Source organism: Equus caballus, chromosome 21, assembly GCF_041296265.1.
Source record: "Equus caballus isolate H_3958 breed thoroughbred chromosome 21, TB-T2T, whole genome shotgun sequence".
NCBI lineage: Eukaryota > Metazoa > Chordata > Mammalia > Perissodactyla > Equidae > Equus > Equus caballus.
The window spans coordinates 52,442,807-52,586,985 of record NC_091704.1 but is presented as its reverse complement, the minus strand read 5'-3'; the positions used below and the strand labels follow the sequence as shown (position 1 = coordinate 52,586,985).

The window sequence follows — 144,179 nt, the reverse complement described above, 5'->3', positions numbered from 1 at the left end:
TATCTATATCTATAGCTAACTTTCAGTAGCAGGCACTAACTAATATGAAGGAAAGCAGTTGAATATAACAGTGTTTGTTCCACAAAACAATTCTATAAAGTTTTGTGACACCTAAAAACACACTATTTTATAGACAAAGACTGATACATAACCCATAACTTTCTCTACCTATTGATAGAGATTCAGATGTCAGTTCACATGTAAAATCCCTATGTGGCAGCTTCATGAAACTTATGGCTTCAAAAGATGACTAAATCTTTTATTTCTGCAAATACAATCTATTTATTACACAGGATTTTAAATCTCACTAACGTTTAGATTAGTGAGATTTTATTTGCTGTTGGCTATTATGTATAACTCAGTGGCTATTCTTCAAACAAATTATTGTCTATACTTTTTACTGTTGATTACATCCAAAGAACAGATTTCTAGAAGTAGAACTACATTTTTTAAAAATTGAGGTCCTTTGAAAGGTTCTTGATGCATTTTCCAAAATTTCTCTCCAGGAAAGATGCATTGATTCAAACTTCTGACAATAGCTTTAGAAGTCTTCAGTTCACTGCCTAGATTCACTTTTAATAATTAGGGATTACTGATCACTACTGTAAATTTGACGAAAATTATTTGACATATTTGAAAATTTAGAATTTCCAAAATGGTACTGTGGCTAAAAATTTTTTTTTGTTTATAAAATATCTGTGTCTTCTTTTGTAAAGTGAGTGTTTGTAATATTTTCCATCTTTTCTAATAGAGTTTCTTAATTTTCTTATTTAACAACTCTCCAGGAGCTAAAGAACATATATTCATTAAAATAATTAAAATTATTTTGATTTAATGGAAGTTCAATATTTTGACTAAAATAAATTCCCATCACATCCCCATTCCAGTCTCTTGAACATTGCATGCTCTGAGGAATAACATAACAATTCAGCAAAAGGAGGCTTTATCGGTATCTTTGTAGTTTGCAAATTATATATCATACAGCTTGATGTCTTTTTCCTGCAACACTTTTTTACTCAGAGAGTCACCGACAATGTTGATTTTGCTGCTACTTCTGAGCGAAGCAGCAAAAGAACTCTTAACCTTAAATACTTATATTAAAGTTTCTTACTTTTCAATAGACCCTTGCCACGGTACCTTTTTCTTTAGAAGTGCTTTACATAACTGTTGAATACTTGCCATCATTAGAAGATTCCTCTCAAACTCACTGCTTCTCAGCATGGATTTGCCCAACCATTGGTCATTTATTTGATTTACAATAGCTGCCTTATTCAGCTCTCATATCTCCATATACACTAAAGATTGCCCATTATTTTGACCCATACCTAGTTTGTCTCTAGTATTTCCCGGAAAAATATTATTGTCTTATTTTACAAATTATCATTAAGCAAAAAAGCCAATGAATGTACATCAATGAGGCAAACTGGATTAAACATAACATAACTCTGGTCATTCTAGTTGAAAATTATGCTATATACACTTGTTTACTGTGTCAACACACGATCTTGGTACTAACAGTCCTTATTTTATCCATGTGATATCATAAAATTGTCTTCTTACTTTATGCATATTCTATATACTGTAAGATAAGAATGGTTCTTACATTTTAAAACTTTTTTGGAGAACAAAGAATATATGAGAGACTGTATGTGACCAGCAAAGCTTAAAATATTTAATATTCAGCCTTTTGTAGAAAAAATTTTCCAACTCTGGTAGAGAGCATATGTGAGGCTTTTAATGTACTCATGATGGCATTGTACCTTCATGATTTAATCTCCTCCAACTCTGCACCAAAATAGTACCAGTAATAAATGAAATATTAATAGAGACATTTAAATAGTCTTATCTAACTTAAAATCCAAAACCATACCTGTGGATTAATACCAAAACATAAGCTGAAGATAGACTGTCCATACAAATGTGGTCAAATATTTAGCTCCTGTAGTTAAATAGAGTCAAAAGACTGGAACTAGGTTCATGGTTTGAAATCAAGGAATAGCTTGATGCACCCTAGACCATAAAACACAACTCAAAAGAAAATTCTCTGACTACTGCCTACACTACGTATTTGATAAAGGTTTGTAACTAGGTTGGTGAGAGGAAATAGATAGCAACACACTGCAAAGAACTGGGCTGAGCCGCCATCTTATTCGGTACCTGTGGATTGAATATGAAATAGCTTGGGATAAGAAGACAGCATCACCAATAAAAGACGATCTTCTGACTTGGTAGTTCTGGAAAAAGAAACCACTGGACAGTCAGGCTAAATACAAAGGCAGACAGAAAAATATAAAGAAATCAAACTTTCAGTAAAGATGAAAGAGAATGAGAAAATTTCAACACAATTAAAAACAATGCATGCTAAAAGTGAACACCTATCTAAAAAAAGATTAATTCTTGATGAAATGAAAAATATAACAGTCTAAATAATTTTTAAATGTTTGTTGGAGATCTTCAAATTCATAAAAGATACACTACAAATATTGAAAAAAAGTTAAGGATTATGAACCAAAAGGAAGAAATGAGAAAATATTTTTTTTAAAAAAAGAAAGAAAAGAAGAATCCAATTAATCTGGAATGATAAATGAAGATATAGAAACATAAACTCAATATATATGGGATAAAATCTAATTTGAGAATAGTAGATAGGTAAATTAATTTATTGAAAGACAGTCTTAGAAATTATATCATAATGCTATCCAAAGCAATAGAAACAAAAGAAAAAACTATTAACAGGCATAGAGAAGAAATGGTGGGGTTACACCATAGGACTTTGAGAAGAATCTAAAATAGAAGGGCTATTTGAGAAGAAATATTTTATAAAATAATGGCTGAAAAATACTCTGGAACTGAATAAATAATTGACACATCACAATTGAAAAGGCCATCAAGGGCCAAGTCATGTGAGTGAATGAATGAGCTACAAATAAGAGATCTTTCTTGGTTCATTCAGACAAGGAGAACAGAATAAGTGACATAGATTAAAAGATTTCTTGTAGGTATTAGAATATACACCATGTGGGAGCTGGTGAAGAAATCTTTGTAATCTCCATTTTTGTCTATGGTGTGAGCCTATTGCTATGGGCCAGCCAGAGCAGGGGTCAAGAAAAGGATCTGGACCCCAATTGTGAAAGAGCAAGAAAAAACTGGACACACTAAAACCTATGAAGATAAACCCGATTCCATGTCTGACTCACACCACCTCTAACCACAACTATGCAGGTGATCTGCAGGACAAGAAGTGCACATTCATATGCATTTGACCCAAGCCAACAGAGAGCTCCTAGAAGGCAGAGTTGCTGAGGGCCTGGGTGCCGCCCAAGCCAAAAAAGGTGAGCTGGAAGATGGAAAACGACACAAGGCCTGGGGCCCTACTCTGACTTTCATAGAACAAAAATGGCTGTATCTTCATTGCCTTCTAAATCACATTGAAATTTATATTGTAACCAATTATAACCTGGTACAAAGAAGAGAAGCGAGCGCTAGGAAATGTAATTTCAGCTTGGCTAGGTCTACGGGGCAACCTCACCACACTGCACACTTAAAAAATTTAAAGTCAAATTGCAGAATGTTCAGAGACATAGGACATTTTAAGATTTGCCAGAGGCACATGACAGACAACTTAAAAATGTATGAATATTATACTGAAAGCAGATATATTATCACAAACAAATGATGTCAGTTGGTAATGGAATAATATCTTCTTGGAGGTCAAAAATTATTTGCCCAGAATCTCATTGTCAACAAAGCTATCAAGAGTAAATCATGAAATCAATATGTTTACAGATATTCATACACAAACAGAATTTACCACCCACATACCCTCTCTGAAAGAATGAGTCAAAGATATATTTCATCTAAAAGAGAAGTAAATATGGAAAATACTTGTTCAAGAAAAATGGTGAGCACAAAGTGTAGGAAAGAAACTCTTCATTTTGATGAACTATTGAGTATAAATATAAGAAACACAATCAGATTTTTAAAAAATAATAAAATGGCAAGTTTTTCCAGTTAACCATCTTTAACTTGCTCAGAAGAAAAACAATTATACAAACTAATCTCAGATTTTTCAATGTAATTTAATTTAATTAACTTAATGATGGTCACTAAAAGAATGCAATACAACTTATACCTTTCAATTCCAAAGCAGGAAGACAAATATAATGCAAAATATATCAATCAACCAGAAAGCAGGCATAGAAAATAAGAAGCAAAGCAAAATCAAATACAAGAATTTTATTTTGAGTGCAATTACATAGGTAATAAAAATAAATATAATGAATGTATTAAAGACAGTGAAATACCAAATTTAATTTTACAAATCCAACCATATATTGGTTATAAATGTAAAGCTCAAAGTGATGATTGACACTAAATGGATGAAAAGTATCTTAGCCAAATGCTAGGCCTAAGAAAGTTATGTAACATTATTGATATCAGAGAAAATAGAAGTTCAGTGAAAAGATCATTTGTCGGTTTAAAGATGGTGTTCAAACAGCATAATTGTAGGAGGAACGATCCAACAAGAAGACAGTCACCTAACATTACAGTATCAAAGCATGTATATGGGCAGAAAAGAAATGACAGAATTAAACTTACAGAAAAGTTATTGAGATAGATGGGCCTGTGGTTTCTTTTGGCTCTTGGTTTGTCTCACGTTCCCAAATGTAAACAGGATTTTGATAGTGCACTAGTGTACCTCAAAGTTGAGGAAAAAAACCACCTGTTAAAGATGGAGATACATCAATGCAGAAGGGGCCTGGTCCTCCTTGTCATCTTTGGATGGTTGCCCTAATTGCAAATGGACTACAAATTTTGCGGGAAAAATAAACTTCATTTGTTTTTGTTGCTTTGAACCAGGTTTCCTATTTGCATCCAAAATATTTCTAAAAGTGATAAAATTAATTGGAGTCAAATGGTGGAGGAAAGCCAAATTGTACCTAAAGTGAAAAATCAGAGGGAAAGATATGGGAAACATTATTATCCACAATTGCAACAAGTTTCATGCTAAAATTAAGGAGAGAGACCAGATAATTATTGGCTGGAGGGTATCATTTTCTTTTGAAATGAAAAGGAACTTGAAAAAGTTCTGAGTGGAGAGTTGATGTAGAAAAAAGAAACGTATGTTAAAAATTTATCATTGATATTTTGTAGACTTGTGGGAGGCAGGAGGTATACTGACCCAGAATACAGGAAGCATGTTAGTTTTTGGTTTGAATTCCTGGTCTAAAAAGACTATATATATGAGAAAATTATTGAAGAATGATCTAGGTGAAAATAAGTTGGAATTAAGGAATAATTAGTAATGATTTTGCTATTAATTCATTTATATGTTTTTCAATTTACATTGTTTAAAGAAGCTTGGCTAAATTTCTCCACACTGCTAAGCACAATTCTACATGCTAGTCATGCATGATTAAGTAGACATATTTTCTGTATATTTGACACACACATTTGTCTATAAAATTATCTTCAGTGGCTGGCCCCGTGGCCGAGTGGTTAAGTTCTCACGTTCCGCTGCAGGTGGCCTAGTGTTTTGTCGGTTCGAATCCTGGGCGAGGACATGGTACCACTCATCAAGCCATGCTGAGGCGGCATCCCACAAGCCACAACTAGAAGGACCCACAACTAAGAATATGCAACTATGTACTCGGGGGCTTTGGGGAGAAAAAGGAAAAAAATAAAAATAAATAAGTAAATAAATAAATAAAATAAAATTATCTTCAATATGTTTTGATAAGCAATCTGTTGAATATCTAAAGAAAGTGTTAAAGGAGGACAAAGGAGGGAATAATCAGTTACATTCTAATAAGTGATCTTATATAGTAATGAAAAAGAATGACTCTAGGGGCCCAAGAAGAACAGGTATTGCAGAGGTTGTCACAATAGGAACAAGCCTTGCAGGGTGATTATTTTTATTCAGTAGGTTTGCAATGTCAACTGAGAAACTATATTCCCCAGAATTCCTTTCCCTGCATGTTTCAGCTTAGCCAAGACCACAAGACAATTTCCTGAGTGAGATTTAGAGGGTGCACTTGAAGCAGCAGCCATTGTTCAGCTCACATGTGTTGCCGCTAATATATTCACTCATGTTATTGGCATGAAGTACTGGCTGGGACTGCAACCTCTCTAACTTCCCTTAAATCTTCCTTTAGCTTCACCACTTCTCATCTAGGTATGTATTTTTCACTTTGAGATAAAGGATCCTGTTTCCACATGACACCCATAGCACTAAGGCAAGAGTCTGTCTTCGTGTGGCTCAATCTCATGCTTGTGGGCTCCAGCTTCATCTTGCTGTCCCCCACTTTACATCCATCTTCCCTTCCTGACAGCCTGTCCTGTGGACTTTGTCAAAGCAAACATTACACTGAACAAAATTAAACAGGCAAGTAAGAATTTATTGGAGGCCATGGCTGGGATGAGGAGAAGATAATAAGACATCTGTGTTTAGTAATTGGCTTTATCCGATGGAAAAGTAAACTTTCTCCTATCTTCATGACAGGAGGTAGTTTTACAACTTGGAACAAGGTGGCCCACTGAAGCTAGGTCCTATCCTCCCTCAGAAACTAGGAGATGGTGGTCCTGTCTTGTCTTCCTTGATGATTACATCTCAAAGACAGGGCTCCCAGATCCTTGGGAGAGAGATTACTGGGTTATAAACCTGGTAGGAGGTTTTTAAAACAATTTACATCTCAAAGGATAGACAAAGGATTTAGGATTACAAGCTTTCTAAAGTAAATGTTCTAAAAGAAAAGGAGAAAGAAAGAAAGAAAAAAAGGGAAGTCAGGGGCCTTAGAGTCTGGAAGAAACCTACCTAAAGTTTAGTCAATCTAAGGGGTACTTTAAGGCCATCTTGGTCAATTTCATGGTACTGTTGATGAGGATTATTTTAGGCTAGTTACTTTTAAAATACTCCAGACGGGAAGGAGGCTCTGAGGAGTAGAATTTACTTACCCTTTGTTAAGAGACATTTACATTGTAAAGGAAATCTCCATCTGTAAAGATGTCTCCCTCTCTGTACCAGGAAGAAGGGGGGATGAACTTATCTCTAGAAACTCTTAATCAATGCCAAAGGCAAGGACTTAAATATGCATCTTGTTTACTGTCCTTGTGTGGTAATCTCCTATGATCCACTCCCCCTTCATCCCCAACATCCTCCTTTGTCTTTAGCTAAAAATAATATTTAAGGTGGTGGCTTCAGCCATTTACTTAATCCGGTTTGATTCTTATCTAAAAATTGTAGGACCACTCAATAACCAGACCCCACCTGCACTGATACCATTTTAACAACTTTTTTTACATATTCTTTCCTTTGTCTTGTAAAGAGAGAACTCACATACCTATGCCTTAAATTTAGCCCTACCCTCAACCTATGTTTGCAGCAGCTCTTTACTGCCCATGTATCCTGTCCCCATGCCAGCAGCAGCTCTTTACTGCCTGTGGGTCCTGTCCCCATGCTATTCCATACTATTTTTCTAAATAAAAGAGCCCTACTGCCAGACCTTGAGAGTCCAAGAAATCTTTCTTTTGACTCCTCAGTTCACTGAGCCCACATCACTGCTACAGAGGCAAAGGCAACAGCCTTAGAGAAACTGATCAGCCAGCTTAAATAGTTCCAACATTTGTGAAGATCAAGTCTAGTAACAAATCCAAATATGTATGTTTTGTTAAAAAAGAGACGACAGGCCCAAAGTGGAGTCACTTAGGCCAAACCCCAAGTCGCCAAACTGAGACTTAATACCTAAGTTAATTGCAGTTTCAGCCTCTCCCAGGAATGGAATCTTAAGCCAGTCCATCTGGAATTACCTGGTCAGCACTAATAGGGTCATCTGCCTAATAGAGCCCTACCATCCCCTAAAGGAAGGTGACCATGCCTGAACCAACCCATTTTTTGCTGGTATAACTTCCTTGTCCCACTCTCTTCTGCCCATAAAAGTCTTTCATTTTGTACAGCTCCACAGAAACTCCTGTCTGTCTGCTAGATTGTACGCTGCCCTATTCATGAATCATTGAATAGAGCCAATAAGAGCTTTCAAATTTACTCCACTGAATTTTGTTTGTTAACAGGGTCTGTCTCCTAGTAGTTGTGTTTCTCTGATTGGAGCCTAACTGATACAGTGTATTCAGGCAGAGAGAACAAACAGCAGGGATAAAATTGACAGAAGCGTAAATTGCGTGAAGTGGCATAGGGAGATAAGCACGTGATCAGCCCTATGAACGCGTTAAGAGGCACTTGAGTTGGGACATCTACCTGCTATGCTTCTCTGAAGCAGAAACACTGTGTGGGGAGAGGTAGAGGGAGACTGACCACTTGACTTTGTGGGACAGCTCATTTAGACGTGGTTCATCACAATCCTAGAAGCAGAGTACAAGTCCAAGACAGTAAGAGTAGTTCTCAGGATAGAGTGCTGGGGTGCTGACAGCACAACAAATGGGCAGGGATTCCCAAAGTGAGCAGGAATAAAAACACCCACTCAGCCTAATATAGCAAAAGAAAAAGAAAATCATGAAAGAAGATCAGGGAATGTGGAGTCTGGCAAAAGGAACTGCTTATCTTAAAAGTCAACTGCACTGATGGCTAATGAAGAAAATGAACAGAAGTGTAACTATCTCCCATACACTTGACTAGAGGAAGAGGACAGATGAAAGACAAGAGGACAAAGTGCAGGTTCTCCCCAGCATTTCAAACTAAATATGTTAAGAAAAAAATCTGCCTTATTTTTGGTTTTGGTGTTGGGAGTGAAGATTACTTACTGGCCTATTCAAAACCGCATTCTCCGAATTGGACCTTGTTAATAAAGGTCTTCATGTTAGTAAAGATATTCATCAGCGACTCCTCTGCACTATTCCTTGAATTATTCAAACCTTGTAGAGGAAATAGGGGCCCTATTAGTTGGGACCCTCTCTGTTACACCAAACTTTTGAGGAAGTGCTGAGAAAATTGATTAAAAAACCCAAAAAAAGTAGAATTTGGGAGAGCACAAATTACCAATGGAGAGATTTATGTTGTTCTGAGTTGTATATTACAAGGCCTAGACTTCAGTGCATTGGCACTTTTTTTTTAACCTTGGAGTTAATAGAGCTTTGTAATGGTTCAACTTTTTTCAAAATTGGACTTATTGATGTACAAGTAACCTACAGTAAATTTTGTCATTTTTTAAGTTTAGAATTCCATGAATTCTTTAAAATGTGTGTGTACAGTCCTGTAGATGCCAACACAATCAAGATGTATAACACTTCCATCACCCTAAATAGTTCCCTCATGTCCCTTTGTAGTCAATCCTTTCCCCCGCCCCCTAGTTCTGGAAACTAATGACATCTTTTCTGTCCCTACAGATTGTTTCATCTTTGTTTCACTACAACATTTTTTACAATCAAGGTTCTATTTACATACAACAAAAATCATTTGTTTAAATGTACAATTTGATGAATTTTGGTTTCGTTTTTAGTGTCTGTGAACTGTGCATGAAGTTTTAAGCCAGCCACAAGCTACTTTGACTTTAAAAGAAGGACTGTAGCTTATGGTGGCTCAGTCTACAGACAAAAGGCTGTTTCTGTAAAGGTTAGATACCTAAGCTGAGACATATGCAACCTACATTTCAGCAAGGACAACAAGAAGAGCATAAGCAGAGCCACAAGGAATATAAGTGATCTCAACAGATGGTAGAAGACCACCAAGACTGTAATCGTCAGGCTAATTTAAGGCAGAAATTTGATTCTATGGTTCGTGACGGTGGCATTGCCCATTTCTGGTGCATAGTAGACATGGGCTAGCAAAGTCATGGGTCTGGAGAGTTTTTGGTAGGAATGGCCAGCCTCAGGTTATAGGCTCCCGCTGCTTAGCAAGAAAGCAGCACTTCTCTCAAGCACGTATGTCAGAGGCAGACACTTGATTCTAAAGGGCAGAGGGCTTTATGTGCTTTGGCAATGGGGTCTTGGGGCTGAACAATGTTAACTGCTTTTCAATTGCAAGTCAGCTGAGGTCTGATGTGATCATGTGTACTGCTGAGCTTTCAGCTATAAATTGTCAGTGCTGGGCTAGCTAAGAAGATTGAGATCGCCAGCCATGAGCTGTGTCCTTCATTCAGGGACCCTCCATGCAAGAAAATGGGGGCACTAGCTGACCTTGAGTTTTATGGTAGTTTTTGTATATGCTGAAATGCATCTCCCAGTGCATGGTCTGAAGGTGACTCTTGAGTGGTTAAGTATAAATGACAGGGACATCTTTCCTAGGAGGCAGGTTTCTTAGTCCTAAGAGATTCCACTGCCACACAGAACTAAAATGCCTGCTTCAAAATAGGAACAATGCTCTGTCACTTCATAGAATTCACACCAATCTAGTACTGTTGTGTTGGAAATAGGACTCAAAGGGAAATGGAGATTATAGGATTAAGCATAATGGAATAATCCCCAGAGGTAGTATACATATACCATATGAATATTAATTTTGTGTTAGGAATTTCTCCCAACTGAATTCAGGACAGTGTGTATCCACAGACTGTTAATTTGATGAACCGAAAACAAGATTTTTTTGTTCTTCTCTCATCCCCCCATGTTCAGGTAATTTTATTCTAAAGGCTAAGGTGATATTAAGTGCTAGCTCCTAGCAACATAATTGTATCTGTTATAATTAGATCAGGTACTGTGTACCCTGTGGATTGCTAGATGTAGAGGATAGAAGGCCAGAATGGTAAAGCTCTTGTGGGACTCACTGATTCTTTGGATACTCTGAAAGTGAGGTGCATTAGCGACTGACATGGAAATAAAACACTTTCTGAGGCCCCAAAGGAAATACGCATATTTCTGTGAGAGTTAGCCCTGTGTTCTACCAGATTCTACCTGAGCATTGAGAACTCCTAGACCTGAGATGGAGCAAAATACAAAGGTGGGGAAGACAGATTGTGGATTTTCATTTCTTTGAAATGGTAACTCGCAGGTGCTAGAGAAATTAATTTTGGACTTTCTTCCTCTGTTTTGCGGTTTAACTTTAAAGAGGATTTAACATGTAGAATTTAATTTCAACGTGCTATGTAATATTAGGGCAGGATATATATTCAAATAAAATAAATTTATTATCACTTGATTAGATTTATGCATTTCATTTTTAGGCCACCACAATACTTCCGTTATTGAAGAATCTCTGTTGAGCTTTCATGGAAAATGAAGCTGGACATAACTTGTGAAGGGAAGTAGAATAACAAGTGAATTTTCAGCCTTGGGAAGGCAGTGGCTTTGCAGTTAGTTTGATTACTGCACTGTTCTTATATTTCAGCAACTTTTAGGGGCAAATACCAGGCTGTCTCACATTGTCCGAGGAAGGTGCACAAAGTGCCATGGCTTAGTCTAGAAGGAATGTTCTCACAAATACTGATCCACATCTGCCTTCTACTAGCCATCTCCACCCCAAACAGGTTAATCATGTGGCTAGTCAACCACAGGCTTAATCTCAAAGCCCAGTGGTGGATGAGAATGGGAAGTTGGAGAACAATAATTGAAGAACACCTTTTCTCCACTCCTCGTTTCCAAGAGAGGGGATGTTGTTTTTCAAACACCTGTCTTCTCTCAGACAATTTATTCAGTCCTAACATAGGGAAGTGGAGTGACTTGGTGATTGATACACTGGAGTATTCCTGGGCATATCCAGGTCACCTCCCCATTTCTGTTGATATAGGAGAAAACATTCAGGATGATTTTGATTTGAGTGAAAGCGTTTTCCCATTGCTCTTTTACCAAAAGTTTTCACCGAGCGCATCAAGGTGCCCAATTGTGGAGGTGTGTATTATGAAATAAACTTGCCCAAATATAAAAGTCATGAACACCAAGTCGGCAATTATTAGTTATTAATGTGAAATTGTGCACTTAATTTGTGATTCCTTTGTTCTGTTTTCTCAACAGGGAAGAGAGCACTCCCTATTGACTCCTCTGGCCTCCTAACAAGCATCAGTCTGCTCTAACGTATGATATAAATATTACTCCCATCTTTGTAGAAATAATCGCAAAAGGAAGAACATGAAGAAAGTGAGAAAATAAATGTGTGGTATTTTAAAAGTTTAACTCATTAAGGAAATATCTAGCCTAAGACAGATATTTTTAAACTAAACTACTGAAGCTTATTTGTAATGAGATATTAAACCGAGCCATTTCCTTTTCTCAGTTTTGCTAATGGTATAAGCAATAAGAGAGAAAAAATTATTCTTATACACTTTGAAAATGGGAAATATTGTACATGCTTGGTTTTTATAAAGCCTAAAATGGATTTCTGATGAAAAGCTTCTGTAAAGTTAAGGAAAGTACTTACAAAGATAAATAGGATACTTGAGGACAACCAGTGAAGAAAGTATAATTGGAAAGACTATAAAATGTCAACATAATGAATCTCTCCAACATTAGATGTTCTGTGAACAGCTATACTTTTTTATGAACGTTGTGAGTTGCTAAATCAAGAAAAGGCCAATGACGAATGAATGAAGGGGCACAATGAAGAAATAAAGGCCTAGAGAATTAAACAAATGAGTAAGAAAACAAACAGCTTTAGGGTCAAATGAATAAACAAATTAAAACTATTGAATAAATTGTAAACCAGTCAATGTTAATGAGCTCTTCAGGCTGAACGTAAAACCATTCCATGGGATTCTAACATTCAGTCTGTATATGCCTGATTCAAAGTCTAAAAAAAAGTACGTAAGCAAAAAACTGTCAGAGCACTCCTTGCTGCAAAGAAAAATATTGATTTAATAAGATAGGATTAGAGAAAACCAAATGAGAAGTAAACCAAATTTGAAAATGATTAATTTCATGCTTTGCATCCCTTAAGTGCAAAAAAAAAGAAATAAAAAATAAGAATATAAAAAGTAGAAATTTGAATTTAAGTAATGGCCAACCATTTTAGAACAATTCTCAAGTTTATGAGGTTTACGTTATTTCTTAAGGCCAAAATTAGTTCACTTCTAGGAATTGTGAATGGGAATTAAAACACAAAGTAATTGTCTCACTTAATTTTTTCTTCATTTAAAAGCAATATTAATGACAAGCCTAACTCTAAATCTGCATGCTTTTCTAATCTATTCCTAACGATAAAGATATAATTTGAATCTAAAAAAATGTATAAGCAACATTTCCACCACACTACAGAAAAATGAAAACAAAAGCAAAACTTAAGAAATTAACATGAATCACCAATTGAGAAAAAGGATTTTATGAATTTTAAAAATTCAGATGTGAATGAGTAGAATAGCAGATACAGCTAACATTTTGCCCATCTCTACAAAGCAAATGTAAAAAGAAAATAAGAAAGAATATTTTTTAGATCAAAATATTGATTGTATGGATCCATGGTTACTAATATGGTGTGGGATTTCTGAGAAAACAGCATATGAAAATTGTGGTAGAATCCTTATTTCTCACTTACCCAAACTGAAGATTTCTATTTGCACATTTTAAAAAGAAAGTAAAGAAAATTTTTCTGTTTTTAATTTAAATCTATAAACATCTCAACCCATTAAAACAAGTCAATTTGTGATCTACCAACAAAGAGTGGAGGAATTCTCAGACTACCAAATATATCATATAAGATTTTTCATATATAGGAAGAGAACTAATTTGCTCTCTAAATTAATCACTGCCAATTATTAATGTAATTCATATTTTAACACTGATGTAGTTTACATGAATTATTTCCATTAGGTATTCACAAGTACTTATATTCTCACGGGATAACCTGGATAGCTACTTTTATTATTAATAGGAAGCCCAGGCATAACACCAAGATTCACAAAATCTCAGGGTTAAGCATAGTATTAACAGTTTGTTTACTTAACCTTACCTCATCCTAGTGTAAGTTGAAATGCCTTCCAATATTAATTATGCAATATTATCTATAGGATTAAAAAACTTATCAAAGACTTAGACAACGTATTATATTTTTTGGTAGTTTGGGCAATTATCTCCAGAAGAAAACTGTTAAAATACTGGACATAAAAATGATCCTTATTCACTGCAAAATTAGCTATTTATTTTGTCAACATAGGATAATACTCTCTGGTAATACTAAATGTGATTTCCTCCTATTAACATTTGATTCTAAGAAGTTATATTTTAAAATTACTTATATAAGATTACTCTAGGGGCTGGCCCTGTGGCCGAGTGGTTAAGTTCGCCGCTACGATGCGGTGGCCCAGGGTTCAATCCTGGGTACGAACATGGCACCGCTCGTCAGGCCATGTTGAGGTGGCGTCGCATATGCCACAACTAGAAGGACCTGCAACTAAGATATACAACTGTGTACCAGGGGAGATTTGGGGAGATAAAGCAGAAAAAAAAAAAAAGAAAGATTACTCTAGGCAATAAATCTGAGTGCATTGACCTTTAATAAAATTTTTAAAAAACAATTTTGTATGAATTCTATGACAGAATATTAAGCAAATTATGAGATAATGTGAATATGGAAATATTCAGTGATAAGTGTATAGTAAAATGTCAAGACCTCTGATAACATCTAGTTGTATTACAAGATGGTTTGTAGAAATTCTACAGTATAAACAAGTACTGTAGAGAATTATCACAAGAAAAAATCATTTTTCTCAGTTGATAATCAGATAATTTCAGTGGATTTTATATTACATACATACATACATAATTTGAAACAAGTAGAAAAAAATCTTTGATCTTTTACATTAAAGGCAAGATAGGTGAAAGAAAAAAAAAGGATGTTTGGAGAGAATATTTATTTGGAAGAAATAAGTCCCAAAACAACAACTACTATAGTAACTATAAATGGGTCAAATTCACTAATAAAGGACAGAATCTCGGTCTGGATTTTAATATTAAGTAATATGTTGTGTACAAGAAACATCACTAAACAATGAGAAATAGAAATGTTGAATGTAGAAGGGAGGACAATTACAAAAGACAACTGTCTAACAAAAGAATCCCAATGTAGCATCTTTTCTGTCAGACAACAGAACTCATTTTTAAGGTGAAAAACAAAATAAGCCAGAGAGAGATAATACAAATCCTTAAAAGATATTAAAAATAAAAATATATTAAAGGTAATGTAATAATGAATATATACAAGGCTAACAATAAAAACAAATATTTATAAAGAAACAACTGGTAGAACAAAGTCATTTATAGAACAAGGAGAAATCTGTAAAAGGATAAACATAGTTGGAGATTTACCGCATCTATTTCAAATTACAATAAAATTTATGTTTTTTAATGCATGAGTGATTGAGTTTGAGTTTTACAAGGAAGAGTTTTACACAGAAGAGAATAATTTTTGGAGACCTAATATGATTTTTGGAAAACTTATATGTGAAAGAGATGACAAATCAAGCTTCCATAAATTCCAATGAAATGGTACCATTCTGATTACATTCTGAAACAACAAAAATCAACAAAAGAAGATATAAAAATGAATGTGACTGTAAACAAAGTAACACATTTTAAGTGAGAATTGAATTACAAATCCGTTAAGGAAATTATAAAATACTAAAGGAAAATGGCATTGGAAGCAAAGCATTTCAAAATTTCTCAAGCACAGCCATAGCAGTATTTCAAAACAAAATAGATACATTTTTAAAATTTGGTTATTATATTCTAATGTGCCAGATTGCATTCAAGCTTGCAGAGGCAACTTCCAAAGCTTGATTTCTAACGCAAAGTAGTCAATTTAACTTATCCAAGGAAATTAGATTTACAGCATAAATGAAGTCATAAAATCATCTTAACATTTTTGTCCTTTTTAAACGTTTCAGCTGTCAATCTTTCCTTGTTAAAAAATATGTTGTCAGATAGGTTATTATGAAGATAGCTGAAATTGATTTTTTAAAAAGCAAAATAGAATCAAAAGATATTCAACTTTTCAAACTTTTGGTAGTTAAATAATAAATCAAATTCTATATAGTTATAGTGTAAAATCCACTGAGATTATCTGTGAATATACGCTTTAAAATTAAAGTGTTAATTACAATTTTTTTATTTCCTCATTATTTAAATTCTGATGTATTTTAACAGAAGTCTTTGAGTTATAAAATTTTCAATAAGCAAATTTATGAAGTAAATAGTATTCAATTTAGATTGACTTTTATTTATTAATCGAATTTTGTTTATTAACAAAAGTCATTTATTTCTGGCAAAAATCTAGTTACTACTTTCTGTTCCCAGTATTTTTCTAAAGGGAAACAAATAACTTCATGAATCTCTTATTTTAGTTAAAATCTACATACATTAAAATGCACACATACTAAGTGTGTAATTCAATATGTTTAGAGTAAATGTAACCAAAACCCAATTAAGATTTAGATTTCGGTCAAACCTGATATTTCTCTTACATGCATTTCCAGTCAATTCCCACCTTCATAAGCAATCTGAGGTCTGATTTTTTTTACACTATGGTATAATTTTATCTCTTCATCATCTCCAAAGAAATGCAGTTATATAGTGTGCACTCTTTGTGTTTGACTCTTTTCACTTAACATAATTGTATGCGCCATAAGGCATTCTACTGTATTGCCAATAGTATTCCTTTGTATATTTAAATCATAATTTGTTTATGTAATAAAATATTAGTAGACATTTTGAGTATTTTGTAGTTTTGTCTATTTTAAATAAAGCTGTTATACATAATTTTGTTTCTGACATTTTCACCCAGTATAATTTCTTTTTCCATTTTCATTTTGCGGGGCATTTGGTTTCTCCCCCATTTTGGGCTGTAGGAATATCTCTGCAACAGTCGTTCCTGTAGAAGTTGTGTTGTTGATTTGTTTCTCTTTCTGGGCTAAATACCCAGGAATGAGAATACTGGATCATAGGATAGTCTTATCTTGAACTTCATTTTAAAAAGTAATATAATAATATTATAATCAATTTGTCCATTTATACAAAAAAGAATTTTGGATTTTTATTGTGAATGCATTAAATCCATAGATCAAATTGTTGAGCACTGATATCTAAACAATATGGAATTTTCCAATTCATTATCCCAGTCCATCTCTCCATTTATTTAGGTCTTTTTAAATAGCTCCTCTAAATAATTCAAAGTGTTCTGGTAATGTTTTTATATGTCTTTGCTTAATATATTATTAAGTATTTTATACTTTTGGATGCTATTTTAAATGTATTTTTAAAGTACTTTCTATCTGGAAATAATTTCTAAGTTTTAATTCTAGTATCTAAAATTTAATTACTTTTTTTTGTATATTGACCTTGTATCCTGCAACTTTGCCAAATGAGCTTATTGATTTCAGTAGTTTGTGCAGATTCCATATGACTTTCTTTGTAAATAATCATGTCATCTGTCAAAAGGGTAGTCATACATATTTCTAATTATCTGGACTGATTTCTCCTTCTTACCTTTTGGAGATGGCTAGGATCTCTAGTACAATATTGTAGAGAACCAGTTGTAGTGGCTATCCTTGCCTTGTTTCTTAGCTGAGGACTAAAAAGTTCAATATTTCACCAATAAATATAATGTTAGTTGTAGGTTTCATGTAGATAACTTTTCTAAGCTTGAGGAATTTTTCCTAGTTTGCTCAGAATATTTATCAAGAATATTGTTAATTTTTGTCAAATGTTTGTTTTATAACTACTGTGGTAATCTGAAATTTTGTTAATGTGGGTATTTTCATGATTGTTTTCAAAGTAAACTGATCTTGTATTTGTTGGCTAGAATGTAGTTGGTCGTGATATATTATCAATTTGATATATTGCTGCGTTTGATTTGCTAATATTTTGTTAAGGATTTTTTTTGTCTATTTTCACAAGGGGCACTTACCTCTAATCCCTCGGTTGTTTTTTTCTAAATATCACTATCAAGTTTAGGTACTAGGGCCATGATGACCTCATAAAAAACGTTGGGGATATTCTATTCTCCTTTATTTTCTGCAAGAGTTTATATGAGATTGGTATTAAAATACTCCTTAAATATATGATACAATCCACCAGTGAGGCCATCTGGGGCTGAAGTTGTGAGAAGTTTTGTCATTGCAATTTTAAATAATTAATAGACATAGAGGTCTGAAGTTTTCCATTTCTTTTATGTCAATATAACTAGGTTATGTTGTTAAAAATGTTGCCCTTTGGTAAAATGTCAAATTTGTGTCATAAATTTTATTATAATATTCTCTTCTTATTTTTGTAATGGCTCTAGCTCCTAGGATATCCCTTCTTTCATGCCTGATCTTGGAAATTTATATCCTTATCCCTTTTATTAAGACCAATTTTGCCAGGGGACTATGAGTTTTATTAAGCTTTTCAAATAATACAATTTTCTCTTTGTTAATTTTACTTATTTTTAATTATATTTTGTTGATATCCACTCACTTTATTATTTGCTTACTTTTACTTACCTTGGGTCTAATTTCTGTTTTATTGTATCTTCTAAAGGTGAAAGTTTAGGCTGCTAATTTTTAAACCTTCTGTCTTTTCCAATTTCTTCTAATTTGTCCAGTTTCAGTAGTTTCAGAGGAAACGAACGTCAAGTAAAAGTTACTCTGTCATGGCCATATATGGAAAAATGTTTCTCTCTCTCTACATATCTATAGGTGTATATATATATCTTTCTCTAGGATATACTACTTTTATAGCTTTAACAAATTACTTATCAAAGCCAAAAATCCTACTGAAAATTTAATTATGAAATATTTAGTTTCAACATACATACCTATAAACCTGATTCATCAATTAACATAGGATTTTGACTTGTGTAGACTGAGCCAAATATTAATTTAAGAGGAAGATTACTCTGAATGTTTTATATTACTTATGAGACATTTAGTAATATATTTGTTGTGTAAGTAATGTAAGCCAAAGGATGTTCTAAATTAAAAATGCAAATCAGAATTCATAGTGTTTTACAATTCTTTACGCTAGTAAAACCTTTGTTGAAAAATAGATAAATCTGCTCACCCATTGAATAAGTTTAGTACTTTAAATTGCTGTATTAGCAATAAAACCACGTCATCATAATAGACTACCCAATAAGAATAACATTTTTTAGCTAGAATCTCGAAATATTTAAATGAATTTGAAAAGTAACCTAAATTTCTCTAAGCAAAGAATATTTTAAGTAGGAACACAAAATATGACTAATCTGGACATGTTCAACTCTAATTAAGAACGTTTGTCACTGGGAACCTGATTCCTTTCCTTATAATTGCCGTTGCATAAAAATGTCTGATCCACATAAATGTTTGATTAGTAAGACATTTTATTACTTCGAATAATGCATATCATAATTGGCTCTGTATGCAGAAGATAGTGTTTTTAGTGAGTACTATAGTTATATAGTGAAATGTTAATTAAAACGGAAGTAGTAAACTGTTTGTTCCAAGTCCAATTACTTAATTATGGAATTAAGACAATATAAAGCTAAATAATTTGCCACTTCCACTCTCACTGGTATTATAAAATGAGATCCGAATGATTTCCAAAATGATTAGCATGGCTCTAACTGTCATGAACTGCAGGTTGCCAGGTTATTGAATTCTCGAAACAGCTCGTAACTATTTTTTTTAACTCCCTGTAGTGACAGTCAGTGCACCAGCGCAACATAGCAATATAGGAAAGCACATATTTTGGAAACATTAGAATTGAAAAGGTTATTGTCTTTCTTTCATTCAAAATTGCTATTGTAATGGCACAAATCTTTGAGATTTATTTATTTTGGTTTGCTTCAGAATTGACCTTACCAACTCATAAAGATTACACCATATAGCATGCTTTTGAATAATGCTTTAAAAAGTATGCCAGGAATAAATTGGCTAAGGGAAATTTTAGTTCAGAATTTACTGCTTTCAATCACTGTGTAGACAGTGCTTTTAAAGAATTATATTTAAAGACCTTGAAAATGTGCTCGGTCCTTCCTGGTCATCACTTCATGAGCATTTAGCTTTGTCTTGTCTCTGGTCCATTTATTCCTCATCCTGAGGCTGCCCTTCTGTGGACCTCATGAAATCAACCACTTCTGTGAAATCCTGTCCATCCTCAAGTTGGCCTGTGCTAACACTAGGTTCAACCAAGTTGTCATCTTTATATCCTGTATGTTTATCTTAGTGGGTCACCTCTGCTTGGTGCTGGTTCCTACACACACATGCTGTTTGCCATCCCCAGGATCCAGTCAGGGGAGGGTGGCTGAAAGGTCTTCTCCACCTGCTCCTCCCACCTCTGCGTGGTCGGGTTCTTCTTTGGCAGCGCCATCGTCATGTACATGGCCCCCAAATCCCGCCATCCTGAGGAGCAGCAGAAGATCCTTTCCCTGTTTTACAGCCTCTTCAACCCTACGCTAAACCCACTGATCTACAGCCTGAGGAAGCAGAGGTCAAAGGGGCCCTGAGGAGAGCGCTGTGCAAGCAGAGGCCAGTGTGACAGACAGCAGAAATCATCACAGGGGAGGGGCCTTGGCTCCCTGTGAATATCTTGGGTGGCATGTTTTGACTTGTGCTAGAATAATAATGGCACATAAAAATAGAATATTCTAAATGTAAATATATAACTGGAAACCATATAGACTTCAGAAAACAAAATGATTATCTTCATGATGTTGGATAGGCAAAGATTTTTAGAGATGATCCAAAAATCATAAGGCAGACAATCTGAAAAATTGATAAGCATTGGGCCTTTTTAAAATTAGTCATTTTGTTCATCCAAGTAACTGTTAACAAAAAAGAAATGCAAGTCACACACCAAGTGTTTTGTATTTTTTCAAATGTGACGATCACTCAAGTGTGGCCACAAGAGGAGACAAAGGAGAGGCTCAGGAAAAAACACTTGATTATACTCACAGGTCCTGGAGACAGGAGGCAGGACACAGCATACAGGGCCACATGGACAGGACACCAGGGTGGTCAGGGGCAGTAGCCAGGAGCGAGGGGAGGTTTGGACCCCCACTTTTATTGGTATTTCCATAGGAAACACCCAACAAAGAGGATGGATAAGAAAAAGTTGGATTCTTATAGCAGGCAGATGTTTACCACATAAAGAAAGCGAATCATGTAGACTGATAGCACAGAGAATTCTAAAGCTGAGAATTACTCTGATATTCAGGGCCCGAGCCATCATACTCTCGATAATCTCATTTTAAATCTCTGGCCTCTCTTCTCCCTTGAAGTATAAAGTGCTGTATAATAGTAGGTGTTACTGTTTTCTTCTTCCTTTCTTGGTTCTCCTCAGTCAATTTGATAATCACCATGCCCATTTCTGATTTTCATATAGCTGCGCACGAATTTCCTCTCAGTTTATACCTGTTCCCTGGTATTAAAATGTTACTCTGACAAATTGCTCTGCAATTTGATTTCAAATATCTTTTTGCCGTCTTCTCACAAGAAGATGTGGACATTCCTAGATTCCATCCATCTTACTGAAAATATGTGTTAAAAAAGAAATGTAAAGAAATAATTTTAAAAAGAAAAGCCAGTTTACAATTGTAAACTTCAAGGTCACCAAATGATGAACCCCTGATCTCCAAAAGCAAAATAAAATGAACATAAACAATTTTTAATAATAAAATAAAATATTTTTTTCTTTTCAATGGAATTTTCAAATACTGACAAACTAGATAATACCTTTAAATCCCATATCAAATCATTAATATATACTGCTTCCAAATGTGACAGTAAAGTGAAAAAAAAAGTCCTTTTCTGTCAACAAATTGTAATTATTAAAGGTTAAAAGACTAATGGGACTCTTCAGTGAAGCTGCTGAGAGAGGAAGGTGCCTAAGGCCCCACCATGCAGGTGGGACCACAAGGTTCCCCTCTCCCCCTAACTCCCCATCAGGGGGCTATCTCCCAGGACGGGCAGGACACCAGCTTTTCTCATCCCACCTGAGAAACCTCAGCATTTCTTCTCCTGCCCCAGAGCTAACTGCCACTGACTTTCATACAGCTGACTTTCATACAGGTGAAGTGCTGAATGAGTGAGGCAGGAAGTGGGGGGTCCCTTTTTCTGCCCAACTGCCACTTATGGGACAGAGACTCTTCCTTGGGTACAGCAGTGTGGAAATCCTGGGGCCCTTGCTGCAGCCCTAATGTGGTGGTCCCACACCACAGGAGGCAAGTCAAGAAGACCTTAGGCTACTGTCCGCTTCCCATTCCCCACTGAGCACCCAGTTCCTAAAATGGAGATTTCAGGGAGAAGTATGCCATTGTCCCCACATCTAGCCAAACAATCATGACTCAGAGATTTTGCCTGGAGGTAAAAGCAGACCAGTCATCAAATAGCTAGTAATCTCTCCCAAAGAAGCTGGCTTCATTTGCAAGAGTGTAGAGAAATTCAAGCCTTAGGGTGCTCTCAAAACAGTGGAGGCTGTGTTGAAAGGCAGGTGGGAAGAGATGGTTAGATTCAGCGGAGACACAGGCTAAACTTTGGGTTTGCTAGTTTTCAGGAGAGAACTAGAGAGAGAAATAGCCGAGTAGGGCCCTCCAGGGGTCAGAAGGATGCTCCAACACTGACCTCTGATGAACCCCTTCAATGGAGCCCAAATTTGATTGGAGTTATGTCTGGAGCAATTTATGCCCTAGAGCATTGTTGAGAACAATAGTCCCTTTGCGGGACTGGAATTGGCCACCCCAAGATACGTCTCTTTAGCATGAGGATTATTTTGGGCTGGTTACTTTTAAAAACTGCAGACAGGAAAGAAACTCTAAAAGGTAGAATTTACTTACCCTTTGTTAAAAGACGTTTACATTTGTAAAGGAAATCTCCATCTGTAAAGGTGTCTCCCTCTCTGTAACAGGAAGAAGAGGGGAGATGACCTTACCTCTAGAAACTCTTAATCAATGCAGAAGGCAAGGACTTAAATCTGCATAATAATTTTACTCTTCTTTACTGTATTTTTCTGGTAACCTCCCCAACTGACTCCCCCCATCCGCAACATCTTCCTTTGTCTTTACCTGAGGATGGTATTTAAGGTGAGAACTTCCTCCATTTTGGGGAGTTGCTCAGTTTGCCTGAGCCTCTCCCATGTATACATGTTATAAAGCTTTGTTTAATTTTCTCCTGTTATTCTATCTCATGTGAATTTAATTCGTTGTCTGGCCAGAAGGACCCAGAGTGGGTAGAGACAGTATCTTCCTCCCCTACAGTTTGGTGACCTGGACAGGATAAACTTTCACTGACTGGATGCTGCTCACTCCCAGACTGCTGCAGCCAAGAGATCCTGGACCCCTGACAAGAGCTGGCAATAGGTAAGAGTTCCTACCATGTAGGTCTCCTGGATCTCTGCCTGCAGGGTACAATGGAAGCAAGAGTGGTGAGTTTTTTTGCTTTTCTAAATTTAGATTAGCAGGAGATAATTTTGGTGAGGCTAGCTTCTTAGATTCATTGACTCTAGGATGTGGTTGAGTACTCATTTGTTATAGATCATTTTCCTTCCAGAATTAATACTGTTCCTTGTCTCTTTATTTTGTTGTTTGTCGTAAGACACAGGCATCTCTATAAGCTTGTTGTCTAGGCCTTTTGTCTTGTTCTATGTCTCGAGAACTTGGCTTTGTGACATTTCTTGTCTCTGCCATCGGAGGATGCATGTACTGACACACATCTTGGGGGCCAGTCAAGTAAACTGGGGTTCCAGGACACACTCTTTTTGTCCAGCTGTGTTAGCTCTCAGGAGCTTGTCATAGGGGTCCCAATTGCTTTCATAAGGGGCCTTTGTTGACTGAACCTTTGTTGCTTGCCGTGCAATGAAGGCCTTTACTTTCTTGGACTATTTTTGGGAGTGAACTTTCTGGATCTCTTTTGGGGATGCCTCTGTGTCCACAGTTAAGCTTATTGGTTAAGTCGCTGTTAAGATCCTATTCATCAATATGGACAGACAAATTGGGAAAACTTCTAAGTTGGGGGGAAAAGTTCATGAGAGCTCTCATTATAATTCTTATTGGTACTAATGAAAAAGCCAAATTAAAAAGGAAACACACACACAAGAAAATATTGACTAGCTTTAAGACACTGACTCAGGCTACAATTGTATTGATGAAATGTAAAGTATAAGTATTGATAAGATTACAAAGGTTGGAATGCTTAAGCTGATTTTTTAGAGAGGTTATATCAACCTGGCCTGAGTAGGTTTTAAAATGTATGGCTGGGAATACTTCATTAGCCAGTATTATAAGAATAAGACCTATTGATAAAAATCCTAATGAAAACTATAATTAGAGGTACAAGAGTTGATGGAATTGAGATGAAATTTGTAGAAAATTGATATATTTATGGGCTTTATGTAAATGATTGTGTCTCTTTGTCTGATTGTATTGTGCAGATAGACATTGTCTCACTGGGGAATGTTTCCCTTGTCTAACTGTAAGACTTTTAAAGGTATGATACATTGTCCTGAAAGGTTTATAACATACAAATCTTTGATTCACCTCTTAAGTTAAAAATTTCCTTGATATAAAGAAGCAAGTGGAAGGGAGTGGCTGGATGGGTGAGTCAGCCTTTTATTTTTGTCATTCAGGTTGTAATCCAGTTCTTTGGGGAATTGGAAGCAACTGTCTTTGTCTTGAAAATCTCTGCAAGGCTGGAGCTGTGGCTTTAGAAGGCAGTTCAAAGTTCCAGTGCCTTTTGCCAAGCCCAAAGCCTCCCCTGTTCCTCACCAAATGCTCCTAGGTATTGAGACAAAAGATTGAGACATTAGAAACAGATAAGGCAAATGCGTCCCGAAACTCCATCTTAAAGAAAATTTGACCTTTTCTGTGTCTTTATGATTTAGATCTGCTGCTCCCATCTTCTCTAGGACCTGAGAGCCATTCTTTGAAATACAAATATTTCTCAGAAACTAGTGCATTTTGTATTACACCTTATTCATAACAAAAATTTAACGTCTCTGTATCTACCTGTGTCTTTATGTGTGTCTATATGTATGTTATGTATGTGTGGTACTTTTACCTCTGGATGCTATGGCCAAAATTAAGAGCTCTGTTTAATTGGTTTAAAGTAAGCACTTACATAAATTCTGAATGTAACAGAAATTAACCCAATGTCTTTTAAGTTAAGATGACATACATTAATCTTTGGTTAATGAAAGTTTAAGTTTGTTGGTTTCATTAAAATGGATGTGGCCTCCAGAGTTAGCACTGGATATTACGCAAACATGCAGCCTGGGTTTGCTAGAAAAAAAAAACCTCATGTTATCCCTGTTAAAAATTTGTCAGCATAATAACTTAGAATGACGGCTAATTTTGTCTAATATCTCATGAAGTTTTTGTGGGTAATCTAAACATCATTATTGGGAACAAATGATTTAGATATAAATGAAATAAGAGTTCATAGATAAACTTTTAGTAATAATTATAGTTTATGGCATGTGTATCTAAAATAACTTCCAAAATCTCCTTGGTAACTTGAAACTTTGAAGTTTTGCTAGGTTAATTTAAATGATAAAATTTATTGAGTATCCAGATCATTTCTAAATAAGATATTAAACATTAATTATTAAATTTAAGTTTATCTACTTTTGGTTTCTTATTGCAGAGAGGCTAAAAGTATTTTGGGTCTATTATTGTGAAGTGTCATGTTTCTAGAATTTGTGAAAATTGTTTAGAATGCTGATATAAAAGACAGTTCATAATTGCTCAGTTTTTAGCTTTTACTAGGGTCTACAAGGGTTAAAATTCTAATTAACATATGCAATTAAAGCTAGTAAAAATTAATAAAGAAAACAGCTTTGTATTCAAGGAAAGTAAAATGTATGTTTTCAGTAAAGAGGGTATAAAGAATGGAAGTATTTTTGCTGGGTTAAGAAATATAAATTTGTCCTAAAGTTCTAGAAAGGAAGAAGGCAAGCATGGGACGAATTCTGAAGGCAAAAAGAAAATTGTATAAGGTTGTGAAGGAGAAATTCTGAAAGGAGTTTTATGCAGGTCAAGTTGACTAAGATTAACTAAATCTAACTAAGTACATGAGTTTTAATGTTAAAAAATGAGTGGGTGCAAAATTAAAATTTGGTTTTCTCTCAAAAGGACAATTTTCTTAAACTTTTGGTCTGCTCTTTATAAAGAGGTTATAAAAGTTTTTGTTTTTTGAGTAACTCAACCTAAAAGACAGAAAATCTATGTTTTGCTAAAATAATTTCCTATGTTCAGAAATAGGTTTCTCAAGAATTTTTTTTCTTGACTGGTTTCTGTTGTCACTTTGAATAGATACCTGAGCATTGTTTTGTAGTGATCATTGTTTCCTATCTGAATGAGAGTTTTAAAGCCTTTTGGTGTTTTTGACAAGCTTCTCCCTCAAAAAAAAAAAATATTCAAGTCCTGAATAAAGGCTTTCTTTTGACCTGGATGAAGGAAGCAGATTTCTTTGGGGATTTTCAGAGGGCCCCTGGGACTTCTCAGAGAAATTTGCTCTCTCTTCCTAGAAGGAGGAAGATTCTAAACTAATTAGGCTAGTTTGGTATGCTAAATTACATGGGAAGCATTGTCAGATAAGCAATGATAAACTTTCTTAGGTGGTATTATGTGGGTAAATGTTATTGATATAAGTGTTTTGAAAATTATATAACATTTCTAAAATTCTGATCTGTCCTGGTTATCCGGGATAATTCTGGTTATTATTTTAAGGTGTGTAAAATTAAGCAAATTTCTTTGCCAAAAAAAAAGAATTATATTTAAAAAAACATCTTTTTCTACCCAAAGCAATGTGATTCTTCTGATGAATTAGTCTTACACTGTAAAAAAAATAATAATTATTAAATGGCATGTATTTCAATAATAAAATTTTTATATGGTCAACTATATCAAGAAACCAGACCCATTCAATTACATGTGAATTCAAAATTTTTAGCTTGTTTAAATGAAATAACATTTAGACAAGTAATGGAAAAACAATAAAAACAATCTAAAAACGCTTACCTTCTATCTCTGTTTACCTCATAATGTACTACTAGACTACCTTTAAATAGCGACTTTTTACATAAGATTTCATTGAATAGATGAAACAAACCATCAATGACTTTAAAATATGGGTAGGAGAAGTACTTGTCCATCTTTTGGTGTCATCATAACATCAAGTTCTGAAATAATATAGTGGTTACTGTTGGTGTTGCCTATTATTTTACCCCCTGAGGTTAGAATTGCTCTCAGCAATATATAGCTGGTCACTGTACACACTCCAGAGGGACTGGACACACTTTAGGAATGAGTTGCTGCAATATCCAGCCTTCAAGATGACTTCCAATGACACCCCCTTCCCAGTATTTATAATCTCCTAATTTTCTCCCACATTGTACCAGGGTTGGTCTATGTGACCAATACAATATGGCAGAAAGTGATGTATATCTTTTGAGATGAAGTTATAAAGGACTGTGGATTCTGTCTTGGCTTTCTCTGGTTCACCTGCTCTCTCCTTTACTTGGGTCACATACTCTGGGGAAACCTTATTGTGAGCAGTCTTATGGAGGGAACAACACGGTAAGGAATGAAGCCCTCCTGCCAGCGGTTATGTGATTGAGCGTGATTATTCACTCCAAGCCTTGAGATGAGTGCAGCCCCATCAGCAGCTTAACTTCAACTTTGTGAGAGACCCTGAACCAGGTCACCCTGATAAGCCACTCCTAAATTCCTGACCCTCAGATAATGTATGAGATAATACACGGTCGTTAAGTTATTAAATTGTGAGGTAAATTGTTACACACCAATACAAGACCAATACAGTGAGGAAGAAAAAAGTTCAAATAATTCAGTACAACAATTTTAATATTTATGCATTACATCAACATTTATTCCCTCCCCCATGCCCTGTGTTAGGACATGTAGGCACTGTTGTAATTACCGTGTTGTGTCTGACTCTGTGTGGTTTTACGCTTGAAGGTATTCCTGGCATATTATATTTTTAGAAACATACTTGACAATACCTTGTAAAAACATTAATATACGTAACATTAAAAACAAGTAACATTAGATTTTAAGATGGTCTTCCATTCTATCTAGTAACCAACACTGTTCATTGATGCCATATCCTCTGTAGGTAAAACATCTTCCTTGGCTAAACTATTTTCTCTCTCGTCATTTTTTTCATGATTACTTGTAAAGTTACAGAAGTTTAAGTGTAAAGGCTTATATGAGTATTAGATTAATCCTTTAACCCCTCTAGTAGTATATTCTGGGAGCATTTAGTGTCATTTCAAGTTAAAATTATTCACTCACACTCATCTAATACTTTTTTAAGTTATGTGGAAGCAAAGCTAGTCTACTTGACTTACAAGTGCTGACTGTGGACATGGGGGCAAACCACAAATGCAAGAAAAAGAAAATAAATATTTTATAATTATTTTTACTTCTAACTTATTAACATTAGTTTCATGCTTTTAACACAATCTTATTTCTGTTCATCATATCAAGTGCTATAAATAATGTAAAAAATATTAAGATATACCAAGTGCTATTATTTCTGTAGAAAATATTGACATCTGTGTTCTAAGGCAATATTCAAAATGATCACTATTTAAAATTTAAGATAATTAGATTATTTTATTATTTTTGACAAAATTTGTTGTCCTTTAACTTGCCATAAAATAATAGATTATAGAAAAAAGTATTCTCTACAAATGATGTACCTTAGATATTGCAGAGTAACTGGTAAATACAAGTAATTGGTTTGGTGACTACAGATTTATTGTTCTCTGTTTATTGATGTGTCAATATTAAAAGACCCTTTGAGAAGCCAATGTATAAACCAACTTGTTAGATTGGTTTAAGCTACTGTGTATAGTTAAAAGAATATAACATTTTTCTTGAAGGAGCAACTCAATTATTTACTTAATCTATCCTTCCAGCAGTGTCTGAATAACTATATTTTACTATATTTAACACAGGTTGAATGTTCGTGCACAAAATGGATGAACTATTGTGACTAATTTTTTAAAAGTTATTTCTACACTTTATTTTGTTTGAGTTTGAATTTTCTAAATTGATGTTTTGCCTCAATCAAACAGTGATTATCAGTGAAAATCCAGCTACATGTATTAAATTTCACTCTAGCTTCTGCTCAATAAATAAAAATCCCAAATCAGCGGAGGCTGATTTAGTGAATTTATGCTATGCTTATAATAGTATAGTTTAAGATCAAGAAGGAGATAATTCTAAATTATTTGCTTAATTATTCATTTTGTTACATGTTTTATGTTTCTTAGTAGTTTGGGAAAAATTTGTATTTCACATATGAGTTTCAACATTAAAATTTACTTTTAATAACACTTTTATTTTTGCAGTTTTAGATTTACAAAAATGTTTCAAGGTGATAGGACCAAGAGTTCTCATACACCCCCCCACTTATGTTCTCCTTCTTGCTATATCTATATCTATATCTATATGTAATGGCATGTTATTTCTTGTTTGTCAGTGTCAGGGAGTTGATTCCAACTCCTAGCGACCCTGTGTATAGCAGAGTGGAACCCTGTCTAGTCTTTTTGTGCCATCCTCTCACCTTCCAGAGCTGTCTCAGACAATGTTCCACTGCTGTTCATGGAATTTTTGTGGCCGAACCTTTTTCCTAGTCTTAGTCTGGAATCTCAGTTGAAACCTATTCACCATGGGTGACCTGCTGGTATTTGAAATCCCGGTGGCACAGATTTCAGCATCACAGCCAACATGCAGCCACCACAGTATGAAAACTGGCAGGTGAGTGATGTGGTTCTCTGACTGGGATACGAACCTAGGCTGCAGCAGCGAGAGCACCGAATCTTAACCAGAAGACCACCTGGGATGGCCAATATTATGTTAACTATGGTATAGTCACAATGAAAGAATCAACATTGGTATATTACTCTTAAGTAAACTCTAAAGTTTACTTAAATTTCATTTGTTTTTCTCTAATTTTTTATTCCTGTTGCAGGATATCATCCAGGATACCACATTACATTTAACTGACATGTTTTCTTAGGATCCTCTGGATGGTGGCAGTTAATCATACTGTCCTTCTTTCTTTCTTTTTTTTTTAATATCTTGACAAAGTTTTGAGGAAGACTTGTCAGACATTTTGTAGAATTGTCATCAGTTAGAATACGTCTGTTTTTCTTGTAGTTAGACTGGGGTTATGCATTTCTGGGAGGTGATATTGAAATTTTGAGTGATCGTATATTATGAAATTTGATAATGATATATTTGAAAATATGATATATAATAGAAATTATACAATATAAGCATTTCTGATATTCATTGATAGTTATATGCTATATTGAAGCCATTTATTTAGTTATTCATTTATTTATTTTACATAATGCTCTTTTTATAAAGAATATGGTGCTATATATATAGCTAGAGTTACACAGTTATACAGTTATATCCATACTAACATTTAATCCAAGACTGTTCATTTTAATGCACTGGGCTTTGCTGGTAATTGGTAATACAAAGGCATCATTAACCAGTACATTAAGACATTCTGATTCGCTCCTCTAGATTGTGGGCTTAAGAGGCCATTACATTCTTAATGACCCTAACCAATGGAGGCAGTAGTTTTCCTCTCAAAGGAGAGTCCCAGAGTAGAGTTGTTGTCTTTGATTTATATGCCAACTGGAGGTAGTTAATTACAAACTTCCAATGGTAAGTCCAGAAAAACACTGTAGATACTGCTTTTGTTTTGGCAATGATTCCTGAAGAGAGGCCCAATATAATTTCAATTGTCGGTCTCTATGAGGAAGATCTATCTGCTACAGTTTTCCATATTTCAAAAAGAAGAAAAATCTTATGGTGATAAGATATAAATATTGAACTCTTTAAAAAATTCTCTATGTCTGAAGATAGAGAAACATAAAAATTTATAGGCAGATTATTTATTGTATAGATTAGCCATGGCTTCAGTTCCTCTGCTGTTGGGCTAGCCAAAGTCTTTGGACTCCAGAGGAACTTTGTCCAAATTCATGTGCTCCACAAACTTGATTTGATTGCCCTCTAAAAGCCAGAAAATGCTATCTGATTATTCATTCATTTGGTGTGAATGCATTCCTACTTGATTCATCCAGCAAGAACAAAACTGAGTGGGACTCTTTGTAGTCTGACTGCTAACAAGGAAACTTTAAATTTCCATTATGCTGTTTCAGTCAACCGTCTTGGTTTATTTGCTGTTTCTCTGTTTTGTTTTATAGCAACATTCCACATTGCTTTCTATTTATCCTCAATGGTTTTTGTAACTGGGCTTTATTGAAAAGACTTAAAAACAGCATTGAGCAGGACCCTGGAAAGCAAAAATGCTCCCTCTACTCTGTACTGTTATTTCATGCTATTATGAAGCAGGAGCAAACCAATTCAAAGACTCTTCTCAAAAATTATAGGAAGATATATATTTGTTTGCCTTAACTTATTTAATACATTGGCATTGTGTGGTTTGGCGATACATATAAGCTTTCTTTGAATGTCTTATTTTGGATAATCCATAAGTTGTATAAAATCCAACAGTATTTTACACTGTTCAGTATTAAAAGGAGGAATAAGGACAGAATACTTGTGAAAATTTGATGAATTTCCCAATTAATATAGATTGGTATGTTCCTAAAGACTATTTTGAAGTTTGATGGAAAAAAAAGTAAGATATGTCTAGGAAAACACTAAGTAATCTGCAGAGTACAATCACCATATTAATAATATCCCAGACATTCTCTTTACCCAAATGAAGCAAGGATATCTATTTCTCTATTTTTTTCTCTCTTAGTACTGAAGCTGTTGTATTTTGGTGAACAAATCCTGCAATATCTTAGAGATTTTGCGTTTTTATTACCCTTAATTCAGTGAATTGCTCACCAGGTTCAGTAGGAAAGTAATATTACATTTAGATTTGTCTATATCTATATTTGGTCTCTCTATTTTGTAATTTATAAGTTTTCATTATCTTTAACTGTGCATCCCTTTCATTATTGAGTCACTGTTTATTATTGATACTATGAGAAAGAGACACCTGAAATAAGGTTTGTGTTCTTCTCCAGTAAAACTTTAGGTTGCCCAGTTTAACAATCCAGGTTCTACACAGACTGACTTCGCATTCACCTCTCCATTCTTGTATTATGTCGTTGCTTCTCATAAAGGTTCTATTTATGCCAAAATGATCTCATCCCTGAGAATGTGTGTTTCCCCACCTTCTATGTTTTCCCCAGCAAGTCCTCTCTTTGATATGTTCTCCCTCTTCTTTATTGTTTATCAGGTCTATTTCTTCCCTTAAGGTTAATTTTTAAAATTTAAATTTCATCCCATTTGTTACACTACAGCCAATTAACCAACCTCCAGGGATCATTGCATCATCTAAATTTCTTGTTACCCAAGTGCTGTGCCACTTATTTTTAAATTAATTAATATACTCAAAGAGTTGTATATTTATATAAACGTTTATTTTTAGGCCTCTGTTTCAGAAAAGGACTGTAAGGAGCTAAGTTATAGAGGATGGTATACATATTTCAATCCTCACCCTTCAGTATATTTTTTGTCCCATGAGGTTTCTTGATAAATTGATTACGTCTTATTAAAACTCCTCAATTGATCCTGTATGAGATGTGTCCAGGGAGAAAAAACAAGCCAAATAAATAACATATAGCACTGGAAAGCCTTGCAGAATGTTGGCATTTTTATTATTTCTTCCATTTGGATGCTGTAGAATAGAGAGAAAAAAGATACATGAAGATAACATATCACCTATGTAAGGAGGAGAAAAAGCAAGTTTGGATTGTGTGGGCTGTGGTTCATGTTATCAGCACTATGAAACCCAACGAAAAACTCAAGGTGTATTCTTGAGAATTTTAAGACACACATATGGTATTGTCACCAGCTAACTATCCCGAGTTGCTTAAAGAGTTACTTAGGTCTAAAAAGTTGCTTGGTGTTTAGTAGCTTAAAGAGCTGCTTAACAAGTGCCATTGGCATCCAGTAGTTGCTCAAAGGTGTTTTTCAGGAGAATGAATATCTATCACTAGCTTGAACTGGCTCAGACCAGTCCAAACCACACTGCAGGAATGATGCCTACACAGAAGAAAAGAAAGTGTAGAAAAGTAAGGTTTGCTTCACTATAATTTTAGAAACACTACCCCAGGAGGCGCTAAAGTCCTATTAACATAACATGCAATGTATGGAGGCATGTATTTGAACTGTGCATGTGCCAGCCTATGCCTGCCTCTACATGGAACGACAAAACTTCCTTCTTGCATATTCATTCTCTACCCCAAATAAAAGGCATCCGCTCTCCTTGTTTGGGGAGTCATAGCTTTGTGAAATTATTCCTTAAGCTCTCCATTTTGTTTGCTGCATGCTGTAAATAAAATTATGCTTTGTGTGACAACTACTTCTGGTGCAGATGATGAACTTGCCAGGGAGCAGACTCACTTTGATCCAGTAACAATATTTTCCACAGAAATAGAACAGAAATTTCTAAAATTTGTATGGAACAACAAAAGACCCTGAAAAGTCAGAGCAATTTCTTCTTGTTCTTGAGAAAGAAGAACAAAGCTGGAAGCATCACACTCCCTGATTTCAAACTATATTATAAATATATAGTAATCAAAACACTGTGGTATTGGCATTAAAATAGACACATAGATCAGTGGAACAGAATATAGACCTCCAAAATAGACCCATGCATATATGGTCAATTAATTTATGACAAAGGAGCCCGGAGTATACAATGGGGAAAGGGCAGTCTCTTCAATAAATGGTGTTGGGCAAACTGGATCGCTACACACAAAAGAATGAAACTCATTGCCTATCTTATATCATACACAAAAATTAACTCAAAATGGATTAAAGACTTGAACATAAGACCTGAAACCATAAAACTGCTAGAAGAAAACATTTGTGGTAAGTTCCTTGACATCATTCTTGGTGATGATTTTTTAGATTTAACACCAAATGCAATGGCAATGAAAGCAAAAATAAACAAATGGGACCACATCAAACTAAAAAGCTTCTGCTCAGCAAAGGAAACCATTAACAAAATTAAAAATGAAAAGGCAATCTATCAAACAGGAGAAAATATTTGCAAGTCATATATCTGATAACGGGTTAATATCTAAATATGTAAACAACTCATACAACTCAACAGCAAAAATAATCCCAAACAATCCAGTTTAAAAAATGGGCTGAGGATCTGAGTAGACATTTTCCAAAGAATGTACAGATGGCCAAGAGGTACATGAAAAGGTGATCAATATCGCTAATCATCAAGGAAACACAAATCAAAACCACAATGAGATATGCCTCACACCTGTTAGAATTGGTATTATCAAAAGTCAAGAAATAACAAGTTTTGGCAATGTTGTAGAAAAAAGGGAACACTTATTCACTGTTGGTGGGAACGTAAATTGGTGCAGCCACTATGGAAAACAGTACGGCAGTCCCTCAAAAAATTAAAAATAGAACTACATATGATCCAGCAATTCCACTTCTCAGTATTTATTTGAAAAAAATGAAATCATTAACTCAAAAAGATATATGCACCCTCATGTTCATCGTAGCATTATTTACAATAGCCAAGGTATGGAAACAATCTAAGTGTCTGTCAGTGGATGAATAAAGAAAATGTGATATATATATTCACAATACAATATTATTCAGCCATAAAAAGAAGGAAATCTTGCCATTTGAGACAATATGAATGGAACTTGAAGGCATCATGCTAAGTGAAATAAATCAGACATACCATATGGTCTCACTTATTTGTGGAATCCAAAAAAAGAATGGGGCTCACAGATACAGAGAACAGATTGGTGGTTGCCAGAGGCAAGGGGTAGGGGCGGGCAATGTGGGTGAAGGTGGTCAAAAGGTACAAATTTTCAGCTATAAAATAAATAAGTCATGGAGATGTAATGTACAGCAAGGTGACTATAGTTAATAATACTGTATTGCATATTTGAAAGTTGCTAAGAGTACATTAAAAGTTCTCATCACCAGAAAAAGAATTGTGTAAGTATAAATGGTGATAAATGTTAACTAGACTTATTGTGGTGATCATTTTGCAATATGCACAAACGTCAAATCATTATGCTGTACACCTGAAACTAATATAATGTTATATGTCAATTATACCTCAGTAAAAGAAGGATTTACCAAATATAATAATGATTTTAAAATTAAATAATTGAATATAATATAAGAATATAAAAATAAATATATCAAAGGCAAAACTATGCAAACTAAAATGATAAGTGGTTTTCAGGTGTTAAGAGATTGGGAGTGATGAATATACAAAACAGAGGATTTTTAGGGCAGTGAAAATACTCCTTATGCTACTATAATGGTGGGTACATGTCACTATACGTTTGTCCAAATGCATAGAATGTACAACACCAATGTGACAACACCTGATGTAAACTATGGATTCTGGGTGATAATGATGTGTCAATGTAGGTTCATCAGTTGTAACAAATGTACCATTGGAAGATACTGATAAGAGGGGAGGCTATGTATGCATAGGGGCAGGGGTAAATGAGAAATCTTGGTACCTTCTCCTCGGTTTTGCTGTGAAACTAAAACAGCTTTAAAAAATAAAACCTATTTAGGGGCCAGCCCGGTGGCACAGCAGTTAAGTGCACACGTTCTGCTTCAGCGGCCTGGGGTTCGCCAGTTCAGATCCTGGGTGCGGACATGGCATGGCTTGACAAGCCTGCTGTGTTAGGCATCGCACATATAAAGCAGAGGAAGATGGGCACGGATGCTAGCTCAGGGCCAGTCTTCCTCAGCAAAAAGAGGAGGATTGGCAGCAGATGTTAGTTCAGGGCTAATCTTCCTCAAAAAACAAAAAATTATAAAAAAAGTACTACAAGGAAATAAAACTAAAAAAATAAAAAATGAAAAATAAATAAAAAATAAAATCTATTTAAAAGTATAATAAAAAAATAAATATATCAACAAATGAAGCACACAATGGGGAGGAAGAAATAAATAATTCTCAGGAGAAACAATATATAAGGACCTCTGAGATGTTCACTTGCCAATTTATTCTTAAGAAATAGTAGACATTGTAAATATATATATTTAAATCTACATATCTGTTGATCAACTTCATATTAGATGAATTGGGACTAACTCCACCATTGTGATCTTGTAATGATCTCATGTTCTAAAGAAATTCAGCGCCACATAGTCCTATGCCCATTTACGCCGGTGATATTCAAAGGTAAACTTATGATGGATCAAGCTCAATTTATGCTTAATAAAAGTAGAGAGAAAAAGTGGCAAGGTTTTGGGAGTTAAATATTTCTTACACTGCTAAAATAGGGAAATAGATGATGTATTTTGAATAAAATTTAGAAAGTGGCTTGGAGGCACGATAGCTGTCGTGACCCTGGACTCCAGCTCTCTAGACATCTAATCTGTTGAAAAAAGTGAAACAGCAGAATGATTCAAACAGAATGGAGATTGTTCCCGCTGGATATATACCTCAAGAGTCAAAAGACTACAATCTACCGTTATTTCAAATTAACCTTTTCTGACATTCAGCTTCACACTTACGTTTTCTTATAGTAACTTTCTAGCAATTAGTGTATTACCTACTGATGTACTGTGTTCTTGTTGAAAGGAGAGAATTTTATAATTTTTTTTGTAACTAGAGTTAAATACTTGAATAGTGTTTACTAACCAGAATAGGCTAATTTATATTGCATAAAGTAACTCTAAATATTATTCGAGTAAAATAGCAAAGATTTATTTTTTACTCAAGCTATATAGCTATTGTGTAGACAGGAATTTTCTGTTTACTGTATTCAATCAGGAATCCAAGATGGTCCACCATGAGGGTGCACGATTTGCTCTAGCAGGGAAAAAGAGAGGAAGAAGTCATGACCCAGTTTTGAAATGCTTCAATCTGTAAGAAATATCTCACATTGCCATTTTTAACTCCAAAGTGTGAGAAGGGTAACTTTTCCCTGTGCGAGACAGAAATATCACTATTCACTAATAATAGTTATCAATGTAAAATTTCTAACACTACAGATTTGCATTTTCAGATAAATAAAATATTTACATTTGATTTCACTCTTAGTAGTGAATGCTAGGCCCAGGAGCACATTAGGATCTTCGAGGGCTGATCAACGGCTACTTTATGTCTCTAAGGCAAGAGTCTTATGATAAAAATGAAATCATAATAAATATTAATGAACACAAAACTACAAAATATTTGTTTTTAAATTTTCTTCAGGGTCTCTTTCATATGATTTTAAATCATATATGGTCATGTGCCACATAATGATGTTTCAGTCAACAAGAGGACTGCATAAGTAAAGGTGGTCCCATAAGATTAGTACCATAGAGCCAGGTGTGTAATAGGCTATACCATCTAGGTTTGTATAAGTGCACTCTGTGATGTTCGCACAATGATGAAATCACCTAATGATGCATTGTTTAGAACATATCTTTGTTAAGTAATGCACGACTGTGTATATATAATACATAAATTGACACATACAGTTAATTATTTTGTATGTATAATATATGCAATGATCACACATATATATGTAAATTTCATATATATTTATTAACTGTATACGTCAATTTGACTGGGCCAGATATTTGGTTCAATGCTATTTCGGGTGTGTCTGTGAGGGTGTTTCTGTATGAGATCAACAACTGAATCTGTAGAGTAAGTAAAGCAGATTACCTTTCCCAACGTGGGCAGGTCTATCCAATCTACTGAAGGCCTAATTAGGACAAAAAGGCAGCATAGGATAGAAATTGCTATCTCTGCCTGACAGTCTTAGAGCTGGGACATCGGTCTTTTGCCTTCAGTCTTGGACTGGAATTTACATCGTCAGCTCTCCTGGTTCTCAGGCCTTCAGATTGTCTCTGGAACTATACACCATTGGCTCTCCTGGGTCTCCACCTTGGTAAATGTAAATCTTGGGAATTTTCAACCTCTATAATCATATGAGACAATTCCTTATAACAAATACAAATATATATATATAGAGAGAGAAAGAGGTTCTGTTTCTCTGGAGAAGCCAGACAAATACAGATTTTGGTATCAGGAGTGATTCTAGAAGAACAGAATGTTAAGGATGAGTTTTCTGAATTGGTTCTGAGTTTCCACAATTGGCTCTTTCATCTGATTAGATTTAAAGGTGTTCATCAGTCTATTTCCTGTAGTAAGGAAAGCACTGATAGCCAAGGGCATAACCTTGCATAGAGATACACAGTATATCTCTGTTAGATACCCCTAATAAACCATTTATAAGAAGCAAAGAGCAGGGCGGCTATGTATATGATATTTTCTAACATTTTTTGAAAACTAAGAAATATGATGAGTTTGGCTGGTTGTGCCTAATGTCGCTAGACAAAGAGATGAAAGAACAGGGTGAGCTCAAGGATTTGAATTCTCAACTCAAGCACCACATACATGAACTAAAAGCACCTATGTGTGCCCTGAAGAGGACTCTTATCTCCTGGAGCCACAGGGCTGAGATTGCTGAAAATCAAACACAGAATCTCATCCTGAGACTAGCTGAATGTTAATGCCAAGTTAAACTCCAGTCTGACAAGGTGTCTACTAAGAAGTCAAGGGCAGTGACTGGGAAATAATGGGATGTTGTTAAGTTCTCCAGGGTGATAGCCAGCTACCTGGTGGCAGATTGGTTACATCGGGCCGCTTCCATCATGGGAGGGGCAGCGTTTTTGTACTTATTAGAGTAGACACTTACTCTGGATATCATTTGCTTTCCCTGCATACAGTGCTTCCAGCCAAAACTACTATCCACAGACTTACAGAATGCCTTATCCACTATCATGGTATTCCACAGAACATTGCTTCAGATCAAGGACCTCACTTCATAGCAAAAGAAGTGAGGGAATAGGCCCACGCTCATGGAATTCACTGGTCTTTCCATCTTCACCTTCCTGAAGCAGCTGACTTGATGGAATAGTGGAATGGCCTTTTGAAGACTCAGTTACAGTGCCAGCTGGGCAGCAATACCTTACAGTGCTGAGGCAAGATTCTCCAGAAGGCTGTATATGCTCTGAATCAGTGTCCACTATATGGTATTGTTCTCTGAGAGCCAGTATTCGCTGGTCCAGGAATCAAAGGGTGGAAATGAGTGTGGAACCATTCACTATTACTTCTAGTGACCCACTAGCAAAATTTTTCCTCCCTGTTCTTGCAACTTTATGCTCTGCTGCCTTAGAAATATTAGTTCCAGAGGGAGAAATTCATCTCCCAGGAGACAACAATTCCATTGAACTAGAAGTTAAGACTGCCACGTGGTCATTTTAGTCTCCTCATGTCTCTGAATCAATAGGAAAAGAAGGGACTTACTGTGTTGGCTGGAGTGATTGATCTTGACTACTAAGGGGAAATTGGCCTATTATTCCTAAATGGAGGTAAGGAAAATTACATCTGGAATACAGGAGATCCCAGGGCATTTTTTAGCATCACCACGCCCTTTGATTAAAGTCGATGAAAACTACAACTCAATCTAGATAGGACTACTAATGACCCAGAACCTTCACTATTTAAGGTTTGGGTCATCTCACCAGGTAAAGAACCATGACTGGCTGAGGTGCTTGCTGAAGGCAAAGGGAATACAAAATGGGTAGTGGAAGAAAGTAGTTATAAATACCAGCTATGACCACATGGCCAGTTACAGATGTGACAATTGCAATTTAACAGCATGGCTATAGAAATGAATATGTAGAAATTTCACATAAATAAATTGTTACACATTTCAGTGACCCAACAAATCCAATTGTATGTGAGTAAACCCATCTTAAAGGGTGTCTACACAGCATTTAACTTTCTTCTGTCACAAATATATATATATAAGTTATTTTGAAGTTGAGTTTTAAATTTAAGCTTATTATTTTGTTTTAATTTTACATTGTTTAGGTCTAGCTAGAAGCTTCTCAAACACATTACCCCATTATTCCTTTTTAAGTAGATTTTTGAGTAGTTTCAGGTATATTTTTCTCACTTTTTATATGTTATTTTATATTACTTCCATTATAAAAAACCAAATAAAAGCTGAAATTTGGCAACATTTTTCTGTAAAGGGGAAGATAGTAAATATTTTCAGCTTTCTGGACCGTATTGTCTCCATTGCCACTATTTAATTCTGTCATTCTAGTGCAAATGCAGCAGCAGACAATATGTAAACAAATTGGTGTGGTTGTCTTTCAATAAAACTTTATTTGCAAAAAACAGATGCAGGACAGGATGTGGCCTTTAGGCTGCAGTTTCCTAACCCCTGTCTAGATCATTTAAGAGGTCTTGCCTCAAATCAGGAACTTCAAAGATTAGTTCTTTCCAAAGTTACAGACTCCACTATAGCAACTGCGTGTTTGAATTTCTACAGTTGAGATATACGTTAACACCTCACGCTATGTCATCCTCAATTACAACGCATTCCTTTCAGATTTCTTGATGTTTCAAGTACATGCCTTATTTTGGCGTTAACCGTGTTAACAGCCTTGCAGAACCCTGGAGTGGACAGAACTGAGGGGACACATTACAGGAGTAATTTTTCACATAATGCCCTGGGGTTATCCATGGGAAGGTGGTAATGCCTGAACTTCCAAACATCGGTGGGAGATAGCACATCACAGGATGAGCAAATTGTTCTTGGCACCTGGACTGTTTACCTCCCTGACTGGGAGAATCATTGCACCAGTAATGCTTTTCCAGCAGGCACATTGAAACTTCATGGAGGCTGCAGCAGCTGGTGATGGCATTCAGCTGTGAGAAGGAGAAAACTTGTTCATCACTGGCTTAAACAATTATGGGCTTATTTTTCTTTAAACAATTAGAAGACTAAAATCATTCCAGTGGCTCATGAGAGTCAGAGCTGAGTTTTCTGCAATTTTCTTGGCCTTCCTCTCAGCCTCCTACTGCTCAGATTGCTTGAGCTCCAGCCACCAGGTTTACATTCTAAGCAGGCAGAAAGTGTGAGCAGTAAGGAGCAAAAAGGTGCTTATATTAAGAAAGCAATTTTTACCCTATTTATACATTGCTTAATTTGTGTCACATGTCCTTGCATAGGACATCGGAAGATGTGTCTATAAGCCTGGTACATGAGAAGTGCTATAAAAGAAATGGATCCAATTGACTATTGATCTGTAAGTCCCTGAGCAGCGTCTGCTAAAAGCACAGCGTACAAGTGTACTCTCCACAGGTAACAGAGGCCTAGCCGTGTAGGAAGCCAAGTTTCTTTTTGATCACCTCTTTTTTCCATCTTTTCTCGCTTTTGCACACCTTTCTCTTGTCCTCCTCCTCCTTCTCCTTCTTTCAAATCTCTGGTTGGGGAAACATTTTCAAGCTTAAAGACAAGGGAATCAACCATCAAAATGAAAACTAGGGGGAATTTATTATGTTACAGATACTATCTATGTGTTACATAAATATTTTAAAAATTTTAAACAAAGTTGAAAGTAAATGATACCAATAATACTCAGAAAGTTTAGCAGAAAAAAAATGCTCTTTCATTGTAGTAATACATATTATAATGTTCCTGGGGGAAAAAAACAACAAAGTGCAAGATACAGGTGGCGAAATTTATCACGCTATTTAGGGGAAAAAAGATCATAATAAGGTTTCTCACGAAACTCAATGTAATTCCTATCTAAGGTTAAATGCCTAATATTGGCCAATATAAATAGGTGGCAGTTATAATAAGAGCTATCAAGACAAAGTAACATAATTAAGATAGAACAAATAGATACAGATAGGTACTCTATATTGCTGTTATTTAAGCATTGAACAGAAGTTGTAGTCTATGTGATTAGCCACAAAAAGCAAATGAAAGAAAGGGCAGTGACAGCGATCACTAAGTGCAAGTGCTGTGCTCCCTAGGAGAAAAATACAGTAAAAATGGATACTAAAAAGTTGACCAAATAAAGAAAAAATAGCTCTTTGGAATAGTACTGTAGCTCCTGTTTCTTTTTTAAAGTCTTAAATTTAAATATCTAAAATTTTAATTGTCTCTGATAAAATATAGTATACAACAAAATATACATTAATAAATAACACATATTATTAATGCAGTACAATATATACTATATATTATATCTTATTATACACAAGATATTTTTTCCTTCCTTTGAATTCATTTATCTTTCTGGACTTGACTATTTTGTGATATGGATTCAAGTACGTTTTTCCAAAAGTCTAGTCAGTTTTCTCCAAATAATTATAGTCTTTTAAATTTTTATTTTTATTTCAATAAATTGAGATATGGATAATACTCTAAGGATTCCAAGCAAAACACAGTAGTCTCTGTCCCAGTCTTTGCAAACTTCCAGTAATACATCCAAAGTCATTATTTTGATTTAAGTTCATGTTTCTTCTGATTTTTCACCATGTGCTTCTAAATATTATAATTTACGATCAATATTTTGTTAATTAAATTTAGTTATTCTTTGTTGCTTTCTTTTGATTAAAGATGGGTGTTTAGCATTCTTAAATTTCCATTCCCAAGTTCACTCCCCACTTGCTCCTCATATAGGTGTAGCACAATTTTTTTATAACAATCAGTATTCCAACTCTACATATTTTTTTCTCTATTAGTGTTGCCCACTGGTGAATTTTTCTAGTATAACTGAGTTTATTCCAGTTAACGATTGCCACAGTTCTGGTTTGCTTATTTTTCTATGCATTTACTATAATTGTTCCCACACTCTACATAATCACTATAAACCCCATTTTGATTCCTTTTTATTGAAGGTTTTGTTGAATTTTCTCTTCTGGTGATTGCTACTCACGACTTCGTCTACATAATACTCCTAGAAATTCTCAGAATTTTCGTGCTTTTTCTATATATTCATTTTTTTTGCTGGATCATATGTTCATACTCTTTGTTCATTTGTTCCATCATTTTTAGTAAAGCAGATCTTTATGTTGCTTCTTTGTAAATGGTGTATGTATTAATTGAGAGCATGCAAGACTGCAAAAGTTTTTCTTCTACTTCCAGACTAGATGTTGATTTTCTGTTTGTTAACTTGTTTGTTTTTTGTGGATGCCCATTTTAAGACCAAAAAAGTTTTCTTATATTTCTAGTTTCCTGTTAATTTTTATTAGGAATGGATAGTGAATATTATCAAACTAATTTTCTGCATTACTGAGATGGTTGTATGTTCCTGTTTTTTCTGTCATTCTGTACCTGTGATAAATTACATTGTTTTACTTTTTTAAATTTTTAAATAAAAAGTCACACCTATATTAATTGTATAGTTCAGTGAGTTTTGAGAATGATATACCTAGGTAACCACTACTACAATCAAGAAGTAAAACATTTACATAACTTCACGAAAATCCTTTGGCTTCATCGCAGTCAACATCTCCTTACACTTATCTGCTTTCTGTATTTTTTATTAGTTTTACCTATTTGGAATTTTATGACATCGTATGATATGCAGTCTTTTGTGTATCACTTCTTTCTCTCAAAATAACATTAAAAGTTTTACCCAGGTTACTGGGTGTATTTGTGGTTTGTTCCTTTCTATTGCTGAATGGTATATTATTTAATAAATATGTCAGACGTTTATCCATTCACCTTTTGATGGACATATAGTTTGTTTCCATTTTTGGCTATTAAGAATAAACACAACTATGTACATTTGAATTCAAGTCTTTGCGTGGCTTCATTTTTATTTCTCTTGGGTAAATACCTATGGGTAGAATTGCTGAGTCATAGAAGAAGTATATGTTTTATAAGAAACTGCAAACTGTTTGCCAAAGTGGGTATGCCCACCACCAAAGCAGTTACATTCCCACCAGCAGTATAAATGAAAGTTCGAGTTTGTCCTCCTTCATGTCAACACTTGATATCGCCATGTTTTAATTCAAGCCATTTGAGTATGCCTGTAGTTGTATTTTTTATTTTTTTGAGGAAGATTAGCCCTGAGCTAACATCTACTGCCAATCCTCTTCTTTTTGCTGAGGAATACTGGCCCTGAGCTTACACACGTGCCCATTTTCCTCTACTTCATATGTGGGACGCCTACCACAGCATGGCTTGCCAAGTGGTGCCGTGTCCACACCTGGGATCCGAACCAGTGAACCCCAGGCTGCCGAAGTGGAAGGTGCGCACTTAATCTCTGCGCCACTGGGCTGGCCACTGTAGTTGTATTAATTGTGGTTTTAATTTTCATTTTCCTTACGGCTAAGAATGTTGAATATCTATTTGGGGGTTATTGAATTAACATTTGTATATTTTCTTTTTGGAAGTATCTCTTCAAATCACTTATTCATATTTATAGGGATGTTTGTTATTTACTATTGATTTGTAATTGTACATTATGTATAAAATAAAAGCAAAACATTTTTTATTTTTTAGCTCTATATAGTAAATACTTTCTCCAAGGCTATGGGTTGCCTTTACATTTTATTAATGGTTTCTTTTGAAAAACAGACATTTTAATTTTGATGAAGTTAAAATTACTAATATTTTTATTACTTTTTTTGTGTGTCCTAATAAATGTTTCTTGACCCAAGTCACAAAGAGTGTCATTATTATTCTTCTAGAACATTTAGTTTTAGTGTTTACATTTATTTGATATAATTCATATATTTATATAGCATTTCAACTTATCTAATGTGCATGATATGAGGGAATTTGTTTAATCTATAGGGTCTATTGGCCTAAAATATATAAACAATGTGCATAAAGTTGATCATTTGAACTAATAGAACATTTTCCACAAGGAAATCGCAATAAGATTATAAAAATGCCTTCCAGACATAACATAAGAATAGACACAGGGGCTGGCCTCATGGCCGAGTGGTTAAGTTTGTACATTCTGCCTTGGCGGCCTAGGGTTTCATGGGTTCAGATCCTGGGCATGGACATGGCACTGCTCATCAGGCCATGCTGCAGCAGCATCCCACATGCCACAACCATAAGGACCTACAACTAGAATGTACAACTATGTACTGGGGGGCTTTGGGGAGAAGAAGGAAAAGAAAAAAAAAGATTGGCACTAGATATTAGCTCAGGTGCCAATCTTTAAAGAAAAAGAAAAGAATAGACACAAAGCAAGTTAATTGTTTAGGCAAATATGCAATTAATTAGCATATTCTTAAATAATAATCGTTGATATTTGCATAATTTGTATGTTTTCTCAGAAGCTCTACAAGCACTATTAAAAAATTTAATCCTGACGGCAACTTTAAATATACCAAAATGAGAAAGTAAATAAAAATATGAGCTTATATAATGGTCTCCAAGTGACTCAAAATCTGGATGCAAGACAGGACTCTTGTCTCCTAGACTAGTCAATATCATGCCACATTGTACTCAGAAGGATTGTTTAATGTTGTTTGGCACAAAAGAAATTTAAAATACAGCTTTAAAAATAATTTCAATAAAGTTTTAAAGAGATTAAACATTTAACAAATTTTGAATTTGAGTGTTTTAAAATCTCGTTTACAATAATGAGTTCTTCCATACATTTTTTCTAAAGTACACATTGATAAATAATTAAAGAGCAAAAAAATAATGGGAGCTAGCAGAATTTTTATTGTTATTTTTACTGTTCTAGGTAATAGAAACAAATTCTTTAATTCCTCAAAGATTGGTATCTCTCATTTAAAAGAATTAAATTGCTAAAAACAGGATGTCTCTGCAACAGATTAATGATGAATACTTCATTTTTGATCATCTTTTCTACAGCTACATAATTTTTGCATCAAATAATAAAAACCTACACCAACATTCAAAGTATCTTTGAATCAGGCAATAATTTTTTCTCTGTTCTTTCTGGGTATTGAAAGCAAAAAAATGCAAACTTCACATTTATGAGGTTTACGTACAGCTTTTAAAATTCTTACGTACAGCTTTTAAAATTCTTTTTCCAAAATCTAAATGGCATTTTCTACTTAATATTTTATTGCATCGATGGAAAAGACTCAGGCATTAGTCCTATTTCCACTCCTCTCACACTTTCAGTTGCTCAGTGCAGAAACGAGTCCTTTGGAGTCTATGCCCAAGTCAACAAGGCAACAACTGTCTACGGTACCATGCGATGTGAGGCTAATGTGCACACTCACACTAAATGTGTGCACACACTAAGTGTGTGTTTGTGTTGGAAGTACTCCTTACTACAAGTATAATTAAAAGAAAAAATTAAGAAGAGCACATAAGTATATGAGAATCTTTTTCTTTAACTTCTCTCAAAAAAGATAACTCCTAACTTCCCAGAACAAACTTAGAAACCGGGTGTGCATTCTTTGTTTTGATCATAAGAACTCAAATGATTGACAAGGTGGTTATGAAGTTCTCAAATACAAGTTGGATTTTGGACCTACATTTTCCATAACCAAATGTCAAAGCACTTCAAGTTTATATCTAAGAAACTCCAGTATTCCCCAGAGACTGGGTCTTACTGCTAATGTGGATCCTTTGATTGTGACGGCTTGGAGATTAGACAAACTATAGATTTTAAAAGTAAATTGATAAATTAAACTTACTTCAGTGGTTCTTGAAGCATCCTCTTGAGATTGGTAGCATCAGCATCGATGGAGACATTAAAAGTGAAAATTCAAGGGCCAGCCCAGTGTCTCAGCGGTTGAGTGCACATGTTCTGCTTTGGTGGCCTGGGCTTTAGGCTTCTCTGGTTCGGGTTCCGGGGTGCAGACACGGTGTTGCTTGGCAAGCCATGCTGTGTTAGGCGTCCCAGGTATAAAGTAGAGGAAGATGGGCGTGGATGTTAGCTCAGGGCCAGTCTTCCTCAGCAAAAAGAGGAGGATTGGCAGCAGATGTTAGCTCAGGGCTAATCTTCCTCAAATGAATAAATAAATAAATACATAAAAATGCAAATTCTTAGGCCCCACCCAACACCTAATAAAGCAGAAAATCTAGGGATGAGGCCCAGGGGTCTGTTTTAACAAGTTCTCCAAGTAATTCTGATACAGACTTAATTGCAAACCACTGGCCTGTTTGATAAACAAATTTGTTATTTCTGTGTAATAAAACACAATGTCTATTTAGGAGATCATAAATAGTTTATTTTTTTTTCTCTACACACCTCTCTTAGCAAGTTACATAAAATTTCCAATTTCAAGTAGTTCACCCTATTTATAATGTACAGTGTTATTAATTCATCCCTGAACTATAGATCCTTTTCATTCTCCCATCAACACTTTGCCCAAGCTATTTCCAGTGCTTCCTCTGGCTTTGTCTTCTGTTTTAACTTACCTCTAATTGCTTCTAATTGTAAACTTCTTCCCACACCCAGTTTCCATATTTTTACCACTCAGTATACCTATGTAGTCTTCAAATTTTCATAGACTCCTCAGACCACATTATCTCTTCAGATGTCGGTTTCTAAGCCTTTTGGTCTTATCTTTTCTGCCCTCTCCTCTCAAGTTGGATTACATTGCTTTTTAAGGAAAGACAGGAGCTAGAAGCATGCCCGCCTAAGGCTGCTGTCGTTTCCGTCACCTAGAAGATGATACCAACCAAACTTTTAAAGAGTTCAAGACTTTATTCCTTCTTTCTGTACATTTTCAATCAAATAATATATTTAGAAACTTAAAAATATTTCTCTGTAAAAATTTTTAACAGCCGAAGAAAGGACTGGCTTTGGAATCAGAATCGTGGTTCAAATTCTAAGTCGGACAATGATTAATTATATCGCCTTGGGAGAGTCAATTAACATTTCTGAGACTCTATGTCCTCGTATGTAAAGTAGAATAATCATTTCTGACTTTCAAGTTTGTTGTGAGGTTTAAGATAAATTTAGGTGAAGCGCGCACGCAGCTCCAGACATCAGACATGGCTCTCGACAGGAATCAAGAAATGGTCACTGCCTGTACATATAACTTTGTGTGAAAGGCTACAAAATTAACAGAAGAGCCCCTTAGGCTCTATTTTACTGAAGATAAGCACTTCTTTCCACACTGATTACCAATGATACGCTATTTTTCCACAAACTCTTTTAGTTAAAAGAATGTTCTAAAGGATGGCTTGGTGCACAGATGTGTGTTTTGAGAATAAAACGAAACAGATGTGTGAGAAAAAAATGAAAATTCCCATTACAATATAAATTATTGCAGCATTTGCCTACATAACCTATATACCAACTGTCAAATATAAAGTTGAGAACTGGGTTCATAATATGAGTTAAGACACAGTGGGCATCTCCATACAGGATTTATGCTGTTTCATTTTATTCTCAAAACACACCTATAGTAGACAGTATTATTGCAGTAGTTTTACAGATAAGAAAATTGAATCACAGAGACTTTAAGTAATTTGTCCAAGGCCACAGAGCGAGTCAATGTCAGCCAGGATTTAAATGCCAGCCGCTGGTCTCTGGAACCAATGCTCTAAACCAAAGGGTTCCGCTGTATATCTGAGTCAAATGCACCCAAATTCATCAATTTAGTTACAAATTTTAAAGGCTGTCTCTGTTGTGTTTTGTAAACACACGAACTATAGGACCTTAGTTATATTACCTTATCATAATCTAGAAAGAAGCCATGCAAAGTGCTAAATAAACACACACACAGAGGAATGAAAAGAAGGGCTGGAGAAATAACAGTGGTGACAGGGTAGACTCCATCAGAAGCAGGCCAAGATTGAGATGTGTGAGAAACTTGAGATGAGAGGAGACATCTCTTCTTTGGTACTTCCATACCAATTTGTGAGCACTGGTTATAGGATCAGAGTACTCACGTTTTGTAGGAAGAGTCAGTGGATTATAAAACTAAGTGATGAGGCAGCTCTAGGCCCTGGTGCTTTTGGTTTCTTTTGGGAATAGATGTTGAAGGTTATGACCAATGCTGATAGCTATACTTTTTTTTTAAACAGCTTTATTGAGATATAATTTATATACTTTGGCTTAACTCTAAAAAGAATAGATGTTAAGGAATAAGACCCTGTTTTTCTCCAGACTTTTGGCTCAAGTGAAAAAAGAAAAGGCGACATGGTTATTCTCTTGCAAACTGTCTAACCTATTTTCTCAGGAAAGGAAAATAGACAAAGAAATGGGGCTACTGCCTTGTCAGGAGATATAAATGGACTATTTGTCTGCAGTTTCTTCTTCTAAAATCTCTTAGGAATCTGCTGACAGAGAGCTGGACACTGATAAACCCAAATAAAAAGTGACTATTTTTTTCAAGTTTATTTCTGTCTTAAGTTTTGCTTTCCTTATGGATACCAGCTCTGACACTGATGCCTTTTCTGCGTGAATAGATCTTTGCATTAGCACTTGAAGGTCTGTGGCAGAATGCAGCTCCACATTAATTTAAGGGTCTGAGCACTCTTTGGAAGTTGCTATCATTTCCAAACTGGTTTAAAATGTCCATGTGACATTTTCCGGAAGACTGACGTGGGGATCACCCTGATTGATTATGGGGAGGGGAGAGATGTGGTATCATTCCTAAGCATCACCTCCAAGCTGGGTTCGAAAATGGGAACAGATAATCTAAAATAGTCTAATAGGAAGAGGCTTGGACTGAAGCCCCAGTGCCGAGTCCCACTTTTATATCTGCTATTTACCCTGTATGGCTACAGTCAGTCCAATACCTTTACATATAAAACATATAAGAAATACAAAACAAATAACATCTATAGACATACCACAAACAGCCACTCTCCCTGCAAAATAGCTTATTATATCTTAAAGGTAATTTAAATATTGGTAAATACCTACCCTTGCCATTTACTTCCATTTCCCACAGTGTATTTCCTACCAGTTCTTCTTTATTCCCTGATTCTTCCAGAGGGCCCGAGCCCCACAGTCATCAGGATAATGTTGACACATTCTAAATAAAGGTTTGTCATTTTGCAGGGGTTTTTGCAGTTCCTGAACATTAACATTTGCCTCCTGGACCATTGTGTAAGAAGATATACTCGCATCTTGCTGTAACTATGTCCTCAGGGTCCTTGTATTTGGGCAGCCTTATAAGATTTACAACAAGGTCCTTTGGCATAACAGGACTTGGCTGTGATTCAAGGTGGATTTGCCTTACAACAAAATAGCTTCTGGAGTGTCGTAAGAGGATTTTAAAGCATTTTGGGACACATTTATTTATTTTTTTTATTATGGCTTCAGTTTTAGAGACTGAGAGATGATACTTTAGAATGTTTTCCGGAGGTTAAATATTTTTTCCATTTATGTCTGTTCATGTGACAAGACACATGTCCTCTTTCACGTTTCTAATATTCATAATTAGTATTACAACGCCAACTATTTTTTTTCAGTCCTTGAGGTACTTAGTCTGTTTTGTTGTTCTCCTAATTAATATACAACCTGTGAGATTCTCAAATCCTCCAACCCCAACTGAGTGTCCAACAACTCAATTCAATTCTCACACTAACTATTGGAGTGAGCGTCAGACTCCACAGGCTTAGGAACTCAGCCCTACAACATTGGGCCACACTTCAAATATCAGCTGCAAATTGGGTTCCAGGACTGCCCACATTCCGCCCAGCTGGCTACAAATTCAGGGGTTCCCAAGCCCCCTCCCCTCAGGTTCAATATTGTGCTAGCCAGGCCCGCAGATCTCAGGAAAACACTTTATTTACCTTTACTTGTTTATTATCAAAGATACAACTCAACATCAGCCAAATGGAAGAGATACGTAGGGCAAGTTATGGGGTGGGAGGCACATGAGCTTCCCTGCCCTCTTTGGACCAGCCATCAAAGTGTCCACCACCTCAGAAGCTCTCCCAATCTCATTGTTTAAGAGTCTTTGGAGAGCTCAATCTCCAGATCTCTTCTCCTCCCTGGAGGGCAGGAGTGGGGCTGAAAGTTCCCAACCTCTAATCATTTGCTCTTTTTGGTGACCAGCCTCACCCTGAGGCTATCTAGAGTCCCCATCTTGAGTCATCTCATTAGCATAAACTCAGATGTGAGGAGAAGGTCTTGTTGTGAATAACAAAAGACCCTGCTATCACTCAGGAAATTCCAAGGTTTTTAAGAACTCTGTGGTAGAAACCAGGGGCAAAGACCAAATATATTTCTTATTACACCACATGACCATAATTTGATGTTACCTATTCAGTTTGATAGAATTTCTCCCAATTACATATACAAACACCTTGAAGTCAACCCCTAGGAATGTACTGACTTTTTCAGTATTTCCCTTCTCTATGACTTATTTGTGCACTGTTAGGTTAATTAAATAAGAAGGCCATTTGACTGATATAGGGGAGGAAGAAATATTCCATTCCCCTCAAAGTTCTTCTGGCTTGTCTAGAATTAAATTCACATGTGACAGAATAACAGGAGGAAATCAGACAAATTTAATAACATATATACATGGGAGAAACCCAGGAAAACTGAGTAATTTGCCAAAATGGTCAAAGCCACCACCTTAAATACCATCTACAGCTAAAGACAAAGGAGGATATTGTGGATAGTGGTTTCAAAAAGGAGGAAGGCAATTCACATGGAGATGGAAAAGCAAATGTTTGGTAACCAAATGTTTGCCATGCCTTGCAAAGATAATGGGTCTTGAGGAGGAATTGATCAAATGGGCCTTTTTAGGTTCCTCCCTGTCTACCACACCTAGTTTATTATACTATAGTTATCTATGGTATTAGCTCTTTCCTGAAACAGTCCTTATATCTTAAATTGTTTTAGGCAGTTAAGGGGAAGGTCAAAGTTTATTCTTGAGTGATTTGTCCTTAAGAATAATGAAGCCAAAGAGAGATATTTCGGGGTGGCAAATTCTGATGCCTCACACTAAGGTGACTCTAATGTTGTGGCAGCAAAAACAGAAGTTCTCCTTTTGTCCCAACACTTGTTATCTAAGTGGCTTCATGTTCCTACGGATGACACATTCAACATTTGGGCTTTGATCCCGTTTTTCTTCATTACAATGATGTTTTCCTCTGTTTTAGCTTTGACCATTCCTGATACAATCTAGAAATTGTAAATCTCTAAAATCACTATTTCAAACATCCCAAAGTCTACCTACAAACTCCTCAACATATAATATAGTTTCCTCTCTCAAGCACAACTGTTGAAACAATTCTTCAAATTCATCAATATTTCAAAAGTATTCACTCTTTTCTCTCTATCAGTCACTCCCTATCTTCAATCCCCTGCTTTTCCATCTTAGTTTACACAGTTTTCCATTTTAATCACTCTGCAAATACCAAGAATGCCTTTAGTCCTTTTTCCTTCCGTATCTCTTTGATGGCTTCTCCTTCTCTATCAGTCCTAAGTGTTCAATTTACTCTGCCCTCTGTCCATTTCATTGGGCTGACATAAAATTTATTTGTCAATGAGCAGTTTTTTTAAATCCCTAGTTCAGACCTATCTTCTCATCTTTAGAGTCATTTCTCCATCTGCCTGCTGGTATTACTACATTATACATTATCCATCTCAAAATTTAAATGTTTAACTGCAATCTAGATGTTCTTTTTAAGTGTTGTCCAAATTAGCAAGGGATCTTTCTGTGCACTCATTGTTCAGGGAAGAGATCTGTTTTGATAGTCATGGGTATCATTGTCAATACCCAGCCACCAGCATGTCCCACGAATTTCTAACTCCAAAATCTATTTCAAATATTTCCACTCTTCTTATATCCATGGTTACCATCCTTGTGTTCATAGAAGAAAGGATAAAGATAACAAACTCAGGTCACTTCAGAACTTAGTACCCTTCAGTGGTTTCTCGTATTCCTTGGAGAAATTCCAAAAACTTCATCCTGGTCTGTGCAATCCTGGATAATCTTTTGTTCTGAAAGATTCTTTAATCAATCACTTTTGCCTCTTTTTCACTATGGAATAAACCTAATACCTTCTTCTAGCCTTTACAAATGGCCTGCCTTCTGCTAACAAACTTTCAGCCATACATATTACTCACAATGGAATGTTCATCTTTCAACACTCACTTGGCTGTTTCCTACTCATCCCTCTGGCTAAGGCTTAAATTCAGTTTCTCAAGTAAGTCTTCATGCATCCTTATTAGTCAAGATTAGATCCTTGCATTATTATCTCAGAATCTGTTTATGTCTTTCATGGTGCTTATTTGAACAATTCTGTATTTTTTGTTTCTTTTATGTTTACGTGTCACATTGAAAGTTGAACAAATTGTCCATTACTATATAGTTATCCCTTAACATATTGCTTGCTTCATAGTAGACACTCAACAAATGTTTTTTTTTCTCTCTCTCTCTTTGTTTTTGAGGAGGATTAGCCCTGAGCTAACTGCTGCCAATCCTCCTCTTTTTGCTGAGGAAGACTGGCCCTGAGCTAGCATCCATGCCCATCTTCCTCTACTTTTATATGTGGAACACCTACCACAGCATGACTTTTGCCAAGTGGTGCCATGTCCACACCCGTGATCTGAACCGGTGAACCCCGGGCCGTGGAGAAGCTGAACATGCGAACTTAACTGCTGTGCCACCGGGCTGACCCCTCAACAAATGTTTTTAAACAAATAAAAGACTGTATCTTAAATATAATCTCAACTATTCTTGAATTTCATGGTATTATATTCCTATGAAAGTATCTTTAGTAAAATTAGTATAAATTGGTTCTGTTTTTAGGTGACTACAACAAACCTTCATTTTGGTATTCTGATGTTAATTTAGAAGGCTCTGGCAAAAAATCAATCAAACAAAGAAAAAACCCACCATAAATAAAATCAATTAACAAAAAACAAAATGGGAAAGGGTACTTGCAAATGACAGCACATATGAAGATACAATAACTATGGTCTATAAAGAACTGTTAAAGTTTGAGGGCAAAGGAGCAAGAAACTTATTAGAAAAATGGGGAAAAAATAAGAACAGATACAGATATACTTAAACATACAAAAAGATAGCAAGATGTCCAGCCCCACTCATAATTATAGAAATGCAAAGTAAAGCTACACAGAGATAACGTTTCTTACCTATGTTCTATGAGAATGTGTAACCTTAAGGAGTGCACAATATATTTTAGCAAATCTATGCAGAAACAGCTGCTCTAATAATTGGATAGTGGAACTCATACTGGTAAAACCTTTTGGGGGAAGGGGCTACCAATATCCATTAAAGTTACACATGCATTTACCTTTGACCCAGCAAGTCCACTTCTTGGTATTTATCCTGACAACTCAGCTCCAATATTATGAAAACATATATTCATGTTTATTTACAAAAATTATTTTGAATTGCAAAATATTGAACATTATCTACATGTATAGAGAAGGAAAAAGAGTTGTATAAACTATGGTCCACCCACACATTGGAACACTATGCAGCTAGAAACAAGAATGAGGAAGATTTCTCTAAAGGGATAGGAAGGGATTTTTAGAACACACTGTAAAGTAAAAAGCAAAGTGCAAAAAAAGTATTCATAGCATGCCACCTTTCATGGAAGAATGAGAAAATTTTATATATATGCAGTTGTCTAAAAAGAAACAGGAAGTATAAAACAGCAACAAAAAGAATGATTCCCTTTGGGAGTTGATAGAGAATAGGATAGAAGTGTAGGAGTATGGGAATGATGGAGAAGTGATAGAGAAAGAAGACCTTTCTGATTATCACCTTTTGCATAGTTTTGACTTTTAGATAGTTCTTAATGTCTTACATACTCACAAATTAAGCAAATAATAAAAGTTGGAGGGAAAAAGTGGACTATAAACAAAACAAATAAACCTAAGTGTATTTTAAAAACATAATGTATGAGGGCCAGCCCCGTGGCCAAGTGGTTAGGTTCGCCTGCTCCGCTGCAGGTGGCCCAGTGTTTCGTCGGTTCGAATCCTGGGAGCAGACATGGCACTGCTCGTCCAGCCACGCTGAGACGGTGTCCCACATGCCACAACTGGAAGGACCCACAACTAAGAATATACAACTATGTACTGGGGGGCTTTGGGGAGAAAAAAGGAAAAACAAAACATAACGTATGAACAACATAAGCCCCCTGAAGGGGGAAAAAATTTTAAGTAATTTTTGGCCACAAATTAATTTTGAATCTATATCCTAAGACTAAAGACAAAAATAATCATAAGAAAATATATTATGGTTGGTAGTTTTGTTTCATAACAGGTTAATATACCCAAATTACTAGTTAGATAAATATATGGATAGATTTATAAGGATTAGCTATCTGTCTACCTATTTATCTCATTTCTGTCTAGGACTGAGAAAATAAATAAATATACTGTGAATAATGGCAGCCAGGCTTTCCACTGTCAAGGAAAGAGTTACAAATATGGAAAGCAGAGGAGTTAAAAATGAAACTGACAGAGATGGGTGACAACTGGAGGTATCAGGTAAAATCTGGTTTCTTAAATAGTGTTTAATCAGGGAAACTCTATGAAAGACCATTTAATGGGCAGCATAATGCAGCTAATGCCTTCCAAGAACTTGTGCCAGCAAGCAAGTGCTGCTTTTCACGTGAATATTTCTAACGCTTCTTGGTCTGTGCCTTGCTTTGGAGTAGCATCCTGGTCCTGGGGTCAGCTCCTTCCACTGTGGATAGCTCTGATTATACATTCTGGGGGAATAAAATAATGTTACCTGTTTCCTTCCAAGAGATCCTAGAATACCCAGTTCTTTCAAATGTTTCCTCTAATTTCCTTCAGTTCATCTGCATCAACTGCCATGCTGGGCTAGAAATACAGTCAAGGGTGCGTTGGGGATGTAGCAAAGGCAGTTGGGAGGCATTTAAAGGTCATAATTCTTTCCATAATCACTCAGCTGAAGATTAAGTTGCATAGTCACAATGTGTGTGGAAAAATTAGCAGACCAAATAAAAATTGAAAGTTTCTTTGAGGAGGAAAATTTGTCTTGTTCACAGATGTATTTCTTGGTTCTAATTTTATAGTTTAACACATAATTAGTGACTGCATAATTAGTTGAGGAATGAGTTAATGAACCAGATAAAGAAAATTTAAGCAGAAAAGTGACTTTGTATGCTATGGATATTTTTAATTCAAAGAAAAATAAAACTCTTCCTGGCAGAAGGCAGGGCAGAGAATGCTCAGAATCCATGACATGTGATGGTAAAAAGTACCAAAGAAAGTATGTTCTCTAAGAAGAAATGCCCACTAAGAATAGCAATGCCTTTTTTCCTTCAGTTTCGAACTTTCATTCATTTGTTTGGAATATTTTTAGCCAAAATTAATTTGTCATAAATAAACTCCTGGGTGAATGGAAAGGAGATGTTGACCGTAATTCAGTAAGAGGTTAAGGAGTCGTTCTTATTTGAGGACACAATGCTACTTCAAGAAAAATAAAACATGTTAACAAATGCACTTCTTATAACTGAGTTAGGCGGTTTGGTAGAATGACTTGGTGATGTGAATTTATTTTGACTTAAAATTACTTGGTGGCTTGATCTTCTACACCATTGAGCCATAGCTCAGTTACAGCTTTCAGGTAGGAAGACTGATTTCTGTAGGTTTCACTTATTTTTTTTTCTTTTTCCCCCTTCTTTCAAGAGTAACCAATGAAAACAAGTTAAAAGAGTTAAAATATTTTATCATTTAGACAAAATATGTTTGAGATGAAAAAAGCTCTGAAATCTAAGCTGTTTAGATGTAAAAATAATTTTGGAAGAAGAAGAGATCAGTTGAAAGACGTCAAAGTGATATGAGATTTATAATACGGTGTCAAGAGTAATTGAGTAAGAAATCTAAAAAGGAAGGACATTGTTATGAGAGAAAAGCAAGACTAAGTTTGTGGTTTTAGGAATGAAGCAATTTGGGATGACAAGGCTGTGGAAATAGAGGGCAGAAGTGCGTGAAAGGGTCATAACAAATGAATAAACCAAGCCATCAGAGGCCATTGTTTTCATTAGAGGAGGAATATCCGTGCTAGTAAAGAATTCACACAACATGTGGAAAGGGTTTGAGAATAAAAATGAAACACTGCAAATCATATGCAAAGTCAGTAGATAAAAAGATGGTTAAGGCATCACCACTAGTTTCTAAAGACGAAATTTTTGTATGAATGCCTGGAGATTATCAGATAGAGCAAAGAGTAGAATATTAATAAATATAAAATATCACTACATAGTCTGCCATTGTCACCATCTTTAAGCATATAATTGGGATTTATGAGGTACAGATTTTTGACATATGACTTATTGCATATCTTATAAGGGCCTGGGCTGCGTTTCTTATTTTGTAAAAGTAGAAGCCAAATTGTTTGATAGCTAATACGTCATTTCAGATTTTAGGTTTTTGCACTTACCATTGGGGCTTTTTACAAATAATTTTGTTGCAGCAAAAAAAAACCAAATAATCCAATTAAAAAATGGGCAAAGGACCTGAATACACATACAAATGGCCAACAGGTACATGAAAAGGTGCTCAATGTCACTAATCATCAGGGAAATGCGAATCAAAACCACAATGAGATGTCACCTCAACCTGTTCGGATTTCCATCAAAAAGACAAGAGAGAACAAATGCTGCCTAGGATGTGGAGAAAAGGGAGCTCTTGTATGCTGTTTCTAGAAATGTAAACTGGTACAGTCACTGTGGAAAATAATATGGAGGTTCCTCAAAAAGTTAAAAATAGAACTACCACATGGTCCAGCAAGACCACTTCTGAGACTGTATCCAAAAGAAAAACATCACTATCTCAAAGAGGTGTCTGCACTTTCATGTTCATTGCAGGATACTTCACAACAGCTGAGGTATCAAAATAGCCTAAGTGTCTGCTGATAGATGAACAGATAAAAAATATGATATATATATATATGTATGTAATATCTATATATAAATGTGACATATATAATGGAATATTATACAGTCTTAAAAAAGAAGGGAATCCTGTCTTTTGCAGCAACATGGATGAAATAGGAGGAGATTTTCCTAGGCAAAATAAGGCAGAGAGAGAAAGATAAATATTGCATGATATCATTTATTTGTGGAATCTTCAAAAAAAATAATTCTCATAGAAGCAGAGCAGAAAAGTTATTCTTGCCAGGGACTAGCGAGTGGAAGAAATAGGGAGAGGTTGTTAAAAGAGTAAAAACTTTCAACTATGAGATGAATAAGATCTGAGGATCTTATGTGTAACATGGTGACTATAGTTGATAAGATGGTATTTTATAATTGAGATTTCCTAAGAGAATAGAACTTAAATGTTCTCACCACAGAAAAAAAGTAGTTTAATATGTGAGGGGATAAGGGTGTTAATTAACTCAATTAACTCGATGAAGGTAATCTTTTCGCAATGTTTACAGATATCAAATCATCACATTTAAATATCTTACAATTGTATTTGTTAGTTGTACCTCAAAAACCTGAGGAAAAAAGAATACAAAAATGATTTTATGGCAATTTGGACTTCAGCTATGTCTAGAAAGATGAGAAAAAGACTAATGGGAAGAACTGGAGAAAAAAATACAGGCATTTACATGATGTATTTGAAATGCAATTATATCCTTCTGGCTGAAAAATATGCGTCATGTACAAGAATGTGCAGATCTAGCTCAGAGACTTACATGAAGTAAGTTTGTCTTTATTCCAGCGACAATGAAAGCCAACCATATGGAGAGCAATATTACAAAATGCACGTGTTGTAATGATTCTTATGAACAATGATATTTTTGTAAAATTTTTCCCTACTTTTTGGAGATTTACCATGTGTACATGAGCATTCAGAATCATATGTTAGATATGTGTCCAAAATTTCAGTCACAATTGGATAACACTTCAACTTGTTTAGGGGAAGAAAAAATATAAGAAGTGGGGCCAGCCTGGTGGCGCAGTGTTTTCGCACATTCCACTTCTTGTCAGCCCGGGGTTCTCCATGCAACTACGATCTCTGTTTTGGGGTAACTTCTAACACCCCTTGTCTTTGCTGGCCTAGCAGTGGTAATGCCCTCTTGCTGTTGCTAGTCTCAGGCAGTGGTGTGGGCCTGCCAGAGCTGGAGATGGCTCTTACCAGCTGATGAGATCCAATAGTGAGTACCTCTTTCCGACTCTGTCTCCACTAAGGTCATGTTGGCAGCTTGAAATCAGGCATGATGTGAGTATTTACATCATGGAAAACAGCACACCTATAAATTAGGTGTTTTTGTTTTCCTTTTTCTGTAAAGTCAGTTATGAAAAATGCCCGACATACTACTGGCTCAAAGGTTCTGCATTAGCCACCCTCCCGCCACCCTTAGTTTTATTCCCTTAACCATGCACACACGTTTGTAAAAAGGTTTGCTTTATTAAACATCCCACAAAACAGCAACTTTAGTGGGCCATCTTTTTCCTGGTGAGCCCTAACTGAAATATTAATTGGTGCCTGAAATGGCTCCAGGAAACAACCCTTAGAAATAGTATTCTCAGATTGAATTGCACACATATTGAGAAGCCCATGGATAAATGGTTTCCAGAGGAAATTGGACACTGGTAAGTTGTGGGAAGTGGTGGCATCAAGATTCTCAAAATCTTACAGGTACCAGCATGGGAAGAGCTGCCATTAAAGACTAGGCTTTGGGAGATAAATTATCTTTGGAATTTCATCTTTTTGCTGACAAGAATGAATATAAAGTGTTTTATTTTAGCTGGCTACTCCTAAGAGCATTAGAAAGCATACTCGAGTAAAAGAACAAAATAAAGTCTGTGACTATCCAATTCACATAACACATGGAAGATTAGAAATTCTCAGTGATAAATTTAAGGAGTTTCTTATCTCCTCCAGCTGCAGAGCAAATATGGTGGAGGACCGATAACCAGAGCCTATTGTAAAAGTTGCAGAGCTGCAGTGTCAATAAAACACTCAACTCAGAGCACTGATGGAGAAAAAATGGGTCTCTGAGATACGGGATAGGGAAAATTGGCAAGAAACAGACACAACGGAGAATTTTGCATTCTTCCTCTCTCATATAATTTTGAATCTCCTTTGCAAGTGGAGGTACAACTTCTAACCCTTTCTGAGGGATCCAGGCTTTCCCTTGATGAAATCGTTTCCTTAAATGTGTTTAGAAACTGTTACTCTGCAGAGGCCATGCTAAATATCCTTCATTGCCTTCAGAGCCATAGGAGTTGTCTCAATATACACCAAATGAGAACAAAGTTGACTCCAGGAAGAGAAAGTCTATATACAGAAAAGTTAGAGAATTTCTCCAGCTTTAATTGAGGGAATCTGGCAAGCACGTATGGGAGTGTTAGACATTCTGAGGGTGTTAGACAAAGGAGGATGAAATACATATTTATAAGGTGTTCTTACTTAGAACTTGGGATGTGATATTTGGATCCAGTGCCTGAAGAGGATATAACAGGCAGCAGCTACTTTGACCCCCTGAAGCCTGTACTCAACAGGAAGCTCAAACAATCAGCAGTGTGGTTGAAATATCAGAAGTTTCTTGGGGGCAGGTAAAGGGAGGAGTCAGAAGATTCATCTGGATTGTAACGTTGGAATTGAAATATTACAAGTAACTTGATCAGGCAGTCTTTAACCATGTGCTCTGCAAGAGTAAAGAAAGACTTTATTAGACATTAAGAAAGGATTTGGTAAGAAGGGTATCAGCAGTTTTAAAAGCCTATGTGTAGGGGCTGGCCTTATGGCGCAGTGGTTTAAGTTTGCGCATTCCGCTTCTCGGCGGCCTGGGGTTCGTGGGTTCGGATCCCGGGTGCGGACATGGCGCTGCTTGGCAAGCCATGCTGTGGTAGGCGTCCCAAGTATAAAGTAGAGGGAGATGGGCATGGATGTTTGCTCAGGGCCAGGCTTCCTCAGCAAAAAGAGGAGGATTGGTAGTAGTTAGCTCACGGCCGATCTTCCTCAAAAAAAAAAAAAAAAAAAAAAAGCCTATGTGTGGCCATCGTGTGTTAGCTAGACATTATGGCAAAGGATGCTGCCATAGCCTTAGGTTCTCTAAATCTCAAGGGAAACATTGGCATCCAAGATTGCTACAGGCAGTTCGTGGTGTTTGACCTTAAGAGACAAGGTGGATGCTAATATCTCGATAAATCTCAAGACAGGAGTAGTAATAAAAATGTTTTAATGTGCAATCTGTAGCGATGGTTAACGAAGCATGTGGTCCCCAGGGATAATATAGATTGACAGCCTACTAAGGGGTTGCATGACATATATTAGCAGCAAAATTCCATGGCTGCAGGACAAAAAGCTTTCTCAGGTGCCAGACTTCTGCCAATTAATGGACTCACTGGTCCTCAACTGAAGGAGAAGTCTAGGTGTTTTACAAAAGGTCTCAGAAAAATGATCCATGTATCCAACATGAATCTTCCTCAAAATTTTAGCAGAATTTAACAGGATAACAGATGCTCAAGAAAAGAAAAATGAAGAAAATATCCAACCATTTTGAGGTTTAGGTACTGCCTCTGAATTGACACTAATATCTGGAATTTTGCAATTTATCACGGTCTGCAAAGAGTGGAGGTTTTTGATGATTGTTGGAGTCTTGGTATGATTCTTTCTTTCAGTGGGTCCAATGGGACCATAGATTCATTCCAGGGTTATTTTTTATTCCCAGAACATATAGGGGGAAGAGATATACTTAAAAACTGGCAAAACCTCTAAAGTGTTTTCTACATAGGGACCAAATGGAAATCCTTATATCTATCTCCACACAACACAATAAAATAGTGTTTGCCTTACATCCACCTTCATCGATTTGCCTCTGAGCTATGGCAACTCTCTTGTTCTCTGTCATAATTAGTTTAAAGTGTGCTTATATTGTCTTGATATCCCTCCAAACATCTCTCTGGTCCTTTTCACTTTAGACATTATACTATTTGGACTTGGTGAGAAGGAAGCAACGAGCTACCAGTGTTGAGGATGCAAGTTTTCCACCTGGGTAAAGACAAGAGTAGATGCTCATGGGAGGATGAGATAGTTAAAGAGGTACTCTCACCTGCATATCTTTGATTTGCCTATCTAAAGACATTCTCTAACCTTTTGTACACTGCCATGTGCTCTAGGAAGCTGATGTATAGAGGTTACCTCAATGACCTCTCTAGACTTCAGCATATGGTTGTGTACAGCCAGGAGGAAGGCAACAGCAAAAGATCTGAGTGCTGAAGGAGTGTGAACTTTGGATATGCACTTTGTTGCACTCCTTAAGTGTATGATGTTATTTGTTGGCTGTATTGGGCTGTTTTCCATCCTCTGCAGATTTGGACAATTGGTCCTTCAGGATTAGGAAGGTGAAAGGTTTCTTCTTGTTATGAATTCCAGAGTACGGCATTATTCCTTTGGTATTCCTAAATTCTACCCAAATCTCTGTAAAAAATAATTTTATAATTTCCTCTAGTTACCCAGTTTGAATTTCCAGTTTCTTGGAGAGAACATGACTGGTACACTGTGTCTCAATTAGCTCTAGATCTTACAACTTGTTCAAGATGCCACAACTCCTTAACTGCTTGATCCTAAGACTCAGGTTTACTTCTTTATTTTTTCCCTTCTGCTAATAGCATTTATCTATCCTATTTTACTCCTTTAGAATATAGCATCAAAAGTGTGGATTCTTGAATATAGATACACTCTTTCTATATAAACTCAATTTTTCTTGCATTTAGCGAGATATTTTATTATTGAGCTAGCGTTGTGAAATCCTCAGTTGCATTAAATACATTTATAAAAATATTTTTGACTAGCAACACAAATAAAACATAATATCTCATCAATAAATGTCATACTGATAGTAACCTTCAAATTTCATACTTTCTATGTAGATACTGGAACGTTCCTACTTTAATTATTAACTTATTATAAATTTTCCACACTAATGGGAAATTACATGAATTAGACTTCCTGTGGAAACCGAGAGCAGACAGCTATTTCAACTGAGACTCTGAGGCTATTTTAATTTATTGGTTAGTTATTCGTGTTTGCCATACTGTTAATCCAAAGGAGAAATTTATTCTAGCTATTTATTGGGAAACCAAATTTCTATAATATTACCTGTACATATGTTTGAAGAGTAGTATAGAAAAAGCGGTATTTATTAGATGCTTTATTTTTCACTCTTAGTCTTTTTGAGATAAGGACTGTAAGGTTTTGAACTCTTAAGCTTTGTCTTCCTGGTCATTTGTTTGGAGAACTGACCATTCGATCTGGGATCAGATAATCTTTTTTCTCACTAGTCCACTTTGAATTGATGCTGCAGGAATACTAAGTGATCTATGTTCTTCTGAGCCCATCAATCTGTTCATATCTCCCTGACTTTGCTCTAGTCCCTCAGCCTTGGAAAGACTTTCTATTACCATCTCTCAAGTTAAATATTTTCTATTTTAAACCCTTTTTTTACTTACTTGTCCACTTCAGTCAGAATGAATCATTTCCTCCTTTTGCTACTTGTGTACTCAGTGAATACCACTTATATTTCATTGACAGTAAGAGATTATTTAGAAAATAGATTCAGCACCTGGTTAGCACGCCAGTTAAGCAAGCACATCACAGGGAAAAAGATGAAAATGCTGATGTTTATTACCTTTTAAGAATATGAGGTGCCACATTTTATCAACTCTTATTTACATGTTTTCTAACATTTTAACCTCTCTAAAATTGTAATATATGTTATAATTTCATTGGCATAAAATTTTCTTTGTGGTATATGAGATAATGGTATCTATTACAATTGACAGAAGAGTTACTATGAGAAATTCTATAAATAATTTTTATTCCCTTACATTTATTTCACTGCTTGATATCTCTCTCTCTCTCCAAAATAATGATGATTTTTAAAAATTTTGTGATAATGTATACAAGGACATTTATCTCATTCTATGTTGGTCAGCCCAATAGTGCAACGTGTGATTAATTGTCTTTGCTTTATTTCAAAGTGCTTACAGAGGAAAAACAATCCATATGAATGGCAAGAAGAATTTGGAATGTTTAAATATAACACGATCGTGGTAAGTAAATTTAAAATGTCTTGGGTTTTTTTTGTATAAGAAGTATCAACATATATGTTTACAGAGAGAACTGAGGCCTGTGGTTGGGAAAGGAAAGCTAATGATAATTCAACATGCAAAAACAATTCTTAGCAGAGTTTCTAAAAGCATTAACCTGCTACCTCACGCGATGTTGTAATGGACTTCTCTATGATTAGAAGTCTCCAAATAGACTTACTGCCTACTTGTAAAGGAGTTTTTAGGGATGCTGCACAAACCAGTTGAAGGAGAAAGATGTTGAATAGATAACTTTTCTTGTATAATACAATTTTGATGTTCTGTCTTTGTAAACCCAGTCAAACTAATCTTATTCTAATATATGACTTCTGTTTGGCTAATTTAAACCACAATGAAATACATAGTTTAAAAATAAACAACATAAATAACAAGAGGAAATGTGCTATTGGAAAAATTATGAGTGAAGACAGATCACAAATTCTCCTCCTAAAATTGAAATACGTATAGCAGTAAGTCTTAATGAAGGTAATACAGACCAGTGCTACAATCTTTGGGAAGAGGCACGGGGAGAAATAAAAATAAGAATTCTAGGAATCAAGGAGCAGATCCCACTTACACTTCCTTTGGGGGAAATGCAAGTTCATGCAAACAAAGTGCAAGAGCACACAGAAAAATAAGCTGTGTCTTTGCCTATCAAATGCTATTACCATAGGTTCAGCTTAACATCATCTTCAAAATAAAATTTTGGAGCAAAGACAAATGAAATGACTAGAAAATAAAAGAAAATTGACCAATATCTTCTCTGAACACTGAGAAGCTTCAAATAGACCTTTTCTTAAAACACAGGTACTATGAAAGAAGTGATTTTTATGATGTTAAAAAACCGAAGAAAATGAAAGAACATAATATGGGCATATGTATGTGTATATGTATATATAATGTATATTCCCTATAGAATGAGTATACTCAGAAACACAGAAGAAGTTATCTTCATAAATATATGGCTCATACTATAATTATGTAGACTGCAAAATAAATTGAAAAAAATCAAATATAAGATGATAAGAAACCCAATTAGCTGAAAAAGTATAATCCAGAGTTAAGGGAAAAATGAGTACTAAAACAGAACTTTTACAAAATTGATTAAAAAGAGCAATATCAAGAGGAAAAAATGACTTCTTTGGGATAAACATGCTGGCATGGTGAAGACGAGAAAACAACAGAATACAAGACCATATAGAAAGTCAGGAAGGAAAGCACTAAAATATGAAAATAGCATTTGGGAAGCACAGATAACATTCCCTGTAAATAGTACAATCATAAAAAAAAAGTGTTCACTTGTATATGGATAAAATATTCTAGGAATACAGGAACAAATGAAACTGTAGAATAAGCTTGTCCAAACCTCTTACTTTGGAGTATCATTCTCATTGCCATTTATTGTGCATTCTCTTGCAGTGTTTTAACAGTTTCTCTGTGCGTTAAGTTCTGTTTTCTTTAGTTAGACTTAAACTCATTGAAGATGAGATTGAATTCCCCGTTGGAACACTCACAGAGTATGAGACAATGTCAGACTCATTATAGGTAGTCAACGAACAACTTTAGAATTGAAACACAGCAGAAAAATGTTGAGAATTCAAATATCCTTCTTCCGCTTGTCCTTCCCACCATAAAACTGGGTTATCTGTTAAAAATCCATAAGCATGTCCTGGAATGGATTTTTGGCTTTAGGTGGAAGAATGCTAGCCGCTTTCCTTGCCCTGCTCTTCTCTGACATTAGTCTTTCCCAGGACTCCATGATGACTCCCTCTGCTTTGTTTTTAATACTGAGATGCAATTAATATATCACAATTCACCATTTTAGAGAGCAAAATCCAGTGGTTCTTAGTATATTCACGAAGTTTCACAACCATCACCGCGATTAACTTTAGAACACTTTTTTATAACTACAAAGAGAAACCTGGTACCCATTAGGAGGCACTCCCATTCCTCCCACCCTTCCCAGATGGTGGAAAACGCTGCTCTCCTTTCTGTTTCTATGGATTTGCCTCTTCTGGCTATTTCATAGGAGTGGAATCATACAAGAAATGACCTTTTATTTCCGGCTTCTTTCACCCAGCATAAAGTTTTCAAGGTTTATCCATGTTGTATTGAGGATTAATACTTCATTACTTTTTATGGCCAAAGTATTCCATTACATGGATATAGCAAGCTTTATTTTTATTCTATTTCAGACATTGTTCAAAGCACTTTACTTAAAAGGAAATTTATAGATTGTTTGATGTATCTCCTCATTCTGAGAAGAGATAGACACCACTGGCGAAGAGTTTGGAATTGGAATAATAATGAGAACACAGAAAACGAAGAAAGCAAATAAATGAGGCAATTATTAACTCCGAAAAATATGTTCCAGAATTGAAAAGTACTCATAGCATGCTATATGGCTTTCGTGTAACTGGCATTTACTTAGCCATAATAATGTGTGTGGTTGTGGTGAGGACAAGGAAAGATGAGAACATCCTTTGTATCCATTGTGGTAAGTAAATTAAAGATACTATAACTAAAAAATCAAGAAAAAGCCATATAGTATGCTATTTAGATACATAGAGTTAAATACTAAAAGAGCCAAATAAAGTAATTTTTTTTGTTTAGATCATCATTTGCTGTATACATTATTATGGCTAAGTCTTATGGGAGGAAGGACAAGATGAAGAAAGCTATTTGAATTCACAATGCGTTTTATCTACACATGGAATGCCCAATGGTACGTTTTAAGATAATAAATTAGCCATATCCCTATCAGCTAACTAAGCAGACTCAGTCTTTCGTCTCTTGGTACATGAAAAGGCTAGGTGATGCTACCTAATTATGAGACTCTGATAGGATTTATTGTGGGTTTTTAACTACATCCATGCTCCAAGTCAATACATCATAATCCCATGATACTTTGTTAAATAATGCTGATCTTGTGAAGTTCAGGAAAAAGACACCATTTCTGAGAAAGACAGTATGGTTTAATCAAATTAAAATACAATGAAAGAGAAGGTATTAAAGCCCATAGCATAGCAAGAGAAACCTAACTATTAAAACAGAAAAAAGTCACTCATGAATGACCACTGGCTTGGATTTGGGTTTCCCTGGACTAGACAATTAGATATTATGTTCAATTCAAAAGTCAAGGTCACCCACACAGCTCTTGCAGACTTCTCCAGTCTGAGATGGATTTCTTCCTCCTTTGCACCAAGTACATTATTGTAAACACAGGAAACTTTTGAGAGTATCAGAATAAGTTACAAAAATTCTGTGGTGTTAATCCAGGGCAAGAAAAGCCACAGGAAAACAGGAAATGAAAATTAATGAGTTAAATTCAGAGTGGCAAAATTTTGAAACTCAGTTTTCATAAAAGTATGATAACCAGTTTTGTAATCAGCACAGTATACGGAAGGTTTTTGTTTGAATTTATAATACCTAAGGCATTCAATGTAATTTGACTTACTGAATTTGTGATTTTATTTTGATGTTTAGAAGATAATCAATGTTTAAATATTTAGTGGAAAATTAATTTTATATTGTTTTGCTTCATATAAATCATCTGTTAATAACTAGAAGCCTGATATATAATGTCTAAGATAATTTAATAAGGTTATAAAGAATAATAATTTTTTTTTAATTAAAGAGTTCGGTGTGTCCCTCTGTGCACAAAATTCACTCTGCTATCAAAAAACATATCAATGCATTTTAAGCACTGAAAACCTAATAATATCTTTTACAAATGATGCATTATTTAGGAATCATGGAAAAAAAGGATATTATAATAATTTTTCCCAGTTATGAGTTCATTTGTAAGAACTTAAAGTATATGTTTATTTGGACTTTGACCACTATTTAGCAAATGATGCAAACTATGGAATATCAATTGATTGTGGGAAAAAGATACAATTTCTTTTCAGTGTAGACTGAAAGGTAGGGAGCATGGTTCATATAGGCAAGTAAAATTCGCTTACTTTTTGCTTTATTTACAATTTAGAAATATTTACTTATCACCACTCTATATTGGTCATTGTTATAGACTTTGGGAAAATATTGATGAATAAGACATGCGTGATTCTTATTCTCACAGAGCTTAAAATCCAGTAGGAGACACAAGCAAGCAAAGAGAAAAACATTTGGATAAAATAATTGTAATTGTTTTAAAAACCAAGAAGGAAACAAGCAAGGTGCTAAGATAAATAATAACAAGTAGAACTTTTTTTATGATAGGGACAGAAAGACGATCTGACCAATGAGCTGACTTCCAAACTGATTCACGAAACTTAAGATTTACCCATGCAAGAGAGGAGGAGAGGCAGACATGGGAACTGGTCTGGTTGTAATGTCATTACATGACATGTCACGGGCAAGGAGGAGTGGCAAACTTTGTAGTTAGGTGACTGAACAGAAGCCAAATCACCAATATGATTTCAGGTGTTGTTAGGCATTTAGCTATTATTCCATATACAATGGTAAAGCCATGAGGGGTTTTAAGGTAGTGCTATTATCAATAATAATAGTTTTAGTTAATGTTTATTGAGAGCTCTCGTCATTGACTAGTTGTCCCAGGGACTCAGTGATGGGTTTGGAAGCATTTAACTGTTTTTCCAAATTGTTTTTCCCTTTTGTTATGTTAATGAGCAACCACCATCCACCCTGAACCAGACCAAGCCTCACCACAGGAGCTACACCCATGACCTCTGCCTTATTTTTAATGCTAAGATCTCTCCAGGACAAGCTTAGGCCTTATTACCATAGCCTGTAGTGTATGCGGAAGCCTGTTTTCCAACTGAGCCGGCGCAAGGGAATCCCCACCTCTCCCTTTTGAATATTCATCCCCATCCAAAATAAAATGTCCCTGCTTCCCTTTGTTCTCTGACTTCATGACTTTGGAAATGTTCCACATGGTCTCCTATTTGCTGCAAATATATTTTACTTTGTGAGACAACTACTTCTGGTGGAAAGTCTGATTTAACTCACTCAGAAGTGAATTCACTTTGGTTGAGTAACAAGCTTACTGTGTGTCAGAAAGTATCCTAAATCTGTTATATGTACTATCTCCGGAGTCTGCAAACACCTGTCATATGCTGCCTACCATCTGTGTTCAGACAGTCCTGGGTACGGCTCCAGGGAAATGGCCCTGGGAGCCATGGAGACCAAGCAGGGTCTCCTCTTGCCTTGATTGCCACCTACCTGTTGGGGACTCTACTGTTGGCAACTGTTGGATGGGTGAAGTAGTGGAACCTCAGTCTGCGAGCCAGAGACTGACTTTGTCTCAGGTCACCTGTTAAGTGGGGAAGGCCATGGTCTTCAGGAGGCAGTCAGGACATGCATGTCACTGGTCAAAGAGGGAGAAGGACCGTGAAATCCCCTGCATTCACCCTTCGGACCTGTGGCTCTAACACTTCACAGTGTCTCCAGGTGAGGGCAAGTGGGTACGTGATGTGGCCCCAACCTGGATCGCCCACTCCAGGCTTCCAAGGCAAGCTGATACAGGTGTCCTTTCCTTTTCTAAGTAGCTTCATAGTATCCTTCTTTTTTGCCTCTTGGTCTAGGAAAGCTGAACTATGTATTAGTTGGCTTTTTACTTCCTTACTCTCTCCACAACATTCATATCCCCCATCCCACAGATGTGGAATTGAAGCAGGCCACTTGACTCTAGAGCCTGAGGCTGATTTGCCAGGCTGTTGGAGGAATCCAGAAAACAAACAAGCAGGACCCGGATGAGGACAAAAGTGGTGGAAAGGAGTAAAGGGAGAGATTGCCATTTTAAATGTAAAATTGGCAAAGCTTACTTTTGGATCTCCTGTGTGGGTGAGCTAAATGTAAACACATTGTGAAGCTTCTTCCTTTAACAAAGATAGTGGTACAGTTCTACGATGGGGCAAATTGGAAATGAGACAAGAGATAAGGAGAAAGAAAAGATATCAAGTTTTTGTCCTGTTAAACAGCAGATGTCTGTGAGACTCCCAAGAAGACCCATGAGTAGGAAGCTAGTATAAGTTTCTAGAACTCAATAGAGCATTCACATTACATGTGGAAGGAAAGTTGACTGTTTTGTGTTTTATTTTGTTTTTCTCGCTACTTTCCTTTCTCTCTCTGCTTTTGACAGGGAAAACCCTATTTAAGACAGAACTGCAAAAGCAAATCATGGTGAACCCCAGGACCAGCACAGAGGAACGTAAGGGAGGACTGAGAAGTACTGAATATTCATGTCATTAAAGAAGAGTGCAGTTTATTTGATAATTGTATACTGTGTCGTTAAGTTACAGAGCTTGGAGTGCGTTAGTATTTATTTCAAAATTCACGTTGTCACTTTGCAGTACATTATTATGTGAGTTTGCCTAGGTGCTACATTCTATATATGACTAGGTTAATATATTTCCACTGCCTTGGACTCTTAAAATATTTCGCAATAAAGAACAACTTTAAAAAACAAAACAAAATAGAGTAACATCAGTAAGTTAAATTAACGTGGAACAAAATTAGTTTCAGTAACTTAAGCATGGGGCCTTCAACCCACCCTTCACCTGTTCCGTGAAGTTCTCTGGCTACACATGTTTGACTCAGCTTACAGTAGATGAATAAACAGGGGCTGTTTCCATAGGGTTCTTTGATATCATGGCATGCTTTATTTGTTCCACTTATTTCTTTGAGAGATGCACAGGGTCTATAAGAACCAATCATTTTTACTCTGAAACCAACAATTCTGCTGAGTATACCCTGATTGTTATCTAAAGGTCAATAGAGAAAAATGTTAACAAATTAGAACCTGATAAGAAATTGGATAAAACAGGTTTATTTTAAAATCCTTTTTTTTCTCCTTTAGAAGCTCTAGAACAGCTACATATTTAATTACATTAGAAATCTCCTCTGTATTCTAACCTAAAGATACTGAAGTCTTCATTCTTTGATATGTTGCTAAGGATGCTGCTGAGATGTTAGCATAATAGATATCCAAGAAGTTTTGGGAAATAACTATAATTTTACTGCTCAAATTGTGGGGAATCAAGTAGAAACTTCTTAGAGATAAACCAGCAGTAATTGAACAAGCAAAAGTATAAAGTTAGTATACATTTTGTTTTTTTCTGTGAGGAAGATTAGCCCTGAGGTAACTACTGCCAGTCCTCCTCTTTATGCTGAGGAAGCCTGGCCCTGAGCTAACATCCATGCCCATCTTCCTCTATTTTATACGTGGCATGCCTACAGCGCGGTGTACCAATCGTCGCTATGTCCGCACCTGGCCGGTGAACCATAGGCCAATGGGAAGCAGAAAGTTCGAACTTAACCGCTGCGCCACCGGCCGGGCCCCAATATACATTTTTAAATACCATGAAGGAAACAACAATGACAGTAAGAGGACTAGGTAGAACTTTTCACTTTTTCCCACCTTTTTCGACCGTTGGTATAGTTCTCTGATACAGAGAAAGGCCCATGATTATATGGTGAGCTTGGCAGGAGATACGAAATAGTAGGAAGCGTGATGGTGGGGTTTGCATTCTACTATTTAGAACTTTTGATATTTTGCTTCTGTTGCCTAGAGAAAGAAGTTTCTTCTGTTTTCTGACATCATGGTAGAATTTATAAGCTGAAACTAAACATATTTTGGTACCCCTGTTTCAGCAAGATTTGAGTTAATGTGTCTAATTTCTGTTTTGTTAAGGACTGCTCTCAAACTAAAGAAAAATATTTGCCATATTTGGAAGGCAATTTGTCAAACTGCTGAAATTTTATCAAATTAGAATCATAAAATAAATTATTAAACTAATATATTACAGATAAAGGGTGTGAAGGACAAAGAGAAACAGAAAGAAGTAGGGAGTACAAAATAAAGGGAGGAAGAAAAAACCTTAAACCAAATTACTTGTTCCATAATACAACTATAGAAACTTCAGAGTTTCCCAAATCAATATCACAAGAGAATAGAGAATCCCAATCCTAATTGAATGTTGTGGTAACTCTAACCACCCCAAATGCATCTATTTATATTGATTAAATATGAACATCAAAGAGGAGACATTATTTATTTAAAATAATCTCTGACGTCTCTAATGACATTTGAAACCAATCAGTGTAAGAATAAATTACATGCTTAAATGTACAGCAAGCACTACATATTTTCCAAAGGACAGATTTTCCATATTGGAATTATGTGATACTGGCTTGCTAGATAACTCATAATAAAAAATAAAAACATAAAGGAAAAATAAACCGCATTGCAAACTAAAAGCATAATATCTATTTTTTAAATTATCTGCATTGATCTCCTGTTACTCAAATTCAATATTGCTTTCTGCTTCCTCATGCGTAAATATTTTCACCCAAATCCATTTTGACTAGTTTTTCTATAATCCTGTGGTTATCTATTTTTGCTATTTTTATTCAACACTTTTTAGTCTCTTTCTTCATTTTCAACAGCATACTATATACATTCAATGCACATGCAAAAAACAGTCATATTTGGAAAGGAAAAATCAGCTATAATGTAATCCTAATAGTAATGTCAATAAAATTTTCAATTGCATTTGCTTAGCTTATTTTAGATACAAAACATAATCACTTGTCTCCAAAATACAAATTTCTACCCCCAATGCCTCTTAGGTACTTAAAATAAATTTAATGTACTTGAGAAAATTAAGGATTTAAAAATATAGACAGATAGAGGTACATTTTTGTGTAATATCCAGGATATTCATGTCTTTAAATGACTCAGTTACAGAAAAGAGGAATTTGTTTCAGAAATAAGTTATGATGTGTAAAAAAGAGACTTTAACCCATTTGAGGAAGGCCCTGCCCATCTTGATAAAAATGTAAGACTGCCTGACTATTAAGGAGCAAGGCCAAAGGACTTATAACCTAGGACTTGGTTGGATATTAGATGCTGAACAGAATTATGTCACCTGAAGAAACTCCACAAGATATTTGTCAGCTAAAATCTCTGTACTACATGGACCCGCTGGCTCTCAGTTTAAACAGGATTTCCATTATTATTATTATTGCTATTATTAATTGACATTCTTTAGTTTAAAACTTCCTTTATAATATATACACTCTCACTAGTATTTTTTATGCCCAGCTCCAATTATTGCACATACTTGAAAATAATGATAATGCATTGCTTAAATTATGGTTTGTATTTCAGGCACTATAGCAAGTATCTTGAATTCCTTCTTTAATTAATATTAGTGAAGTTTTAAAGTACATATTCCTTAGATTAATATTATATGAATTACAGTACTCTGTGGAGCTAAAGGTATATTAAATTCCTGTTGGGTTAAAACCATAATATGCCTTGTGAGACTCTCTAAGGGTATTTAGTAAGGAGTAAATTATTTGACCTCATTTACTAGAATGTGTATTGCAAATATAATTTTTTTTAAAAGTCTGGGATTGTTTTAATGGACGCAAGTAAATTTGAATGCATTTTGCTTAAAAAATGGCTAAACTGCAGCTTTTTTGGCGGTTTTTGTTTCTTGACTTTGGATGTCATTAAAGTGTTGATCCATGAAATTTTTAATCTATAGATTTTGGTACATGGAGATTCACTTGTATTTTAAAAATGTTTAGACTGTGTATTAAAAGTAAATGTTTTTAATAGCCTAGCCACATTACATGACCAGAAAAAAATTCAAATGCGTTAAACATGCTGGTATGCTATAAATCTATTTAATATCTTAAGAAAGTAAGAGGCTAAATCTTAGAAAAGTCCTATAAAATAGTACATTAGTATCAAAGAAACTTTTACTAAACTAAAATGCCTGCTTCAAATATTCAAAAATAAATATTATGTTATGGTTTTGTAGGATTACATATATTTTTAAAATAAGAATTGGATTTTTGTGTCAAATAATAGAAGCCATAACATCCTCCTTTTCCCCATATCTTAAAAATAAAAGAAAATATAATAATAACCAGGCAGACATTCACTAGTAGCAACCAAAGAAGAAAAGTAGAGCAGCATAATGCCGGAATCCTTGAAATAGATATAAATAAATTAACAAGAAAATTCTAGGACTCTGTAGATAGCATAGTGAGGCTTCTAAAAACATACTGTTTTTACATACATACATACATACAAAAAACCTACTGTTGTGTCTTAATATCCTTAAAATGCTTATTGATATCCCTGAAACTGGAGGGAGGTCATCAGAGTTTATGACATCGCATTTTCCTCTTATCCTGGGTGGGGGTCAAGTTGGGGTGAACAGGATTGAAAATAATGGCTGTGAAGAAATGCATGAACACAGAGGAAAGGAAAAGCAAGACCCCTGTTTCTGACACAAGTACATTTTCCTACCATACACACTGAGCATCGGCTGTATCTTGAGCCTGTGAGCATGTCCACTTTGGATTGGGATTCATTGTCCAAATATATGGAAGGAACAAAGCAAACCCAAGGAGTGAAAGCAGCGAATGTTCTCTGAATCATTGAGCACTGCCTCAGTGAGCTCTAAGTTCTCTTAGATCACATAAAAACAGTGGGTAAAAAGATTGTATCTTATCTGGATGACAAAATGGTTTTCACTGTGGTGGGAAAGAAGTATCGCAATCTTCAACAGCCTAGAAACAAATGGAAAGTCCCTAAACTGCCAGAATAGGAGAAAGATTTAACAGGTACTGAAATTAGGCAAATACACTTTGGATGAAAAAAACAAAAAACCAAATAACAACAAAAAGAGGAGCATAGCCTGAAGGAGATAAAGAACTCAGGTGAGAAGTTTACCCAAGACACAGAAGGAAGTTTGTCCAAGCGCTGAGAGGAATAAAGCAACTTACTAAGAGCACTAATTCAATAAAATCAGAGCCCAAATAAATGAAAAGAGAATTTAAAATTAAAGGAAAAATTGAGGATTAAAGTAATAGCATAACTGAACTCACAAATAAATTGGTAGCACCAAGGGACAAACAGAGAATTGCTAACGTAAAGAAAAGACTTAATTAGGGGGACGACAAATTAAAAGCAAAAAGAGTAAAGTGGTGAGACAGAAATACATTTGAAATAAGCATGATTGATTTTCTTGAGAAATAAATCTCAACAATTAAAAATAAAAAGATTATTTAACACAAAATAAACACAAAATTTTCCCCCCAAAAGACTCAAAAGGCTAATTAGGTATATAGAGCATGTTGGGATGGAGGTAACACCAGGTGCCTTTTAGTTAAATAGATCTTAAAGGACACGGAAAGAATACTTCAGACAACAAGACAGAAGAAGGCAAGTCACCTACAGGGTTGGGGCTTCAGACTCACATCTGACTTCTCAACAGAAACATTCAGTCCTAAGATTACAAAGTTCAAAGAAAAGAATATGAGCCAAAGGATGCAGTTATTCTCAAATAACAATCACTTGTGTACTATAAAACTCAAATTTCTTGAACAAACATTATTGATGGTCAATTGCATCCAGTTAAGAACATAATCAGAATAAATACTCTCCAAACAGAGAACTCTTGATCATACAAACAGATCCACTGAAATAGAGAACAAGTGTTTCATAATTTAGGGTTTATTAGTTACAGAATAAACTGTAAGTAGGTTAAAGTAATAGTCTATGTATTAAATATTAGAATGGAGGAGAAAGAGTGCTAATGACATTATCTTTTACACCAAAGATTCAGTAAAAACTGTTTAAGAACATGTAGTTAAATAATAATATACCCAACCTGTTAATGGGTTAATGTAATCTCCTTTTTTAATCTTTAAATTTTTAAGGAAATAATATATTTGGGGTAAAATAATATACTTCTTTAAATTTAGTATCTTTTCAGTTCACCCCAATTTCAATTTTTCTGGTAATTCAAGAACACCTTAATTTTATTGCAGATTTTTATTGAATTAATGAGCAGAGTGCAATCCATTCTTATAAAAGAACGTATATTTATTTGCTCATCTGGTTTGGAAAACTACTTGGAATGATTTTCATCTAAATGTAATTATGTAAGTAATTGAAAATAATATGTTAGTGATCTTTTATTACTTTTTCTGTACTTATTACAAAATTTTTTCAATAATAGTTTTGACATTCAACAAAAACCATGTGCCATTATTATTTTTATAGCATTAATTATATGGTAGTAATACTACGATTTTAAAAACTCCTAACTTTAAGAGTGAATAAAAATTTAAATTCATCCTAGTGAATAACATATGTCCAAATTTGTACAGCATAAGTCACAGATTCATATACGAATGATAGAGTTTACAATGTCGCTTGTGATTAATAAAATACATGAATACAAGGCAAACTGGGCATTGTGTTCCCAAATGGAAACAAGTAATTAAAAATAGAATGATTTAACTTAAGTGTTGAAATGTCAGCAATGCTGTAAAGAACTAAAGACTATGTGAACAAATGTGTCTATATGCATATGGACAGATATGGATACATAAGGCCCTGAAAAATGTAATATTCTCTATTAAATGTATCTGAGACATTAAACTTCAATTGTAGATTACTATGCCAAATTTGATAATGCTCTTACTGATTTTTCCATTGGTTAATTCACGATAATAACAAAACATTGAATTTTTATACCTCTAGATGTTTAGAATAGTGATCAGTCAACCAGTAAGCCCAGGAGTACTTTCTACTAAAAGGCCCAGAGAAAAGCTAAGAGGTAGAAAGATCATGGAACAGTGAAGACAAAGGTCACTGGAAGATTTCATCTATAAGCACAATTAAAGAATTTGTACTTTTTTTTTCTTTTAGGAATATTGGCCCAGAGCTAACATCTGTGCCCATCTTCCTCCCTTTTATATGGGAGACATCTGCCACAGCATGGCTTGATATGTGGTGTTGGGTCCGCGCCCGGGATCCAAACGAGTGAACCCCGGGCCACCAAAGCAGAGTACACAAACTTAACTGCTATGCCACCAGGTTGGCCCCAGGAATTTGTACTTTTGATTCTTTTACTTTCTTTGTGGCTATGCACTTATTCTGTAACTATACCCTCTAGCAATACTACAGAGAGTAAATCCCAGGGAAGGTGGTACGGTAGAAGAGGCTTGTGCTGGAAGAGCAGCGTGACAACCATGGACTTAGAATGTCAATGACCTCCATCCACTGTTCATAATAACATAAAATGAGAGTGAGACTGGGGAATTTCTTCACAGGGCGCAAACCACTTAGCTGTGGAATCCACATCCCTGAAAAGGTGGCTTGTCTTTATGAAAACAACTAATCCCTCAAGATAAGTTCCAACAAGTTTTCTCTTAACACAAGTAAATACAGAAGGCAACAAAAATAATTCTCCTGCTTGTTTATGCACAAAAATAGGTCCAGGTTGACAAAGTTACTGAAGAAAATATAAAGAAAAAAAGAACGGGACTCTGGAATAACCTGAAATTTAAAAAAGGAAAACAAATTACCCAATAAGGGCAGATGGAAACTTGATTTATGTGGAAAAAAGTGATTAGAAATGAAATCATAAATCAACAGACTCTCTCTCCTTTGTCCCCAGTCATCCTCCCCCTCTTCCTTCTCCTTCGGCAAAGTGGACACTGTCCAGGCACTCTAGCCATTGTCACGGTCTGTAGTGGCACACACCACAAGGTGTCACTCCCCCTTACTAAGTTTAGCAAGCGTGTCTTCTTCATTGTGGAGGTGAATTAGCCATTTTTAAGGTCTCTTCAGGTCATTGGGCAAAATGATCCCGAATGGTTCTACATTCTTTTTCATTAAAAGCACAAGTTGCAATAGCTCACTGCAGACTGTCCTTTGGCATCGGCTGCCTGTTTAGAGCCAATAATAATCTCTGGGTACAATTCTGTGTGTGGGGGGCGGGGTCTCTGAAGACTTATGGTCCCATCACTGCGGAACAGTAGGCAGTGGCCTGGAAATACCTTCCCTGGCTTTGTTAGAGCCCCTCTGTTCATCTCTTATTTGACCATCCCAGCGAGCTCCTTGACTGTCTCTCCCTTCAGAGACTGTGGTGCATTGGTTGTGCACTGAATCTCGGGCTTGGGGGGCAGCTCCAGGTAAAGCCTGTGTAATTGCTTATGATCGGGCCTGAAAGATTACAAATAGGCTTTGACTAGGAACTATAATCAATCATTATCTGAATTGTGCATGAGACACACATTTAACATTTTTTTTATTGAGATGCTTCAAGTAGAGTACATGAAGTGTACTAATTTTACTGCTCTGTTCAATTAATTTTTGCATATATATACCACATAATGACTGCCCAGATCAAGGCTTAGAAGGCTTATGGCACCCATGACTGTTTCTTTACAATCCTTCTCAGATAATGCCCCCGCTGGAGGTACCCAGTATTTTCACTTCCGTATCTTAGGATAGTTTGCTTGTTTCTGTCTTTGTTTCTTTGTCGTATCAATGGATAATACAGTATATTTCCTTTTGCAACTGACTTCATTCAGCAACTGTCTCTGAAATGTAACCACGTTGTTGCAGTTTATTCTTTTTTATCACTGTGTAGCAAAATAGGGCATGCATATAACACATTTTATTTGTCTATTCTATTTTTGTTGGGCACTTGATGGTTTTTGGTTGTTGGCTATGTGAATAAAACTGCTATGAGCATACTCACAGCACGCATCAGCCTACTCAAGAGGTGTCTTTTGGACGACGTAGGCGCCTAAATCTCTTATCTATATGCAAAGAAGTAGATTGCAGAAGTGCACAGCAAGTATATAATTCATTTTAAGAGATGTTGCCAAACAGTCCTTGAAAGTGGTTTCACTTCCACCTGCAATGTATGAGCGAATAGCTTGCATCATGTCGTTGACAATGCTTGTGAGTCATTTCTGTTTTAAAGCATTTGATGGACGCGTATGATATCGCTTTGTGGATTCAATTTGCATTTCCATGATGAATGATTTTTTTTACATCTTTACTGGCCTTTTAGATATCCTCTTTTGCAAAGTCACTGTTCACATCTTTTACACATTTTGTATTGGATTGTCAGTCTTTTCCTTACCGATTTGTTAGCCTTCTTCATGTAATCTGGAAAGAAAAATGAGGTTCTAACTGGCATCTCTGGAACTGATGGAACATGAAGACCAAAAGAGATATATCAAATGGTCATGAAGCACGCAAAATGAATGACTCTGAGAGGCTCACCAGTAATATTCACTAATCACCCTGTTCATAGTCACCTGTAACATTCACTTCGGCTGAGCATCAAGCTAAGTAAAATGGTACTGCCATAGTAGATTCTGAATAGGAGACTTGTGCTCCTTAGATCGAGTGCAGAAACTGCAAAGCCAGCAGAAAGCATGGAGCACTAAGTCATTTTGTTATTTAATAGAACTCCTCAATGCGACAGCTCCCTGAGCAGCGTAGCTACTTGCTCTCTAGTTTCCCAGAGGCAGCTGGAGCTTGAAACTAACAAGGACACCCAGAGTTTCAGAGTAACAGACTGAAACTGAGGGTGGATAATATGCACTTTTAAGGGAGTGTGACTTTTGGGTTTCACAGTGCCTACGTGGGAGCTATTTGACTTGTTTAAGAAAAACCCAGCCGGCAGCTGGCAAAGATGGCCACGTGGGTTAACTGTCAAGACAGGCTCCTAATAATGGTATTTGTGTTAATTAGATAGGAGAGAAAGTTCCCACCTAATTTCAGAATGACAAAACACTGAGAAAAATGCTGCAAAAAACAAATAAAGTCATTTGGCTACTGACAAGTACATCACAATTTAACTGTCTTGGGATTAAAAACTGATAAATTCTGTTTAAAAAATCTCAATAAACAGTATAAATATTGGAAAAGTAGAGACAGAATTGTCAATTGAAGATGCTATTGTATATCCAAAAATGAAAAGAGGCTAAAATAACAAATATATGTGTGTATAATTGCATGTCTACACATATGTCATAACTATATAATAAAATAATTTATTAAAGTGTCTGGATGTATATATCATATATCCTGTATAATAACTTAAACATTACTAATATAAATGGAGAGAGGTTTTACTTATAATGAGAGCAATAACTGACAATAAACAAAATTAATTTTTTAATTAATATACATTATTTTAATGAGCAAAGCAAGCCATTTTGTGGAAAGAACATACTGGATAAATAGAGAAGCTAAGCGTCAGCAGTAATTTTAAATTACTCTGTAATTGCAATGCAACTGCATTTAAAATTCCAGAATATTGAGTTTTGTTACTAATTGTGTTTTATAATTTTGCCTGGCAAAACAGTTTTTAAATATTTATTGAAGAAAATTTATGATAAAATTATAAGGTTTACTTGAAAGAAAAATATAGTGATACAAGATTTCCCTACCAGATATTAAAGTTTACAATAACATTACTATGTTTAGAAAAAAGAGCATTGGTCTGAGAATAAACAAATAAATTAACGAAAAGTAATAGAGAGGATGAAATGATATTGAAAATGTATGGGGAATTAGTAAAGGCATCATTTTAACATAGCAGGAAATGGATGAGGTGATTTAATAAATGGTTTGGGGATATTAGGATGTTCTAGGAGGAAAAACAGCATAGATAGGAGACATAATTTGTGTGAATAAATTTAAGTTTTATTAAAGATCTTGATGTAGAAAAAATATCAATACTGAAAGCAAATACAAAGACTGCTAGTGCAAACTGCAGGTGCAGAAGACCTTTCTGTACTAGAATGAAAATCAAGAAGCCATGCAAATAAAACATTTGACTCTATTAACATGTTTAAAATATGTGTGGCACAAAAACCATCACAAACAGTGTCAAAATGACAAATAATCAAATGAGAAATATTTATACACCCATATTCCAAAGTTGGCTGACTTCTCAGCATGTGCCTACGTTCTCTTCAAAACAACTTGATAGTCAATTAAGCAAAAGCAGAATCTCACATTTGGCCTTTAAATGGAGATAAAAGACAAAATTTCTGAAATAATAGATTGAAATATTTTGAAATTTCTGAAAGATTTTGAGCAGAAAGTCAAGTTAGGACATAGTATCTTGAAGTAACTCTAGCTGCTACTAGATTGAAAGGGGGCAAGAAAGAAAGTCGGGAGATCAGCAATTAGATTGTTGACGTTATCTTGCTATAAGGATGACTGGGATCAGCCTTTTCTAGAGTATATAGACAGTTGTGAGAGTTTTCACTATTTAACTTCAGCATTGTTGTTGTCACACAAACTTCAAACCGACATGCAGTGCCAGTGGTGATGTGGTGATGGCAGTGTACGTGGAGACAATGGAGATAATAAATAGCATACCTCAACATAATAAAGACCATATATGGCAAGCCCACAGCTAACATCATACCCAATGTGAAAGGTTGAAAGCTTATCCTCCAAGATCAAGAACAAGACAAGTGTGCCCACTCTTACCACTTCTGTTTAACATACTACTAGAAGTTCTAGCCAGAGCAATTAGGCAAGAAAAAGAAATATAAGTCATCTAAATATGAAAAGGAGTAAAATTGTTTTTGTTTGCAGTCAATATGATCTCACATATAGAAAATCCTAAAGACTCCACCAAAAATTGTTAGAACTAATAAATGAATTCAGTAAAGTCATAGGATACAAAATCCACATGCTGAAATCAGTTGTGTTTTTATACACTAACAATGACATATCTGAAAAAGAAATTAAAAAAAAAAATCCTATTCACCATAGCATCAAAAACAGGAAAGTAGTTAGGAGTAAATTTAACAAAGGAGGTGAAAGATCCGTACATTAAAAACCATAAGACTTTGTTGAAAGAAAGTGACAAAAAAGTAAATAAGTGGAAAGAAATCCTGTGTTCGTGGATTAGAAGAATGAATATTGCTAAAATATCCACAGTACCCAAAGCTATCTATAGATTTACTGTCATCCCTACCAAAATTCCAATGGTATTTTTCGCAGAAATAGAAAAGAAAACAATTCTAAAATTTATATGGAACCACAAAAGACCCCAGATAGCCAAAACAACCCTGAGAAAGAAAAACAAAATTGGAGACAGTACACCTCCTGATTTCAAACTCTGTTACAAAGATATAATAATTTCAACAGTATGGTACTGGCATAAAAATAGACAGTAGACTAATGGAAAAAATCAAATAGGTTCTTGAAATAAATCCTCACATATACAGTCAACTAATATTTGACATGTGCCAAGAATACTCAATGTGAAAAGAATAGTCTCTTATATAAATGATGTTGAGAAAACTGTATAACCACGTGCAAAAGAATGAAATTAGACCCCATCTTATACCACTAACAAAAATTAACTCAAAATGGATTAAAGACGTAACCATAAGGCCTGAAATGGTAGAAATCCTTGAAGAAAACATAAGGAAAAAGCTTTTTGGCATTGCTCTTGGCAACATTTTTTGGATATGGCAACAAAGTCACAAGCAACAAAAGTAAAAATAAACCAGTGGAAGTACATCAAAATAAAAGCATCTACAAAGCAAAAGAAACCAACAAAATGAAAAGACAACCTACAGAATGAGAGAAAAATATTTGCAAATCTACATATGATAAGGGGTTAATATCCTAAATATATAAGGAACTCATACAACTCAACAGCAATAAAAACAAACAATCTGTTTAAAAAATGGGCAGAGGAACTTAATAGACATTTTCCTAAAGAAGACATACAAATGGCCAACAGGTACATGAAAAGAGTTCAACATCACTAATCATCAGGGAAATGTAAATCAAAACCACAACGAGATATCGCCTCACACCTATTATAAAAAAAGACAAAAGGCAACAAATGTTGGCAAGGATGTGAAGAAAAGGGAACCCTTGTGCTATCTTGGTTGAAATGTAAATTGATAAAGCAACTATGGAACACAGAATTTTAAGTTCCTCTAAAAACTAAAAATACAACTACCGTGTGATCCAGCAATTTCATTCTGGATATATATCCAAAGAACGTAAAATCGGGATCTCAAAGATATATATGCAGTTCCATGTTCATTGTAGCATTATTCATAGTAGCCAATATATGGACACAACCTAAGTGACCATCAATGAATGAATGGATATAAAAGATGTAGTATATACATTTATAATGAAATATTAGTTGGCCATGAGACTGAAGGAAATTCTGCCATTTGTGATAACATGGATGGACCTTAAGGATATTATGCTGAGTGAAATGTCAGATAGATTAGGACAAATACTGTGTGATATCACTTACATGTGGAATCTAAAAAAGCCAAATTCAAAGAAGGAGTAAAATGATGGTCATCAGGACTGGGGGGTGGACGAAAAGGAGAGATTGCCATCAAAGCGTACAAATTTCCAGTTATAAGGTGAATAAGTTCTGAGGATTTAATGTATGGCATGGTAATCATAGTTTACAATACTATATTATATACTTAAAAGCTGCTAAGAGAGCAGACCTTAGATGTTCTCACCACAAAAAGAAAATGATAATTGTGTGCCATGATGAAGGGGTTAACTAAGACTACTGTGGTAGCCACTTATATACAGGATGGCGTATCACAATATATAAGTGAATCAAATCATCACATTGTACACCTTAAACTTACACAATGTTACATGTCAATCATATTTCAATAAAGATGGAAAAAAAGACACAAAGTGGGTGATTGAATTAAAAAAGAAGACACACCAGCCATCACTCTTCTGGATGTATATTCAAAAGAAATTATATTAGTACCTTGAAGGTATGTCTGTGCTCTTGTATTCATTGCAGCATTATTCATAACAACCAAGATATGGAAAAAACCTGTGTCCATACGCAGATGAATGGGTAAAGAAATTGTGAAAGAAATATACATATATGTGTGTACACACACATATACAATGGAATACTATTTGGCCTTAAAAAAGGAGATCCTAATATTTGCAACAATATGGGTGAACCTAGGGGCATTATGCTAAAGGAAATATACCAGACAGAAAGAAAAATACTGCATGATCTTGCTTATTATGTGGAATCTTAAGAAGTTGAATTTATAGAAGCAGAGCTTACTGGGAAGGTAGAGACTAGGGAGACATTGGTCAAAGGGTACAAAGCTGCGGTTTTGTAGGATAAATAATTTCTGGAAATCTAATGTACCACATGGTAAACATAGTTAATAACACTATATTATATCCTGGAAATTTGCTAAGAGAATAGGTCTCAGGTACTGTAAACACGCACACAGACAGACAGACATGCAAACGCACACAAACACACACACAAAAGGTGAGGAGATTGATATGTTAATTAGCTTGACTGTAGTAATCATTTCAAATCACCATGTTGTACATCTTAAATATATACAATTTTCATTTGAGGACATTTTTAAAAAACTTTAAAAACCAAGACTCAACTATATAATGTCTATAAGAGATTCGCTTTAGATTTAAAGACACACATAGGCTGAGAGTGATGGGATAGAAAAATATATTCCATGCAAATGTAATCAAAATACAGCTGGGATAGCTATTAATGTCACACAAATACACTATAAGTCAAAAACTGCCACTAGAGACAAAGTAGGCATTACATAATGATAAAAGGATCAATGCAACAAGAAGATAAAAAGTAATAAATATATATGCATCCAAAATCAATACACCTAAATATAAAAAGCAAACATTGACTAGTCTGCAGGAAGAAATAGGCAGGAATACAATAATAATAGGATAGCTCAATATCTCACTTTCAATAATGGATAGCTCATCCAGGCAGAAACTCAATAAGGAAACAGCAGTCTTCAACAACATTATAGACAAAATGGACCTAACAGACATATACAGAACATTCTACGCATCAGCAGCAGAATATACTGTCTTTTCAAGCATGCATGGAACAGTCTCTAGAATAGATCACATGCTAGGTCACAGAACGAGTCTTAACAAATTTAAAAAGATGGAAATCATTCAAAGTGTCTTTTCAAACCACGAGAGGATAAAATTAGAAATCAAGAAAGAAAGGAAATTGAGGAAACTCACAGATTCATGGAAGTTAAACAACATTCTCTGGAACAACCATTGAGTCAGGGAAGATTTCAAAAGGGAACTTAGAAAACATGTAGAGAGAAATGAGAACAAAAACACTACATTACACAACTTATATGATACAGCAAAAGCAGTACTAAGAGGAAACTATGTCACAATAAACTTCTACATGTATAAGTCTAGAGATCTAATATATAGACTGATGACTACAGTTAGGATACTATATTATATACTGGAAATTCGCTAAGACAGTAAATTTTAGGTGCTCTCACCACAGACATACACAAAAGATAATTATGTGAGGAGATGTATATGTTAATTAGCTTGACTATATTAATCATTTCATTATGTAAATGTATATCAAAACCTCATATTTTACACTTTAATATATATAATGTTTAATTAAAACAATAAAAGAAATTTAAATAAAAAAATTTCAAACAACTTAACTTTACACCTCAAAATAACTAAAAAAAGAGGAATAAACTAAGCCCAAATTTAGCAAAAGAAAGGAAATAAGAACAGAATAAAAATAAATGGAATCAAGAATAGAAAAACAACAGCAAAAATTGATGAAACTAAAAGCTGTTTTTTTAACAAATAAACAAATTTGATAAACTCTAAACGAAGATAAAAAGAGAGAAGAGCAAATAAACAGAATGAAATGAAAGAGGAGACATTACAACCAATGCACAGAAATAAAAAGTGACCATAAGAACTAATATGAACAACTATATGCCAACAAATTGGACAACTTAGAAAAAAATAGATAAATTCCTGGAAATAGACAACCTACCAAGACTGAATCAAGAAAAAATAGAAAGCCTGAATGGACAAATAACAAATAAGGAGATTGAATCAATAACCAAAAATCTCCCAACAAAGAAAAGCCCAGGACAAGATGCTTCACAGATGCATTCTACCAAATATTTAATGGAAAATTAATACCAATCCTTCTTAAACTCTTCCAAAAAGTAGAGGAGAGAACACTCCCAAACTCATTTTATGAGGCCAGTATCACCCTGATACCAAAGTAGTACAAAGACACTACAAGATGATGAACATGGATGCAAAATTACTCAAAAACATATTATAAAATCAAATTCAACAGCACATTAAAAGATTCACATACCATGACCAAGTGGAATTTGTCACTGGGAATGCAAGGATCATTCAACATACAAAAAATCAATTAATGAGAGACACCACATTAATAGAATGAGGGACAAAAATCACATGATCATCTCAGTAGATGCAGAAGAAGCCTTTGACAAAATTTAACACCCTTTCATCATAAAAATTCTCAACAAATCAGGTATAGAAGGAGCTAACCTCAACACAGCAAAGGCCGTACATGAAAGCTCACAGCTACCATCATACCTAATGGTGAAGAACTGAAAGATTTTTCATGTAATCCGGAGTAAGGTAAGGAGGTCCACTCTCCTGACTTCTGTTCAACAGAGTACTGGAACTCCTAGCCGGAGGAATTAGACAAAAAAAAAGAAACAAAAAGCATCCAAATCAGAAAGACAGAAGCAAAATTATCTCTGTTTGCAGACTACATAATCTTAAATATATAAAATACTAAAAACTCTACAAAAACACTATTAGAACTAATCAATTAGTTCAGAAAAGTTGTAGGATACAAAATTAACATACAAAAATCAGTTGTGCTTCTGTACTCTAACAATGAAGTATTCAAAAAGGAAATTAAGAAAACAATTTTATTGCCAATAGCACCAAAAAGAATAAAATACTTAGGAACAAGCCTAACCAAGGAGGTAAAAAACTTGTGCACTGAAAATTACAAAAGACTAATGAAACAAATCAAAGCAGACACAAATAAATGGAAAGATATCTCCTATTCATGGATTGGAAGAATTAATATTAGAATATCCATACTACCTAAAGCATCTACAGATTCAATGCAATAGTTATCAAAATCACAAAGACATTTTTACAGAAATAGAAAAAAGCAATCCTAAAATTCGTGTGGAACCACAAGAGACACCAAATAGCCAAAGCAATTTTGAACAAGAAGAATGAAGCAGGAAGCATTGCACTTCCTGATTTCAAAGTATTGTACAAAGCTAAGTAATCAAAAGAGTATGGTACTGGCATAAAAATAGACATATAGACCAAAGAAACAGAATAGAGAGCGCCAAAATAAACCCATGTATATATAGTCAATTGATCATCAATAAAGGTGCAAAAAAATACTTAATAGGGAAAGGATAGTCTCTTCAGTAAATGGTATAGGAAAAATGGAATATCCACATGAAAAGAATTAAAGTAGGCCCTTATGTCACACTGCATACAAAAATTAATTCAAAATGGATAAAAAACTTAAATGTAAGATGAGAAACCATAAAACCCCTGGAAGAAAACACAGGAGCAAAATTTCTTGTCATCGATCTTGGAAATGATTTCTTGGACATGACACCAAAAGCAGAGGCAACAAAAGGAAAAATAGACAAATGGAACTGCAACAAACTAAGAAGCTTCTGTACAGCAAAAGAAACAATCAACAAAGTGAAAAAGTACCCTGAGGAATAGGAGGAAATATTTGCAAACCATATGTGTGATAAGGGGTTAACCTCCAAAATACGTAAGGAACTCCTACAACTCAATAGCAAAAAACAAATAACCCAATTAAAAAAGGGACAAAGAATCGAATAGACATTTCTTGAAAGAAGACATACGAATGACGAAGGAGTACATGAAAATATACTCAACATTGCTAATTGTCAGGCTTCAGTTCAAATTTCACATCATCAAAAGCCTGCTTTGGCCATCCCCTCAGAAATAGCATTGCTTTCCCAACATTATCTTCTTTTATCTTAAACATGAACTATTTTTTCTTCATGCCCTTTCTAAAATAAAAAATAAGACATACTTACTTGACTATTTGTCTTCTGCAACCAGAATATAAGGCCAAAAATATAAGGGATATTTTTCTCTCTTGATCTTTCCTGTATCTCCATTGCCCTGACAGTGCTGAACATATTCTAAACATTTAATATTTTTTTTGTTGTGAAATCAGTTTTGAAAAATAGTAGTAATGGTCTAAAACACTATCTTGAGAAAGATTCTGAGGTCATTGCAGGGTTAATTATGGAGAATCTAAGCGGAAGTAGCACCTTAAGCCAAAGAAGGAAGTGTCCCATATTTGCCATTTCTTGCTTAAGTGACCCTAAACAAGACTTTTCTTAAATATGTTAACTAAGAACATTGACTCTATACTTTTACTCTCATTTATGCTTTTTCAAGATGGATCATAATGGTGGGGTCCATGTGACTACAAATCACAAAAGAAATGATCTCTTAGTATCATCTCACATCCCACCTTGTTTCCATTTGTCTTTTTGCCGAGTATTAAACATCAAATAAAGTAAAATGAATGAGCTAGAACATATAAAAGGGAAGCTATTGATTCAGTCTTCATTTCAGAAAAAGTGCATTTTTGGTGGAAGAAACATCACCATCATGATGAAAAAGAAAAAGAAAATGGAATATACATTCAGTAAACTTTGCTAATCTCTAAGATTAAAGTCAGGCATTTGAATGCCTCAGTTGAATCAGGAAAATTTTATTGCAGTTAAAATTAGCTTTAATTTTATTTTCCTTGGATAATGTTGTTCAAGATTTGCCAAATTTGGCAAATAAAATTATAGCATGCCTAGTAAAATTTGAATTTCAGATAAACACTCTTTTTTTTAGTATATCTCATGCAATGTCTGACATACATATACTAAATATATACAACATATAAAACAAATACTGAATATAATAATATAAATATATATAATTAGTATAAGTAATTGCTGTGGTCTAAATGTTTGCGTCCTTTTCAAACTCCTATGTCGAAATTCTAACTCCCAAAGTTGATGGAATTAGTAGGTGGGGCCTTTGGGAGATGCTGAAGTCATGAATGTGGAACTCTCCTGAATAGGATTAATGTCCTATAATTATAAAGAGGCTCCAGAAAGATCTCTGCCCACTTCTGTCCTGTGTGGATACAGCTAGAAGACTAGAAGTCTGTGACAACGTGGAGGAAGGCCATCACTTGACCATGCTGGCGCACTGATCTCGGACCAGCACACTTCCAAACTGTGAGAAATAAATTCTGTGGTTTATAAGCACTCATTCTGTGATATTGTGTTGCAGCAGTCAAGTGGTCTAAGACAGATATATACATATATATATATATATATATATATATGTATATATATAATTTGTTGTTTATCTATCTACCCACCTACCTATTCATTTTTTGTCTAAACCTCAAATTTAACTGAGTACCTCATATTTTATCTGGAAATCTTATTTTTGTTACTTTTAAAAAAATTCTTATTTTGTTTGGGAGACAAGCTATCTCTCAGTAAACAAAGAGAAAGTATTATATAGTGATGCAAAAATCTGAATGCATCGAATAATAGAACAAACTTGAATAAAAATGAATAAATCATTTAACGTGATGAAAATTCATTCTTAAATATTTTCTATATATTGCCTTAGCACCTTAGCATTCAAAATTCAATAAATTGTTTCAAAAGCGGACTTTCCTTGATTACAATACAATAAAAATATAAAAATTATAAAAACCATATTAAAATCCACTTCTACTTGGAAATGAGAGCAAACAAACATCAAACAGAAGTTATTTTATAACTAAACCTTCTGTCAAAAAGGAAATCAGAACTGAAATTTTAGTAGTTTTCATAAACTGAAATTTTAGAAAATAAACATAAAAATAACATTTCAAAGTCTATGGATTATAGCTAATTAAGTGTACACAAAACAACACATAGCCTTAAAAACATGTATAATAAACAGTACAAATGTTAATTAAGAATATGACTAATGAACATAGACATACACTAAAAAATCAAATTTAAGGAAATCAGAAAGCAGTAAGTAATGAAAATAAAAGGAAAAATTAAAGAGTGAAAAAAGAGAAATAGAATGGAACTAGTATATATATCTAAGAACTTGCTCTTTACAAAACAGTTGTCAGTAGCTAATGTTATCGAGAAAAAAGAAAAACATAAATATATTAAATAAACATTAGGAATTGGGAAATAATCATGGAGATCATTTACAGTAATCACGCAGATCCTTCTGACAGTTCAAAGATAATAGTATATTTATTTGATAAAATATGGAAAGGTATATTTTGCCCTAAGTATTTGAAACCTTATATTAGATAAGGAAACATAAATGTTTGAAAATGACCCCCCAAAAGATGCAATATTTAAACAGAAATAAAGAACAAACAGAATAAAAAAGCTTTTCAGCAGGGTTTCTCATATCCTGGAACGCTGTCAAAAGCTTACGTCGTAGTATAAACCAGTTTGCCCAGGCAAAATTGTGTGTAGAAAATTGGCCTCTCATAATCTGGATTGGCCAAACTTGGGGCAGCTGTAGTCCTTGAGCTGTTGGCCTCCTCTCAGTCAGCCTCATCTGTTTATCTAAGCATGCTGTATAAATACCGTAACTTTCTGTACATACCAATCAGGTCAAAATGCAGAGAAGTACCACTTTCAGTACAACATTCCAGGTATACTGAAATTGTTAGCATAAGAAACATAAAATTTCAAATCCTTTTTATAAAATACGCTTGTCATTAACACCAGCACAAACTTCCTCTCCCCTCAAAAGGAAAGGACAACAAAGAAAACGACAGACTAATTTCCTTTTTTAAAATATATTGAAAAATACACAATTTAGAAACATCATATACTAAACAGATTGATATATTTCAAAGGGTTACTGAGTCAAAAAGAAAAATTAAACATATTTATAAATGGTAAAAATAATCAGAAAGCTAATATTTTAATTTACTATTTATCTTAAGAAATCTTAATAAAACTAAAGAATGGGGCATAATTGCTCCTTCTTGTTCAATCTATCTGTCTGTCTGTCTACATCCAGAGCTGGAATAACACTTAATAGGAAACACAGAAATAATCACTATTAAGGGCTGAAACAAGAAACAGCTAATAAACTAGTTGATTCTAGAGCTATTTAAAAAATAAACAATACGGATAAACTGAAGAATTCTGAAAGAAAAGAAATGCATGAGGACAAGACCTAGCAAATACTAAAACTTATATAAAACCACAAAAGTTAAAGCATTCTGATACTGACAAGTGAATCTAAGAAAAATCTAAAAAATATTAAAAAAACAAAGGAAAAAAGACGAGGAAAACCCCAGTGGATATGGTATATTATATGGGGCATGCATATCAGTGGATTCAAGGTGGATTATTCAATCAAAAGATTCAGAAAACTATAAAATATGAAATTGGTCCCCTGCTTCATTTACAAAATCTTGTTAAAAACTAGAGCTACTATATATTATAATATAGAAAACCATAATGTCAAAAGAAAATATATGACAGTTTCTAAAAAGTAATAGTAGTAACTTAAAAGCTTTGACAATTGTTCTAAGCATTACACAGGACACAAACTAGAAAGAATTTGTGATGTATTTGAATCTAAGAAATAATCTGTATATCAGAATACAGGAATCATAAAATACTTGGCTCATATATTTGTCAATAAGAAAATAACTTGAGTACAGGTTAAATGACAAATGGAATATGTTTAAAATATATCATTACCTGAGGGTTCATTTATCTGTTATAAGCATCTCCTACAAGTTAATAACCCAAACCTTTCAAAACCTAAACAGAAAAGTAGTAAAGAACATACATAGGGAGTTCACAGAAGAGGAAAGAGAAAATATTAAAATTTGTTTGATCTTATTCACCATAAAAAACAAGCAAATTTACATTCTCAGGTACAATTTTTCATCTGTCACAATGACAAAGGTAAAAATTGTTGATAACACCCTGCACCAATATGCCATATAAGATAGGAGGATAGTCAACCTCACATGAGGGTATGTAAATTTTGACAACTCATTTGTTGGCAACTTGCCAATACCTGTCAAAATTTTAAATTCTGATAGCATATTGTTTGCTAAAGTTCTTACAGAAGTGAATTGAAGGTTTTCTTCCTATTTTGTGTACACGTGTGTTTTGCCATGTACACATATGAAATTCGATGATATATAACTTGATACATAGATGCTCAATCATGTTGTCTTTATTTGCTTCAACTCTGACATTTATTTTCAATCATACTCCTGCAAGTAAATGAAATCAGTTCTCACGGAAATTGTTTTTCTGCAATATTTACCTTTATCACTTGGTTAGCCCTTCATTTAACAGTGTCTTCAAGTAGAACCCCCCAGCTTAAGTCCTCTTTCCTTTCACCTGTAAAGAATATTGCATTTATACATACATGATAGTTTGTCTTGGTAAAAAAAAAGTTTCTTACTTTCCTTACAGTAGAAATATATAGACTTTACCATACTTTTTTCTAGTCTTACATATTAGACTATGGAGAATTCTGTAGCCAGTCTAATTTTTCCCGTAAGTTCAAAGGATTGCTTCTTTATCTTTTAAATCCATTTGCTTTTTATAGGATATAATTCAGAGTGTGCCAAACCCTCAACTTTGGCAATTTATCCTGGGAGACAACGTCCTTTCTCTTTGTAGATTCCAGTTTCTTTTAGTTGTGGATTTTTTCACTTGAATTGCATCAATAAACATTTTTGCCCTGTTCAATTTGTTCTTTTTGCCATTTTACATGCACACATTATGATTATAAGAGATTTGTATCCACCTATCTTCATTTATATAAATATGTGTGTGTGCATATATATATATGCACATATAGTCTTGTTCATAATAATTTTTAAACTCTATTCATTTTAACTTTTTTCTTGGCTTTCGAAAGCCAGTATTTGATGCCCTTAATGTTTTCAGCACTATTTTCCAATTCATTGTTTAGCATGTGATCATTTAATTTTCTTTTGTTATTTCTTCCTCAGTGCTGCTAACCCACAATCCTGTGCTTCAGATGCTTCATAGTCCTTTCTTGAGCTTTTGATTATCTCATTGAACTTTTGCAACATTTTATTTTGGCAAGGTTCTTTGTCTGCCGTTTTTCATTTATTTATTTATTTATTTATTTATTTATTTATTTTGCTGAGGAAGATTAACCCTGAGCTAACATCTGTTCCAATCTTCCTCTACTTTATATGTGGGTCACCTTCAAAGCATGGCCAATGAGTGGTGTAGGTCTGCACCCAGGATCCGAATCCGCAAATCCAGACTCCCAAAGCAGAACATGCCAAACTTAAACACTATGCCATTTTTGGTTTCTGTTTCTTTCCTCTTATGTTCTTATGGATTCTTTTTTCACCTTGTGCAAGGTATGTTTTAATTATCAAACATTGTTTAATCATAGGACTTCTTTTCTGCCTAGATATTTAGCAGGAAATTACATGTAGATGTGTAGAGAAGGTGGTATTCAAGGCAGAAAGTTTTGTGTGTTTGAACGATTAGTTTTAACACTTTATTTTCCCCAAGACAACAGTTTGCCAGCTTCAGAGATGGTCCCAAATTAGAGACTCACTAAATAATGAACTTACAAGAATTTGCATATTTCTTCATTCATCCACACCGTCCCTGATTCTTCTGTGTTGGATCCAAAGGGAGTCCACAGAAGCTGTCACCACCAATCCTTACAAGTCTATGCTCTTGTCTTAAAGGTTTCTCATTTCTTTGTTGTCTCTCTCAGCGTGCGTAACTTTCTTTGGAGAATTGTTCTCTTTGGACTAGTTTGAGAATTGTTCTTAAAGTCATCTCTTGAGGCTTCTTTCTAAGATTATTGGGCATCAACTGCATTCTGTAGCTCTTCCTCACATGTGGTGATGTAAAATCTCTTGCTGATGTTGAAGCTCAAGTTTTCATTTCCTTTTCTGATTGCCAGTGCATTATTTCTTTGACTTATTGGATACAAAAGTCAAGTTTTTGCCCCATTTATAATATAAAATCCTTTTTAATATTTATCATGGGGCTCATACCTACAATATTTGTGCCTGTCTCACTGCATTGAGGTGCCTAAAAATATGTTACCAGAGCTACCATATGTTTCAGGGCAATTTTATGTGGCATTCAGGTTATTTTTTATGTGTTATAGGAGTATTTTGTACTATCCTATGACCCTGGTGTAGTTAAAAAGAAGGTCATATATATTTTATTGACCTTGAAGTATCGTTTTTAAATTGTAAAATTTGGAGGCTTTTATATTTGGTGCATCCTAAACTTTATGCTGTCTGATGGTTGTGTACATGCTTTGCTGATGATTAAATCTTTGCTAAGGAATGCGATCTCAATTACCTTATTCTTCTGAGACTATGCAATCTGCTTTAAAATGATACACTTCAGAGAGTGCACTGGGAAATCCATTGTGATAAAAATATGAATTGACCATATAACGCACATCTTCACCATGGCCCCATTTGAGAATCTAATGAAAGCTATAGATGTTCTACCCACGGGTGAAATTAAATGTATAAATCACAAATACATAACATATTTTACATCCAAATTCACAGCATTTGCAAACTTCTTGAATACTAACCATGGGCAAGGAACACTTATTCCCCCGATTATGATGTCTTTAGAGTAAAACGTAAAACGTATAAACAGGTTTAAAATTAATCACCTTTCTTAATGACCTTGGAATCTAACAATTGACAATCTAACTCTGGTTCTATGGCTGAGATTAAGTGGGACCCACCCTATCTATTTACATGTTTGGCTTTCAACTTTCTAAGTTGGATCGCCTTGCCTTATTTTTAAAAAGGTAGAATAATTTTAAATGTCAGACAGTGTCATTTCTGATAGTTAGCATAAAATGGTATAGTTGCCAAGCAATCTACATTTTTGGCAAAATATCTGTGTTAAAGTCATTAGCAAATAGCACAGATCAAAAATTTTGTCTAGAAAAAATAACTCTTTTAAGATATAATTAGGTTCCAGAAACCAAAGAAGTTTAGGAATATAATTTTGTTCAAGCATTTAAAATTAAGAGTAAAGTAAAAGTATCTTATTTTAATTCAATCTGTTCTTTTATTTACTTAATGCTCATGCTCATATCACTGTAACTTACAGAATGTTAATTGTCTCATTATTGCAATAGAATCTGTATCACTCCCTCTAATCTTTATACTGCTCACGAGTAACAAGATATTTTACTTCTTAATGTATTATACGAAATTTGGGTTTGAGAACTATTAATTAATCTATCCATGATAGCTCTAGGCTAGACATTAAATTTTTGTTACCATTCAGAGTTGTTTTTTTTCCGCCTAAACAGAAATAGAGTAGAGACGTTATTTTATTTTGTTCCAAAGCCTGGGGTAAATCAAAACTAATAAGAAAATATGTAAGTAAAGAAATAAATAGAACATTAAAAACATATTTCTTGTGTTTGGGGGTGGGTGAACTCTACAAAATCCTAATCTAGAGTAAACCATTCAGTCTCCAAGTGGTGTAACCTCTTGTTCTGAGTGGCCGTCTGCACATACGGACGTATGTGGACTTGTGCACGTAGGGGCTTGGCCTAGAGCCTGTTTCTTGAAACTTACATTTTAAACAATTTATAATGTTTTATTTTGACATGCTGTCACACTTAAATAAAATTTCCAAAATAATGCAAAGTATCACCATGTACTCCTCACACAGAATCACTAAATGTTAACTATTTCCCACATTTGATTTTTTTAATTTTCTCTCTACGTTTCTCTTACTGCAATGTTGGAATATTTGAGAGTAAGTCGTAGGCATGATGCCCCATTACCTCTCAGTGTGTTAATATGTATATCCTAAAAAGAACTCTTACTGTGTGCACAATGTAATTGTAAAAGCCAGGTAATTCATATTGATACAATGTTATTATTTTTTCCACAGCTATTCAAATTTGATCAATTATTTACTAATTTCTTTTATAGCAAAGAAAACTATGTCCGGGGATCTAATCCATAAACGTATGCTGCATTCAATTGTATTTAATTTTTAGCTTAATCTGGAATGGCCCCTCAGTCTTTCTTTGTCTTTCATGGACCTTGAAATTTTCTAAGACTGTAGGCCAATAAGAAAGTGAACAAAGAATGGTGAAGATGTGTGAAATGAAAACAGGAATCAGCCTGAAGGACTCTCATTAGCTGAACTGGGGACTATTTGAGCACAATGCAAATAATGAGTAACAGATTATAACTTGTAAATAAAATAAGAATCCATGATTTTTCATACTGATATATATAAATTAAAAAAAATAAATGTCATAGAAGGCAAAGCTTCTCCTTGTAACATAATTTCAATCTAGAAATGCAGTAGCAGAGATGGAAATAGAATGTCACAATTTGGCAATCACAGTAGTTACAAAAGATACAGGCAAAAACCATCAATGGATGTGAAAACTAGCAGTCAAAAATTTAATGACAAATAAGATATTTATAGAGTCCCAGATTATTTTCTGCAGCTACTTTTTGGCAAAAGAGTAAAACAGCAACTTTATAATGGAAAATCTTAGCAGACAGCACCTTAACCAAGTGATAAGAGTTAATATCACCAATAATGAGATGTCAAATGTGTCTTAATATAATGCACTGAGGAGACACCAGCACTCCTGTGATATTCTGGCCAAAAAGGGATTACCAGAATCTAATGATCAGGAAACACGAGATAAAGCCAAATTAAGGAACATTCTACAAAATAACCAGCTTATATTCTTCAAAAATAGTCAGTAGTTTTAAAATGTGTTTGTTTTATTTTGTCCCATTTTCCCATAGTGGAACATTTCTTTATTCTCGGTTTACAGGTTCTCCGTTTTTCTTTTCTTTTCCTCCTCTCATTATATAAAACTGCTGCACCTCACAATAATTCAGTCTAGATGTCACTATGTGAAACTGTATAAGGGACCTCAGCTCAGTTCAAAAGGTATTTATTGTGTGAGTATTCTGATTACAGACGCTATTCATCTTTGCCCTATTCATATAACAAAAACTTTCTTTTCGGTCCATCCATCATGGACTGCTTTATAGTATGACAACAATGATTAATTTATCTTACTGAATTCTTTAAGGGGACGGTCCATGGCTTACTCACCTTTGTATCCCTTACCATTGTCAGTAAATAATTGAATTTGAAATCTGTGTTGAATTTTGGTCTCGACACTTTCCCTTTGTGTGTTCACAGGACAGGCCATAGGTCCTCTCATTCTCCTAGCTCAGATCTGTTTCCATATTCTCCCAACTTCACTCGAATAGATTTACCCACAAAGCTCACCATTTCTTCCCAGCAGTTCACACCCAGTTTTCTAAGGGATACACATTTGTTTTTGTCTTTCTATAGGTCATGGAGGCAAATATGTAAATATAGGTCAAATGAGAATCCAAAATCACTCTTAAAATACTGTTACCTACAATAAAGTTGTATTAAAAACCAAACTGTTTTTAAAGATATATAGAGCCTTAGCTTTTACAAAATTCCTCCAGAACAAGCACTAATTTATGAGGCACATTTCTGCTTATCATAGGTTGCCATCTCTTTAGTCTTTCTTCTAACGTATTCGAGTGAAACATTTTTTACTATTGTGTGATTTTTCACTCTCTTAACCAGTGATCAGACCACTTATATAGGTAACCAATTGTTTTTTTCTGTTTATATGCAGGATAAATTGATCCATATTCCTCATGGTGTTAAAAAAAGAGACATTTAGATTTGAGAGTTCCTTTTATTATGATATTTTTCAATAAGAAAATACATAATTAGGAGGAAAATATGCTAATATAGATGCTCATGTAATTGCCCATATGGGAGGCTGATAATTAAGCCCAATGTTGGTTACAGCTCACCTTTTTCAAGACCATGTTCCTAATATAAAAGAGACGATTTCTGAAGTACTGCTTTTAGACTTGAAGATAATAATCCTAAGTTCTAATCATTTAAATGTCACTGAGTGGTCTATAACTAGTATTAAACCTTACTAACTGCATTCACGTGTTCTATTGGTTGCAATTATCTTTTTTATTCTCCCTATAAGTTTACATAACCAAATAAAACTACTGAAAGTTTGAAAATATTCTGATTTTTTTCATCAGACTTAAATAAGTAGAATAAAAGTGTGTTGCATTTTATAGAGATCAGTAGAATATAGTTACACAGGGATTGCATAAAATTCGGAAAATAGCATCTTGGTACTTATCGATTTGAGTTGATTTTGTAGAAGGAATAGCTAACACAATAACCATAGGAATAATTTTCAATATTACATGCCCTAGTTTATGAAAATGGGTCAGCAAGCTACAACCCAGGGGCCAAACCTAGCCAAAAGTCCAAATCTGGCCCATGACTTGTTTTTGTAAATAAAGTTTTATTGGGAAACAACCACATCCATTCTTTTTTTTTTTTTTTCCTGAGGAAGATTAGCCTTGAGCTAACATCTGTTGCCAATCTTGTTCTTTTTTTGCTTGAGGAAGATTAGCCCTAAGCTAACATCTGTGCCAATCTTCCTCCGCTTTACATGTGGGTCACCACCACAGCATGGCTGATGAGTGGTGTAGGTCTGGGCCGAGAGTCTGAACCCATGAACCCAGGCTGCCCAAGTGGAGTGCGTGGAACTTAACCACTACATCATGGGGCCAGCCACCACACCCATTCTTTATGTAAAGTTTATGGCTGTTTTCATACTACAATGGCAGAGTTGAAGCATTGCCATATAGCTCAAATGGCTCACAAAACCTAAAAATATTACTATTTGACCTTTTACAGAAAAAGTTTGCTGACTCCTGTATTACAAAGAATTTTTCAGGCAAAATAGTTTCTGATACCTGAGAATAGCTTATATGTATTTATTGATGGTAGGAACTGCTTGAAATAAATGCCCATTTGATTTGTGCTTGCATTTAATAGTGAAAAAGGAATTTTAGATTCTGAGAAATTTAGAAATGAGTATCAAACTAAATAATTCCCTATTTGATAGTGTAACCGATTCTCAAACTGAACTAAGTAGGTGAAATATTGCCAAATATGACTGTATATTATATATTTTCTAAAGGCTTGACCTTTGAAAACATAGATTTTGTCTTGTTTTTGCATTATAGAGAGCATGATTGTTTCAGTCACTGTAAAACTTCTAGTGTATTCCTATGTTTTTGTATTTGTATGTTTTTATATAGATTCATCTATATATCGTTTTAGTCACTGAAGTGCATACTTATTTAGGAAATCAATTTCCCTTTTTCTTGAAAATGAGCAATACCAGTTTAGGATACCACAAAGTGGTATTCCTAAGGAAATATTTCAACTGTGAGGCCACTACTGAGAAAATTCCATCCATATTTGAACTGCGCTCCTTTCGGACAAGGTCATTGATTTTTATACTGAGTTAGTTAAAGCTAATTTTTCTCTTTATATCTATAATGAAACATTTACATATGAAAAGCAGTATCTGGCCTTCCATTTCAGGAATAAAATACTTTCTACTCCATAGTTGTCACTGAAATGTTAGAAAATAGCTTGAATTTTCTAACTCACTTTGAAACACAGACGTAACAACTTTTAAACTTCCTCTGTATGCCATTTAAAGTCATCTTGAACATCTCCATGGAACCACATTTTAGAAATTGTCAATCAAACCCAGCAGTTTCTTTAGCCGCTAAGAACACTAAAGCTAGAGCATGTAGTTACTTGCTCACTGTCACCGAACTTTTCTTCGCAAGGCTCCTTCTTGTATCTTAAGCTGCTACTAGTTAGTAACACACTATTTGTAAATATGGTATGTGAAACAGTAATTCCATTTTACTGTAAATATTGCTGGGAATTTTTAAAACAATCAAGCTTGTATGCATTAGTGGTGGAAAGGTCGTTAAGAATAAAAAATTTAAGATTAGTCTATTATCTGCATGTGTGTGAGGAAGATTAGCCCTGAGCTAACATGTGACCCTAATCCTCCTCTTTTTGCTGAGGAAGACTGGCTCTGAGCTAACATCCGTGCCCATCTTCCTCTGCTTTATGTGGGACGCCTGCCACAGCATGGCTTGATAAGTGGTGCTAGGTCTGCACCTGGGATCCGAGCCTGCAAACCCTGGGCAGCCGAAGCAGCATGTGTGAACTTAACATGCCACCGGGCCTGGCAAGTCAGGACTGTGCCTAAAAATTCACTGGCATCTTCATTTTCAGGTTGGCTCACTGCTTTGCTATATTTAGAGTAGGAGTGCAAGGTCTGCCCGAGTATTTGAGCAGCAGAAGTAATTCAGTGTGGGTAACCACAAACTTACTCAACTAATCCAGTTAAATGAGCAATAATTAATAACTAACTGACTTTCATTAGACAGTGTTTTTTTTAATCAAACAACTTATTTCTTGTTTTTGTTCAAGTTAAGTTACAGAATGTGGACTGAGTATCTATTTTATGTATTATTGATCTCATAAGTAAGAAGAGCCACATCTCTTAAGTAGAAAAATTTGACTCACAATCTAAATCACGTGGGATGTTTTCTCAGCCTCCTGAGGTGTTAACAAAAGGCCTTACAGGGGAACATGTTAATCTAAGCTTTAAATAACGCTTCTTGTAATTTATAATTTTATTTTAGCTTTAAATTATTGCCTCTTTTCAGCCTTCAGAATTTTCTTCCTTAAAGGCATAATTAACCAATGAAAAATTATTATTTCTCAGAAAGTAAAAAATAAATATAGTATTTGCATACAAATGAAAAAATATGAATCAATATATTTAATAGAAACAGCGGTTTTAGATTACTTATATGCAGGGCAGGTTTATATATAGAACTTTAGAGAGAAAAAACAAGAATGAATCATTGTTTAAAGGTATATAAGAATATTCAAATAATCTTAACAGCAGAAAGTAGTTTTCATTATAATTACCAGTATTATTTTTATGAATCCAAAACATTCGTTTCAATTATTTCTCAAGGCTAATGTAAGTATATTTATCATGTTTTCTTTTCACATTTCAGTAACATGCACTATTCTAGTCCTATCTTCCACTCATCTCTGTTCCTTTGTTACAATGAAGACTTTTTTTACAAACTGCTTTAACTTGGAGGTAATCACCCCTGATAAAATGTTAATACCTCTCTTGATCTGTCCTTCTTCCTGAATCATACCATCTCTTCTTCTTGTAAACGCTGGAACAAGTAAATCACATTTGGACACTGGAAATTACTCAAAGATCAAAGATGAAGAAAGAAAAAATAATTCAGTTTGTGTTCATGGAAAAACACAAGTATCTTTAAACATTTTTTCCATGGATGTATCGATTTGGTAAACACACATTTTAAGATGATGTGATGGTTAATTTTATGCACAACCTTGACTAGGCCATGGTGGGCAGTTTGGGTCAAATGCTAGTTTAGGTATTGCTGTGAAGGTTTTTTGTGATTAACATCTCTAATCATTTTATTTTAAGCAAAGGAAATTACCCCAATTAATCTGGGTGGCCTCATTTGATCACTTGGAAGCCTTCCTAGAAGAACCTGAGAAGAAGGAATTCTGTCTCAAGACTGTAACATCAAAATCCTGTCCAGTTTCCATTCTGCTCACACAACTGTGGAGTCTGGTAAATCTGAAATCTACAGGGCAGGCCAGCCAACTGGAAACTCAGGCTAGAGGTGAAGTAGCAATCATGAGTCTGAAATTTGAAGGACAGGATGGCAGGCTGGAACCTCAGGCAGGAGCTCTATATTAGCTTCATAGTAACTTTTGTCATTGGAAAGAGTTAGTTTTTCTACTCTGTTCTTTTTTTATTTTTTTCTGAGTAAGATTAGCCCTGAGTTAACATCTGCTGCCAATCTTCCTCTTTTTTTTTTTTTTGCATGAAGAAGATTAGCCTTGAGCTAACATCTGTGCCAGTCTTCCTCCACTTTATATGTGGGTCACTGATACAGCATGGTTGACAAGTGATGTAGGCCCACGCCTGGGATCTGAACCCATGAACCTGGGCTGCCAAAACAGAACACATCAAACTTAACCTCTGTGCCACAGGGCCAGCCCACTACTCTGTTTTTTATCGTGACTATTTTGACTAATACAGTTTCCTTGTATTTGGATATGAATTTTAGAATCAGTTATAAATCCGCAAAGAAGCCAGCTGGGCTTTTGATAGTGATTGCATTGAATCTGTAGATCATTTCTAGAAATTATTTATCCAAGAACTCAAGATGCCTTTCCATTTATTTAGGTCATCTCGAGCGTCTCTAAATAGTGTTTTGTAATTTTCATTGTACAAGTCTTGCACTTCTTTTATTAAACTTACTCTTAAGTATTTATTCTTTTTTGTGCTCCTGTAACTAGAATTGTTTTCCTATTTTAATTTTTGTATATTTATTCCTAAGTGGGTAGAAATGCAATGGATTTTTGTATATTGATCTTGTATCCTGCAAACTTGCAGAAATTGTTTATTAGCTCTAATAGATGTTTTGGATTCCTTAGGATTCTTTACACACAGTATAATGTCATGTGCAAATAGAGAGAACTTCCTTCTCTCTTTCTAATGTGGATGCATTTTATTTCACTTTCTTGCCTAATTGCCTTCTAGATCATCTGCAGTACAGTGGTGAATAGAAGTGATGAGAGTGAACATGCTTGTCTTGTTTCCGTTATTAGTGGGAAAGCATTCAATCCTTCACCACTAAATATTATGTTAGTGAGTGTTTTGTAGCTGCTTTTTATTTGTTCAAAGAAAATCTCATCTATTCCTAATTTTTTGTGTTTTCTTATGAAAACACATTGAATTTTGTCAAAAGCTTTTTCCACGTCTATTAAGATGATAATATCCTTTGTTGTATTAATATGGCGTCTTACATTGAGTGATTTTTTTTATGTTGAGTCAATTTTGCATTCCTGAGATCAATGCCACAGTCATAGTGTACAGATCTTTTCATGTACGGCTGGATTTGTTTTGTTAGTATTTTACTGAGGACAATTTTGCGTCTATCTTCTTAAGAGAGATTAACCTTTAGTTTTCTTTTCTTATGATGTCTTTGGCTCTCATAACAGGATGATACTAGCCTCTTGGGATAAGTTGAGAAGCATTCCTTACTTTTCTAGTTTTTGGAAGGATTTCCTGAGGATTGATGTTAAATATTCATGGTGTATAATCCTTTTAATATGCTGTTATAAATGTAATTTGTTGAGAATTTTTGCGTCTATATTCACATGGGGTATTTGTTTTCCTTACTTGTGAATCTTTGCTTTTGTTATCAGGGTGACGTTGGCCTCATAGAATAAGTTGGGAAGTGGCTCCCTCCTCTTGTGTTTTTCAGAAGAATTTGACAAAGATGAGTATTAATTCTTCAAATACTTGGTCGAATTCACCAGTGGAGCCATCTCGTCCTGGACTTTTCTTTGCTGGGAAGCATTTGTTGTATCTTCACTTGTTGTGCGTGTGTTACTATTTTTTATATTTGTGAGTCAGTTTTGATGGCTCGTGTGTTTCTAGGAATTTGTCCGTTTCATCTAGTTTATCTAATTTGTTGATAATTTGTTGCAATTGTTCACAGTATTCTCTTTTAATTGTTTTTATTTCTGTAGCATTTGTCCCCACTTTCATTTCTAACTTTTGTAATTTGAATCTTGTTCTTTTTTTAATAGTCAGTTTGGCTAAAGTTTTTCAATTTTATTAATCTTTTTATAAAACCAATTTTTATTCTGCTGAGTTGATTCTCTCTGTTGTTTCTCTATCGTCTATTTGGTATATTTCCAATCTAATATTGAGTATTTTCTTCCTTCTTCTAGCTCTGGGTTTGGGTTACTCTTTTACTCTTTTTCTTTCTCTGCATCCTTGCCAGAATTTGGGGTTTTCACTAGTTTTTTATTTTAGTCATTCTAGTAATTGTGTAGTAATATCTCATTGTGATTTTAATTTACCCTTCCTTTATGGTTAAAGATATTGAATATCTTTTCATATGTTTATTTTCCATCCGTATATCTGTATATCCATCTGTATATTTTCCATCTGTATATCCTTTTCAATGACACACCTGGGCACATATTTTGCCCATCTCTCATTGTACTCTTATTCTTTTACTATTGAGTTTTAAGAGTTCTTTATATATTCTAGATACAAGTCTTTTGTCAGGTAGGTTGTTAACAATATTTTCTCCCTGATCTATAGCTTGTCTATTCATTCTTTTAACTTTTAGCATAGTGACAGTTTTTAATTTTGATGAAGTCCGATCTATCAATTTCTTTCAATTTTCAATTGTACTTTTGATATGAAATCTAAGGACTATTTATCTAGGCTTAGATCTCAAATACTTCTCGCTATCTTTTTCTAGAATTTTTATAGTTCTGCGTTTAAATCCATTATGCATTTTTAAGTTAGTTTATGTATGAAAGATGTGTGAGGTTTAGGTTGTAGGTTGAGATTCTGTTTTTCTTCTTTTTCATTTGTTTGTTTTATTTTTGCCTGTGCATGTCTAATTTCTCCAGCACGATTTGTTGAAAGGGCTATCCTCCTCAACTGATTTGCTTTTGCACCTTTGTCGAAACACAGCTGGGCGTGTGTATTTGTGTGGATCTATTGCTGGGTTCTATTGGTCTATGTGTCTATTCCTTTCCCAACACCACACTCTCTTAATCATCGTAGCTACATAGTTGGTCTTACTATCAGGTAAATTGATCTTTCCTACTTTATTCTTACTTTTCAATGCTGTTATAGTTATTCTAAGGTCTGTGCCTTTCCATATAAAGTTTAGAGGAACCTCGTCTATGTCTATAGGAAAGAAACATTGCTGCATTTTGTTAGAAATTTCATTAAACATTGACATCTCCCCATGTTAAGTCTTCCAATTCTTCAAAACACTATGTCTGTCCATTTATTTAAGGCTTTTTTGATTTATTTTTCAAGTAATTTGTAATTTTCACTACATAGATCCTGTACATATATTGTTAAGTTTGTACCTAAATATTTCATTTTTGGAGCAATGGTAAAAGATACTGAGTTTTAAATTTGAGTTTCCACATGCTTATTATTACTATATAGATGTTATTTCTTAATGTGTTGGACATATTCTTGCGACCTTGCTGAATTCCTTATTAATTCTAAGAGTTTGTTTTTCCTTTTCATATAGACAATCATGCCATCTTCCAATAGTGAGAGATTTATTTCTTCCTTTCAATCTGTGTGACATTTATTTCTCTTTTTTTACTCATTACAGTAGGTACAACTTCCAATACTATGGTGAATGAGAGTAAACATCTTTGTCTTGTCCCTGAACTTACAGGGAAAGCATTTAGTCATGCAATGCTAAGCATGATGTTAGTTGTAGATTTTTCGTGGCTGTTCCTTGTCAAGTTGAGAAAGATTCCCTCTGTTCCAAATTGGCTGAGAGTATTTACCATAAATGGGTGTTGGTTTTTAAAGTGCTTTTTCTGCATTTATTGATATGATCATATGATTCTCCCTTTTAGTGTATGGATGTGGTGTATTCCATTGACTGATTTTCAAATGGGGAACCAACTTTGCATATGCGGAATAAATCCTAGTTAATCATAGAATATAATCATTTTTAAATGTTGCTGGATGTGATTCGCTAATATTTTATGGAGGATATTTGCATAACCTTTGGAGTTTGCCTACTTTCTCTTAGCATAACGCATTTGAGATTCACTCTCGTTGTTGCCTGTGTCTGTAGTTCATTCCTTTTTGCTACTTTCATTGTATGAAAGAACAGAGTTTGTCCGTGTCCTGGTTGAGGGAAATTTGAGTTTATTCCTTTCAGTGGTTATGAATAAAACTGTTTTTTGTACGTGGGTCACCACCACAGGATGGCTTTGATCAGTGGCGTAGGTCCACATCAGGATCCAGACCTGCAAACCCCAGGATGCTAAAGCGGAGAGTGCTGAACTTAATCTCTACGCCACCAGGCTGGCTCTGATGTTGAACATTTTTTGAAGTGCTTACTTTCTCTCTGTAATTCTATTTTGTTGTAGTATAGCTCAAATATTTCAACTTTTTTATTGGGCTGCTTGCTTTCTTATTATTGAATTTAAAATTTTTCATATATTTCGGATATTGCTTTATCAAATATTTTCTCTCATTCTGTGACATCTTTTCATTTTCTTAATCTTTGAACATAAGTGGTTGTTAATTTTTATGCAAACCAATTTATCAATTGTTTTTTTTATGTATCATTCTTTGGTTTTCTAAGAAGTCTTTGCCTAGTAAAGGTTCCAAATATACTGACATATTTAATTCTAGAAAGTTTATAATTCTATGCTTTATGTTTAAGTCTAAGATCCATTGTGTTAATGTTTGTATATTTTACAAAGAATAGATTGAGGTTAATTTTTGTGTGCACAAAATTTGTATTTAATCCCAAAATGCATCATATATGGTGTGTGCTAGTTTTTTTGCTTCTTTTTGTTTTTGGTGAGGAAGATTGGCCCTGAGCTAACATCTGTGCCAATTTTCTTCTATTTTGTATGCAGGACACCACCACAGCATGGCTTGATGAGTGGTTTATAGGTCTGTGCCTGGGATCTGAACCCATGAACCATGGGCTGCTGAAGTGGAGAGTGCAAACTTAACCACTACACCACCGAGCCAGCCCTGTGCTCATTTTTAACATAGTAAGTAATAAAATTATTTATAACTTAACCTCTCAAAAGTTAATTAATTGCTCTTGACTTAACTTCTTTCAAAGTATCTGGACAGTACCTCTAACAACAGGGCTTCCAACACACATTTTCTTATATGCTGAGCCCTGCCAGGCTGTTCCCTCCTGCAACTTGACCAATATGTATAAAAGTTCTCAGGGCTCATGTTTCAGAGAACTTCTGTTTCATTTTCATATTGGTCTATGGTTGACGGCTATGTTTCTAAAATTTTTCAGCATGGTTTATGAATTTGATGTTTGCATCAGCATATTTATGTACTACATTTAGAAAAAGTAGTGGGGGCTTAAGATAGCATCTATTTTTGTGAACTTTACATTTGAAATTTCAAACAATTATTATGTTCAAGACATGTAAGTCCATGGCTTTCTCCCTCCCCTGGGGGAGTTTTTACATTTTTAATAATTTAAAAAGAAATCTCTGTAGGATTCTGAGGGGAAGAAAGCCAAGATCATAAAAAAATATTCTATATAATATAGAGAGGTGTATATGCATAACACAACTATTTAACACATTCTAATATTTAAGTGTAAAACTAAAAATAAAGAAAATAAGTTTAATATGAAACATTTAGAGAGACAACAGAGGCTGTTAACATTCAAAAGTATCTATATTACAACATGCAAATTGGGCAAAAGGCTCAGAATGATCAAAAGAAATACACTATAATTAAAACTGTATTTTCACTCCTATATGCATAGGAAGACTTCTAGAGAAGAGATTTCCAAAATAACAAAAAAGGATTCTAGGCATTCAGAACAGGAGCATAGCACTATTTCAAAGGAACGCTGACAGATCAGAAATAGCAATTGTATTATTAGCAATTGTAAATCATGCCATTCACTGAATGATCCACACTTTTTCTCTGTAATTTGAAGTGCAAATTTTGTCTTATAAATTTTTTCTTTAATTAATAACTTGTCCTCTGCTCATTGATCTGCATATCTGCTGCTGGGTCAGCATTCCAATTATTTAATCAATGAAGTTTTACAATACTTTTATATATCCTGTGGCAACTGTACACATATTTTTCTATTTTTTATGCATTTTCAATGTGAATTTTAAAGCAAATTTTTTAAGTTCACGGGGAAATCGAGTATTTCAAATAAAATTGCGTTATATGAGTATACAAACTGAGGAAATCTGATCTTTCTACCACTTAAGAATTGTTCGTTAGTCTCCATTTATTGAAATGCAATTTTGGTGTATATTTTAGATTTTTTTAAACTTATAAGTGCTGTTTGCTTGTTGTTAATTTATTATTGGATTCTGATATAGTTTTGAATGCTATTTTAAAAAGTATCTTTAATTTTCTCCTCTGAGAAATTACTGTTAATTCTGATGAAAGCTTTTAACTCTGAATAGTCAGCTCATAAATGGCCAAATAACCATGCTCCATCCATTTATTTTCAATTATTCTTAACTAATAAAAATAAGATAAAATTATAATATGTTTCTGTGAGAAGAGTTTAACCATGACCCACAGATTTTTTTATATTATTTTCCACATACTCTCTATAAATGAAATAATTTTCCATTTGATCAAATAAGAATTTTGACGTTGACCTAATTTTCAAGTGGTTACATAGTTTTAAGAATTATATTAATACTGTGTTATTTTGTTGTAATGCCAATTTTATTAACAATCCAAGAGAAATTATTTTTTCAACATGGCTTATAAAACCCTTTGACCTGTTTATTTCATCCATTTACCTCTGACACCTGTTTATTTGCTTATTTATTTTTCAGTTCTCATGCCCACTTTAATTTTTAAAAATTTCGTGCTAAAATATATCTCATAATACAGGCACAGTGGAAAATCCCTTTATATCTCTTTGCTGAGAAATAAAATAACAAATAGTACTCTCTTGGTTCTTTTGTGTCCTATAAAGATACATATGCTTCTCTCCTTGTTACGCTCAAATAAACTCTCCATTATGGGAAGAGCGGAATCACTGTGTACGTTAAGCTTGACTTATGCATCCTCCCTTGCCCTTTTATAGGCTTCTTTTTAGGAAGCCAATGTACTGACAAAGTGACCTTCCTCAGACTTACTTCACCTATCACAACTTATCTCTGATTCCTCTCCCCATGCCCAAAATGAACACTTGCCCTATATAATTTTCTAACTTTAAATGAAAGCATGAGTAAGTTTCCCATCAATCATTACTTCATTTAACTATTTTAACTCTAAAACCCATTTAATAGAAGTTCAGCATAATTATGAAATGCAGTGTTCTAATTCTCTGTATAAATAAATTTGTAAACTTATGGAATAAAAGCAAATGTGCACTGCGCTCAAATTTATTGTCTACATATCATCGTTCTTGAGTCAGCTATCTCTATGTTGTATTTCTCGTATATACAGAGAAAGCATAATTGAAAAGATATAGGTTATAAACATATATATTCGTGTGCACGTGTTTATATAGACCTGTTTTATATATTAATAAATCTAAATATAACACTAGCAGCTTAACATTTTGATATTGTCTGTACTTTAATTGTTGAGGTAGATTCTAAGTTGATTTTGTCCTCTATATGTCTATAGATTGTTTTACACTGAAAAGGTTGGTATGCACAAATTGTCCCATCGATCCTAGTAAGAAGTCAAAGATAGTAACTTACCGAATATCAAAAGAATGTTAAGGCAGAAATTTTATCATAATGTGGTGCAAAGGGTTAGGCTAAAATGGCTGAAAAACAGTTAGAAAGAATGCATTAAAATAAGTTAAAAGCCACAGAGGTACCTTTATGTTTTGTTTAATTTTAACAAAAATATGAAACTGTTATGGAAAGATCCTTATGTGATGAGTACCAGCTGCTCTTATTTTGTTATATAACAATTTGCATAAAATCTATTAAGTTTGCTGTATTGCATGCTTCAGGAATTTAATAACCCAGAATTACGGATGATATATAGGACTTGGCAACAAATGTTAATAAACAGAAATGCTACTTCCAGCTAGAAATGCATATAGAAACGAATATGTAATTTTAGGGAAAATGAAGCTATTGCAAATTGTTTTCATCATTTTTAGTAATTAATTTGTTCTAATTAAGAAGGTGTGATTTGTATTTCTATGCTTCTAATTCTTTGGAGTATTAAAGAAAATGAAGTTTCATCATTAACTGGGTTGCACATAATAGGTATCATAAAATTCCTCTTCTTAGTCTCTCTCTTTTTCTCACTCACTTTCTATTTTTAATAAAGTAATGAATCCACATGAAATTCTCGATTAGCTGTAAAAATGAAAAGGTTTGCTGAAAAAAAATGTGTTACCTATGCAAACATGATATCTACATGGCCTTGGACACAACAAGATTAAAATCCATTTTTCTTCTTTTAGAAAAGTTATTATTCTCTCTCCTTCAAACTGAATAATTCCTAGGTTTTGCCTCCTCTGGGGCAAAGAATACTCAAGACATGTTTTCACATCACAGTAATCTTTTAGCATAGTACCAAATTTCAGGTACATGCATTCATTTCCTATAGTCTACTAAAGCCAAGGTTAATACACAATGCTAATTTATTCAGCCTTTCATTGAGGTCCTCTATTATAAATTGCAAAGGTTTAAAGAATCTGTGCAGGTCTTTCTGTACCATTGGGACAGTAGTATAATACTTGAAAACATAAGCTTTGGATTCACAGATCCTTATATCCAAATTGGGATTTCACCTCATGTTAGCTGGGACCGTGGGCAAAGTTATTCTCTAATCATAAGTTTCTTTTCAAGAAATATGGAAGCCCAATAGTAATTACTACACAGGATTAATGTTTAGATTAAATGGAATGGAAAATATGTCGTCAGTGCCTGGCACTAAGAAATAATGCAATAAATGCTAGCATTTTTAAAGCTATTCATTTTGGTGTCTGTTCAAAATCATGAAGTATTCTGTCTTTATAAACTATAATTTGTGGAACCAAAGAAATAGAAATCTTTATAACAGTTCTGAAGCATTCCACAATTTTGCAACATTTGAAGAATTTGTTTTGTCAAACAACGGCACAAGCGAGAGAGTATGAAAGTGATGTGTGTGTGTGTGTGTGTGTGTGTGTGTGTGTGTTTATTCTCTACTTTGCGTTTGTCAGTCCCATTAGCAATAAATAAAGATAAGTTCAAGTGACAACAATAAAGTGTTTTTGGTATATTCTTGTGATTTCAAGTCAAATGAAACCCATTATTTCAACTCATTAATTTTGCCAATATTGTTATTTTAGGAGGGGCTAAAAAAACTTTGCTTTCATTTTTAAGGTTTTTTCTCTTAATTCCCCACGTTTTATTCAGTTTGTAACAAATATTGAGAAAAATGGCCTCAGCCACCTAGCCAGCCAACCAATCAACAACCGAATATTGAGGATGTATTATGTGCCAGTCACAGAAGACAAGTCTTGAAGAAATAGCAATGAAACAGTCATGGTTCCTATATCAAGAAGGTCTCAGAAACCAAATATAGACAAGTACAGTGCGATGAAATGTGTTTCACATAAGAAGTATATAAAAGATACAAAAAGAGCAGAGTTATTGACCCTAATTCCTGGCTTAGCAGAGGAATTACAATCCTTGAAATAGTTCTCGAAGTATGAATAGGAATTCACGTGGTAGGGGGAAAACGTCATTTTTTTTTTAATAAAAATAAAAACAAAAGGTAGGATTAGAAACAGGATGATTCTCAAATTATTACAACTCCTAACATTTCTATTCAATATTTTTCCAAAATAATTATATGTTACTCCAGTATAAATTAGCATGATGTTGTTTAGAATGATTATTTTAAGGTAATAGAGAATAATAAACTATATACAATAACGATTATTTTATAAAGCTATAAAAACCTGCTAAATATTGAGAGCCCTCCATATAGTATTTGATAACAATGTTGCTACTGTTTCTCTAATTTACACATAAACATACTGTAGTGCAAGAGGATAAATAGTTTGCCTGTGATCATGTAACTGATAAACGGATGTTGTTGTATTCTAACATCCAGTTTACTAAAACTTGTACACTTTCTTCTAGAATATACTACTTCTGACACTTCTCATTTTTAAATCCCTTTACTTTACCTAATTTCATTTTCATAGAAAAACTCGTGTGGTGGCTTAGACAGGGTTACTTATCCATTTCACATTCACCTCACTCAAGACACATGTAATGAATGCTTATTAGCAGCTGTGTACCCTTCTAGTCCTGAGAGACATAGAAGAAAACTAGACCACTCCCACCAAGAAAGCTGTCCAATGGGTAAGACCCATTAGTACACAGACAATTGCAACGTAGAACCTGAACAAATGAGTCCACCGTGGCTGGAGTATAATTAGTCACATTCCTCCTATTTCTCTAAATTCAGTTGAGACATATTGTCACAGTGAAAATTGCTTTGCACAAAATTAAAGAGTCAAGGAAGAATTTATTCAAGACTATTGCTGTAGGGGGGAGGGGATGGGACTCACTCTGAATTCAACTCAACTCAGAAAAAAGGTGGGAGGCTTTCTGAACACTGGACTAAGCTAGTAGAAAGTACTGGAGGACTTTAGGGGGAATATTTATCTATGGGATGTGTCAGGCACATTCACTTATTCGTGAGTTTGCTGGTTTTTTTCTCTTTGATTCTATACCATTTGTCTTTGCTAATTGCTGCCTGTCACAGTTAGTCTCCTATCTTCTTCCAGAGACGGGCAGATGGGGGCGCTATTTTCCTTGATGGTTACTTTTCAGAGGGATGGCTCCCAGGTCCTTGAGGAAGACATTCCTGGATTGTAAAACTGGCAAGAGGTTTTTTAGAAGATGTACATCTGAAAGGGGCAGAGAAAGAGTTTCCAGTTACAGGTTTTCTAGAGTAAATGCTCTAAGAAAAGAGAAGTCAAGGTCTAGAGTCTGGAAGAAGCCTGGCCAAAGTTCAGTCAAACAGAGGGAAGCATTGGGCCTCCTTGGTCATAAAACTTGCTGGATTGTCAGGAGCACATTTCAACATGTTGTTTCTTCCTTCTTATCTCCCTCGTATTATTCAAGATCCTTGGGCACTTAACCCACACTCTGTCCACTCATGTAGTAGGCTGCAAATTGTTGTTTCTAAAACTAATATAGGTAACATTTTCAATTTGGGAAATCCCATATATTTTAATATCTAGATTTTTTTGCTGCTCTTGAAAAATTGGAAAATCTGGCTTTATTGAGCATTTGTATTTGTAACCCTTGTTTTGTATAATCTAAAAGAAAGTTACAAATTCCATAAGCAAGTCATGGGAAGTCCTAGGGTCTAATAGACCACTGCTGCCATTTCCATCACTGAGCCATTCCACCATGTGGTGTAGCTGTTGGGTATTAATTAGCAGTCCTTAAATGTTCTTTGGCTTTCTCTAAGCTCAAAAGAGTAGGATCTTCCAGTGAAGGCTATGAAAACCTCGTACTTGCATGAGCCACAGTGAATTCATCTTGTTCAGTAGACTTACCTATAATCAAGGCATAGTGTGTATTTTCCATAGACAATTAGATTTCCAAGTGTATTTTAAGAATCTTGTGTGTAAGAGATGGTAATGTACACCAGATCATGCTTTTATTTGGAGGATTTTCTTCTGACTAGAAACTGATGAATAATGGACCGGTTTCAAATGCCATCATTATATATAATAGCTCCCCACTTATATCTCTGTGTACACTGCTTTATTCAATGACTTACATGAAGACAAGGAGAGTTTGATATTACAACATTGGCAGAAGGCTCCAAGTTGTTTGAGATAACTAATTTGACTCATTTATATGGTTATATTGGACTCCACCTGTTTGCCAGCATCTACAGGACAAAATTTAGCAGAAATCCTAGTAACACAATTTTTGGAAAGTAAGTAGTCCATGTGAACAAAAGATCTGGGAATTTTGGTTCATTTGCTTTGTGACTCTGCTTCCTGAAATAACTAATCAAGCTTATTTACACTATTCAACTGATAGTATTCAGACATGAGGATGAGAAATAACAATCCTTCTCTTAACTTGCACTAGTGAAATATTTCAGTAGTGTTGATGCAGTCTGCAGGCAACTTTTTACGAGTGAGATCAATAGTCTACAGTAAATCCAAAAGCTATATGTAATTATTAAATCAATCAATAAATGAATTAATACAGAGACATTATTATGAGGGGTCTGGGAAACTTATGATTCAATAGAAGAAAAGCTGAAACTGTTAGCTGATAAGAAGGTTATAGCTACAGAAATTCAGCCTACATTTTTAAATGTTCTCCTTAAAATAAATTATGTGCTTTTCTAGAGAATATTATTTTTATTTTACTTTTTAATATTCTGTAGAATAGTATTTTACATCTCTGTATGTAAGCCAATGTTGGGAACCCAGAATAATAAAAGTAGAACAAATCAGCCACAACATTGGGACCAAGTGATTTGTGATTTAAAATGCAAAAATTAAGTCAAATACAGCCCACTAAATCAAACTGAGACATCTATGATTCAAATTCACATAGATAATCTTAAACATAAATAATCTCTCAGAGTTTTCATCTATAGGACAAAATTCTTCTGTAGTGTTTATATAATAGCCATTTTTAAAGCTCTGTCTGGAAAAATCAATAAAAATAAGATTCAGGAAGTTTTTGCAGCTTAATTTTAACCCAGAGCTTATAAGATTTAGCCTAATAAAATTGAGAAAACAAGAAAAATTAAGTTTGTAAAATTGATTTTTCAGGAGCAGAGATTTTCTAGAGCTCAGCAGGTATGTGATGGGATTAAGATATTTTCAAAGCTAAAAATATGATTCAAAAAACAAAGATATGTTCAACATGAGTGTGGATATTAAGATTGTCTAGGGAACCAGGATTTAACTTTCACTTTTAAATTATACTTTTCAAAGTGATAAAAAAAAAAGTATGTGTCTGTTTGTGTATTTTATCACAAAATATGATGAACAGAAACTATCCAGAGGTTAATTTCAATTAAGTTGTACCGAGAAGCAAAACACAAAATCATTTCAGGATGAGAATCATGCTGGCTGTCTGGTAGGGCATCAAATAAGAGAGATTTAAGGAAGCTTTTTGATTCATTGTCATTTCTGTATTCACAGAGTAAGTCAATCAGATGGGAATCCCCATGTTCAAAGATCAAGATATGTGTATAGCAAGTTTGTAGAAAACCCACTGAAAATTCTATGGCCGTTATCAATCTTAGCTCTTCAAAATGCAGTTGACAGACAGCACATATTGGCTTAAGATAAAAGAATTTATTGGCTTAAGTAACTGAAATTTTCCAATGTGGCTACAGATGAATATTCAGATGGTCTAATAAAATCATGCCCTGTCTCTATATTTTGACTCTAAATTCAGCTCCATCTTCCCACCATGCAAGTTGACCTCCAAGAGCGCAAAGCTTGCATTCTATTATTTTGGCATCAACTATAGAAACAGATTGATTATATTTACCATAGGTCCAAGAACAGTTTGGGATTAAGTCTCATTGACCTGGGGTTGCATACCCATCTCTGTTAGTCAGACTAGGTAAGGCTTGCTGCCTTTATATATCCACAGCCCCTTATGGTAGTTTAACACAAGAAAATGTTATTTGTTGCTCAATCCATGATTGATGGAGGTGAAGAGGCTCTCTTCCACCTTGCAGTCATGCCTTCTTTAACTCATGCCCTTAAATGTCTCCACAGCAGGGGACGAGAGAGGTGACAAAGAGAACGCACTCTGAACTGGCTTGCCAAGAATTCAATCACATGAACCTGCCTAAATGAACAGGAGACTGGAAAATATATTTTCCTGTATGTCAGGAAAGGAGGACATGAAACAGGATTTGTGTCTGTCACGTCTTTCCTTTCCCAATCATTTTTCAGAGGTTTGGCCCTCAAATGGACTAGGCTAGGGTAACATATCCACTCTTGAACTTGAGGAGAACTAAGGAGTTGACACCATCTAATTACAGACAGTGAGAATGGGGCTGAGGTGGTTTCTTGAAAGAATGCAGAGTTGTTATTATAGCCAAACGAGGGAATGGAGACAAAGATACTGGATAGGCTCAAAAACAAACTCCCCAGAAATGTAAACAGCCATTCTTTACAAAGTGAAAGTAGAGAAATAGATCTCTTTTTATTTTTACCAAATAATAATACAGTCAGTCACATCTGAGATACTCATTTCTTTATCATCCTTATCTCCTTCAATCAAATATATATATTAAATTGGTAAGCTCAATCATTGATTAAAAAAATGTGATTATGGAAAATCAGTTAATTATGCTTAATGATGCTGTATTCTATTAGGTATAATAAAAGTAGAATTGGATTACTATGTAATACAAGTAATTTGTGGAGTTAAGGGGGCATAGAGGTATCCATGTTACTTATACACACCCAAATTTCTGAAGATAAATTTAGACATTTTTCAGAAATAATATATTCATCAAATCCTGAAATTAGAAAAATGCATAAAAGTCATTTAATTCAACAAGAATACTATGTGCGAATGCCTTTTCTATGACTCTGTGCAGTGTATATTGAATATTTGGTGACTGCATTCTTTTTTGTATTTAGATTTAAATCATAGACTAAAATATTAATAACTACCACATTGTATTCACAGAATTATTATCAGAGTTTAACGAAAATAGAGTTTCATCCAAAAGTTTTGGTGAGGTTAATAGAATGTTCGATTGTCACCTAGTAAGTGTGTTGTACAGATGGGAATCAGAGGTTCTGAACAGCATTGCAGTGTTTCATGTCTGTCAGGCCTACTATCTTGGCATTTTATTCTTCAGATACCAAGTTGAATTGATCTGCAGTCTCTATCAGAAAAAAAATTCATCTTAATGTATTATGTAAATGAATTGCTAATCCATCATAGTCTCGTTTAATTCTTTCAAATACTATGCAACAGGCTTAAATTAAAAACACGTGCCACTACATTCAGTCAGGATGTGCCCAGCGTTATCACTTTTTCCATGCCTTTGAAGGAATTTTGTGTAGAAATGGCCCATCTGGGAATCTGGAAATGTGGAAATTACTCAAGGCCACCTGGGAGGGAATCCTGCTGCCTTTGCTATGAGGACATGGCCTAGCTGAGGCTATGTTGCTTTCGTTACTGGGGAACAACAATATTTTTAAGTATGTTTTTAAGAGGAGTGCAGAGATTAATAATGTAAATCTTTTGGGAAGATGCTGCAACCTGGAGTATAAAAAGATCATTGAAAGATAATAATGTGGCTGTATTTTTGACTCATACAAGACCTAATCTACATGTAGGGTATCCCCAGAGAGAGAGGGGAGGACAGAGAAAGCCACACTAATTTGTATTCATTTACTTGTGCTCTCTGCAGTCAAGTTACTGAAGCCTTGGTTAAATCAATCAGTAGTAAATACTTATTTAGAGTCTCTTCCCATCAATCAATATTTCATTTGGAAATTTTCAAAGAGTATTCATCAAGTTTCCATTTTTATTATAGCTTACTCCTAAAAGGCAGTTACTTAACTCAATACCCCATTCTTGCCTTGTCTGAGTAACTCAAAATGATCTCAATGGAATTTATCAAGTCTTGAAATCTAACTTTCCATTCAGGGAACATGTAGGCAATAGAAGAATACGCTAAATGACATCATGAGGATGAAATAATCTAAATCCAGAAAGCTGGGAATTCTATAGTATGAGTGACCACGTTTAAATAACAAATAAATAAATAATAGGCGTGAAAAGATAAACTGAAGAAGAGGCTGTAATGTATTAAAAGATGGGTCATATTTGGGTCTTGATTCAAATGGCAACAAAAAGCAACTGCAAAAATATAATTTTTGGTAGGCTGGCAAAAATGAACATGGGCTGTTATTACATAGCATGAATGGATTTTTAAACAGATTTTAGGTGTGTTAATGGTATTTTAATAAAATCCTTATTTATTTGTGATATACAGTAACCTATTTATGGAGAAAAAAGTGTTATACCGTCTCTCCTCTTGGGATTGAACATGAAGTTGGTAGAGGCTGCTATTTAAATGAGTTTCATTTATAATGATGGCATTCTGTGGTGATAGAGCCATGTGAAGTGGTTAACCGAGAAAGAAAGAAAGTCATGTTTAATACACCAGGCAATGTCACCACTGTGGCAATCAGAAGGGTTTGACAGTGTCAGTAACTAGCAACAATCATTACTAATTTCCATGCATATGTATAATATATATTAATGTATATATATATGCATATGTATATATATATATACATACAGACCTACACATTTATTTATATTTTTTTGATGTTGAATATTTCTCAAACTTTGAAGTGGAACCCAAATCCTATAAATTGATTATTTATGACATTCTAGTATAAAGGCTAAAGGAAGAAAACTGAGCTTTGGAGTTTTGTCCTTGCTTAAAAAATTTGAATCTCGAAGTTTGAGAGAGAGGGAGACCACATTTAAAAGAAGAAGAAAATTGAATTTTCATAGCTTTTATGATCCCTCCATATTTTTATTATCAAGATGGATATATTTTATTTGAGAACTAGTTTTAATATAACTGTTGACATATAGATACCATTAAAAGGTAATAGGTGATAGGTAAAAGTAGATAAAAGGGTAGTAGTTTGACATTAAAACAGTGAAAATGTTTTGATATTTTAATATGAAATTCAATAAACATTATGTATGTATGTAGGTACTTTTATAACCCTACAAGAACTTTAAATAAATGTTTAGACAATATGGGCAAGACTGTACCAAATGCTATGATTAATGTTACTAAACAGTTTCTATTATAAACTTCTGTTTTCAGAACCTGACATGATTCTGAAAAAGTCTCGGTTTGCACTAAAGTGTCGCATGTTTTGCCTCTTTCCCAAGGTGATTTTTTTCTCACATGTGGGAGGAAAATCTGTTCCCTTTTTCCAACAAGTGAGAATGTGGAAAATATATTTTTTCATTGTAAAAATAATTTGCTACCTATTTATATTTCAAGTAGTTCAAATGACGTGCTTATATAACTATTATAAATAATTTCACACTTTTTTTCATTATAAAAATTACATATAATCATTGTAGAACTATTTAGAAACACAGAAGCATTTAAAGAAATACAAAAACTCACACACAGAAATCACTATAGTTTATCTATTTTATTTCTCGGCTACCTTTAAAAATATACATATTGAGTGTTTTAAAAATTAGAATATATAAGTATATATCAGCAAGCCATGTTTTTTAAATGGCTTTATAATAATTCAATAATGCAAGAGATATAATCATTCAACCAATCAATATTAGATCAAGTGTTTTGTTTTCAATTTCCTATTATAAAAATTATAATATGATATATAACCTTGTACACATATATTTGTATGACTGTAAATATTTTTTGAGAAACTTTCTTGAATTGGAAAAGACTGACTGCTGTGAACTGACGTACGTTCTCCCATTTATTGAGGACAAGATTAGATTATTTTTCCCATCCTCCTTTACAATTAGGTGTAACCATGTGGCTAATTTTTCTCCAATCAAAGGCCAGCAGAATTAATGGTCTTCGCTTTCAGATTTTCCTAATAAAATGATCCTCCTTGGTTTTTTTCCATCTTGAATGACTGTCATGGTGACAACAAAGGTGACTTTGGAAACATTTGTTGAGTTTAATATCTGCTGTGGCCTTAGCTTCTTAATGACTACGTGACATAAAAGTGTTCTCTCGGCCTGCACACCTGAGAAACAAACTTCTTACTTCTTTAGCCATTAAATTTTGAGTAGCTTTTGTGCTATGGTTTAGCCTACCCTAACTAACAACTTTTCAGGACTTTTAATACATATGATAAAACTGCCTTCTGAAAATTTTGTAGTAATTTATAGTGAAAGCAATACTTTATAATATTACCAAGTCAGTACTCTTGCAAATATTAGGTAGCTTATACAACAGGGCCTGAGTAGGAAAGAAATGGAAAGCTTACATTCGCATAATTCGCTGAAAGTTTATTTAAAAAACTATTTACGAGGGTATAGACCACGTGTCAGAAAACTATAAGGGGCAGAATGCTGGGCCTGGTAATAACTGGGCTCCTGCACCACCTCAGGCCTGAAAGGCAAAGGGAGGGAGGAATTACCTCAGCGTGAAACAGAGAAGGCTGTGTTGAGCCGCTGCTTAATAGGACGCCAGAAGGCAGAAATTGACAATTTTGATTTTGTCCACATAGCCCGGACCCCTAAGCATAGAAAACAAGGTCAGAGAGTGGATCTAAAGAGAAATTTGACAGAGCAGACACAATGCACCCAATTTGCCCCTTGGTATTTATTTTCGTTTGTGCTGTGGGTAAAAGGCACGCAAATCTCTTGAGCCTTTCTGTTGTCAAGAGTTGGTGACAATTCTATCATAGTTGTACTCAAAACCTAGAGCTGAATTGCCGATGCTCTTCATCTAAGACAGTGCAGAACATAAAAGGAAAAATAAGCAAATAAAATACATCTGTTTCACTCCTTGCTTCTATAGCTGGTCTAGAAGCCTAAGTTGATGCTTCCCATACATTGGACTGGCAGCTTGGCTGATTGGGAATTATTTGTTTAGCTGGGTTAAACTTCACTTTTGTGGAAACTGAGTTCTTTGTAATCATGCCTCTAGTAATTATTAGATTATTGCAGTCTACTATTGACCAGAATTTAACAAGGGCTGTAAATAACACTCCACTCAATTTCCCGGATCCTGAACACAGTCATCATTGCTCTGATTGTATAGCAGCATTATATTCTGCCTGGTAAATTACCCTGGCTAATAGAAAGACTCATGTACCTGTCTGTTGGTTAAACTACAAACCAAAATGGCCAGGAGAACCTCCCTCCCCTGCCAGAAGGGAGCTGGAGGAAGTAAACATCTAAACATCACTCTCTTTTCTTTCTTGAAACCTCTGTCAATGCCCTCCACTGGCCTATTAGCTAGAAGCCAGAGGTCAAGGGTAAGCTTCATATAGGCCACACAGGTTAGCATTAGCGGACACAAAAATTTTAAATGGTACTACATTCACGATTCAATGTACATTTCTTCAGTTTTCAAAGCATCCAACCTTTTCTGATACATTTATTCATCATTTGTATTCATCACTTGTCCTTCTATCTTTCAAAATTATTATTTATGATCTGTCCATTTTTTTAATTTGCAATAAATCCATGCTAAGGAGTTTTCAATTTTGATTTATCTCTTAGTTGACTAGTCCATATTGTCAGATATTTTATGAAACCGGAAGTAGAGCTTATTTTTCATACTCATACCTTGCTGCTTAAAATACTGTTTTTATTGGTGTTTTGATGTGTTATTGCTATCTAGTAGATATGTTTTAGCTTGGATTTCAGAAATCATACTAGAAATCTGTGGGATAATATCACAGGCAATCATCTGAATCCAAAATGAATAACTGAGTAGATTTAACTTGAGAGTACTGCAATTAGGGCCTGAAGATTAACGAAATGTTCCTTTGTTATGGCTCTCATTTTGTTTCTATTCTATTTCTATATGGCAGATTAAATATCATATTGCTCACTTGCCTGTAAACTAATTGAAACAGGAAATGCCCTTTAACTTTAGCTCTTAGCACATGAGAGCTGCTTGATAATTTATTGCTGAATTTTTAAGTTAATTTGTAATTTACCATAACATGAATATAAACATGACTTTATTTCTTAGCAGAAGACTTGGAGAGTTCATAGAGTCTAGGATAAAAAAAAGGGTCAATATTTTAGAATTTATGAGTATAGTTCTACAGTGCTCTGATTTTGAGAATAAATTTGTCTATCGAGAGAAAAATGTGATTCAAGTAGAATAGTATTATTTATTCCTCTTCAATATTTCATGGAAAAAAATTTCTTAAAAGATCTCGCTCTAGACCTACTGACAGTAACTTAATATATGGTTTAATCTCCTGACATACACAGTGCTTTGAACCAATGACCGGCAAAATTCAGCATTTGAGATAGATAAATAATTTTGATTCTCTAAATTGACATTTTGGTTTATATATTAGTCTCTTATTAATCTCTTTTAGGTTTGCTTAGTGTGATTTTGAATGACATAGCCTTGTCACTTCTTGTTTAATATGAGAAGTTGAAGGCAGGTTTAAGGTCTTCAAAACAAGTAGCCCGCTGCACAAAGTAAACGGTGTCTGCCCAAGACCATTAGAAGAAAATTCTAGAAACCTGGGACCATTTATTTTCTCACTCTCTTTCACATACTTTTTTTTTTCTTTATCTTTTTGATCATGCCTTTTCTCATTATTAGTTTAAGCTTATATTCTTATATCTAATGCCCTTAGCACACCACAAACCAGTATAAATTTTAGGCAACTAGTGTAGAATATAAAACAGACTTGGGTTTTTTGTTTCGTTTTGTTTTTCCTTTTTGGCTTCCCAAGAAGTAGGACACACCATTGCTAACAACTCATGTTTTACCATAACATTACAATTCAAAAGAAAGGTAGCTCACTTATCTAAGATAGACTCAGGGAATCATTCAGACTTGTTTTCTTGGTCAGATCTGAACAATGGTAGGTCATGGCTGCAGAGTGTGTTCTGTACCTTTCTAAAGTGCTTTCCATTGTTTTCATTTGTCCCACATATCTGCTGTCCAGAATCTTCATATATCTTCAGGCGGCAGAGAAGTCAACAAATTATTCAAAAACAAAAACAGGATGAAATAACATTCATCAACCTTCAAACTATCTGTAGGACCTCCACAATCTTCTCCTCATGAAGAATCAACACACAGTCGAACATTTGAACAATTGATGATGGCCTCTCCTACAAGAATGACTGAGAAGGGGAAAAGAATTCTATTCTTTTAGAAAAGGCGGAGTATTCTTTGCCCATAGTAATGAACAGCCAAAAAAGTCTGTTAAAGCCTAACTTGATTATATTAGTCAGCTAGAGCTGCCATAACAGAACACTCTTTCCTTTTTAGGCTTTTTTCAAACTACTTGGAGTACCTCGGTTTTCTTCAATCTTTAATCTCCTTGGCTAATTTCTAGTGACTTTGGTCACTAGTCATAGTTTTCATCCACCTGTCTCCTAGATTTATAGAATTATAAAATAGTTAAAAATTAAGAGAATATTCTGAGTCTTTCAGATGATGTTTTATATACGTTTGCTTTTGCCACCTTGGAATTAGTAAGTTATATGACACGTGTCCTTTGAGAAAAAAACAAGTACACAGTTCTTAGTTTTCTGTCTTCTTGTTTTCTTTGTATCTGTAGGAAATCAACTTTTGTTACTTTGTCTAGAGATGTTAATTAATATAGATGATTGAGGCAGTATGAGGTACAATCATTAAAACATATATATAAAAATATGTTCATAATAATAAGCATGGTTTTTATAATTTTCAAGAGAACTTTTTAGTTCATTAAAATGTCATTCAATATTATATATTTATATTATTTTATTGAATATGCTGATAGTGTTTTATTTTAAAGCTGCGGTATAATCTTTCAAGATATTATCTATTTGTATACTTGTAGTATTTTACATCATAGTATTTTATATTACATTATATTTCATAACACTAATTTATATAGCAAATACAATCTATTGTCTACACTCATATACATGGTATATATGAAAGTATCTTAAGACTAGATTAAAAGAATGTACAAATGTAGCAAAAGGAAATATTTCATAAAATGATGGAAACTTTACTTTCTTTGGGACTTCCTGCCATAATTCAATTAAAACTTTTATTAAGTTCTCATTTTTGGAAAGAAAATATTAAAGTTCTTAATAATCATTGTTGTTCATCTCTGAGTTTAAAAATACTACCTATAAATATTTCTTACATGCCAACATTTATTATTATGTTCATATCACACCCCTTCCAAAAGTTCTGTTTCATTTTGCCTTTCCCAGATTTAGGCTTCAAATTCAGATTAATAAAACTATTAAGATGTTAGGATAAATAAAACTGTTAAGATTCTATGGCCACAGGTAAAGCAAAGATTTGCTCCTTCATCTCATAAAAAAAATAATAACAATAGGCATAGTTTGGTTTGTTTGACATCCTTTAGATTTTAATTATCTCTTGTTTATTGTGAGAGGTCTTTTGTTTACCAAATCTAGGATAAAAAAATTAATATGCCAAAGAGGAGTAAAGTCATTCTAGGTTAATTGTGTATAATTAAAACATATTAACATGAGTATGTTTTAGTGACTGCATACTTCTCAGGTTAAAAGAAACAAATTCAACTTTTATGCATGGATCAACATAATAACTGACAACAAATAAATTTTTAAATGAACAAAACAATCAGGAAATAGCCTTGTCAATCACTGACAATCACAATACTCTTCACAGGATAAATTAAAATCTCTGGAGATTTGCTAATGTCCTCATTGTCACTTTCCTCTCATATCATTATCCATCACTGTAACACCCTGAGCCCATTGACTCCATTAGGGAAATATTCATGCCCAGTGCAGATCTTATAAAAACTCCTTTGAATAACCCTGATTTAATGTTGTGTGTTGATGATTCATATCAAAGGGGTGTCAAGCTAACTATAGTATCATAGACATGTTTACCATTAAAAAACGAACTTCTACCAGAGTTAAATTAACTCAAATGAGTAAATTGCTCACCTTTATACAAGTTTTTCAACTAATGAAAGATGAAAAACAATATACAGACAGGTAGGTTTGCTTTTGGAGGGGGCTTTGATCATTTTGAATGCTTTGACAGAAGAGGTTTCTCGATCTCTACAGGATATTCCATAAAAATAGGAAAAACCAATTAAAATACATTTTAGGTGACTTCTGTTACATAGATAGCCATAATAAAAGTGGAATGTCATTCGAAGCCAGGCTTAGAATCCCAGACTGTCCTAACTGTTGACTGCTCTAAAAAGTACCGTTAACCAAACCAGTTGCCCTCAGGAATGGACTATAAACATGAACTCATCCTTGTTAGCTTATTCTTAGGATGAATTGAGGCTTTCCTTGCCAGAGAGCTACTATAGTAATGGTAGCAAAAAACAAAAATTGCTTAATGTTTTATGTCTCTCAAGTAGCGAATGCCAACCTACCTTTCCAGTGTCAAGGATATAAATTTCACTGGGACTATCACTAAAGAACTTTGCATCGCCTTGCTGTTACTCAAAATATCCATTGTCCTTATCATACTCAATCTACAGGATTAAGGATACCCAGGGAATTCTAAAATAAGGCAAAGTGCTATTTAGGAGAGCTCCTTTGAGGAATAACTATCTACTGTCTCTTAATATATGCTTTGTGAGCTACAGTCCAATTGCAGAATAATGCAACTAAAAAAGAGTTCTGAACTTTGTTTCTGAGCCGGTTTTAATAAAAAATGAGTATAAGTCTGCTCTGGAGGCTCAAGCAAGTAGTTTGTATCCATGACCTAGTGTTGTCTTAGGTAATCATCCGGGCCCTGCATTTCCCTTGGCTAGTCAAAGGGAGCCAGCCCCAGTGGCCTACTGTTTTAAGATTCAGTGCTCTCACCCATGCCATGGTCTGGGTTCATTTCTGGTCAGGGAACCATATCACCCTTCTGTGAATTGTCATACTGTAGTGTCTGTGTGTTGCTGTGTGAAAGCTATGCCACAGATGACCTGCAGAGTCACCCATAGTGGACAGGTTTCAGGGGAGCTTCCAGACTAAGACAGACTAGGAAGAGGGACCTGGCCACATACTCCCCCCAAAATTGGCCATGAAAACCCTATGATTAGCAGTGGAACATTGTCTGATGTAGCACCAGAAGGTGAGAGGATGGCACAAAAAGACCAGACGGGGTTATGCTGTGATGTACTCAGGGTCACTAGGAGTCAGAATTGACTCGATGGCACTAACAACAAGAAGTCAAGGAGAGCTTATGCTATAGCAAACACTTCCTGTTGCACCTATAAGTGAAAAACAATGATCAGGTAGAACAATAAATGAAGAGTCTTATGAAAATGACCACCTGGCTTTCTAGCTGTTCTTTGAGATATGCTTTCTCGGTCTGTGTTTGTTAGTCTATATCTCTGCCTTCAGAATCTATTATAAAGACTCATAATCCTTTTGTAATTGGCAATTGCCTATATTGCTAATACATTCTGTCCAGAGATTTAATTGCTACTGTACAGGCATTGTCACAGAACATGATTAAACAACAAACTCTGCAGTGAAAACACACGCAGTACTTATTCCAGCCCAAATTCTCATCAACAGAATTCTGAAAATGTATGGAATTAGACCCTACGGAATAAACTATAAGCTGACCCATCCCTGACCACCAGCAGCATGCAGCTAGACTATTACAAACAACACTTACAGAGTATACAAAAAGATCAAGCAAGGCCTCTCTGTAACTACTTTGTGGCAATTTCTAAAATATGACGGATATGAACACACTACAATTTCAAAAGAATGAGTAAACAGTCTTCATCTTCCAATTACTTTTACACTCACAAAACTAGCCAGCTTTCCTCTTGCTTTCTAGATGAAAACTAACAAGATATCCAATAACCTAATTGTTCCTGCTTCCTGCCAGCACTCAATCCAGAAGTATCTTTGGTTTCCTTAAATTCTCTGTAGAGTGAGCCATCTGAATCCCAAATCCTATAAAAAGCCCCTCACAATTTCCTCTTGCCAAGACAGCCTTAATTTTCATATTCTTTTTGCTGCTGAAATCTAAATGGCCTAACTATGGATCCCGGAGTGTTCTTCATGGTCTTTGGCTGGTAAGCTTCTATATTTTATAGGAGCTTTAAATGAATTTTTCAATTTTAATTAGTCTTTCATTTACTACTAGAAAAAATTAGAAAACAAATGATATATCACTGAAGAGACAAAACCACCAAACTTCATTGAGATAAATATGTACCTCAAGAAACTACTTTGGCTCCTAATTGTCAAATATCTCAAATCTAATAATTTCAGCTCACCTTTTTGTGTCTGTGCAGATCTGTAATGCCCACAAATCTCCAAGTTTGTTTTCTTCTACTCTCCCAATGTCACCATCTGCAAAGTCCATGCCGTTCTTCACTGTTGACTGAGTTTTGCCAAAGTCCTGTAAGTCCCTGGACATGCAGGACATGCATGAGCAGTAGATGCCATTTGATCTTCAGGGAACGCAGAAAGTTATTTACAACAAAATGAAGTCCATGTGTGATATTTGTTAGAAGGCAAAATATGTTCTTTCTTATTTTACTTACATAACTTTCTTTTATATGAGGTTATGGGCAAATTTTTACTTTTCTTTTGCTAAAGGTATGTTGAAAAATTGCTATGAGACTTGAATGCATTTTATGAATATGCGATATATTCAGCGACAGAACTTTGGAATATGTTTCTCACGGCACCACCTTTGCTGGCGATTTCTTTGTCTGGAATGCCTTTTGCCCCATCCTCCTTTCATTCTGATGCCTAATTTGCCGCATTCTCTTTGGCTCATGTGTCATCTCCTCTGGGAATCTAATCCTGACCTGTTTAGACTGAGTTAGCCTGCCCTTTTCTGTGATTCCATGATACTTGGTGCAAATCTATCATTCCGTATTCTTAAATTTTTTTTTTTCTGAGCCTGTTTCCCTCATAGACTATGGGTTTCTTGAGAGAAATCTTATCTTGTTCATTTTGTATTGGCAACGCCTAGCTCAGTGATTATACAATAATCTCCCAGTAAATGTGTGAAAAATAAATGAGTGATTATAATCTCTTCCTATTTGAGAAATAAAATCTAGTTGAGACAACCAGGTGCTCCTTATTTAAAATACATCATTCTGAAAACCTAACAAATACTCCCATATTTGTTATTATGACTGATTAAGTGTTCTCTGCAGTGTATAATGAAATTACTTTCTTTGTATTGAGAGAGATTCTATTGCACTATTGAAAAAATATCAATTAGATACTAATTAGTCTTGCTTACTGCTTGTGGAGGGCTTGAGGTGAATGGGTGTGGAAGAGAATGGGAGCAATAATTAAGTAAACATTTAGGCAATTCAAACCTTGTGCTCCTTGCAGATAAAAATGCAAATCAGGTTTGCAATATAACCTCCATACAGACAACCAGGGCAGATGCTAATGAATCCAACATGTTTGTCATGAGTAGTTTAGTTTTAAAACCATTGATTTCTTTACAAAGAGAAGCAGTGAAACATAAACTAAAGTTGTTATGCTGCACCAGACCTGGAAAATTAAAGGCTGCTAATGGTCTTTTGTCATGCATTGTGAGGATGATGATTATGAAAAAGCTCAGCAGTTTTGATGAATCACTCTCATCTGGCAAGAGGTCCTGACTTCTTTGACAGAAGGTGCCTTGCATAGATCAGCATAGAGAAGTGAGAGATAACAGCTATTGTGTTACATAATAGTGCAATAATGCAACATTTACAGGGTTTAAGTGCAAGTGAGAAACAATAAAAGTGAAGAATTTCACAGTTCAGGAGGAAACGTACCAGTCTGCCCTTTAGCACAAAGTCACAACCCAGAATTAAGGGACTTATGATTCAGGGTGAATGATGTGGCTGTTTCCTTAAAGAAACAGTCTGCACAATTCTTCAAGTCTTATATCATTTCATTTTTTTACAACGAGGAATAGACAAACTTTCTTTGTAATGCCAGGATAACCCACCTTAAACCTTATGATTTTACTTCCCTACTTGAAAAACCCTGTTGGTCACTAATTGCCAATTTTATGAAATCTAAGCATTCTGGGTCAGCTTTCCTGTATATCTGAATCTGGGATACCGACTTCTCCAAGTTTATTTCCCTCTGCTCTCCACTTACAACCTCTACTGGAATTACTGTCTCATTGGTCTGCAATAGTCCTTGAGTGCTTTTATTTGCGTGAGTCAATCTCCTTCCATAAAGTTCCTTCTCTCTTCCCCATGACTAACCAATTCATACGCATATTTTTAAAGTCCATATCAAGTTCCAACTTCTATAAGAAGAACACTTAATTTGTATTGCATGTTTACTATGTGTCAAATGGACCGAGCAGCTTAGGTGCAGCATCTTATTTAACCTTCATGACATCCTTGAGAAGATTTTAATAATTATACCCATTTCGCAGATGGGGAAACTCAGGTTCAAAGAGGTTATGTAATGTCCCCTAAGTCTAATGCTAGCAAACAGCAGGATTTGTTCTTGGCTATAATGGGCTGTCTATAAAGATTCCTTTCTGTGTTCCTTATGAACTTATTACCATTAACTCAGAAACTAGCTATCAATTATCTTATTATTTTCACATGAATTAATTATCTACCCAAGTCTAGACTAAAAGGTGGAAAAAATCATGTTTTCCCTTTCTGAATGCCCAGAATACTTAAATGTTTACTGAGAAACTTATTACTGAATACACAGAGATAGGTAGACACAAAAAATACTTACCAATCCTGGTTTTAAAGGACATACATCATTTTGAAACATAACATATTTATCAAGAAGGAAAGAATTAATAATCAGGATAAAAATAACAATTTAAAAGACAAGATGTATATGCTTGAAGGAAATACAGAAAATAGCACTAGGAAAGAGAGCTTTATTGAATGTCTACAATGAAATTCCATATTGAGCTGGGCACTGTGCAATCAATCCCCTATGAATTTTCAGTTTATATGGACAGGCAGATTAATAAGGCAGTGAGTAAAATGCAGAAAAACAAGGATTTTATATATATATATATATATATATATATATAGTTATTGTACACATAGAAGCAATGTACAGCTCTCATAAGAATGCCTTCCTAGCCACTTGAATGCCTGAGATGACCTAGGATACTGAGAATTATCCAGGGAAATGAAGCAGAGAAAGACATTCCAGGAAGAAGATAAAAAGAGATAAAATGGGCACTAAGGAAGAGAGGTCATAGCACATTAACAGAAATGTGCAGAAACGCAAATGATTTGATGGAACTGGACTCAAAAGTGCAAAGGGGGCAGTGGCTAGTGATGAAGCCAAACAAGGTAACCACATGCTGTGGCCCTGATTGTCTTTCTTGCCCCACTAAAAAGCTGTGAGCTTTTCCTCAGGACTGGCAATTCAGTAGAACTTTTTACAAAGTATCAGAGGTATGCAATTAAATTCCTAATTTATAAAATCACTGTGGTAGAAATGCTGAAGGTGAGGCGATAAACAGTGAGTTCTGAGATACCACGTTACAAATCAAGAATGAAATAACGAAGCAGCAGGAAGGATATTCCAAAGACACTGAGAAACCAGAAGCAACAGAACTAGGTGAAAGATTGGTTTGAAAGAGAAAGAAAGAGGGAATTGCAAAGAAAACAAGCGAAAGTATAATTTAAGAAATTGGAGAGATGTGGAACAACGGGCCGAAATGGCAGAACAAACATACTGATGGCACCCTGTGAAGATGCTAGGATCAGTTTGAATATTCATATTTGTAATGCCAAGAGATTTTCAGCTGATAGTCTTGACCTCATAGTGAGATTTCGCATGAGACAAAGATATGGAGGAGTATTCAGTATTTAGGCAATGGAATGAATTGCATCACCCAGCGAGTACATATAAAGAAAAGTAAGCCAGTAATTGATCCCTGAGGAAAGCAAACACTTAGAGGATAAGCAATGGAAGTGAAAGCAGAATAAAAAGTGGGCCAACACATGGAAGAAGGATGAAGTAGAAACAGGGAGGGCAAGTCTGGCAGTCAAAGTTTGCTCTGGAAAAGAGAACCACTCTCTATATTTCAAATGGAGGGGATTTATACAGAGAACTGGTTACGAGTGTATCATAAGGGCTGGAACTTCAATAAATCCCTACCACCCCCAGGCTGAAAGAGAAAAATTGTCTTTCCATATTGCATTATTGCTCTGCAAGAGAGCTTGCAGCTGTCTTGGTTGCCTTAGAACAACCCTACCACACCCCCACAGCCTTCCCAAACTCCAGGAGGACACATTACTTTTTATGCTATAGGAGCTAGAAAGCTTAAAGGCATTCACTGATATTTTGCCTCCAGCAAAACCAGTGCCATTAATAAGGTCAATGCTACCAAGGCTGCTTCAGAACCCAAGAACTCTGTGCTTTCAGGGTGACGGCCACCTTCTGGCACTGTCAATGCTGGAGCCACACAGCCTGAGCAGGAGCTGCACATGTCCCTAATGTTACTGAAGGCCGATCCAGAAGCCAAGGGAGAGAGGCACATGGCTTATTTCTTTCTCCCAATCCCCAGACTCCTGCCAATGCTTTCCACTGGGAGACTTTATTGTAGAATGTAGCTTTCAGGCTTCCAACAGAGCAGAGAAGGTGGAAGTAAAGTTAAGACAAAACAGACAAATGACAGGTACACAAAATTTTAGGAAAGATGGGTAATCAATACAAGAGGTACGGACTGAGGGCTTTTGGTTTGATTACCAACCACCCACCAAATTGCTTTTCTAAAATGATGCATCAGTTTATTCTCTTACTAGAAGTATATAAACATATTTTTACTAATTTTTACTTTTTTTTACATTTTTTTACACATTTTACTAATTTTTCAATGCTAGCTTTTAGCAAGCCTTTTATCTTTGTAAATTAGATGGATGAAAATAGATATCAAAGGCTGCTTTCCTTTGCATTCCAAAAGTTAGAAGGACTGTATATTGGTTGTTTTCTCAAAAGAGCTGAGCACGTTTCACTGCCAATTCAGCTACATGCTGTAGTTGCACAGAAAGATACTTCTGGAAAAGCCATGGCCTCATATGTCTGCTGATCTTAGGCAACAAAAGAATGGTATTGTTGGGGGCTTTCCCAGTGGCTTAGGGGTTAAGTTTGCATGCCCTGCTTCAGGGGACTGGGGTTCGCCGGTTCAGATCCTGGGTGGGGACATACGCACTGTTTACCAAGCCATGCTATGGCAGGCGTCGCACATATAAAATAGAGGAAGATGGGTAATGTTAGCTCAGGGCCAATATTCCTCAAAAAAAAAAAAAATGAAGAATATTGAGTTCATGGCAATACCACTATTTTCCAACTAAGCTTTCTACTTTCCAATGTTTAGTTTGAGCTCCTCAAAGGCAGATCCTGATACAAGGATTTGGTTATGAGTGTTTTATTTAGTGAGTGACCACACAAAATACTAAAGGGAGAGGGAGGAGTACGCCTCGAGTGTAGAGGATTTACCAGAGGGCTTCGTGTTGCCTTGCCCGGACAGAGCATGTTGAAGGCGTGAGAAGGTGAGAAAAGAAAGGGAAGGAAGTCAATAAAGAATGCATTAATGAATTGGTTAAAGCTGTGAGAACCTGGCACTTACTCCCACAGTGGGCCCCTCAGGGGACTCTAGAGAACATCCCCAAAAAGCCCAGGAAGCTGAGGTATTTTTCAACTCCCAGTTCTCATTTTTTAACAATAAATCTTGATGTGTTAATTTGCTGATATTTTTGTGTATCCAGTCAACACATTCCTGTGGACAATGTTAAGTGACTGAAATTTTCATTTCTGAGGGACCTGAGCCTTGGGTATTCTTCCTGTGACAGGCCATGGTTGCCACACTGTCAGTACTCATGTCTATGCACGGAAGCATGAAGATGCACTCTAGGAAATTCTCTACATTACAGCCTACTCTTCACTTTCCCATTACATAGCACTGACGTTAGTGCCTCCTGCAAATTAAGGAAAATCATCCCAGTTGGCAAAGTAACCATTTCCTTTGTCTGTACCAGCAAAATGACCAGCCAGCAGCCAATTCAATGGAATTCTTACTGTAACCCTGCTGGAAGCGTTCCACGCTTATGAATCAGGATGTCTAATTGCATAGAGACTGAGGTTGTAAGTTCAGGGAGGACAAATTTTGCAAGTTAATTATTGGGAGTGACGGCGAGGAGAGGGGATACCCCTACTTCTATTTCCTGGACTCGTGTTCTACCTGTCAGCTACACAGCATCATATAATGACTCTCAGTTCCCATCTTGAAAGACAAAAGTCGCAAACCCACTAAGAGTCGTCCCCATGCTGGTGGCTCCTTAGCTAATCCCTTAAATGACTATTTCAAAGTTCTGTCAGGCCAGCCGTTTCCAAGTGATGTGTTGTATCAGAAGTCTTGTGGATCCCTGGGCAGATGCTCATTGCTGCACTTCTTGAACCATATGGTGAGGTCTTGGCTGAAGTAGTTTAATTTAGGCTTACATGTCAGTTAATTAGACACACTGTGAGCTCTTGAGTAATGGTGCAGGGAGAGTCACTTGAACAGGGAGTTCAAACTCGTACCCAGAATACATCTTGATTACAGTAAGAACAAATAAATTTCCTTCCCCTCCTCTGAATTGAAGAGGTCTGCTAAACTCAAATTTCATCAGAAATTGGCTGGCTAAGCTCCTCACATAAGATTGATCTTCGCTGCTGCTAAGTTACACATTCAGCACCAGTGGTAGCTAGATCAGATTGCTGAGAGTAAGGATATACTAACTGGGCCCATAAGTGCCTTCTCATTGTGCCACCATGATCATTACATTAATGGAACTGAGACAGGCATCTTGGCGGGCTAGGTGGGGCCCTAGCTTGAAACAAGTCTGCACATACAGGAAGCCACATCTGCCGGAAGTCAGCCACACATCCCATAACATAGAGCAAGTCAGCAGCCTGTCCACGCCTGCTGAAACCCCGTCAACAGAGGGACCACAAACTGAACACGCAGCTCCGGAACAAATCAGCCAACTGATCACATATCCCGAGATCCGAGATCCAATCTCCAGCACCTCACTCATTTCCCCTATCCAGAATCCCTTAAAGAATCCCCCTTGATCCAACTTGAGGCTGCTCTCCCTGCTTTCTGAGATAGCTCAGGCTGTCTGTTGCCTGTTCGTTTCTCATACCTAAGTCCTGCTTAATTGCTTAATAAAACTGTCTTTGTCTTACTCTGTGTCTCCCACTTGAATTCTTTCCTGCAGGTGCCCAAGAACCCACTCTTGGCTCCGGGTCCCATCAGGGCCCTTTGCACTCTGAGCCCTGCGATGGACCCACTATACAGCAGTTATGTGGCTCAAACGAAGCCTGACCGGCAGGCAATGAATACATAATTTGCCAACTTCTGTGATGGATACTTTCTAATGTACTTTAATGAGACTTAAAGATCTGTACCCTTCGTGTCCACTCTAATACAGCCACCCACATGCATCTTTTCCAGACCATCTTCTGTATGATCTTCCAGTCTTGCTCATTCCAGGCACCTGAACATCAAGCCAGGTCATTCAATACTGCCTGAAATTTCAAAGATATTCTCACCTCTGACTGCTTTTCTCTCTAGATCAAGTGTACCGACAAATGGGAGGCCATCTTCTCAGGATTCACAGGTTACTGTGAATTTGAGTTATAGTACAGATCCAACCAGGATTCACAGGTTACTGTGAATTTGAGTTATAGTACAGATCCAACCAATATACTATATCAAGGCAATCTATCCAGTTTTTTCCTTCTCCATAAACTAGTCATAGAGCCTTCTACACACACATGCAAAAAGCCATATACGTGAGTTGAGGGAGAGAGTTTAGTGAAACCATCTGTATTTGTTTGTTAGGGTTATCATAACAAAATACCATAAACTGGGTGACTTAAACAACAGACATGTATTGTCTCACAGTTCTGGAGGCTAGAAATCCAAGATTAATGTGTTGATAGGGTGGTTCTTCTGAGAGTGATAAGGGAGAATCTGTTACATGTTTCTCCCCCAGCTTCTCGTGGTTTTCTGGAAATTGATGATTTCCCTGGGTTTGTAGATCTCTGATTTCTCTTTCGTTTGGCATTCTCCATGTGCACATATCTGTCCAAAATTCCCCTTTTTATAAGGACACCAGTCGTATAGGATTAGGGACCCGCACAAGTCCAGCATGATTTCATCTTAACTAATTATATATGCAACAATTCTCTTTCCAAAGAGGTCATGTTCTGAGGTACTGGAGGTTGAGACTTCAACATATGAATTTTTACTGGCCACATCCAACCCATAACACCATTGATAGTTATATGGAGTCCATCCTCTCTCATTGTGGATTTTGTGTGTGTGTGCATGCACAGTTTCTACACTTGACTGAGTCTTCTCCTAAATGTACACATGACTGTAGTTGTGCTGATCCAAATCGATGGCTCAGTGGTCTATCCAGCTTTTGACGGATGGCTCTGGTCACATAGTATCTTGATATAAATAAGGTTAGGCTCAGGAGTCTGTTAGATGTTCCTTTTTGAATGGACAAATATTATATGCTGCAGATGGTCTTGTTCCAGAACCCTGGGGATCTGTATAACGTCTCTGACATGGAGCTTGCCAGAGACACCATATGCCATTCCTATCTACCACAGATAACTCTAGCACTGTAGAATCTGCTGGGTTGGATTTCTGCATGCAATGTAGCTTGTACCAAAGCCTGAGATTACTGCAGAGCTCTCCTTTTCTTTGGACCCCACTCAAATATGGCAGCCTTCCGTGTCACTCAGTTGGGACACTAGTAATATGCTGCTGCAAAATGCAGGGATCTACCATCATGTACTCTGCCTCTTTCTTCGTGGCAAGAATTGCAACATGCAATAACTTATCCTATATATCGGAGAGGATGTCTCCAAACCATTGGATATAAAAATGTCCTAACATTGCAGGCCCTTGAAATTTTGTATGGTTTATTTCCCATTGTTTCCAGGACTTACAGAATATTTTCCTCTCTTGACTTTGAGGGTAACACCTTTGCTATACAATCTGATGTGTTTTTCATTTTTCTAACTGACTTCCTTGTCTAAAGAGGGAGCAATTTCTAAATATTCAACATGGCTTCTCATACCATAATCCAACTTACTATATAAATCAGAGAGCTACTGTGATAATTCTGCCCACTGCTATATGTATACATATATATATATAGCCTATGAATATATATATATATATATACACACATATACACATACATGGAAAGACAACGGGGTGGGTCCATGGAACCACTGGACCCATTGTGAAATGGCCTGATTCCAGGAGTCCATTACAAACTCCATTCACCACATTCTAACAGAGGAGCTGTGATTGAATTTTGAGTGTCCTGGTATCAGTGTAAACTCATCCTCTAATCAACTGCTGTTGCAAGATCTGGCTATTATCTTAACCTAGTGCATGTTGTTCCTGGTAAACGACTGTGGATTCCTTTGGGAAATAATTAGAGACAAAATTATCAGAGATTCTTTCTGTGGAAATTCAATTTCCTTCCTCAAGGAGACGAGTCACCTCTTCAATTAATAGTTTCTTAGCCTGAGAATTGGCTCAGTTCTAGAGACTGGGTAAGAGATAATAATTCTCCTGAAGGCACAGACATCAACTCTCTCATTGATAACTCTTGATTTTTTGACTATATAAGCAAGCGCTAGCCCCATTGGCTGGCCACCTGTCTTCCACTGAGAACACTAAGTTCTATTATGCACTGCCACTGATCCCTGCAAGCCAAGACCAGCTAGTCACCTTTCAGCCTTATTGCCTACCATTTTAATTCTAACCATCTTGCTATTGACAGTGACGTGCTGCCACCTGGACCAACTCACCCGGAACCTTATAATCATTGATACTAGCAAAGTCAGTTTCATAGAAAATTATTTTACTATCAACTCTTGTGTATTAGTCAGCTATTCCTACTCTGTTATGCTGCATAACATATCACTCCAAAACTCAATGTCTTGCAAAAACCACCATTTATTTTTTTCCCTTGCTTGTGTGCAGTTCAGCTGGGACTGAGTTACACCCTGGAGGTTGGCTAGGCTCAGGAATAAGCTTTTAACTGGGATCATGTCTCTTCAATGTTTACTCAATTTTTCTTGGATTAACATCTACTTTGGACCTATTCTCATGGTAACTGTGGAGCACATGGGTGAAAAAAAAAATCTGTCTTCAAGTATTGGCTTAGTATTGACACACTGTGACTTTCACCCTCATTTCAATGGTTCAACATTAATATGTTTGAAACTGCCAACTCTGGCTCATGGCATGATCACATATAAGAAGGAAAAAAATGAAGAATTGAGAGGAGTATTCCAATCTACCACAGTTCACTGTCTTAGTCATAAGACATTTATGCACATTTCTTTCACATGTCAATTAACTTGTTCCTTTCAAAGGACTCCCCTCCAACAAAGTCACATCCCATCTGGCTTGATATCCACGTTCTCATAATCTTTATCAGGATTAGATAAGAATTCTTTTCATCCAATGCTTGTGAAACAAAAGTTAAAATTATCTACCTTCCACATACTCAACTTAAAATGGTAGGAAAAGAGGAGATAACCACAATGGGTTAAGCATACAGTATTCAATGGTCCATTGCAATTTGGAAAACCTCTGACTACTGTTGTGAGGTTCCATTACCCTGGGGCTGTCCTCCAGCAGAGGGATAAAGAAAGCCATTGCCATGCAAGGAAACTGGCTGAAGATGGCTTTCCTAGGTAGGCAGAGAGGTTTGGGGTCGTTCATCCAACAGAGGCAAAGATGGTTCATAACAAGTCAAGACAACAGAAATATAAATACAGACTGAAATATATTTGTTTTGTTTAGCATTGTTGAGTTCATTTGTACTACTATGGAAGACAGGCCCAGCAGAGTAATTGGTGTAAAGGCAGATTACAATGCTTTGAAGAATGGATTGAAGGTTCAAAAAGGAGGCTGAATTAGTTAGCCAATTCCACAATAATACTGCATAAAATCCACCCCAAATTCAGTGTCTTGGAATGCATATCATGCATTCTCATAGAGTTACAGGTTGGCAGAGGGTCACAGCTTCTTTTCAGGATGGAGCTCCTGGAAATCTCTGCTTCATGCTTTAGGTCTTTGGGGCAAGACCTACCTCACATTACTTTCATCTTCCTGGGATCAACAATCTATTTAGAATATGCTGTTCTCATGGTGATGGCATAAGTACAAGAGGGCAAGCCGCACCACAAGAAGTCTCTGCATGCCTAGGCTCAGCAGTGGGTCACTACCATATTCACCAACATTCAGATGGTCAAAGCTTGACTGTGACGAGGGTGAGGTAAGTGAGGCACAAAATTTGAGGGGTTGCCAAAAAACTCAGTGAGCAAGATGAGAAAAATATTTTAACGTAATATTTTAAAAATGCAAAAATCCCATAAGGAAAAAAAATCTAAATTTTAAGTCACTTTATAGAGGTATAATTATATACAAGAAATTGTACATATTTAATGTATACAATGTGATGAATTTGGAGATAAATATATATCTGTGAACCATCGCCACAGGCTATGCCATAAACATATCCATCACCTCCAGAAGTTTCCTCTGGCTCTTTCTATTAATTATTATTATTAATTATTTTTAATCCAGCCTTGAATGTGCATGGCCCTGCTTCTTCTGCCTTACCCTAATCTCGCCCCACATGTCACATAGCCAAGCCTAAATTGGCAAGGTGAGAAATATATCCCGCCGATGGAGGTAGGATTTGAGGAATAAAATATTTTGCACAACAATCTAACTAAAACAGAAACAATGCATCTAAACATTTCAGTGAAGAACCTATGTCTGAGGGAAATGAGGGTGGTAGAGAGAGAAATCTAGTAATGAGATGTTGCAGGAGAAGAGAAACACATTTATATGAATAACGACATGAACACAAGTCCATATGAAGATGTTAAGATATATTTTCAGATAAAGTAACTTAACTAGTTTGGTAGAAGACACAATATAAAGTAGATAAAGAAATGAAGAGTTTCTGGAATAATTTTTGTATAGTTGCCAGAATTGAGAAAGCTCATTATTTAGGAAGAGGGAACGTACATTTGTTGGAGTAACACAATACTTGTGTTAATGAACTATCTAATGAAGAGATTTCTGTTAAATACGCTCTTTTGGAAGACACACACTACTAATCTTTTTTACACATCTTCAGTGAATATTCTGAACAATTATGTTCAACACAGATTAAGTTTTGTCTTGTTGCTAGCAAATTTTTGGTTATGTACTGCTTCTTGGAGATTTTTTCCCTAATGTATTATACGATGATTATAAATTATATTGTACATAAATCCAAGTTTTGCCTTTTTTTAAAACAAATCAAGACTTTTCAGTCATTTGGGAAAGTTGGAAAATCTCAGGGATATGTAAAATACAAGAACTGTAATGTTGATTTGTAAATATGTATACTATAAAGTAGATTTTTTTGTATATTTTCATTTAGTTTTCAATTTTAAAGTCAATGCTTTCTGTGATTTTCAATATATTTTATTTGCTTCTTGCAAAATTGAGATGGAGACTATCTTAATCATAACATTTTTAAGAAGTGATATTTGTTGAGATATGGACAACATTCTAAAATATATTAAAATTTTAGATTTTGTAAAATATGTGTTATTGTTTCAGCTGAAGTTTTAAGTGTCAGAAATTTTCTATAATTCCAGTTTGGGGGGGGAATTATAGAAACTTCATAATTTTTCCATTTACTTCAATATTTATAGGTTCATTGTGGTCATCTACTTAGTAAATTGTTAGATATTGTTTTCAGAGGACAAGTTGGTAAATTTGTATATTCAGTGACATTACAGATCTACAATTAAAAACACAACAAAAAAGGAAGATATTTTAGTGAGAATACTTACTGTAACTTAAAACATCGAAATTCCACAGTCATCAGAGTTTGCAGCTAATCTGTATTTTCTTATTTGATCTCAATTGCCAACTTTTGTTCTGTTACTATTTGGAATATTGACCATGTATGTGAATTCTTTTGATACTTTATAATTTCCATAATAGTAATATTCTGTACTTTATAAACACAGAATAATTTCTTTAAAAATATATTCTTATTGGTTTTGCTTACAGCGTGTTTTATATTATAGCCCTTTCTCTGAACAGTCTTAACATGTATATCGCAGTATATTTGCCTATAAAATCTTCAGCTAACTGAAAGTACGAAAGGCATACTTATGACTGATATTCAGCAGAAGCTTTACCTAGTTTTCATTAAAGTAGTTTAACTTTGTTGGTCAGAGTTGTCATTTATATGCAATTGTGCTACATAAGATGACAACATTTATTATGTTGAAGAATAACTTTTAAATAGCTGACACAATTCTTTGGCAATACATCACCAATAGAAAAATAGGTCTTCCATTTATAAACTTTGAGAAGACATTTACAAAGCCCTAAAACCGTATTCACCACAAATATGTGTTATGGTTGGCAACACTGAAAAAAAATCTTACTTAGAGAAATGCAGTATAAAGTTATATTGCAATTGCAAATTTTAAAAAATATACATATACATATATATATATATATATATACTGATGCTGATGAAAAATTTTCCAAACTCATATGCTTTATCTTTAATATGTTGCATTCGTGTTCAATATACTGAAAATCTTTATTTTAAGTAGTATATTAGGATTTCTCTATATGATAAAATATGAATATTTTTCTATTTATCAAATGATCACCTTACTTAGTATATTAAAAAAGTCATATAGTTAAATGATAACTTTAAAATCCCTAGTAATAGTGTCAAGTATCTGATACAGCAGATAGGTATTAAAGTGGAAACTAAAGAATTGAAGTCAATTTTAGTAGATAGGAGCAAATAACTCTAAAAGCAATTCATCAAAGTGGAACATGGATTGCTAGATTGCAAACAAAAGAAACACTGATATTTCTATTATTATGTTTATTGTACATTTATATTTGTTATGCATTTAAATTTATTAATATGCTGCATTAACTAATAAAAGTGCCTACTTAGAGTAGATATACCCATTAGATATTATTTAAGTTTTTAGATTTTCTAATGTCAATTACTTAATGGGAACATTACCCCATTTGCTCACCTTTTCTGACATTTTTCTGCTCTTATGCTAATACATAAATTACTGCTTTTGTTTTTTTTAACACCTAGCCACATCCTTTTTTTCTTTTCTTTTTTCTTCTTTTCTTAATAAGTAGAAAATAATCAAGTATTTGAAGAATCAAATTTACATTGATTGAACCATAAAACCACAGTATCATCATTATAAAAATTGTGACTTTATTATCTTTACAATTACATATTCTAAAATATTATTGCAGAAGAGGTGGGTCAAATTTATCAAAACAGTGAGCATTTCCTTGAGATATACCTCTTCAGCAAAAAGCCTGGAATCATGGTCACGGTATTAAGGCAGGCATAGCTCAGAGATATTGCAAGTTTGGTTCCAGACCACTGGAGTAAAGTGAATATCGCAATAAAGCTAGTCACGCAAATGTTTTGATTTCCCAGTGCACGTAAAGTTATGCTTACACTATATTGTAGTCTATTAAGTGTGCAATAGCATTATGTCTAAAAAACAATGTACATACTTAATTAAAAAATGTATTGCTATAAAATGCTAGTCATCAACGTGGCCCTCAGCAAGTCATAATATTTTTGCTGGTGGAAGGTCTTGTAAAGAATATAATATCTGCAAAAAGCAATAAAATAAAGCATAATAAATGAGGTATGCCTGTAATATCAATTTCATGAAGTAATATTACATTTCAAATGCTTATGCTGAGATGACTTCTGGAGTGGTGTTGTAAGGGTGTACAGCTAATGAAGAAACACTTCTTTCAAGAAATAGTAAATCTCAGTAAAAGCCGTAAGAGTCTGTGGCATTTTGCTCATGGCCCATTTCTTCCCATCCTGTACCAGCTCAGTCTTATGGAAGCCATACCCCTGATAGGTGCATGCAAGAATATAGGGCTTCCCCCATCTCCAGCTCTCAGTCCAAGGCTACTCTTTGTTCTCAGGAGGAGTAAGCTGCCAGTAATTCTCATCTCCCTAGCTCTGTACTGCAGAGGTACTATGTCAGGTAAGAGCAGCTGAGATGTCTCGACTTTCTACCTCCACCAAGGGCATAAGCTCTACCCCAGATAGGGCAGGCTGAGAATAATCAGACTCCTATTGCTTTTCCCTAACTCTCTAGTAAGGCAGAATTTCCATGCTGGAAGCAGCAAGCTGAGAAGACCAGAGGCTATAGCTCCCACCAATCACCCTGCTTGTAAAGCTGGGTATTCATTCCATGAGAAGTGGGTTTCTGTTTCCATTCCCAGCTCTTATGCAGTGGCTCAGAAATTTTGCCCAGTAAGAGAGTTTGATCGTAAGAAGAGAATCTGCTGAAGCTTTACCCAAAAGGTGACTTTATTTCTAACAGATTGTAAGGAAGATCAAGCCTAAGGGTACTCTCTGAGACAATGGAAATTTTGATGGTAAGTAATTAAAAGGAGTCCAGTAGTTCTACGAGAGTAACAAGTTAAATCATAGGATGATGAGAAATTTACCAGAGAGAATCAGGGAAAGAGAGGGCTAAGAAGAGCCGTCTTGGGGTTGGAACAAATCTCAAAGACTGGCATCAAAAACCAGCCTCACCAAATGGATCAAATTATAATTGGATGAGACTGTGGAACAGCTTAAACCCTAGGGCATTGTTGGATACAAAAGCACAAGCAGTTGACAATTAGTGGAGGCTAACAATTGGGTATGATTCTAAACTGGGGAGACAGCTTTACAGAGAGATCAAGGAAAGAGGCCGTCAAAGAGAACACTATCAAAAACGCTGTCACCCCAAGATGACTGCATGCACACCCAAGACTAAACTTTGAGAAGAATAATAGCAGAAGCTTTAGAAACTGAGCGAAATAGACTTCACTAAAACAGTCTAGCCTAGTCACTAAACAAATAAACAAGCAAACAACACCAAAACTGCCTCCAAAAGTTATAGGAGGGAGTTACCGCAATATATTATCTAAAAAGCCTAATTTTCAAAAAAATTGTAAGACATGCAAAGAAACAGGAAGTGTGACCCATCCACAAGAAAAAGCAGGCAATAGAAACTTCCTTTGAAGGGGCCCGATTGCTGATATTAGGAGACAAAAACTTCAAAGCAGCTGTTATAAATATGCTCAAAGAATAAAAGGAAGCAATATTTAAAGAAGTAAAGGGAAGTATGGTGGTAATATTTCATTAAACAGAAAATATCAATAAAGAGATAAAAATTATTTAAAAATAAATTGTAAATTTGGGGTTGCAAAGTACAATAGCCAAAATGAAAAATTCACTAGAGGGACTCAAGTGCAGATTTGAACTGACAGAAGAAAGAATCAGCAAACTTAAAGAAAGATCGACAGAGATTACGCAATCTGAATACCAGAGAGAAAAGAGAATGAAGAACAATAAACAGAGAAATGAAGGATACTCTTTGGCATGCCAACATACACATAATAGGAATATCAGGAGATGAGCAGAGAGAAAAAGGTATAGAAAAGATATTCAAAGAAATAATGCTAAAAATTTCCCAAATTTGATTTTAAAAAACACCAAAAATTAATACATTCAAGAAAGTCAATGAACCAAGCAGTAAAAAGGTACAGAGATATACATCCAGACACATCAGAGTAAAAAAGTTAAAAGATGAAGACAGAATATCTTAAAAGCATCAAGAAAAAAATACCTCAACAAATATAAGGAAACCCCAAAATCTTTTTTCGTTTTTGAGGAAGATTAGCCCTGAGCTAACTACTGCCAATCCTCCTCTTTTTGCTGAGGAAGATAGACCCTGAGCTAACATCCATGCACATCTTCCTCTGCTTTATATGTAGGACACCTACCACAGCATGGCGTTTGCCAAACGGTGCCACGTCCGCACCCAGGATCCGAACCAGTGAACCCCAGGCCGCCGAGAAGTGGAATGTGCAAACTTAACCGCTGCGCAACTGGGCTGGCACCCCAAAAATCTTTACAGCTGATGTGTCCTCAGAAACAATGGAGGCCAGAAGGCAGTAGGATGACATGCTAAAAATGGTGAAAGAAAAAAATGAACCTGTCAACCAAGAATTTTTTAGCAAGTCAAGCAATCTTTGAAAAATTATGGTGGAATTTCCAGAAAAACAGACTGCAAAACTGTTGCTAGCAGCCCCACCTGAGAAGAAACACTAAAGGCAGTTCTATAGGCTGAAAGCAAGTGATCCTAGACAGTAATTCAAATCCACGTTTGACGACTAGTAATAGTAGTTGTGCAATTATAAAGAAAGTACAATACTACATATCCTCTCTTGCTTATGTTAATAGATTTTAAAGCACTTGAATAAAACAATCTGCATATAATTGCATTGGTGGGCCCATAACACATAGAAAAATAGTATATTTGATAATATCACACAAACAAGATGGGTGACAGCAAACCTGTAGTGAAGCAAGGAAATGAAACCAGATGGTAACTTGAAGTCACAAGAGCAAATAAAGGAAACCAGAAATGGTGAGTAAAAGGTTAATATAACAAACTCAATAAACATACGCTTGAACTCTTCTCTCATTTCCTTTAAAAGGCATGAAGTTATATAAAACAATAATTACGTAAGTGTATTGTTGAGATCTTAACATATATAGATGCAATATTTATAGAAATAATAGCACGAAAACGGAGAAGAACTAGTAGAGCTGTATAGGAATGACACGTGTATACCTCACTGGAGTTAGCTTAGTTTAAATCTGAACATATGATCCAGCTATCCCGCCACTGGGTATTTACCCAAAGAACATGAAATCAACAGTTCAAAGAGATTTACGCACCCCTACGTTCATTGCACCGTTATTCACAATAGCCACGACGTGGAAGCAAACCAAGTGCCCATAAATGGATGAATGGATACAGAAGATGTGGTGTATATATACGACTCAGCCATTAAAGAACACAAAACTGTGCCATTTGCAACAACATGAGCAGACCTTGAGGGTATTATGTTAAGTGAAATAAGTAAGACAGAGAAAGACAAACACTGTATGATTTCACTCACATGTGGAAGATAACACATTGATGGGGAGAACAGATTAGTGGTTACCAGAGGGGGAGTGACTGGGGAGAGGGCGGAGGGGATGGAGGGGAACACATGTCCGGTGATGGATAAAAACTACACTGTTGATGGAGCATGATGCAGTCTATACAGAAACTGAGGTATGATGGTGTACACCTGAAATTTACACAATGTTATAAGACAATGTGACCTCAATAAAAAAAAGATATAAATAATTTGAAAGGTGAAGGATAGAAAAATATATATCATGCAAACAATAACCATAATTAAACTGGAGTGGCTATACTAAAGATATAACACTAAGAAACATATACACACCTAA

At 35.0% G+C, this 144,179-nt stretch overlaps 1 long non-coding RNA gene and 1 pseudogene across 1 annotated transcript; one reads left to right on the top strand and one right to left on the bottom strand.

Annotated features, from left to right (window-relative positions):
• OR2BU1P (olfactory receptor family 2 subfamily BU member 1, pseudogene) lies at window positions 19,860-20,358 on the top strand (annotated as a pseudogene).
• On the bottom strand, window positions 59,614-126,106 carry LOC138919730 (uncharacterized). The gene is made up of 3 exons (XR_011430185.1): window positions 126,015-126,106; window positions 91,772-91,848; window positions 59,614-60,239 (listed from the first exon to the last, which is right to left on the bottom strand). It is a non-coding gene; the product is annotated as an uncharacterized lncRNA (long non-coding RNA).
• Window positions 126,107-144,179: the final 18,073 nt, after the last annotated feature.